This window comes from Hyla sarda, chromosome 1, assembly GCF_029499605.1.
Source record: "Hyla sarda isolate aHylSar1 chromosome 1, aHylSar1.hap1, whole genome shotgun sequence".
Classification (NCBI taxonomy): domain Eukaryota; kingdom Metazoa; phylum Chordata; class Amphibia; order Anura; family Hylidae; genus Hyla; species Hyla sarda.
In genome coordinates this window covers 417978754-418085174 of record NC_079189.1, presented here as the reverse complement: position 1 = coordinate 418085174, position 106421 = coordinate 417978754, and the positions used below count along the sequence as shown (strand labels likewise).

The 106421-nt window shown below is 44.3% G+C and overlaps 1 protein-coding gene across 4 annotated transcripts; it reads right to left on the bottom strand.

The window, feature by feature from the left end:
- Positions 1–397: 397 nt before the first annotated feature.
- On the bottom strand, positions 398–77378 carry ANKRD13A (ankyrin repeat domain 13A). 4 transcript variants are annotated; one of them, XM_056528915.1, is made up of 16 exons: positions 77245–77378; positions 76602–76840; positions 63602–63734; positions 62039–62163; positions 61399–61444; positions 44453–44596; positions 43605–43794; positions 41281–41347; positions 41086–41167; positions 33106–33167; positions 32495–32625; positions 32132–32289; positions 15815–15925; positions 15552–15712; positions 2200–2267; positions 398–1282 (listed from the first exon to the last, which is right to left on the bottom strand). In XM_056528915.1, exons 2-16 carry the CDS (start codon positions 76695–76697, stop codon positions 1087–1089), a joined length of 1770 nt encoding a protein of 589 aa, XP_056384890.1. In that variant the 5' UTR covers positions 76698–76840; positions 77245–77378; the 3' UTR covers positions 398–1086. The 4 variants fall into 4 exon arrangements, with proteins under 4 accessions (XP_056384890.1, XP_056384908.1, XP_056384898.1 ...); XM_056528933.1 differs by lacking the exon at positions 77245–77378 and adding an exon at positions 77220–77241; XM_056528923.1 differs by lacking the exon at positions 77245–77378 and adding an exon at positions 76976–77114.
- Between the last annotated feature and the right edge of the window lie 29043 nt (positions 77379–106421).

Sequence of the window (106421 nt, the reverse complement as noted above, 5' to 3'; positions counted from 1 at the left end):
GTACTACCTGGAAAGCTTCATATTTTTCTAGAATCAAAAAATAGAACGAATTGGGGACACAAGTTCAAAATGTCAAAAGTTGTGATGAAAATATCTTCTCTGTAGCACCACAAGAGTCAACAGGGAAAGGCAACTGTAGTCGTCCAAATGATCTATTAGCTAGTGAGGCCCTTTCAGAACAGTAATGGCAAACCTGGAAGTATACAGGCTGCTTAAACTTTTAAAATCTGTGATCTCTAATTAGTTTGGTACAAAATTAAATACCAAATTCTTCAATGCAACCTTTGTAATAGTGGAACAAAACTATTTCCAGATAAACTCACAAAATTAGTTTTTGTTCTCAGTTAAAGGGGTATTCCGGGATCTAAGCTTTTATCCCCTATCCAGAGGGGGGGGGGGGGGGGGGGGGGGTGGAGTTCAGTGACGTTACATCATGTCTCCAGTCTCGGGAACCCGGAAGTTTCTGAAACTGGAGACGCAGCCCTGCATACAATGTGGGTGCTGCAGGGAGATCGTGGGGATAGATAGGGGATAAAAGCTTAGATCCCGGAATACCCCTTTAATGAACTAAAGATGTGGCAGCTACTGTGCCAACTTCTGGTACAACCTAGTTTAACAAAATGACCCACCAGGTATCCAGTATTTACATACCAGTGACATACCACATAGGTGACTACACTGCTCTGCATTCACTTCAGCTAAATTTGTATTTATAAATTTAAAAAGGACACTTCTGCTGTTCTGCTTCCTGAATAGGAAAATCTTGTAAAACTATTTATCCCATTTACATCCTGAATTTTAGATCTATCGATGAGCAAATTGTAGATTATTACAAACTACCTTTTAGACTACTGGAAATCTAAAGGAAGGAGGCAGAGTCCCTGGTTTGCAAGTCTTTAAAGCAACAGAAAAAAAAAACCATTAATAGTATCAAAAATGTACAGTTCTTTGGTAGATACAGAGTCTGTGGAGTGACCTTATGCCCTCACTCATGGCATCTTCACTGCTGGCATTAGAAAAGTGAAGGCTAGACCCGTATCAGAAAAGGTTCTCAAGCCAGTGTGATCTTTTTGTAATTTACACAGTTTATTTCTCTGTAAGAGAGAGCCGTAGAATTTCTGCCAGCTCAGCTTCTTCTTGGAGACGAATTTTTTCCTGTTCTTCTTGTTCCTTGGCAGAAAGTTCCATAGCAAATTGTAAGTCCGTGTCAAAGCTCTGGGAATGGCTGGCTAGACTGGAGTGTGCACTTTGAGAGTTGGCAAGAAGGCTTTCCTGCAGAGCCCTAGTGGATAAGGATGAAAAACATTTGTATATTTTATTATATTATTAATTTGTCACTTAAAAACATTTGCACACCTGTACAGAGCAGTTTTGAATGCAATTGAACCAGCAATATAAGTAAATATGTATATTGTACACTTCGACTTTCAGCTTTCTAGGATGCCCTATATGTGCAGCCACTAGGGGTCTCACTTTCTGTAATCTGACTGCCCAGCCTCTAGTTGTCTAGTCAGATCCAACCTCACAACAGGGAAAAAAAACTAAATAGCTTTGACTGACAAGTTTGTGGTCGGGGGTTACCTCGTTGCTCTGTTCATTGGTGCCTCACTGAACACTACTAGCTAGCTTTCAGCAGTGGAAGCTGAACCATGTGAGAGGGAGCCAGGAGCCGGACATCTGCAGCATTTATAAAAGGAGGACAGTGATTTCCAGACACACTGATCACGAATAAAAGGTACTACATCAATTCATTTGTTTATATGCACACATATATGTTTCTCTGGGAGCACAAAATGAACAGATTTTCTTTTTTGTGGACACGGCATGCTCTATTGCAGGTTACATGACAAGGGAGAGGAAGCTGGGTAGAGATGGAACAAGTTACTCATGCTCCTAAAGTAACACACACAGCCACCAGCAAAACTGCAGGAACAGTAAGCTCCCCTAAAGAGAAGAAAGTAAGGTATTTTACATATAAAATTTCCATTTTAATGTGCATTTCTGTTTTAGGGCTAATTACGACACCAACTTGAGCATTTTTAGAGATTTTACAACTTACGACAGTAAAGCCTCCAGCCCATCTCATCGGTTGTAAACATAAAGGGGTCGCCAGGGCCAGACCCTTAACCTATTAGGAACTTATAATGTATCCAGTAGATGTACAATAAATGCCTTGTAGTTGCATGTTCATTAATTTACCTTTCATACTGAGTGTCAAACACCTGGTTTGAAGAAATACTTCCATTTGAATGGCTTTGTGGCATTTGCTATAAAAACAAATACAGAATATGACAATTAATATTGCTTTGTACAGGAATAGTTTTAAGGAAAAAAACATTGTTGACAAGTAAAAGCATTTGTTTATCAGAGTGCATAGAGGACCAGAGCTGGGCTATCAACAGAAAGAATCTATGTTGTGCAGCACATAACAGAATTTGTTAGCATATTACCTACCTAATGTATGCTTTCATTACTTACCTCTTACGCTACTAGCAAAACTCACAGGCTACAAATACGTTCTATACAAATTGTGCTCATTTTAGGTTAGACAACCCCCTTCTGTACAAGGATCTCAGGGGAGGATACTTGTTGCCTGAAAAAGCCTTTTCCATACCAACCTATCTCGCTCTTGAACTCAGACATTAAGTGGTGGGCCAAATTACTGGCTTCCCAAATGAAGTCCATCATACCCCATCTGGATGCCCCGAGCACGTGGGCTTTGTGCAAGCTAGGGAAGGAAAACAACACCTCACAACTAATTTCCCTCATCCACCATGCACATACCTCTCATACAGACTTGATCTTGTTAGGTACAGATGCTGAAAAAGTATAGAGTTTCATGGTCCTTCATGAACACCACCTTGGATAAATTTAATTTCCCAACATCGTTTACAACCGCCACCTGCTCCCTATACTCTGAATCTTCTCCCCAGCTCCGGCACGTTAACTCCGCACTTTAATATTACAAATTGGACATGACAAGGTTTCCCCCTGTCCCCTACTCTCTTTATCCTGACAATAGAAACTTTAATCCAGAAAATTAGACAAACTGCAGAAATCCAGGGCATCCAGGTGGGCGACTACTCATATAAAATGGCAGCCTTCGTGGATGATTTATTGCTGCTTATCTCCAGCCCTCCCCAAAGTGTTAGCTATTTTCCACACATACGGTACAATCTCCAACTTCAAAATAAACTTTGAGAAGTAAGTAATCCTAAATGTGAGACACTACAAGAGACAGCCACACCTCGCCTCAACACACTGTCTCCCTTCACCTGGCCTACAAAACATTAAATACTTAGGCAATAATTTGACCAAATCCCCTTCGTCCCTCTACACAGATCATTACCTCCCTCTCTTACATAAAACAAGCAGACTTTAAGCTACATATGGTTAGGCAGGAAGAACTACATAAAAACTTACATTCTATAAAAGGTCAAAAATGAAAGTGTGGGCCCTTTAAAAAATGATAAGGAAGAAATTATAGACGGGGATCAGGAAAAAGCAAATATACTAAACAGATTGTTTTCCACTGTATTCACCAAGGAAAATGAAATGCCAGGTGAAATACAGCGAGATAAGGTAAATTCCCCAGTACAGGTCACCTGTCTAACCCTGGAAGAAGTACAGTGCCGCTTACAAAAAATCTAAATAGACAAATCGCCAGGTCCAGATGGCATTCACCCCAGAGTTCTAAAGGAATTAAGTAATGTAATAGACAGACCCCTATTTTTAATATTCAGGGACTCTATAGTAACAGGGACTGTTCCCCAGTACTAGCACATGGCAAATGTGGTGCCAATATTTAAAAGGGGAATTACAGACCTGTTAGTTTAACCTCCGTTGTATGTAAATAGTTTGAGGGTTTTCTAAGAGATGCTATTTTGGAGTATATTGATAAAAATAAATGTATGAATCCATATCAGCATGGCTTTATGATGGATCGGTCCTGTCAAATTAACCTGATCAGCTCTTATGAGGAGGTGAGCTCCAGACTGGACCAAGGGAAATCGCTGGATGTCGTATATCTGGATTTTTCCAAAGCATTTGATACGGTGCCACATAAAAGATTGGTGCATAAAATGAGAATGCTCGGGCTGGGGGAGAATGTGTGCATGTGGGTAAGTAACTGGCTCAGTGATTGGAAACAGAGGGTGGTTATTAATGGTACTTATTCTGATTGGGTGACTGTTACTAGTGGGGTACCACAGGGGTCATTCTTGGGTCCTGTTCTATTTAATATACAGGGTGGGCCATTTATATGGATACACCTTAATAAAATGGGAATGGTTGGTGATATTAACTTCCTGTTTGTGGCACATTAGTATATGTGAGGGGGGGAACTTTTCAAGATGAGTGGTGACCGTGGCGGCCATTTTGAAGTCGGCCATTTTGAATCCAAATTTTGTTTTTCCAATAGTAAGAGGGTCATGTGACACATCAAACTTACTGGGAATTTCACAAGAAAAACTAGGATGTGCTTGGTTTTAACATAACTTTATTCTTTCATGAGTTATTTACAAGTTTCTGACCACTTATAAAATGTGTTTAATGTGCTGCCCATTGTGTTGGATTGTCAATGCAACCCTCTTCTCCCACTCTTCACACACTGATAGCAACACCGCAGGAAAAATGCTAGCACAGGCTTCCAGTATCCGAAGTTTCCGGTGCTGCACATCTCGTATCTTCACAACATAGACAATTGCATTCAGATGACCCCAAAGATAAAAGTCGAAGGGGGTCAGATCGGGAGACCTTGGGGGCCATTCAACTGGCCCACGACGACCAATCCACTTTCCAGGAAACTGTTCATCTAGGAATGCTCGGACCTGACACCCATAATGTGGTGGTGCACCATCTTGCTGGAAAAACTCAGGGAACGTGCCAGCTTCAGTGCATAAAGAGGGAAACACATCATCATGTAGAAATTTCGCATATCCAGTGGCCTTGAGGTTTCTATTGATGAAGAATGGCCCCACTATCTTTGTATCCCATATACCACACCATACCATCAATTTTTGTGTTCCAACAGTCTTGGAGGGATCTATCCAATGTGGGTTAGTGTCAGACCAATAGCGGTGGTTTTGTTTGTTAACTTCACCATTCACATAAAAGTTTGCCTCATCACTGAACAAAATCTTCTGCGTAAACTGAGGGTCCTGTTCCAATTTTTTGTTTTGCTCATTCTGCAGCACCTGAAACTACGGATACTGGAAGCCTGTGCTAGCATTTCTTCTGCAGTGTTGCTATCAGTGTGTGAAGAGTGGGAGAAGAGGGTTGCATTGACAATCCAACACAATGGGCAGCACATTGAACACATTTTATAAGTGGTCAGAAACTTGTAAATAACTCATGAAAGAATAAAGTTACGTTAAAACCAAGCACATCATTGTTTTTCTTGTGAAATTCCCAATAAGTTTGATGTGTCACATGACCCTCTTCCTATTGAAAAAACAAAAGTTGGATTCAAAATGGCCGACTTCAAAATGGCCGCCATGGTCACCACCCATCTTGAAAAGTTTCCCCCCCTCACATATACTAATGTGTCACAGACAGGAAAATAATATCACGAACCATTCCCGTTTTATTAAGGTGTATCCATATAAATGGCCCACCCTGTATTTACTAATGACCTTGTAGAGGGGTTGAATAGTAAAGTAGCAATCTTTGCAGATGATACCAAAAGCGGTAAACACTATAGAGGACAGTGCCCTGTTACAAATGGATCTGGATAGGTTGGAGGTTTGGGCTGGGAAGTGGCAAATGAGGTTCAACACTGATAAATGTAAGGTAATGCACATGGGGAAGAAAAATCCGGGATGGGGTTATATATTAAATGGGAGAACACTTGGGACGACTGACGTGGAAAAGGACTTAGGGGTCTTCATTAATCGTAAACTTAGCTGTAGTGACCAGTGTCTGGCAGCTGCAAATAAAGGCAAATAAAATCATGGGGTGCATTAATAGGGGCATAGATGCCCACGACAAGGAAATCATTCTACCAATGTACAAATCACTAGTCAGACCACACATAGAATACCGTGTACAGTACTGGGCACCAGTGTACAAGAAAGATATCGTGGAGCTGGAGAGGGTTCAAAGGCGGACAACCAGAGTAATACAGGGAATGGGAGGACTACAGTACCCAGAAAGATTATCAGAAATTGGGTTATTTAGTTTAGAAAAAAGAAGGCTTAGGGGAGACCTAATAATTATGTATAAATATATCAGGGGGCAGTGCAGAGATCTCTCCCATGATCTATTTATACCCAGGTCTGTATCTATAACAAGGGGGCATCCTCTACGTCTAGAGGAAAGAAGGTTTCTACACCAACACAGATGGGGGTTCTTTACTGTAAGAGCAGTGAGACTGTGGAATTCTCTCACGGAGGAGGTAGTCATGGTGAACTCTGTAAAAGAGTTCAAAAGGGGTCTGGATACATTTTTGGAGAGTAATAACATCGCTGGTTATGTATACTAGATATTTAGGGACAGCATGTTGATCCAGGGATTTATACTGACTGCCATATTTGGAGTTGGGAAGGAATTGTTACCTCTAGTATGAGTTTTTTTTTTTGCCTTCCCCTGGATCAACTCAGTAGGGACTCATTAGGGATATAGGTTGAACTAGATGGACTCTGGTCTTTTTTTCAACCTTATGAACTATGTTACCTCAGGCACTTTATGTCCTACAAACCATACCAATTGCAGTTCCTTCCTCCTTTTTTACATCCCTCCGTAGAGAATTTGACCGCTTTCTATGGGCGGGTAGGAGACCCAGACTACCCCATAGGTTGCAAATACTGATGCCCTCTAAGGTAGGAATGGGACTCCCTGATCTTTATACATACTACCAAGCGGCTATCTATCTTTCTACATGGCTTCACTTGACTCGTTCTCATCTAAGCTCCTGTTTGCAGAAGTGAAGAGATCTTTACTAAACAGTAATGCCTATGAGGCTCTCTGTTCCTCTTTGACACATGGTACACTCGTGAATACTCTGTACCCTCTTACTATAGGGACAATCCCAAAAAAAAATAATTAACCTGAACTCCCTAGGTGGTCATCACCAACTCTCGCCAAATGCGCCCCTAGAAGACCTCTCCCTGTATTTTGTCCTGGAGAAGCATTTCTCAGACATTTGGAAACAGTTTCGAGGCTTTAAAGTAAGAGATGTCTACATGGAGAAGACTGGCGACCCTCAGAAACTGCTTCCAACATCTTCTAGGCACACTCTGCATTTCTTACCTCAAATACATCTGAGACAAGTAGTCAGGAAATTTAAGTCTCTCACCTTCTCTCCCCTCCTCTTTCTTGGCTCAATAAGTATTACATGCTCCCTAAACTTCCCTATGGTATAATATCGCCTTTGCATGATGAACTCCTCGCTATTCTTTCACCTCAGACACCCAGTTATTTACTTGCATGGAGCTCTGAATTGGGCACCTCTTTCTCTAAAGAAGAGGTCAAACAAATAGTAGTCCGTTCACATGGCTTCTCCAGATGTGTTTGGATTCAAGAAAATTCCTTCAAGCTTCTAACCAGGTGGTACCGTACACCCAAATGGTTATTTCGCCTCAACTTAATAAAGCAATAATCTCTGAAGTGCTGGGTACGAAACGCACTCTAGCAGTGCAGAGCAGGGGCACCCTTCTGGGAGATCTTTGGGTCCAACAGGGGATATATTTCTTAGCACTGGACATTTTCATTAAACTTAAGTGAATGTGTGGCTTAGAATTTTTTTTGTACTGATTAGAGCCAGATAAGGAAACATGTTCTGCTTTTTTAATCTGTTTCTATTTTCTATACATCCATTTCATTTTTGGTACATTATTATGTTGTCATCCTGCCAAAGTGGTTTTTAACTGATTTAAGAGATATGCTTTATGGCCACTCCCTTGGACATAGACACACAGACCCTTTTCTTTGTATAGGGCAAATTTGTAAGCATGTTCTGTGGAGAGGTCATTCTACAGTGGAAAGGGAGAGTAAGCTCCTGTCATTTCTATCTACTGGTGTCACCTTTCCCTGTAATGCTGCAGAAATCTCTTTCCACCAGTCTACTCTTTATTATCACATACAGAACAGGATTCAGGATTATATTAACCCCTTAAGGACCAGGCCATTTTACACCTTAAGGACCAGAGCGTTTTTTGCAATTCTGACCACTGTCATTTTAAACATTAATAACTCTGGAATGCTTTTAGTTATCATTCTGATTCCGAGATTGTTTTTTCGTGACATATTCTACTTTAACTTAGTGGTAAAATTTTATGGTAACTTGCATCATTTCTTGGTGAAAAATCCCAAAATTTGATGAAAAAAATGAAAATTTTGCATTTTTCTAACTTTGAAGCTCTCTGCTTGTAAGGAAAATGGATATTCAAAATAAAACATTTTTGGGTTCACATATACAATATGTCTACTTTATGTTTGCATCATAAAATTTATGAGTTTTTACTTTTGGAAGACACCAGAGGGCTTCAAAGTTCAGCAGCAATTTGGAAATTTTTCACAAAATTTTCAAACTCGCTATTTTTCATGGACCAGTTCAGGTTTGAAGTGGATTTGAAGGGTCTTCATATTAGAAATACCCCATAAATGACCCCATTATAAAAACTACACCCACAAAGTATTCAAAATGACATTCAATAAGTGTATTAACCCTTTAGGTGTTTCACAGGAATAGCAGAAAAGTGAAGGAGAAAATTCACAATCTTCATTTTTTACACTCGCATGTTCTTGTAGACCCAATTTTTGAATTTTTGCAAGGGGTAAAAAGCAGAAAATGTTTACTTGTATTTGAAACCCAATTTCTCTCGAGTAAGCACATACCTCATATGTCTATGTAAAGTGTTCGGCGGGCGCAGTAGAGGGCTCAGAAGGGAAGGAGCGTCAAATGGTTTTTGGGGGGCATGTCACTTTTAGGAAGCCCCTATGGTGCCAAGACAGCAAAAAAAAAAAAAAACACATGGCATACCATTTTGGAAACTAGACCCCTCAGGGAACGTAACAAGGGGTAAAGTGAACCTTAATACCCCACAGGTGATTCACGACTTTTGCATATGTAAAAAAATAAAATAAAAAATAAAAATGTTTTACCTAAAATGCTTGGTTTCCCAAAAATGTAACATTTTTAAAAAGGATAATAGCAGAAAATACCCCCCAAAATTTGAAGCCCAATTTCTCCCGATTCAGAAAACACCCCATATGGGGGTGAAAAGTGCTCTGCTGGCGCACTACAGGTCTCAGAAGAGAAGGAGTCACATTTGGCTTTTTGAAAGCAAATTTTGCTCTGGGGGCATGCCGCATTTAGGAAGCCCCTATGGTGCCAGAACCGCGAAAAAAAACCACATGGCATACCATTTTAGAAACCAGACCCCTCGGGGAACGTAAAAAGGGGTAAAGTGAACCTTAATACCCTACAGGTGTTTCACGACTTTTGCATATGTTAAAAAAAATATTTTTTTTTACCTAAAATGCTTGGTTTCCCAAAATTTTACATTTTTAAAAAGGGTAATAGCAGAAAATACCCCCCAAAATTTGAAGCTCAATTTCTCCCGATTCAGAAAACACCCCATATGGGGGTGAGAAGTGCTCTGCTGGCGCACTACAGGTCTCAGAAGAGGAGGAGTCACATTTGGCTTTTTGAAAGCAAATTTTGCTCTGGGGGCATGCCGCATTTAGGAAGCCCCTATGGTGCCAGGACAGCAAAAAAAAAAAAAAACACATGGCATACCATTTTGGAAACTAGACCCCTCGGGGAACGTAACAAGGGGTAATGTGAACCTTAATACCCCACAGGTGATTCACAACTTTTGCATATGTAAAAAAAAAAAAAAAATTTTTACCTAAAATGTTGGTTTCCCAAAAATTTTAGATTTTTAAAAAGGGTAAAAGCAGAAAATACCCCCCATAATTTGTAACACAATTTCTCCCGAGTACGGCGATACCCCATATGTAACCCTAAACTGTTGCCTTGAAATACGACAGGGCTCCAAAGTGAGAGCGCCATGCGCATTTGAGGCCTGAATTAGGGACTTGCATAGGGGTGGACATAGGGGTATTCTACGCCAGTGATTCCCAAATAGGGTGCCTCCAGCTGTTGTAAAAGTCCCAGCATGCCTGGACAGTCAGTGGCTGTCTGGTAATACTGGGAGTAGTTGTTTTGCAACAGCTGGAGGCTCCGTTTTGGAAACAGTGGCGTACCAGACGTTTTTCATTTTTATTGGGGAGGGGAGGGGGGCTGTGTAGGGGTATGTGTATATGTAGTGTTTTTTTACTTTTTATTTTATTTTGTGTTAGTGTAGTGTAGTATTTTTAGGGTACAGTCGCACGGGCGGGGGTTCACAGTAGTTTCTCGCTGGCAGTTTGAGCAGCGGCAGAAAATTTGCCTCAGCTCAAACTTGCAGCCGGATACTTACTGTAATCCTCCGCCCATGTGAGTGTACCCTGTACGTTCACATTGGGGGGGGGGGACATCCAGCTGTTGCAAAACTACAACTCCCAGCATGTAGGGTCTATAAGTGCATGCTGGGAGTTGTAGTTTTGCAACAGCTGGAGGCTCCGTTTTGGAAACGGTGGCGTACCAGACGTTTTTCATTTTTATTGTAGGGGTATGTGTATATGTAGTGTTTTTTTACTTTTTATTTTATTGTGTGTTAGTTTAGTGTTTTTAGGGTACAGTCACATGGGCGGGGGGTTCACAGTAGTTTCTCGCTGGCAGCTTGAGCTGCAGCAGAAAATTTGCTGCAGCTCAAACTAGCAGCCGGATACTTACTGTAATCCTCCGCCCATGTGAGTGTACCCTGTACATTCACATTGGGGGGGGGGGGGGGGGGGGGGGGGGAGAACATCCAGCTGTTGCAAAACTACAACTCCCAGCATGTACGGTCTATCAGTGCATGCTGGGAGTTGTAGTTTTGCAACAGCTGGAGACACTCAGGTTGTGAAACACCAAGTTTGGCAACAAACTCAGTGTTTTGCAACCAGTGTGCCTTCGGCTGTTGCAAAAGCTACAACCCCCAGCATGTACGGACAGCGGAAGGGCATGCTGGGTGTTGTAGTTATGCAACAGCGGGAGGCATACTACTTTGGCTGGGGATGCTGGGGATTGTAGTTATGCAACAGCTGGAGACACACTGGTTTGCTACTTAACTCAGTGTGCCTTCAGCTGTTGCAAAACTACAACTCTCAGCAGTCACCGACAGCCAACGGGCATGCTGGGAGTTGTAGTTATGCAACCAGCAGATGCACCACTACAACTCCCAGCATGCACTTAAGCTGTTTGTGCAAGCTGGGAGTTGTAGTTACAACAACAGCTGAAGGTACACTTTTCCATAGAAAGAATGTGCCTCCAGCTGTTGCAAAACCATAAGTCCCAGCATGCCCATAAGTGCATGCTGGGAGTTGTGGTGGTCTGCCTCCTCCTGTTGCATAACTACAGCTCCCAGCATGCCCTTTTTGCATGCTGGGAGCTGTTGCTAAGCAACAGCAGGAGGCTGTCACTCACCTCCTGCTGCTGCTGATCGCCGCACAGGTCAGTCCCGCCGCCGCCTCCGTCGTCGCTCCTGGGGCCCCGATCCCAACATTAACGCCGGGGATCGGGGTCCCCAGCACCAGGGGTGCACGTCCCGCACCCGCTCACGTCCTCCGGAAGAGGGGCGGAGCGGGTGCGGGAGTGACACCCGCAGCAGGCGCCCTGATTGGTCGGCCGGTAATCCGGCCGACGAATCAGGGCGATCGTGAGGTGGCACCAGTGCCACCTCACCCCTGCAGGCTCTGGCTGTTCGGGGCCGTCTCTGACGGCCCCGATCAGCCAGTAATTCCGGGTCACCGGGTCACTGGAGACCCGATTGACCTGGAATCGCCGCAGATCGCTGGACTGAATTGTCCAGCGATCTGCGGCCATCGCCGACATGGGGGGACATAATGACCCCCCTGGGCGATATGCCGCGATGCCTGCTGAACGATTTCAGCAGGCATCAGGCACCGGCTCCCCTCCGGCTAGTGGCGGGGGGCCGGGAAAGGACAGGACGTACTCCTACGTCCTCGGTCCTTAAGGACTCGGAAATGGGGGCGTAGGAGTACGTCCATTGTCCTTAAGGGGTTAAGGACTCAGGGTTTTTAAATTTTTGCACTTTCGTTTTTTCCTCCTTACCTGTAAAAAAATCATAATTATTTCAATTTTGCACCTAAAAATCCATATGATAGCTTATTTTTTGCACCACCAATTCTACTTTGTAATGACATCAGTCATTTTACCCAGAAATCTATGGCGAAATGGAAAAAAAAATCACTGTGCGACAAAATTGAAGAAAAAATGTCATTTTGTAAATTTTGGGGGCTTCCATTTCTACGCAGTACATTTTTCAGTATAAATTACACCTTCTCTTTATTCTGTAGGTCCATACGATAAAAATTATACCCTACTTATATAGGTTTGATTTTGTCGTACATCTGGAAAAAATCATAGCTACATGCACGAAAATGTATACGTTTAAAATACCGTATATACTCGAGTATAAGCTGACCCGAATATAAGCAGAGGCCCCTAATTTCACCCCTAAAATCCAGGAAAAGCTATTGACTCGACTATAAGCCTAGGGTGGGAAATATATCATCCCCCCCTGTCATCATCCAGACCCCCGTCATTAACACCCTCATCATCATCACCGCCTGTCATCACCCCCTCCTTCATCATTACCCTGTCATCATCCCCCCTTCATCATTACCCTGTCATCATCATCCCACCCCCCCTTCATCATCACCGCCTGTCATCATTACCCTGTCATCATCCCACACCACCCCCTTCATCATCACCGCTTGTCAATGTCTGATTTAACAGTGGTCATCAACCTGCGGACCGCCAGATGTTCCAAAACTACAACTCCCAGCATGCCCGGACAGCGGCTGTCAGGGCATGCTGGGAGTTGTAGTTTTGAAACATCTGGAGGTCCGCAGGTTGAAGACCACTGCCTGGGCCTTAGTCATCATCCAGATCCCCTGCCCCCTTTAGTTTTGTACTCACCTCCGCTCGGCAGGATGTTAGGGTGAGCTGGTCCAGGCCATCTGTGCTGCAGGGACCGTCCGGTGGGGAGGGATAGTCGTTCCGGGCTGTCCATCTTCACCGGGGGGGGGGGGGGGGGGGGGGCCTCTTCTCCGCCCCGGAATAATGATGTTGCCTTGATGACGACGCACAGGGATGTTCATGAGCAAAGTCCCTGTGCGTCGTCGTCAAGGCAACGTCATTATTCCGGGGCCGGGCCTGAAGCGCGGAGAAGAGGCCCCCCTGGTGAAGATGGACAGCCCGGAACGACTATCCCTCCCCACCGGATGGTCCCTGCAGCACAGATGGCCCGGACCAGCTCACCCTAACGTCCCGCCGAGCGGAGGTGAGTACAAAACTAAAGGGGGGGTGGGGGGGGTCTGGATGATGACGAAGGCCCGGGCAGTGGTCTTCAACCCGCGGACCTCCAGATGTTTCAAAACTACAACTCCCAGCATGCCCGGACAGCCGATGGCTTGCTGGGAGTTGTAGTTTTGAAACATCTGGAGGTCCACAGGTTGAAGACCACTGAGGGCGGAGAGTTCACTCGAGTATAAGCCGAGGGGGGTGTTTTCAGCACGAAAAATCATGCTGAAAAACTCGGCTTATACTCGAGTATATACGGTAGTCATCTTCTGACCCCTATAACTTTTCATTTTCTGAGTACAGGTGGTATGAGGGCTCATTTTCTGCACTGTGATCTGAACTTTTCAGCGGTACCATTTTTGTATTGATCGGACTTTTTGATGGCTTTTTATAAATTTTTTCATGATATAAAAAGTGACCAAAAAGACACTATTTTGGACTTTGGAATTTTTTTGTGCACACGCCATTGACCGTGCGGTTTAATTAATGATATATTTTTATAATTCGGACATTTCCACACGCGGCGATACCACATATGTTTATTTTTATTTACACTGGTTTTTTTTTCAAATGGGAAAAGGGGGGGTGATTCAAACTTTTATTAGGGAAGGGGAACTTTTTTTGTTCACTTTTTTTTGAAGTGTTATAGCTCCCATAGGGGGCTATAACACTGTACACAATGATCTTTTACATCGATATTTGTTATCTCATAGGATAACATTGATTGATGATTCTGCCGCTTGACTGCTAATGCCTGGATCTCAGGCACTAAGCAGTCATTCGTCAATCAGCGATGCAGGAGGCAGGTGATGACCCTCCTTGTGTCTGCCAGCTATTCGGGACGCCACGATTTCCTGAACAGCCCACTGAGCTAACCGGCAGTACTTTACTTTCACTTTAGACGCAATCAACTTTGAACGCCGCGTCTAAAGGGTTAATAGCGCGTGGCACCGCAATCAGTGCCGCACGCTATTAGCCAAAAGGTCCCAGCCGTTGTTGGAGGCCAGGCGCAACCCGTTATTATGCGGGGCCACTCTGTGGTCCCGCGTTATAGAACAGGAGCGGACTCAGGGCATACAGGTACACCTTGCGTCCTTAAGGGGTTAAAATATATATAGTAAAATGGAAAATTAACAAAAAACTTGATTTAAACAATAGGTAATTTTCTGATGACACATTGCATTTAAATGTACCTTGGAATCACTTTACTGAAGATCAATCAGCTGTGAACTTGTACATGAAACTCTTCTCACTGCATGCACAAGCAGAGACGTATTCCATGTACAGGTAACAGAAAGGCTAATGGCAACCACTGTTTTTTGGACTTGAACTTACAGCAGTAGTGAAGGTGCTGCTTGTATAAAACCCACAAAAATCTCCTGTACAATAGGTACTTGGTACATTGGTTACTTTAAGAATTAAATCGTTCCTAATAAAATATCACCAAGGGGAGAGTAATTATTTGCAGAAAATGTCAGCTCTGACTAATAGATGGATGTGGTGGGGGTCCAGAGTGGAGAAACCCCCTTTAATATTTCTACAGGCTCTAACTATTGGAGTGACCTGAAAAACCTTGTTAAGGTGAACTCATTTAAAGAGGTACTCTGGAGGAATTTGTAAATTACGTCTATATAAAAATACTAATCCTTTCAGTACTTATCAGCTACTGTACACTCCAGAGGAAGATTTGTAGCTTTTTCCAGTCTGACCACAGTGCTTTCTGCTGACACCTGTTGGTCAGGAACTGTCCAGAGCATGAGGACATGCACATAGCAAACATTTCCTGCTCCAGAGGTGTCAGCAGAGAGCACTGTGGCAGGCAAAGAACTACACAACTTTTTGTAGTATACAGCAGCCGAAAAGTACCGGAAGGCTTAAGATTTTTAAATAGAATTTACAAATCTTCATACCTTTCTGGCACCAGGTAATTTCCTCCAGAGTACCCCTTTAAGTTCTCTTGCATAAAGCACCTAAAAGTAAGGGCATTCCATATGAAGCAATCTAGATACACCTAGAAGTATTGAAAAGTGAAATGATATATTGATTTAGTGTTACTGAAGATGATCAATCCACTTTTACTATTGTATTGTCAATTACTTTTCACCAGATTTCCATTGGGTGTAAATGTAAAGCTAACCTGATTCCCACTGATCTCTAGAAGACTCTGCTGAATTGCAAACTGCATGATTTCATCATCTTCATCACGAATATGTAGACTCCTTCCATTTTCCTGAATATGGTAGGATGGTGGAATCTCAAAGACTGACTGATCTACTTCAAATTTTGGAACAGCAGTGGCTGAAAAAAAACAGAAGGGATGGAGAAATTCTTTTAAGTATGACCAAAATATGAGAAAGAAATTTAATTTTAAACAGAAGACTGTCCACTATGAGGTTTCACCTTCATCTGGTGTTCCACTTGGAGTGGTTGGAGAATTTTCCTCTGCTGTGGAGCAAGTGTTCACATTTCCAAATGTAATTCTTGCATTCAACACATGAAATAAGGGTATTTCTGTGAAAAGAAACAAGGTCTTAAACTTATACATAAGATACATCATAGAACATTGCTTTACAGGCCAACCATACGTAATATGTGTACCAGGTATTAATGAAATATCCCCAGCCACACGGAAGTTATGTGGGAACATACATTTCCCATTGACTTGCATGAGACTTTAAACAAAAACCCTGACCCTCACAAATGGGGGTAGTTAAGGGTTAAATTAACTATCCTATATTTTAAGTGGACATATAAGTAACATGTGACCAAGTATTATCGAAATATCTCCAGCCTTTTGGAAGTTATGCAGTAACATATTTCCCATAGACTTGTATGGGACTTTAAACAAAAACCGCAACCCTGGCAAATGGGGGTGAGTAAGGGTTAAATCACCTATCCTATGTTTGTTGTTGACATATAAGTAACATGTGTGCCAAGTTTCATATTAATATCTTCAGCCGTTTGGACGTGATGCTGGAACATACACACACACACACAATGGCCTCATTTACTATTGCAAACCCAACATGTTTTGTCGGGTTGTGCGGCAGATTGAAAAAAAAATACTAACTCTCCATTTTGCTAAGAAAAGGAGGCGTGGTCTCCGAAAAGAAAAGGGGCGTGTTCCCGGCATTTTCACAAAAACCCAACATATTTACTAAGGTTTCCACATAAAATGTGGTGGATTCGAGCTGAGGAAAACCCTACAGATCATAGCATGTGTAAAAAAACAAAAAAGCTAAGTGTAGGGAAAGTGGAAAATGTAGGGAAACCTTAGTAAATACCATGGAAAATAAATTGTAGGGAATTAAAACCCACAAAGAAACCTACACAACACTCTTAGTAAATGAAGGCCATTGAGAGAGATATATATCTCTATCTATCTATCTATATATCTCTCTCTCATATATATATATATATATATATATATATATATATATATATATATATATATATATATCTATATCTATATATCTCTATATATATCTATATATATCTATATATATCTATATATATCTATATATCTATCTCTCTCTCTATATCTATATATATATACACCGTATTTATCGGCGTATAACACGCACTTTTTAGGCTAAAATTTTTAGCCTAAAGTCTATGTGCGTGTTATACGCCGATACCGCCCCAGGAAAGGCAGGGGGAGAGAGGCAGTCGCTGCCCGCTTCTCTCCCCCTGCCTTCCCTGGGGTCTAGAGCCCTGCTGCCGGCCCTTCTCACCCCCTGGCTAGCGGCGCCGCTGCCCGTTCTGTCCCCCTGACTATCGGTACCGGCGCCGCTGCCCCGTTGCCTCCCCCCATCCCCGGTGGCATAATTACCTGGGTCGGGTCCGCGCTGCTGTAGGCCTCCGGCGTGCGTCCCCTTCGTCGTTGCTATGCGCTGCACGGCGCGACGCATGACGTCAGTGTGCCGAGCCGTGAATAGCAACGACGCAGGGGACGCACGCCGGAGGCCTAGAGCAGCGCGGACCTGACCCAGGTAATTATGCCACCAGGGATGGGGGGAGGCAACGGGGCAGCGGCGCCGGCAATGGGTGCCGCTGCCCCTTCTCTCCCCCTGGCTGTCGGTGCCGCTTCTCTCCCCCTGGCTATCGGCGCCGGTACCGATAGTCAGGGGGAGAGAACGGGCAGCGGCGCCGATAGCCAGGGGGAGAGAAGGGCCGGCAGCAGGGCTCTAGACCCCAGGAAAGGCAGGGGGAGAGAAGCGGGCAGCGATGGCCTCTCTCCCCCTGCCTTTCCTGGGGATGTATCGGGGTATACACGCGCACACACGCACCCTCATTTTACCATGGATATTTGGGTAAAAAACTTTTTTTACCCAAATATCCTTGGTAAAATGAGGGTGCGTGTTATAGGCCGGTGCGTGGTATACCCCGATAAATACGGTATATAAATAAAAGCCACAAGGCCACTGGTGCTTTGTTTTAAGCACCAATATTTTATACATATTCTACATTTCAAATTAAATAAATCAATATATTTATTCACTTACACCCAGACCCACTATTTATCTCTTTTCATATATCCTCAAAGACCTTAAAGGGGTACTCCGGTGAAAACCTTTTTTCTTTTAAATCAACTGGTGGCCGAAAGTTAAACATATTTTTAAATTACTTCTATTAAAAAATCTTAATCCTTCCTGTACTTATTAGCTGCTGAATACTACAGAGGAAATTCTTTTCTTTTTGGAATGCTCTCTGATGACATCACGAGCACTGTTCTCTCTGCTGACGTTATAATAATAATAATGCTTTATTTATTGTTGTCCTTAGTGGGATTTGAACCCAAGTCCCCAGCACTGCAAGGCAGCAGTGCTAACCACTGAGCCACCATGCTGACCTTAGCATACATCTAAGATGTCATCAGTGTTCCAAAAAGAAAGGAATTTCCTCTGTAACATTCAGCAGCTAATAAGTACTGGAAGGATTAAGATTTTTTGATAGAAGTAATTTACAAATATGTTTAACTTTCTGCCACCAGTTGATTTAAAAGAAAAAAGTTTTTCACCGGAGTACCCCTTTAAGTATCAGTAAAACAGATTTATGCTATTTTTATTTTTTTATGCCATATTAAGGTCTCTCCAGAGATATTCCATTGAGTTCAACACAATTCCCGTGCTGGCCCACACAATAATGTTTGTCCCAAAGCCACTCCTGTGTTGTTTTGACTGTGCTTAGGGTCACTGTCTTGTTGATTGGTGAAACTCCAGCCCAGTCAGTCCAGAGCTCAGGATCAGGTTTTCTTTAAAGGGGTACTTCGGTGAAAAACTTTTTTTAATTTATTTATTTATTTTTTAAATCAACTGGTGCCAGAAAGTTAAACAGATTTGTGAATTACTTCTATTAAAAAAATCTTAATCCTTCCTGTACTTATTAGCTCCTGAATACTACAGCGGAAATTCTTTTCTTTTTGAAACACAGAACTGTCTGCTGACATAACGAGCACAGTGCTCTCTGCTGACATCTCTGTCCATTTTATGAACTGTCCAGAACAGCATATGTTTGCTATGGGGATTTCCTTTTACCCTGGACCGTTCCTAAAAATGGACAGAGATGTCAGCAGAGAGCACTGTGCTCGTGATTCAGCAGACAGCTCTGTGTTTCAAACGGAAAAGAATTTCCACTGTAGTATTCAGCAGCTAATAAGTACAGGAAGGATTAAGATTTTTTAATAGAAGTAATTTACAAATATGTTTAACTTTCTGGCACCAGTTGATTTAAAAAAAAAAAAAAAAAAAAAAAAAAGTTTTTCACCGGAGTACCCCTTTAAGAATATCTCTATACTTTGCTCTATTTAGCTTTTCCTTAACAATAACCAGTCTCTGTGTCCCAGCCACTAAAAAAAAAAAAAAAAAAAACACACAGCACTGTAGGGTTATTTTTTTTTTTTGGGCAGGTGATTAGCTGTGTCTAATTTCCTAGAGACAGGTTGCTTGGAAATCAGGCCATAAACTTCAATCTTGCTTTCATCAGACCAGAGAATCTTTGTTTCTCAGTTTGAGAGTTTTTTTTTCTTTGCAAACTCCAGACAGGCTGTTATGCATCTTTTACTGGGGAGAGGCATATTTCTGGCAACTCTGCCATAATGCCCAGATTGGCAGAATGCTGCAGTGATGGTTAAAGGGGTATTCCGGGCACAAAAAATCTTATCCCCTATCGAAAGGATAGGGGATAATATGTATGATCGTGGGGGGCCTGCAACTGGGACCCCCTGCGATCTCCCTGCAGCAGCCCGAATTCTATGCGTAGCTGCGTCTGAAGTTTCGAAATCACGCCACGCCCCCTCCATTCATGTCTATGGGAGAGGGCATTACGGCCGTTACGCCCCCATCTCGGAAGCCCGAAACTTCAGACGCAGTTACGCATTGAATGCAGGCTGCTGCAGGGAGATTGGGGGTCCCAGCGATCAGACATCTTATCCCCTATCCTTTCGATAGAGGATAAGATGTTTTTGCCCGAAATACCCCTTTAATCATCTGTATGTGCTTCTCCCATCTGCACACAGGTTTTTGGAGCTGAGCCAGAGTGACTATTGGTTCTTGGTCATCTCTATTACTAAGGTCTCCACAGATTACTTTGGTGGGGCGGCCAGCTCTAGGAAGAGTTCTAGTTGTTCCAATCTTCTTCCATTTAGGAATTCAAAAGGCCACAGTGCTCTTTGGGCTTTTAGTGCAGCAGAAATGTTTTGGTAACGTTACCCAGATCTGTGGCTCCTCACAACCCCGTCTCTGAAAAAAAGTGTCTGCCTACTTATACCCATGCAAAATTTTAGATTTTCCTTCCTAATAAAATTTGCCAACATTTCTAAAAAGGAGATTTCTTTTGTACTCCCCATAAAATCTCTCTTTCTTGTAGCCTTCATTGGGGGACACAAAGACCATGGGTACATGCTCTTGCCACTAAGAGGCGCTGAAACTAGGAAAAAAAAGTCGGCTCCTCCCTGGCAGGATACACCCACCCACTGGAAGTGAGGTAATCAGTTTTGTCACAAAGCAGTAGGAGAAGCCAACCAAGAGACAAGTCCGATGGACCCTAGAAAGGAATCACGGAGAAACACCCAAGAACCGGCAACCAAGGCCTGGAACTGTGTGTCCAGCAGGTCCCACTGTCCATGGACATGTACTAGGATACCAAGGAAGGGACCCTCCTTAGAAGAGACTCTAGACCAACAGGCCACAGAGAGAGACAAGAAGGGGCGATGCAGAGATTCAATGGGCCGAACCAACCTGGAAGGAAGTAGGAAACCAACTCCAAGAAGCACAGAACCAGACAGAGGGAGAGCCCGGCTGGGAACAAAAAGGTAAAGGGAATGACAAGAGAACCCCATACAGAGGACCAACCAAAACCAGGAGAACCTGACAAGAAAACACCAGGGAGAGCCGGAGGCGAGTCAGTCAAGATGAAGACCAGAAACTTCTGGAAAAGAGAGACGGGAACCGTCTCCAGAGAGGCATGGTGCAGAAGATCCGAACCAAAAAGCTGTAGGCGCCAAAAAACACTGTCCCAGGGGAAAATCGTGAGCACCCAGGGAGAAGAGTGGACTCGGAGAGGAATCCACACAGGCTACACAGCGGGAAGAACCACAGCAGGAATTTGGAAATTGTATCGCCCGACGCCCGGGACATGCAGTTCCGGGTGCTGGGCAGGTGAATTCTTCAGGCATTTAGCCCTGCTTCAGGCAAGCATGGCTAGATACCTGAGTAATTCACATAAAACTGGGCCCGTCACTAAACTCCTATAGACTGCAGCATTATGCTGCAGCCTATAGCGAGCCGGCGTAGGCGCGTGCGATAACGTCCCTCATCGCGTGCACCTCCGTAGGACCGATGATGCGGTCCAGCAACATAAACAACCGTGGAGCCCCTGAGCCTACTGGAGCGCACATGGGACGGAGGACAGGTAATAGCAGGGGATCAGAGGGGGAGGGGGGTTTGGTGAGTGAGTAAATTATGTGGCTCAAGAGGGGAGGGGAGGGGGGGGTGCTGTAATATAATGGTACAGGGGGTCCTTGGATCCCCTGCTATATAAATGGCACAGGGGGAGGGGGGGGGGGGGTGGAATATAATGGCAAAAGGGAAAGAAGGGGGAGGGGGCTGAAATATAATGGCACAGGGGGGAGGGGGCTTAAATATAATGGCACAGGGGGAGGGTGCTGAAATATAATGGCACAGGGGGAGAGGAGGGAATATAATGGCACAGGGAGCATCAGAGATGGGAGGAATATAATGGCACAGGGGCATTCAGAGGGGGGAATATAATGGCATAGGGGAATGATATGGCACAGGAGAGGATTAAGTGGGGAAACATGTGGCACAAGAAAGTGATAAAGGCAGGGGGGATGAACTGGCACAAGATGGTGGAAGAAGCCACATTTCTAATGCTGTTACTGGTACTACGTTGTGCATTGTCGATGTGCACGTGCCCTGGACCGCAATCATCACAAAGGCCCGAAGGACCAGGAGGACCGACCTAGAAAATAAAGGTACACCACAGCAGTCTAGGAGAGAGCCCAAAACAAAGGATTAATTGGTCTTGGATCCAGCGGTCGGAGCAAACCAGAGCACTCCCAGCAACGTCTTGTCAGGAAGGGAAAGGAGAGAAAAGCAAAAGGGAACCCAGCTGGGACTCCCAGGTTCCCTGGGCACAAGAAGGTTACTCCAAAAGATCAGAGTGGCAGTGTAGCGCCACCGACACAAATGGAAGGATGAGCACACCCTTCCCAGATATTGCACCAAGGAAGGAAGAGAGCAATGGCAGACTGGCTGTCGCAGAGCTATACACAACTGCATAAACCCCTCCTACAGAGGAAAATGCCCTAGCTGCATGAGCAGCAGTAGACAACCAGAAACAGGAGGGGAGCCACGCTGCAATAGTGAGCAGAAATCACACAAGCAGAGCTGGCAAAAAGCACTTCCGATCGCTCCCAGCAAAAAAAAAAACAAAGACCAAGCAAGGTACCCCACCATGTAGGGGGAAGTGCGAGATGGCTCCATCTTGGCAGAAGAAAGTGCTCAGTGAAATAGTCCCCCTAGTGGTGGGGAAAAACAAGGGGAGATGGAGACGAAACTCAGACACTGGCCGTGCCAAGCTTCCTGATCCCAGTACCCCCTGTAGAAGGGAATTTCCCAAGAGCGCCATGTTCTGTAGGAGCAAGGACATGCCACCCTACAGTAACAGATCAAAGCACTGGGTGGACGTAGCCCCCCAGGGACCCTGTGAAAACACATAGAGGCACGGAGAAGCCATGTTGTGTCCCCAGAGGGATTTGAATCCTGGACACTGGAGCTAGGAGATACAAAGACGTAACTATGAATGCAAGTAAGAAGCACACGTAGCAACCTACAGCGTTTGGAAGAAAAGCCCCATTGGGGTGAAACCTTGGCCTCTGCGGAAAAAAAGGGGGCAGATGGTGCGGCCACAGAGCAATCCTGGCCGATGAATAACGCAACAGAGCAGGCATATGAGCCACCCCGTACAGGAACCCAGGAAGATACCTGGAGGCATGGGGGGGTCTGCAGAATAGGATGTCGCCCCAGCAGGCCCCATGCCCGGACAGAGGTGCTTAACCGCCGCAGACCTGTGGAAACAATTACACAGTACACCCCACCGAAAAGGAGGGGAGGAAGGCTCTACATGAGAAGGGTGTCCAGAGTATATGTAGGGACACACACATGGGTACCTCATGATCGTTTCGGGGTACCAAGACTGCCACCACCTGCAGGTAACGCCCACACCCAATCTCTTAATGGCACTTCACACCAGAACTGCAGTTGCAGACTAAAGAGATGAAGGACGAATGAGGTGCAGGAAATATGCAGACAGTCTGACTTACCGGTAGAAAGGTCCAATGAATCCACAGAGCCACTTCTTTTGAAGTTCATACTGAAGTTGAGTCACTGGACGTCTGCCGCTGGAGTGGAAGGAATGGGGAAGGTGACCTGGTGGATGAAAAAACCATGCAGACAGTCTGGCTAATGGGCATAGGGGCCGTGGACACACCGGCCCGGTCCTCGGAACCACACACTGAAAGTGGTTTACCAGCCCTTATCCGTGATAGCAGCAGGCATGTGGAGAAGGACCTGGGAAAGTAGGGAACCCTGCGAACCACTACATGGTGCATTGTGAAAGGGCCATGGAGCAACATGGGGTCCCTCGCTCAGAACTACACCTCAGCAGTGGGATACCCGAACTTCCGCCAAGGTGTGGGAAGTGTATGGTAGGTGACCCGACGTAGTAGAAAACCACACAGACCACCGCTTGGTTGACTGGTATAGGATTCCTGAACGCACAGAGTCACTTCTGCGAACTATTCTGCTGAAAGTGTGGTACTGGAGTGCGGCCGATCTGATGGGCAACCCCCAAGCAGAAGAAAGTCTGACTGACTGACGTCAGTCCTGTGTACCTGCAGGAGACCCTCTTCCAGATTTCTCCCACCAGTAGTGAGGTACCCAAAATCCTGCGCCGAGCACGGGGAGCAGAGCTACCTGCTGCCATTATGGGTCCCACCGGCCAGCAAGCGCCAGAGGAGATCTGACCAGCTGAGGTAAAGAAAATTAGCGGCCACAGAAAGTACACGGAGCCACTCCAAAAGCCGGCGGCTGCCCTGAGACAGTCCACTTGCGGGCGGGTGGAGGGGATGATATACTCACCCACGGTCTTCATATACTCACCAAGATGGCTTCAACCAGCTTATGGCAACGCTGCATCATACCAGGCAAAGATAGTGGGGCGAGCAGGGGCAAGAGGGGGACCTGGACCCAGGTACCACCTCCAGGCGCTGGCGAGAAGGGGTTAACAGTACATACTCTATGCCTGTGCCATGCTCCTGAACCCCCACCTGAAAGAGAGATTAAGAAAAAGTACAAGTCTGGAGAGCATCAGCCCTGTGTCTTGCCTCCTACTCACACTAGCTAAAACGGATTACCTCACTTCCAGTGGGCGGGTATATCCTGCCAGGGAGGAGCTGAGTGTCAGCACCTCCTAGTGGCAAGAGCATATGCCCATGGTCTCTGTGTCCCCCAATGAAGAGTGACCGAGAAATTCTATTTTCACATTCTCATTATGGAGCATCGAGTGCAGAATGAGGCGGACAATTAAACAAAATATAAAAAAAACTTGTGTTTTAAAGTTTTCTGAATGCACTGTATGTGCATGAAATATATATATGCATTGGTCAGCAAAAAAAAAATCTAAATAAACAAGCTGTTTATTTAGATTTACTAGAAATAGCTAAACTATTTCCTTGAAATAACTGTTTCCATGAGACTTTGAAAAAGGAAACAAACCCCCTCGGTTTATTTTGTGTGTCCACTGGAGATCAAAATTAGAGAACACATAATTTCCTAAATGTCAAGGTCATAGTGTAGTCCTATGTGAATATATCCTAACATGAGTAAAATAGCAGTATTTTAAGCTTATTTCATAAAATTGTATTTATTCTAAAGCACAGAATAAAAATGTAAATGAGATATTTCTAAAAGAACACTGATCAAAATTAGAGAACACTTTCAGATACCTGCACGTTATTGGTGTTAATCTAGCAACTGGTGCTAATTTCCTTAATGATCTGACAAACCCTATTTAACTGGCAGCCTAACTTTCCAGTTTTCACTGACTTTGCAAAAATGGTGTGCCGTTCCAAAGTGACTGAAACCCTCCAACAGCAGTTTGTCCAGATGAAGGCCAAAGGGGTGACCCTATAAGCCATAGCAAGAGAAGTTGGTCATTCCAAATCTGTGATTTCTAGAATATTGCATCTTAACAACATCACAAACTCATTCAAGTCCCCCCAAGAAGGCTGGTTGCCCTCGAAAGACAAATGCAAGAGAGGACAGGATAATGCAAAGAATCTCCATGGAGGATAGTTTCAACACTGCCCCTGGAATTGCTCGCCAGTTCAGCACTGAACAGGGTAAGGACCTGTCTCGTCCAACAGTGTCTCGATGTTTAAGAGCATTTGGACTGAAAGCCCACTCTGCAGTGACCAAACCTCTCATTAGCAGAAAGATTTAAAAGGCTAGACTCACCTTTGCTGAGGAGCATGTTATGTGGACAGAGAAGTGGTCCAGAGTTAATTTTAGTGATGAAAGCAAGTTTAATTTATTTGGGTCTGATGGAAAACATGTTCGTCAACAAACTGGGGAAAGACTGAACCCAAAGTGTGTAAAGAAGTCAGTGAAAGGTGGAGGAGGAAGTGTCATGGTTTGGGGAATGTTTTCTGCAGCAGGAGTTCAGGAGTTGGACCTCTCATACAGCTACATGGCAGAGTGAATGCAAGTCTGTATCAGAACCTTCTTAAACCACACATGGTTCCTTCCTTGCGTTCATCACTCAGCCAGCAATCTTCATGCAGGACAATGCCCCCTGTCACACAGCAAGACGGGTAAAGCAGTTCCTTGAAACTGAAAACATTGAAACAATGAAATGGCCAGCCCAGAGTCCTGATCTAAATCCAATAGAAAACCTCTGGAAAATCCATGGTGACAAAGTTATGGCCAAGAAACCCACAACAGTCACAGAACTGTGGAAGAGAATGGAAGAGAAGTGGACCAAAATCACACCAGAGTAGTGTGAGAGACTAGTGATGTTCTGTGGCCGCAGATGTACTGAAGACATTCAAAGCAAAGGCCTGTACACTTCCTACTGATTGGTGACTGTTGTAACCTTCCGAAAATTTTGTTAGAATCTTTCTCTGTGTTACAGTCATTGCTGTTCTCCAATTATGATCATCACATTTTTTGAAAATCAAAGTGTTGATATACTTTGGTTATTTTGTAAAACACTGTTCTAATGGCATAGTGTACCCCTTACAAAAAAATCCTTCAAATGATGATCAATGTAGATTGCATTATTTCTGAAAAAATTAAGTGTTCATAAATTGTTCTTTAATTTTGATCTCTAGTGTATTTTACCCTGAAATAAGAAATAAAAATGGATTTATCATCTTCTTCATTCCATTAAGTGCTGGATGTCCCTTCCCCCCCACTTGGATTTCTATCTGGTAAAGTATTTCTGATCCTAAAGGTCCAAGGGGTTTGAGTGCTAGGCTCGGGGGAAAGAAGTGCAGAAAAGAACCTTTGTATGGGCGCTGTTCCTAGTTCCAGAAGATTCAAGCCAAGTCGGAAGCTGAAAGATGGTTAAAGTGCTGAATAGCACTATGTTTATTAATAAAATAATAAAACAAATGACTTGTTTCGGAGGTAGTCCTCCTTCCTCAGATTGGCATACAAGACATGTTACAAATAGCTCTTTAGATACACATAAAATGGGCGCCAAGATAACATGGGCAGAGTTACAAACAGATCCCCTTCTCAATATTCATTACTTTAGTCAAACAATAAAAATACACTGAACAGCAATAAGTGTAAAAAAAAAAAAAAAAAGCAATATAATATTATTAAGAGAGCGTACTGTTTTTTTATTTTTTACACTTACTGCTATTCAATGTATTCTTTATTGTCTGATCCTCGCTGGAGGCTTGTAACGTCACTGCCATGTCCTTAGTGATGTCAAGTGATGCCCCCTCAATACAAGTCTAAACTTGCATTGAGAGGGAGGACGTGATGTCACGAGGGAATGTGGCCATGACGTCACGAGCCTCCGATGCCGCATTGCTAGTATCCGCGAGCAAAGTTCACTCCTTGCACCGGATGACTGGAGTGCCACAGCAGAGATCACAGGGGGTCCCAGCGGCGGGACCCTCGCGATCAGACATCTTATCCCCTAAATAGGGGATAAGATGTCTAGGGGAGGAGTACCCCTTTAATGATCAAGCCCCATTTTTTTAATCTGACATGTGTCTCTTTCAATGGTAATAACTTTGGAATGGTTTTACTGACCAAGCGATTCAGAGATAGTTTTTTAGCAAAATATTGTACTTTATATAAGTGGTAAATTTTGCCAGATATATTCAGTGGTTTTTGTGAAAAACTCCCAAATTTTGTTAAACAAATGGAAAAATGAACAGTTTTCCTGATCAGATTTTTTCATCTTATTCGAGAAATAGTCATGTCACATAAATTATTTATTAATTAATATCTACAATATGTATAGGTTATGTTGGCATCATCTGCTAAACATGCATTTTTTTTTTTTTTACAGGACATTATGGAGGTTCCTAAGTTTAGCAGCAATTTTTTCACGATGTGACCTCTTCCATAGCCATGACAATGGAGGTCAATGTATGCCCCCGGTTGCCATGGCTACCATAAGTCGTGCAATAGCTTTGTGGGGCACCATTGAGCAGAGGGACAGCCATCTCTCTGTCACCCAGATCGATGCTGCTGTAACACTGATCGCAGAATCTATAGGGTTAACTGTCAAGATCAGAGCGATCCTGGCAGCTGTGGTTGGTTCCTCTGATGGTCTATCCAATTGGTCTATTTATTTATTTATTTATTTTTTACTACTTGGAATATAGTTTCGAAACATAAAATGACTTTATTCCATGGTAATTATATAACACTGCTATAAAAATAGACTTTTTATTTGTGTTTATCATCTACCATTGACTGGAGAAGGTTTAACCCCTTTTTTTTGGCTTGTATTTTTTTTTTCTCCTCACATTCTAAGACCCAAAACTTTTTTATTTTTCCACTGACAAAGTTGTAAAAGGGCTTCTTTTTTGTGGGATAATTATTTTTATCATATAACAATGTTTTATGGATTGACTTAAAACGTAACTTTTAATAGTTATGCAGCTAAGACACATATAATAAGTGCAAAGATACTGGTGATTGGCCAGGGATACCGATACTGATCCCAATGCCAAAAGACGCAGGTTATACACACAGTTAAGAAATATATTAAACGGTCTAGCTAGGTCTAGGCTGTCATAGCATAGATCATTACGGCATAAAATGTACTATGCCCTACCCAACGCGTTTTGGTCAGCTAAAGGTGACCTCATCAGGGGCTATATACAGTTCTGTGCATTGGCACAAGCATCCGCCTAATTTCACATATAAGTATTATGAAAAAAAGCAAATCAAGATATGAGATCGCAGATACAGTTGCGGTCTCATAGACAGTAATACAACTCAGTTGGAGTCTTACAGAAACAGTGTTCAGAGGTACGTCCGGTGGTTTATGTCCGGCGTCCTGATTGTATCTCCACGTGCGTGCCCGCAAAGACGGGGAGCCATGCAGTACTTGCGCTGGCAGCCGCAAGTACTGCACGGCTCCCCGCCATTGCGGGCGCGCACATGGAGATACAGTCAGGACGCCGGACATGAACCACCGGACGTATCTCTGAACACTGTTTCTATAAGACTCCAACTGAGTTGTATTACTGTCTATGAGGTCCCCCTTAGCTGACCGAAACACTTTGAGCAGGGCATAGTACATTTTACACCGTAACGATCTATGCTATGATAGCTAAAGAGTGAGTGGGGTCATTGTTTGGCGTATTCTAGACCGTTTAATATATTTCTTAACTGTGTGTATAACCTGCTTCTTTTGGCATTGGGATCAGTATCAGTATCCCTGGCCAATCACCAGTATCTTTGCACTTATTATATGCGTCTTGGCTGCTTAACTATTAAAAGTTAAGTTTTAAGTCACTCCCCCTTTACCTACAATATTAATATAATTGGGAGTTTTGCATATTTGTGTTGGTATACACTGACAACCTCTACTAGTCACTTTATCAATGTTTTATGGAGCCAGAAAAAAAAAATTACACCGTATTTATTGAGCTATACCATGCACCCTCATTTTTCCAAGGAAATTTGGGTAAAAAAGTTTTTTTACCCAAATAACCTTGTTAAAATGAGGGTGCGTGTAAGTGTGTATATACCCCATTAAACTCTGGCCCCACAAAAGCCGCTTTAAATCATGTAATTGCAGTGGCTTCTGCGGGGCCTGAGTCCTGCCGCCACCCGATTCCCCAGCTTTCATATTTACCTGTCCTGGGGCACTCTCCTGCAGTGAACTGCACTGTTGCTGTGGAATGACGAGTAATGTTGCATTGAGGACATCACCTCGTCAGCACACAGCCACAGCCGGAGCCTGCAGGGGCGCGCACCAGGACAGGTAAATATGAAAGCCATGTACGGGGAGGGAATCGGGCGGCGGCAGCGGGACTCTGGCCGCACAGAAGCCACTGCAGCTACATGATTTAACTGTCCACTTTAAATCATTGAACCGCAGTGGCTTTTGTGGGGCCAGAAAGAGTTTATTGGCTAATAACACTCTGACATGCTACTTGTATAGTATGGGTACATTTCCAATGATACCAAACTTGGTTAATTTGTTTTTTATGGTAAAAAAATTAAAACAAAACTTGAAGAAAAAAAAATAAAAGGTTGTTTAATGCCATGTTCTGACCCCTATAACTTTTTTTTATTTTTCCACCTATGGAGCTGTATAAGGGTTTATTTTTTGTGCCATGAGCTGTAGTATTAAAACAGTGCCACTTTTGCGTTCATGTGACCTCTTGATCACTTTTTATTATGTTTTTTTACTGGGATGTGATGGGACCAAAAATCACCAAATTTGGCATTTGGAATTATTTATTTGTGTTCACGCCATTCACCTTGCAAGATCAGGAATGCAATAATTGAATGGATTGGATAATTACACACACAGCGATACCAGATATGTTTATTGTTCTTTTCTTACAGTGTTTTATGTAAAAAAAAAAAAAATAGGAAGGAGGGGGGGGGGGGGGGGGGGGGGGAATTATATTTGTATTAGAGTATTAGAATTGAATATATTTTTAAAAACATTTTTGAACTTTCTTTTTACATATTTTTTAGTCCCCCTAGTCTATTATAAGCCATTAGTAGATGGCTTACATAGATAAATGTAATGCTGTTGCATTGCACTGATCAATGTTCTCGGCACTCCATTGCTAAGGGCTGTCTACGGCAACTTTAAATGGGCACTGTAAGTAAAACTAATGTTTTCTATTGCACTCCTCCTTATGGTACCGTATATACTCGAGTATAAGCCGACCCGAGTATAAGTCGAGGCCCCTAATTTCAACCCAAAATCCCAGGAAAAGTTATTGACTCGAGTATAAGGCTAGGGTGGGAAATACATCATCCCCCCCTGTCATCATCCAGACCCCCGTCATTAACATCCTCATCATCATCACCCTGTCATCATCCAGACCCTCATCATCATCACCTGTCATCATCCCCTTGTCATCATCCCACACACCCCCTTCATCATCCCCTTGTCATCATCCCCACCCCCTTCATCATCCCCTTGTCATCATCCCCACCCCCCTTCATCATCCCCTTGTCATCATCCCACACCCCCCCTTCATCATCCCTTTGTCATCATCCCCACCCCCCTTCATCATCCCCTTATCCCACACCCCCCTTCATCATCCCCTTGTCATCATCCCCACCCCCCTTCATCATCCCCACCCCCCTTCATCATCCCCTTGTCATCATCCCACACCTCCCCTTCATCATCCTCTTGTCATCATCCGCCCTCAGTGGTCTTCAACCATCGGCTGTCCGGGCTTGCTGGGAGTTGTAGTTTTGAAACCTCTGGAGGTCCGCAGGTTGAAGACCACTGCGGGTGGGGAGTTCACTCGAGTATAAGCCGAGGGGGGTGTTTTCAGCACGAAAAATCGTGCTGAAAAACTCGGCTTATACTCGAGTATATACGGTAAGTAAAAAAAATCTCTCAAATGTACTTTGTTGAAAAAAAATAAAATAATAATACGTTTTCTAGGTTTTGAGTTTTAAAAAAACTGCCACTAGGTGTCTCCCTACTTGTCCATAGCATATTTCCCCCTATCTCTTGCACAGAATTTGGACTCCTGCTGGCCTGGCAGAAGTCCAAAATCAGTAAATGCAATCTGCAGTGCTGAGGGGTTTAAACAGTCTTAGCCAATCATAGCTCATCTCACATTGAATTGCTCTGGGCTGTGTTGTAGCAGAGTGAGGGAGGAAGTTCTCCCCTGTATGGCTTCAGATGAGGTCACACCTGCTGGGGAACGCCCCTTCCCAGTCTGTGAATCTGACTGAGACTGAGCAGAAAATACAGAGCAATATCAAGAAAACTAAAAAATTAATAAAAATAAAGGCAGGGGGTGGTTTATCATTATGGGGGCAGTGAACTGGGAGGATTATAAAATTTAACAAGATCACAAAAGGCACTCTAAGCAATTGCCAATCCAGTAGGCGTTGGGAAGGACGGTCCCCGTTCTTCCACAGCAATCCATCAGCAGCATGCGTTTACATTGCGATGTTGCTGATAGGCCCTCTAGACCCCAGGGATGATCGGCATTTGATTTTTAAATGCACTGATAGCTATTGATCACAGCATTTAATCATTTAAATGACGAACAACAGAGCCTGCTCCGATGTCTGTCTTAAGCAGCAGTTGTCAGCAGCGGATAGCAGCTGGCATCTTCTGGTTATGACGCGGGCCCGCAACATATTCCCCTCATCTGACCCATGACGTACCAGTACCGGTTGGGAAGGGGTTAAGGACCTGGACAGCACACTGTAAATTTACAGTGAGCAATCTTTTAACATTTATTAATAGTGGCATCAGTAGCATCTTATAACAGTGATCGAACTAAACTCTGAGCTGAGAGAAGTGGAGTGTACTGTATGTGTCTTAACCCTTCTATTTTCATTTACTAACAAACCACCGAGCTTAAAAAATAGTTGAGGGATTGTAGCAAAGTATATTGACTTAAAATGACTTTACCAACATTGCATATATTATATAAAGTTGTACCTATTTTCACTGGAAAGCCAGGGGGGAATTGAAGTGTTATGAAGTCTCGGAGATGAGCAAAATGTGAACTTGTCCTGGCCATTAGGTCTATGATGGGAGTAACTTGCTCTACTAGTGAAAGAGGAAAATCTTCGCACATCCACAGTGTGCCTTTAAATCTGTTAATAAATCACACATTTTCTACTGAATATAGTAATAAATCAGATTTAAAAGTGCACACACACACAAATATTAGCAAGAAGGTATGTTCCAGACAACATCATGAATAAACTAAGATGAAATTCTTGGTTAACAAAATTAGGATTAATACTTTATACAACATCAAAGATGGGAGAATGCAGATGTTTATTCACATCTACTCACTTCTGGGTTCTTATAGTCAGTTCCTTAGGCCTTCCAATGTCCCGGTTTTTAAGATCAAAATCAGGGTTAAAATATTCCTCTGGAGTGATAGCAGTTGGATTGTTGGCTGTTGCAAACTCTGTAGTAAGATCCTGGGGGGGGGGAAAAAAAACCACCAATAAATGTAAAAACTAAAAATTGTAACTGGCCAAACAAATAAGAGCTTAATGAAAGGGGAATTCCCATCTCAACATTAAATGCATCTCTCTAATGCTAATGGTTTCTGTATGAGAGCCCGACTGTATTCATACCTGCCTTTAATTTTTTCTCTCCCTTTGCGGGTGGGGTGAGCATTCTAGAGCTGTGCGTGGTTTCTAGAGGTAGGACCCATATTTATCAGAAATGTATGGCATGTGCATGCCCATAGCCCTTTTTTGTTTTTGACAAACTTCCACAGACTGAGATAGGCAACTGAAGCTTTCAGCATAACCAAAAACATTAAAAAGACCGAAGAAAGAAATGAAAATTATGGAAAATGTCAAAGTCTAACAGATCATACCAACGTTTATCAATATGCTGGAAATAAGTCTTCATTAACAATATAATGTACAAAAGGACCCTGCACTACTCACCCCTTGTGCTCCAAACTGGTGTTCTACAGTTCCCAATAAGGACTCCAGGAAATTCCTGTCAGCTAAGAGATCATGCAGAAAAAGAAAATATATACATAGAGAAAAATGTATTATTTGCTCCCTTAAAAACACATTATAGAATCATAAGCAGTTTTTTGCTGTTTAACACTGTGCGCCTTTGGGACAAAACTTTATTTTAATGGCTCATGCTAATATTCTTTTCCTTTCCCCAGTGATTTACACCATAGCCCAAGATCAGCTGTGGAAAATAAGTGTAAACCCACCAGAAGTTTGTCAATGCATGAAAAGGAGATTTCCTTTAGGGCATGTTCACATGAGTAAAGAAAGCGTCTGGATACAGAGTCTTGAAGCTGTCATTGACTTTAATGGGAGCTTTAGAGCTGAACCGCACGGAAAAGAAGGTCACTTATTTTCAACACATTTCCCTCACTACCATTAAAGTCAATAAGAGCAGGGCTTCCTAGAGTCATCCCAATTAGATGTCGGAATCGGAGAATTGTGTGTCCACGTGAATGTATCCTTACAGTTATTATAGAGGTAGAAACTACAAGTCCAATACCTTAAGTTCAAAAGGAGACAAAGGCAAACTGACAGCAGCATCTCCCACCCCTAACCTGCTGGCACTTGCTAAATGTGGGTGAGGCTGATCACAAGGGTTTTTTTTCTCGGTTTTTCTGTATGTCGCAATGATACACATGTTGCTAAAAATAGAAATATGTTGGTGGTGTGGTTTAATTAGAAGCACAACACCTGGAGAACTGGGAGGACTCAGTCTTCTGTCTAGGCGCTCTCCTGGCCATGCACTGTCCTGCAGCCGAGTCCGCTGACAGCAACTCCTATTCTGACAAGAACCCCTGCTCTTTCATATGGGCGCATCGGACCTTTCCCTCCTGGTGCACACCACTGTCTCACAGAGAATTCACACAAGACTGATAGCTCCACAGTTGGTGTTCTGTGCCTCCATCACAGTCCCCCCAGCCCTTCATCTGCTCCTGCACAGTTCCCTGCTTCTGCCTCTGTGTGCAAGGGCTGTTACATTTTGGAGGGGTCTATTGCTGTGACTTGTCCCTGGCACTATGTGGACCCCTAGTACAGGCTGGCCTCCCTTCCCTACTAATGGCCTGTCTGCGCACTGTGGAGCCATACTATCTTCCTGATGTAGTCAGTTATTCTGTCCAGAGTCATACACCATCTCTCTCCTGTAGCAAAAGTGTTATACTTTAGGTGCTGCTTTCCTACCTTTTTATCTTCTACAAGGGACTGCTCCCCACACTGCTGGTCACAGTTTCATTCTGACCGTGGCTTTAGTATCCACTCCAAGCACACATTCAGACCTGCTGACCAGACGTGGCAGAAAGTCTTCCTTCTCTAAATGCCATCTTGTATACCTTGCCATCTTTAGGCATCTCACTGGACAGGTGTGATGTGACATATCTGTCAAGCCTCGGTCCCATGCAATGTATCCACGTGCACTATTCCCTTTCTTACAGATGGCATGAAACAAGGCAAGGAGTCTAAAAGGTGCATTGTCTCCACTGCCTGATCCACTGATTATTTGATTTCCCCACTGGACAGACCTCTTCTCCCTTGCAACCTATGGAAACCTCACAGTTCACTGAACACACTGCTTCTCCTGATGTGCACTGTACATTCAGCCAAGAAATTCCTGCTATCAGCTCTGGGTTCGACATTCACATGTGCCCCCTAAAGACCTGCCATGTAGGTAAACAGTCAACATTCTCCAGGAACCAAGAGAGACAGCAATAGCCATGCCTGCTTGCTCAGATTTGGACTAAAGATTGCTCCAACTGGAGAAGCAATGCAAAATCAAAGCCTTTCAAGAAATCACTCAATCAGTCCATGCTTTGTCAGAACAAGTGGGCAATCCAGAACAGAGTCATAAGGATTTTGCATCAGAACTTTTCAGTTTGTCGGATTACCTGGACCATCAAGAAGTCTATTTAAAGGAGCCATCACCCCCTAGAGGATGTTGAAAAGGAGGGAATTCCCAAAAGGTGACGACATTGCAGTGTCGAGGAACCTAGGTTGGCATGGGATAACTAGCCCTCTCCCCCCGGAGGTGGGCCATTGAGTAGCGCCGCAAGCCTCTGGATTGGAGCTTTGAAGGAAGACCATATAAATGGAAGTAGTGTCTTCCTAGTTTTCCCATTGTTGGTTTCATGCTTTAGTCCTTTATTCTCCAGTCTTACCACCTTGTCCACCCAGTAAGAAGATTCCCGACCATCTAAAAAGGGCCTTTAAGGGGTACTCCACCCACATCTTGAGAAGTCTGATCGCAGGGGGTCCACCTACTGGGACCCCCCCAATTAATGTTTATAGGAGGGGGCATGACGGCTGTGGTTGCTCATAATTCGGCATGGAGCAGAAATAAGTTTGCTCCGTGCAGTGGATTACTAGGGTGACATATCTTAGGTCCCAGCGGCCAGACCCCCCGCGATCAAACATCTTATCCCCTATCATCTGAATAGGAGATAAGATGTTTAGGGGTGAAGTACCCCTTTAAGGCTTGCCAATTTTCTTTGAATTCTCTGGTACAAAGCAGGGCGGTGATTATCTGCCTATTCATCTCACTATACCCCCCTATTGCAGATCAGCCCATCACTGGCCAACGCAGGACATCACTGAGGACTGTGATTAGTTAAGAGCAGTGTTACGTGTCCGACACCAAAAGCAGGAAGAGGACTGAGGCCGAAACAGCGATATCAGCAGCACCAGGAGAGCAGTGGCATGCAACTTAATGTTTATTCTTTTTAATCTGGCAGTCTGGGGATGGGGAAGAAAAATAAATAAAAAAAAAAAAAAAAAATCACAAGAGTTCACCTTTAATGACTGAAATAACTAAATATTTTTTCCTCTTATATTGTCACATCAGATAGTAACCCTCTTATGGTTTAGAAATCACATAATTGTTACATTAGGATTTTCCTCATTAATTAACTATATCTGAGTTAACTTTAACACCTTAAGGACGAAGGGCGCACCGGTATGCCCTTGGTCTTTGGTGCTTAAGGACAGAGGGTGTACCTGTACGCCCTGGTCCTGTTACTGGGGTTTGAAGCATGCTCACGAGCTGATCACGCTTCATACCAGGTGGGTCCCGGTTGCTATCAGAAGCCAGGACCCATGGTTAATGCCGGGCATTGTTGATCGGCCCGATTCCAGACATATATAAAAATAATCATATGTGGTACCGCCACGTGTGTAAAATGTCTAAACTATAAAAATATAAGGTTAGTTAAACCGCACAGTCGATGGGGTACACATAAAAAAAATACTTAAGTCCAAAATTGCAAAGTTTTGGTCAATTCATAAAAATTTTTATAAAAAAAAGTGATCATCAAAATAAAAATGGTACAGATAAAAACTATAGATCACGGCAAAAAAAAGAGCCCTCATATAGCCCTGTATGCAGAAAAATAAAAAATGTATAGGGGTCAGAAGAGGACAATTTTAAACATACTAATTTTGGTAAATGTAGTTATAATTTTTTTAAAGTAGTAAAATAAAATAAAACCTACATAAATTGGGTATCCTTGTAACTATATGGACCTACAGAATAAAGATAGGGTGTCATTTTTAGGGATCGACCGATATCGGTTTTTTAGGGCCGATACCGATAATCGGTGCAGGTTAGGGCCGATAGCCGATAACTTATACCGATATTCCGGTATAAGTTATCGGCTATTTAACCCCCTGCGACACCGCTGCAGATCATTGATTTAAAGCGGGCGCTTTAAATCAATGATCTGCAGTGGCTTTTGCGGGGCCATAGACCGCCGCCGCCACCACCCGCTTCTCTCCCCTACCTGCCAGGGTGCTCCGGGCCATCCAGCCATCGTTCATGTAGTGTCTGGGGGCGTTCCGGGTGGAGGGCGGTCCGGTCCGGGCTGTCCTTCTTCTCCGGCGGTCAGCTTCTCCACTCCGGGCAGGCTCCGACCTAGTACGCTGCATAGACGTCGCTGCGCAGTGACGCCCGTGCGCAGCGACGCACCTGACGTCACGGCGTCTATGCAGCGTACTAGGCCGGAGCCTGCCCGGAGTGGAGAAGAAGACCGTGGGAGAAGAAGGACAGCCAGGACCGGATCACCCTCCACCCGGAACGCCCCCGGACACTACATGAAGGAAGGATGGCCTGGACCACCCCCATTACGGGTAAGTTTAATTTTTTTATTGACTCGGAGGGTGGGGGAGGGGCCCGACCGGTATAGCGGTATGGGAAAAAATTCATACCGGTATACCGCCTAGCATCACGGTGGGGGGTGCGGTGCGGCGGGTCGAGGGGGTGGCAGTCACGGTGCGGTGGGGGCGGTGCGGGGCATTATCGGCAAGATAATTGCCGATACCGATAATGCCCAAAATCGTGATTATCGGCCGATAATATCGGCCATACCGATAATCGGTCGATCCCTAGTCATTTTCACCGAAAAATGCACTGTGTAGAAACAGAAGACCCCAAAAATTACAAAATGGTGTTTTGTTTATTTAACCTCACAAATTGTAATGATTTTTAGAAGGGGAGGAGGAAAACAACGAAAGTGCAAAAACGAAAATTGGCCTGGTCCTTAAAAGGACATCTGTACTGCATGAATTTTACATATTCCTGTGCCAGGGCTGCAAAAATAAACAAATTAAACTTTAACTCACCTTCCTACATTCCCCCGTTGCTCCGGTATCGGCCTCACAGTCCTCCGCTGCGATCTTCTTGCTGCTTCCTGGGGATGGGAATGTCACAGAGCCTTCAGCATATCACCGGCCGCAGCGATGTCCCGCCTTTGCCGGTGATAGGCTGAGCGCACTGTCATGTAAGGAGCCAGCTAGAGCTCCTTACATGACAGTGCGCTCAGCCTATCACCGGCCGAGGCTGCGCTATCATCGCTGCGACTGTCATACGCTGACGGCTCTGATGTTCCCGTCCCCAGGAAGCAGCAAGAGGATCGCAGCGGAGGACCGTGAGGCCGCTACCGGAGCAACGGGGGAACGTAGGAAGGTGAGTTAAAGTTTTTTTTTTACTTTAAGGCCAACATGAGCTTAGTCCTTAAGTACTTAAAGGGGAACTCCGGTGGGAAAAAAAAAAATTTCAAATCAACTGGCTCCAGAAAATTAAACAGATTTGTAAATTACTTCTATTTAAAAATATCAACCCTTCCAGTACTTATCAGCTGCCTAAACTACAGATATACTACAGAGAAATTTGAGAATTTTTTTCCAGTCTGACAACAGTGCTCTCTGCTGCCACCTCTGTCCGTGTCTGGAACTCCAGAGCTGGAGAGGTATTCAATGGGGATTTGCTTCTAATCTTGACAGTGCCTGACACGGACAGAGGTGTCAGCAGAGAGCACTGTTGTCAGGCTGGAAAAAACTTCACAAATGTCTCTGTATTATACAGCAGCTGATAAGTACTGGAAGGCTTCAGATTTTTTAATAGAAGTAATTTACAAATCTGTTTAACTTTCTGGCACCAGTTGATTTGAAAACATTTGTTTTCCACTTGTTTCCACCGGAGTTCCCTTTTAAGCGGTTAAGTTAACTCAAAAAAGGGCCAATGAGACAGCCTCCCTATTGTGTGAAACCTACCCTCCAAAATGTGTCAACAAAACTACAAAACTAGCTTAGACCTTCAGACTGGCATTGAGTTGCAAGCTCTCAGGGACCTTCTGCAATCCTTCACTTACTTAAAGGGTTACTCCGGTGGAAAACTTTTTTTTTTTTTTTTTTTTTTATGAAAGTTAAAAGAGATTTGTAAATTACTTCTATTTAAAAATCTTAATCCTTCCAGTACTTATCAGCTGCTGTATACAATAGAGAAAGTTATTTTCTTTTTAAATTTCTTTTCAGTCTGACCACAATGCTCTCTGCTGACATCTCTTTCCATTTTAGGAACTGTCCATTGTCCAGTTTCCGACACAGAGGTGTCAGCAGAGAGCACTGTGGTCAGACAGAAAAGAAATTCAAAAAGAAAAGAAAATAACTTTCTCTGTAGTATACAGCAGCTGATAAGTACTGGAGAGAATAAGATTTTTAAATAGAAGTAATTTACAAATCTGTTTACCTTTCTGGTACCAGTTGATTTAAAAAAAATTGTTTTCCACCGGAGTGCCCCTTTAAGATGTACAACATATAAAAAGTTTTTGTATCTGACAGTGCCTATTTAAGTCTGAGGCTGTGCTTTTCAAATGACATCATGGGGAGAAAAAAACAAAACGTGGGTTTTCATGGAACAGGTATTCTCACATTCGGCTTTCTGATAGTTACCCTGGTTGGGTGTCCAGACCCTACTAAAGGCTTGCCTTCCACCAACAATTGGAGCCACTCTAAAGTAGTAGATGCGACTTTCCCTAGGACTGTCTCCTTGTTATTTTGGCAGTTCTGTTAATTTGGCTGGATTTTCTGTTTGTATTACTTCTGAAAAATTCAATAAAAAACCATTTCAACCTAGGACTGTCTCCTTCTGCCCTGTACCGGATCATAGCGAATTCATCCTTTCAATACAGGCTGTGGGGGAAGAGCGTTTTGTTGTTGTTGGTTGGTTGGTTGTCTATGCAACATCTTACAGAAGTCACAGAACCCTCTTTTCTTACATCCGAGCAGGTGCAGCAGGATTTTCCTAACCTCTATTCCTGCTCCTAATGGTTATACTTGGTCAAAGACCACCTTTGAATGGGTCTGCAATTCGTTGGTCCCTTTCGTCACGCAATAATCTTCATTCATAGTTTATTGAATTCCTTCTCTTCAGGCCAGAATTCCCCCTTTTACTTAGCTGAATAGGAGAGAGATCATCGGATGACCTTCACAGGTGAGCAGAGACGGGATATTTACACTAACTTATTAGGTGTCAATTTAGATTCAGATGGTGGACTTTAAAAGGGGTATTCCACCCACAGACATCTTCACCGTCACGCCACCTCCCACAGACATGAATGGAGAGGGCGTGGCGTGATATCATGAGGGGGCATGGCGTCAAGCCTCTAGTCCCGGAAACTCAGAAGTTTCTGAAACTAGAGCAGCAGCCCGGCACAGAATGCCGGGTGCTGCACAGAGATTGCGGGGGTCCCAGCGGAAGGCTCCCTGCCATCAGACATCTTATTCCCTATCCTTTGGATAGGAGATAAGATGTCTATGGGCAGAGTACGTCTTTAGCCCCTTGTGCTGTGACTGGTACAATATTCCATGTGTCAGGGATGCCATATTTTAGCAGATTTCAGGACTAAAGCAGGGTGCCTATCCCTTGATCACAAGCCTTGTTCCTGTTGCATCTATGTGAGATTCTCTTGTTATCTTACAAGTTGTCAGTGTAAGATAACACTGTGGAAACAGACCTCTCCTCCATTGCTATCCATGTTTTACAAAATCCAGGAGATCATGAGGACTGAAAACCTGACAGTCTTTATTGAAAGCTTATGAGAAATTTCTCAAATCTTGGCATTACTGGTCTGAACCAACCAGGTGAGTGTACCAGTGCACCAAGGGGCTAGGCAACACCCATAGTGCCCCAAAGAGACATTTTAAGAGACTTAAGTGTGGGTTGGTGATGCTGTCAGTTGCCCTTTAAGTCAAGATTTACCAAGTACAAGTACATTGGTAAACTCTGAACTAATTAAAACCAAATCTAAATATAAAAGTGCACCATAACAAAAGAGCTATAAAAAATAGCTAGAAAAGTCCCAAGTTGGCTAAACCAACTGTCCTAAATCATTGATATAATATTGGTGAGGGTTTAACTCTCAGAAACCTAGACAATTTGCCTACTATAGAGACCAGAGAACTATGTCACCATATCAGCAGAATTGAAGTAGATGCATTTACATTATATGCAGCCATTTAATTATTATTACTGTATAGAGAAATACATGATATAATATGGCATTATTTTAGTGGTGCAGTATAGCTTTACAGTAAACAAAACAAAGGAATAAAATACAAGAAAATAGATCGCGCTACCTTTATACCGAGACTTTTCTTCCTCTGTTAAATGTTCCGTCCGTGTTTTTGTAACAACATTTACATTATTTGCTGAGTAAACCTTATAATAAAAAATAAAAAAAATCATAATTTCCACACAAAAACTAAGGAAATGAATGTGACTATAACTATACAATTGTTTATGGATGCCACACAAACACACACAGGAATTACCTTTGCTTCATAGCCATTAACAGATTCTTCTTTGTCTGTCCTCCAACCCCAGAATCCAGACTTCGTTCTAAAGAGATAGAATTAGCCAATGGTGAGAATAAATATTTATTTAGCCAAATACATATCTAGGAACACACATCTTGTAGTAGATAGATTAATAGATTAAAACTGCATAAACACATACTTGTTTGCACCATAAGGTAACTGTATGGCATGGTTTAAAACAGCCTTTGCATGAGTTACAGTTACCCAATAAGCACTTGGGAGCCCACACTCAGTGTTCATGCTTTTCACTATACAATTTTAACCCCTTAAGGACCCATTTGGGCCTTAAGGACTCAGGCAATTTTATTTTTACGTTTTAGTTTTTTCCTCCTCGCCTTCAAAAAAATGATACCTCTTTTATATTTTCATCCACAGACTAGTATGAGGGCTTGTTTTTTGCGCAACCAGTTGTCCGTTGTCATGCCACTCACTCACTTTAACATAAAATGTATGGCGTGACCAAAAAAATACTATGTGTGGGGAAATTAAAAAGAAAAAATTGCAATTTTGCAAATTTTGGAAGGTTTCGTTTTCACGCCGTACAATTTACGGTAAAATTAGCATGTGTACTTTATTCTTTGGGTCAATATGATTAAAAGGATACCCATGATAACATACTTTTCTATTACTGTTGCACTTTAAAAAAGGAGTACGTTTAAAATCCCCCTATTTTGAAGACCTATAACTTTTTCATTTTTCCGTATAAGCGGCGGCATGAGGACTCATTTTTTGCGCCGTGATCTGCACTTTTTATTGATACCATATTTGCTTATATAAAACTTAATACATTTTTTATAAATTTTTTGGGAATAAAATATTATAAAAAAGAAGCAAATTTTTGCTTTTTTTGCATTCACGCCGGTCACCATACGGTATCATTAACATAATATTTTAATAGTTCGGATATTTACGCACGTGGCGATACCAAATTATATATATATATATATATATATATATATATATATATATATATATATACAGTGGTCCCTCAACATACGATGGTAATTCGTTCCAAACGACCCATCGTTTGTCGAATCCATCGTATGTTGAGGGATCCGTGCAATGTAAAGTATAGGAAGCTGTACTCACCTGTCCCCGCCGCTCCGCACCAGGTCCTCACCGCTCCCGCTGCTGTTCCAGGGACTCCCGATGCTGTCCCGCTGCTCCGGTGTCTTCTTCGCGATCCTCCGGTGTCTTGCGCATCTTCTGCAGGGTCCGGGCCTCGCTTTCAGGTGACGTTATTACGCTGTTGCGCCGGCGCGGCGTGCGTAGTGACGTAATAACGACGCCGGAAAGCAAGGCCCGGACCCTGGAGAAGATGCGCAAGACACCGGAGGATCGCGAAGTGGACCCGGAGCAGCGGGAATAGGTAAGTGAACCTGCCAGGGATGCTTAAACTGCTATCCGACAGCAGCATAACCATTTGGCGCTGTCGGATAGCAGTTAATGCGATGGCCCTGACATATAAAAGCATCGTATGTCGATGCTGACATCGACATGCGATGGCCTCTGAGAGGCCATCGTATGTCGATTTTATCATATGTCGGGGCCATCGTAGGTCGGGGGGTTACTGTGTGTGTATATTATATATATATATATATATATATATATATATATATATATATATATATAAAAATTATTTTTTGACACTTTTTGGGGGTGAAATAGGGAAAATGGGACAATTTACGTTTTTATTGGGGAAGGGGGTTTTTCAAATTTTTTTACTTTTATTTATTTTTTTATTTTTAAACTTTACTCATTCGATTGCTAATACTGTTCAGTGCTATGCACAGGACATAGCACTGATCGGTAATATTGGTCATCTTCTGCTCTGATCTGCTCGATCGCAGACCAGAGCAGAAGACCCGTGGAAGGCAGCAGAGGCAGGTGAGGGGACCTCCGTCTGCCGTTCTGGATGATCGGATCACCGTGGCAGCGCTGCGGGCGATCGGATCATCCATTTTAGTGTCCGCAATGCTGCAGATGCAGTGATCTGTATTGATCACGGCATCTGAGGGGTTAATGGCAGACATCCGCGCGATCGCGGATGTCCGCCATTACCGGCTGGTCCCTGGCTGTTATCAGCAGCCGGGACCTGCCGCGCATGACCCGAGCATCGCTCCGATGCTCGTGGTTATGTATAGGACGTAAATGTACATCCTGGTGCGTTAAGTACCACCTCACCAGGATGTACATTTACGTCCTGCATCGTTAAGGGGTTAAAATCCCATCACTACTGGTATAAGTATAAATCTGCATATTGTTGTACACTGGATTACCTTTCAAAGGCAATTGAACTTGTATCCAAAGAGGTGTTAATAACAGGGGAGGTGAGTCTCTTGCTAACTTCCCGCTCTGCTGGCTGCATGGAATCCAGAGTAATGCCCTCTATTTCTTGTGAGATATCAAAGCGCTCCTTTGTGACAGTCCTGTCATCATGGTTGATCTCCATCAGCTCTGCCCAGTTATCTGTGGACATTGCAAGTCTGTTTGTTTCTTCAAAGCATTAACTGGGAAATTAGATTTAAAAATCTCTCAACATGAACAAAAGCCTTATCCTTATTTAGCGCTTTATGTAAAAGGTTTATTTTATAGAAAGAACTTAATCATTTGTCCAAGCATACAAAATAAAATTACTATAAACAGTTATAATAAACTGTTTATTCACCTAAAGTTGAATAAACTACATAATGTACTATAAATGTCTCCATACACTGACACACTAGGGTAGGACTGCTGCTCTATTCAGTACACACAATATGGCAACAGTACCCACGCATCCATGTCTCATTCCTTCAACTTTGGAATTGGTCATCATTAAAAAGGACACTGCTACATCCATCACCAGGACCCTAAGATGGTCTATTCAGTCAGGAGTTATAAAATGTTATTAATGGCAGCCATGTCAGGTGTCACCTAACTTCTCAAGTATCAGAGGGGAAAAAACAAACAAACAAACACAAAGGAACTACCAAATATTATAAATATTTATTTATAAATATTTTTCATATAAAAAGGTCAACACAAAAACATATTGCAAGTACCATGATTGGTCGGTATATTGTCCTTTAACTATAAATTATACCTGTAAAGAAACCAAAAATGTCAATAATATGTCAGATCTCACCTTCCTCTTTAAATATAAAGCTATGTTTTCCTCGGATCCAACTCATGTTTTCAAAACCTAACAGGGTAGCATCAACACGGAGCTTGGCACCACTTTTCCAAATCCGGCAAATGTCACTGGGGCACACCCTGGACAACAATGGAACTACAAGAGAATGGAAAGAAGATGTCTACATTTTAACTTTGAATGTTTTAGTCCCCAAACATTAAAACACAGAAACTGGGAAAAAGCCCAAAAAAGAAAAATGTTGCTTTTTGTTACAGAATTTTTTTTATGTCTCAAGTAAATATTGTTGGCATCAGTGCTGCACCACTGTTTCTCTATCCTACAGTAGTGCACTACGGTTAATGCAATTGTTAACCCTTCTCTAGAAGCTAGAGCTTTGTTCGGTTTTCCTCCCGAAGTCTGAAAAAAAAAAAAAAATAGTTCTACTCACGTCCCACGAGTTCCATTTATGGAAAATCAGATAAACTAATGTACCATAAGCATAGGGTATTTGATTCACATCCACAAATACAAAAAGCCCCAAAGACTCCACAAAGAAAAAATTTGCCACCCCACCCTAACTTTTATTGTTGTCTTTTAACCCCTTAAGAACTACGTTTTATTTTTTATTTTTTTTATTTTCCTCCTCACCTTCTAAAAATCATAACGCTTTCAGTTTTCCACCTACAGACCTATATGACTGCTTGTTTTTTGCGTCACCGATTTTATATTTCATAACAACATCAATCATTTCACCACAAAATCTACAGCGAAACAAAAAAAAAAAAAAAGTATTTGTGGGAAATAATTGAAAAAAAATTATGCAATTTTCAAATTTTTGTCCGCTTCCGTTTCTATGCAGTGCATTTATGAGTAAAAATTACACCTTATCTTTATTCTGTAGGTCCATATGGTTACAAGGATACCTAATTTATATAGGTTTTATTTTATTTTACTACTTTAAAAAAATTATAACTACATGCACCAAAATTAGTATGCTTAAAAATTTCCTCTTCTGACCCCTATAACTTTTTTTTTTATCGTTACCATTTTAGTTTTGATGAGACTTTTTGATCACTTTTTATACATTTTTTTAGGGTATACAAAGTGACCAAAAATATGCAACTTTGCACTTTGGTATTTTTTTACCTAACGCCATTGACCATGCGCTTTAATTAACATTATATTTTTATAGCTCGGACATTTACGCATGCAGCAATACCACATATATTTATGCTTATTTTTGTAAATATATATAATTTTTTTAATTTTTATGGGAAAAGGGAGGTTTGTTTTTTTAAGTCCCCATAGGGGACGATTACATGCAGTCCTTGGATTGGATGGTATAGCATTAATCAGTGTTATCAGTGCTACATTCCTCCAGCCTGCCACGGCTGGCTGGAGCAGCAGATCCCCGAGGAGGCAGGTAAGGGTCCTATCGCCGTCCTCTCAGCTGATCGGGACACCACGGTTTTACTGCGGTGGTCCCGATCAGCACTGCAGAGACTGTTTTACTTTCATTTTAGATGCCGCGATCAACTTTGATTGCAGTGTCTAATGGGTTAATGCCTGGCATCACCGTGATCGGTGATGTCCGGTGTTAGACACAGGATGACCCTGCTGTGATGCGGGTCAGCTCCTGAGCCCGCATTATAGAAGGGGAGCGGGTGCAGGGCATACAGGTACGCCATGCATCCTTAACCCCTTAAAGACCCAGGACGTACTAGAACGTCCTGGCACCCTGGGCTTTAAGGACCCAGGACGTACTAGTACGTCCTGGTGTTTCTCCGGTCTCTGCCGCGCCCCGGGCAGAGATCGGAAGCGGATGCCTGCTGAAATGCTTCAGCAGGCATCCAGGGCAAACGCCGAGGGGGGCCATGTAGGCCCCCCATGTCGGCGATCGCCGCAAATCGCAAGGGAAATCGCCCTTGCGATCTGCGGCGATAACGGGCTGATCGGGTCTCTGGGACCCGACCGCCCGGTAATTTCGCATGATCCTGGCTGTCACAGACAGCCAGGACCATGCTGAAGACTAGGAGCAAGGTGGCAAGCCTGCCACCTCCTCCGATCCCCTGCGATCCGTTGGTTAGTTAACCGACCAATCGCAGGGGAGGGGCGGTTACTTCCTCCCGTCCTGCCCAGCCCCTTGAAGTCCGGAGAGGACGGGAGGAAGACCGGAGGATGCGGCGGGGGACGGGGGAGTGCTGGGGTCCGGCCCCGGTACTTACCTCGTCCCTGAAGACCCGGATCCCGGCGAGGAAGATGGCGGCGGCGGCGACAGGTGAGTATATCTTCACGTAAAGCGACATGCCGTAAAGCGACATGCATTGCTGTAATGGGACCCTGTAAACTACAACTCCCAGCATGCCCAGACAGCCCTTGGCGTCTGGGCATGCTGGGAGGTGCAGTTTTGCAACATCTGGAGGTCCACAGTTTGGAGACCACTGTGCCCTTCCAGATGTTGCAAAACTACACATCCTCAGCATGCCCTTACTGTCCAGGCATGCTGGGAGTTGTAGTTCTGTAACATCTGGCCCTTCAGATGTTGCAGAACTACAACTCCCAGCATGCCTGGACAGTTTTGGCATACTGGGGGTTGTAGTTTTGCAACATCTGGAGGGCTGCTGCTTGGACACCACTACACAGTGGTCCCCAAACTGTTCTCCTTCAGCTGTTACGTAACCACTACTCCCAATATGCCCTTCGGCTGCCTGGGCATGCTGGGAGTTGTGGTTTTGCAACAACTGGAGACACACTGGTTGGGAAACACTGTGTTTCCTAACTCAGTGTTTCCCAACCCGTGTGCCTCCAGCTGTTGCAAAACTATAACTGCCAGCATGCACTGATAGACTGTGCATGCTGGGAGTTGTAGTTTTGCACCAGCTAGAGGTCCCCCCCTTGTTAATGTACAGGGTACATTCACATGGGCAGGGGGCTTACAGTGAGTATCGGGCTGCAAGTTTGCGATGCAGCAAATTTTGCGCGGCAGCTCAAACTCGCAGCGGGAAACTCGCTGTAATCCCCCGCCCATGTGACTGTACCCTAAAAACACTACACTACACTAACACAAAATAAAATAAAAAGTAAAAAACACTACATATACACATACCCCTACACAGCCCCCCGCCCCTCCCCAATAAAAATGAAAAACGTCTGGTACGCCACTGTTTCCAAAATGGAGCCTCCAGCTGTTGCAAAACAACAACTCCCAGTATTGCCGGACAGCCGTTGACTGTCCAAGCATGCTGGGAGTTTTGCAACAGCTGGAGGCACCCTGTTTGGGAATCGCTGGCGTAGAATATCCCTATGTCCACCCCTATGCAAATCCCTAATTCAGTCCTCAAATGCGCATGGCGCTCTCACTTCGGAGCCCTGTCGTATTTCAAGGCAACAGTTTAGGGCCACATATGGGGTATCGCCGTACTCGGGAGTAATTGCCAAACAAATTTTGGGGGGCTTTTTCTCCTTTCACCCCTTATGAAAAGGGGAAGTTGGGGTCTACACCAGCATGTTGGTGTAAAAAAAAAAAATGTTTACACTAACATGCTGGTGTTGCCCTATACTTTTCATTTTGACAAGAGGTAAAAGGGAAAAAAGTCCCCCAAAATTTGTAATGCAATTTCTCCCGAGTACGGAGATACCCCATATGTGGGCGCAAAGTGCTCTGGGGGCGCACAACAAGGCCCAGAAGGGAGAGTGCACCATGTACATTTGAGGTGATTTGCACAGGGGTGGCTAATTGTTACAGCGGTTTTGACAAACGCAAAAAAAAAAACACATGTGACCCCATTTCGGAAACTACACCCCTCACGGAATGTAATGAGGGGTGCAGTGAGAATTTACCCCCCACTGGTGTTTGACAGATCTTTGGAACAATGGGCTGTGCAAATAAAAAATTTGTACAGCCCACTGTTCCAAAGATCTGACAGACACCAGTGGGGGGTAAATGCTCGCTGTACCCCTTGTTACGTTCCTCAAGGGGTCTAGTTTCCAAAATGGTATGCCATGTGGAGGTTATTTTGCTGTCCTGGCACCATAGGGGCTTCCTAAATGCGACATGCCCCCCGAGCAAAATTTGCTCTCAAAAAGCCAAATATGACTCCTTCTCTTCTGAGCATTGTAGTTCGCCCGTAGTGCACTTCAGGTCAACTTATGGGGTACCTCCATACTCAGAAGAGATGGGGTTACAAATTTTTGGGGGTATTTTCTGCTATTAACCCTTGCAAAAATGTGAAATTTGGGGGGAAACATTTTAGTGACATTTTTTTTTTTTTTTTTTACATATGCAAAAGTCGTGAAACACCTGTGGGGTATTAAGGCTCACTTAATTCCTTGTTACGTACCTCAAGGGGTCTAGTTTCCAAAATGGTATGGCAAGTGGTTTTTTTTAGCTGTTCTGGCACCATAGGGGCTTCCTAAATGCAACATGCCCCCCAAAAACCATTTCAGAAAAACGTACTCTCCAAAATCCCCTTGTCGCTCCTTCGCTTCTGAGCCCTCTACTGCGCCCGCCGAACACTTTACATAGACATATGAGGTATGTGCTTACTCGGGAGAAATTGGGCTACAAACACAAGTAAAAAATTTCTCCTTTTACCCCTTGCAAACATTCAACAATTGGGTCTACAAGAACATGCGAGTGTAAAAAATGTTGATTTTGAATTTTCTCCTTCACTTTGCTGCTATTCCTGTGAAACACCTAAAGGGTTAACACACTGCTCTGACTGAGTCTAGCTGAAGCTGGGTCTGTATTCTAAAGTGTGGTATTATTAAGTGTTACATTTGAGAAGTTTTATAAGCAGAAGTTCATGTGCTAAGTATACTGTGGATCATTGTTTTCCAAACAGGGTGTCTCCAGCGGTTGCATAGCCCTTGCATTTTTTTTTTTTTTTTTTTTTCCTCCTGTCTGTAGCACACCTGGGGGAGGGGTTAATTGATTAACTGCTCTCAGGTGTATAAAACTAACTGGGAAACTCTGTGAGCCCTGCTCTGACTGAGTCTAGCTGAAGCTGGGTCTGTATTCTAAAGTGTGGTATTATTAAGTGTTACATTTGAGAAGTTTTATAAGCAGAAGTTCATGTGCTAAGTATACTGTGGATCATTGTTTTCCAAACAGGGTGTCTCCAGCGGTTGCATAGCCCTTGCATTTTTTTTTTTTTTTTTTTTTTCCCTCCTGTCTGTAGCACACCTGGGGGAGGGGTTAATTGATTAACTGCTCTCAGGTGTATAAAACTAACTGGGAAACTCTGTGAGCCCTGCTCTGACTGAGTCTAGCTGAAGCTGGGTCTGTATTCTAAAGTGTGGTATTATTAAGTGTTACATTTGAGAAGTTTTATAAGCAGAAGTTCATGTGCTAAGTATACTGTGGATCATTGTTTTCCAAACAGGGTGTCTCCAGCGGTTGCATAGCCCTTGCATTTTTTTTTATTTTTTTTTCCCTCCTGTCTGTAGCACACCTGGGGGAGGGGTTAATTGATTAACTGCTCTCAGGTGTATAAAACTAACTGGGAAACTCTGTGAGCCCTGCTCTGACTGAGTCTAGCTGAAGCTGGGTCTGTATTCTAAAGTGTGGTATTATTAAGTGTTACATTTGAGAAGTTTTATAAGCAGAAGTTCATGTGCTAAGTATACTGTGGATCATTGTTTTCCAAACAGGGTGTCTCCAGCGGTTGCATAGCCCTTGCATTTTTTTTTTTTTTTTTTTTTCCTCCTGTCTGTAGCACACCTGGGGGAGGGGTTAATTGATTAACTGCTCTCAGGTGTATAAAACTAACTGGGAAACTCTGTGAGCCCTGCTCTGACTGAGTCTAGCTGAAGCTGGGTCTGTATTCTAAAGTGTGGTATTATTAAGTGTTACATTTGAGAAGTTTTATAAGCAGAAGTTCATGTGCTAAGTATACTGTGGATCATTGTTTTCCAAACAGGGTGTCTCCAGCGGTTGCATAGCCCTTGCATTTTTTTTTTTTATTTTTTTTTCCCTCCTGTCTGTAGCACACCTGGGGGAGGGGTTAATTGATTAACTGCTCTCAGGTGTATAAAACTAACTGGGAAACTCTGTGAGCCCTGCTCTGACTGAGTCTAGCTGAAGCTGGGTCTGTATTCTAAAGTGTGGTATTATTAAGTGTTACATTTGAGAAGTTTTATAAGCAGAAGTTCATGTGCTAAGTATACTGTGGATCATTGTTTTCCAAACAGGGTGTCTCCAGCGGTTGCATAGCCCTTGCATTTTTTTTTATTTTTTTTTCCCTCCTGTCTGTAGCACACCTGGGGGAGGGGTTAATTGATTAACTGCTCTCAGGTGTATAAAACTAACTGGGAAACTCTGTGAGCCCTGCTCTGACTGAGTCTAGCTGAAGCTGGGTCTGTATTCTAAAGTGTGGTATTATTAAGTGTTACATTTGAGAAGTTTTATAAGCAGAAGTTCATGTGCTAAGTATACTGTGGATCATTGTTTTCCAAACAGGGTGTCTCCAGCGGTTGCATAGCCCTTGCATTTTTTTTTTTTTTTTTTTTTTTCCCTCCTGTCTGTAGCACACCTGGGGGAGGGGTTAATTGATTAACTGCTCTCAGGTGTATAAAACTAACTGGGAAACTCTGTGAGCCCTGCTCTGACTGAGTCTAGCTGAAGCTGGGTCTGTATTCTAAAGTGTGGTATTATTAAGTGTTACATTTGAGAAGTTTTATAAGCAGAAGTTTAGAAAGCAGGAGTTGTAAGCAGGACCCACTGTAACTGTAAGTATTACACTCCCTTGATAAAAGTAGTTTTTCTTAATAGTTAATAACAGCTGTTTGTCACCAAGGATATGGACAGCAGGATTGGAGGTTTTCTTCAGTGCACATTGTGCCACATGTATACATCTCTGGAGCAGCAGCTTCAGGGTGCATACCGCTGTGACAAATGTGAGCATGTTGCCCACCTGGAAGCTCGTATTAGAGATCTAGAGGAGCAAAATGCAACATTGAGGGCGATTGACAATCTTACAGAGCAAGCAGTTAGTGGGGCAGAAATGGAGGTTGGAGAAACTAGCCAGGAGGCCCAAGTAGGGAGCTGGGTTAATGTAGTTAGAGGGACTGGAAAGGGGGCAAGGAAAAGGAAGGTCACTTCTGCTTCTGATCTCCCAAGTAAAATTGCCAAGTTGGGCGATGATGCGAGGGCCTCAGTATCAGAGATGGCAACCCTAGTGGATACTGGTCTCCCTAACAGCCGGGGGAACAGCTCAACTAGTAGTGTGGGGGATGGTAACGCAGGTAGGCCAAGACAGTTAGTTGTGGTAGGGGACTCTATAATCAGGAAGACGGATAGAATAATTTGTCGCCAAGACCACCTCAACCGAATGGTTTGCTGTCTCCCTGGTGCCAGGGTTCGGCATGTGGTGGAAAGGGTGGACAAATTACTAGGGGGGGCTGGGGATGACCCAGCTGTCGTGGTCCATGTGGGAACCAACGACAGAATACATGGTAGGTGGAGGTCCTTGAAGAATAATTACAAGGAACTAGGTGCCAAGCTGAAGGGAAGGACCTCTAAGGTTGTGTTCTCTGGAATACTTCCTGTGCCATGCGCATCGCAGGAAAGACAGCGGGAGCTTAGGGAGTTAAATGCATGGCTTAAGTCGTGGTGTGAGGGGGAAGGGTTTGGGTTTTTAGAGCACTGGGCTGACTTTTCATTGGGGTACAAACTCTATTCTACGGATAATTTGCACCTGAATGGAAGGGGGTCTGCTGTGCTGGGGGAGAGAATCCTGGAAGGGGTGGCTGAGTATTTAAACTAGGTGAGTGGGGGGAGGATAATAAAGCAAAGAAAGCAGACAGTGGGATGGATAGGTTAGAGAGGGGTCAGGACATAATGGCGGGTGGAGAGGAGTCCTGTGGGGGGAGGTTAAGAACAGTGGATAAGGAGATTCATGCGTTACAAACCAGCTGTAAAAATAAATGTAGCCCGAAAAATTGTAATCCCAATAATTCAAAAAATTCCATTAGCCCCAATAACTCAATAACTACAATAAGCCCCATTAACTCAAAAAATACCATTAGCCCCAATAACTTAAATAACAACGTTAGACGCAATAACGTAAAAAATCCCATTAGCCCCAATAACTTAAATAATAACGTTAGACCCAATAACTCAAAAAATCCCATTAGCCCCAATAACTTAAATAGTACAATTAGCCCTTATAACTCAAAAAATGACATTAACCCCAATAACTCTGAAAATCCCATTAGTGAGACTATATGTGTAAAACTTAATGGAAATGTAAAGTGTATGTTCACAAATGCCAGAAGCCTAGCAAATAAAATGGGGGAGCTTGAGGCCTTGATACTGGAGGAACATATTGATATAGTTGGGGTCACTGAGACATGGCTGGACTCCTCGCATGACTGGGCTGTCAATCTGCAGGGGTTTACATTGTTTCGCAAGGATAGAATGAACAGAAAAGGTGGTGGAGTCTGTCTGTATGTAAGAAGTGGTATGAAAGTCAGTGTGAACGATGCCATAGTGTGTGATGATTCTGAGGAGGTGGAATCACTGTGGGTAGAATTACAAAAGGAGGGAAATACTGAAAAAATAATATTTGGTGTAATTTACAGACCCCCTAATATCACTGAAGAGATAGAAGGTCGGCTGTATAAACAAATAGAGAGGGCCGCCCGGGCAGGTACAGGGGTAATAATGGGAGATTTTAACTATCCAGATATAGATTGGGGCCGGGGGTTGGCTAAAACTACAAAGGGGAGAAAATTCCTAAATTTATTGCAGGATAATTTTATGGGCCAGTTTGTGGAGGACCCAACAAGAAGTGATGCCTTGTTGGATCTGATCATTTCCAACAACGCAGAGCTGGTTGGTAATGTAACTGTGCGGGAAAACCTTGGGAATAGCGACCACAATATAGTTACTTTTGACTTAAAATGTAGAAAACAAAGACAGACGGGGAAAGCAAAAACATATAACTTTAAAAAGGCAAATTTCCCTGGGCTGAGGGCTGCACTACAGGACATAGACTGGGGGGAGGTGTTGTCAAATACTGATACAGAAGGTAAATGGGACATCTTTAAATCAACTCTAAATAACTATACAGCTAAATATATACCAAAGGGGAACAAATATAAACGATTAAAACTAAATCCTACATGGCTGACAAATGAGGTTAAAAGAGCAATAAACAACAAAAAAATAGCCTTCAAAAAATACAAATCTGATGGGTCAGCTATAACATTTAAACAGTACAAGGAGCTTAATAAAATCTGTAAAAATGTAATAAAAACAGCAAAAATTCAAAATGAGAGACAGGTGGCCGAAGAAAGCAAAACTAATCCTAAATATTTTTTTAGATATATAAATACAAAAAAACCAAGGACAGAGCATGTAGGACCCCTTAATAATGATAATGGGGAGGTTGTCACGGGCGATCAAGAGAAGGCGGAGCTACTGAATGGGTTCTTTAGTTCTGTATATACTATGGAAGAAGGAGCTGACATTGGTCATGTCAGTGCTGGTAACACATCATATAATGTATTGAACTGGCTTAATGTAGAGATGGTACAAGGTAAGTTAAGTAAAGTAAATGTAAGCAAATCTCCAGGACCGGATGGACTACACCCAAGAGTTCTTAGAGAGGTAAGTTCAGTAATATCTGTACCCTTGTTCATGATATTTAGAGATTCTCTGGTGTCTGGTATTGTGCCAAGGGACTGGCGCAAGGCTAATGTGGTACCAATCTTCAAGAAGGGCTCTAGGTCTTCGCCAGGCAATTATAGACCGGTAAGTCTAACGTGCATTGTGGGTAAATTGTTTGAAGGACTTATAAGGGATTACATACAGGAATACATAGGGGATAATAGTATTATAAGTGATAGCCAGCATGGGTTTACTAAGGATAGAAGTTGTCAAACCAATCTAATTTGCTTTTATGAAGAGGTGAGTAGAAGCCTTGACAGAGGAATGGCTGTGGATATAGTGTTTCTGGATTTTGCCAAAGCATTTGATACTGTCCCTCACAGACATCTGACAGGTAAGTTAAGGTCCTTGGGCTTGGAAACTTTAGTTTGTAACTGGATTGAACACTGGCTCATAAATCGTACCCAGAGAGTGGTGGTAAATGATTCGTACTCTGATTGGTCCCCGGTTATTAGTGGTGTACCCCAAGGTTCAGTACTGGGCCCGCTGCTGTTTAATTTATTTATCAATGATATAGAGGATGGTATTAACAGCTCTGTTTCTATCTTTGCAGATGACACCAAGCTTTGTAGCACAGTACAGTCTATAGAGGATGTGCATAAGTTACAAGATGACTTGGATAGACTAAGTGTCTGGGCATCCACTTGGCAAATGAGGTTCAATGTGGATAAATGTAAAGTTATGCATCTGGGTACTAATAACCTGCATGCGTCGTATGTCTTAGGGGGGATTAAACTGGCAGAGTCACTGGTAGAGAAGGATCTGGGTGTACTTGTAGATCACAGACTACAAAATAGCATGCAATGTCAGGCTGCTGCTTCCAAAGCCGGCAGGATATTGTCATGTATAAAAAGAGGCATGGACTCGAGGGGCAGGGACATAATACTCCCCCTTTATAAAGCATTGGTACGGCCTCACCTGGAATATGCTGTTCAGTTTTGGTCGCCTGTTCATAAAAGGGACACTGCGGAGTTGGAAAGGGTGCAGAGACGCGCGACTAAACTAATATGGGGCATGGAACATCTTAGCTATGAGGAGCGATTAAAGGAGTTACAATTGTTTAGTCTTGAGAAGAGACGTTTAAGGGGGGATATGATAAACGTATATAAGTATATAAATGGCCCATACAAAAAATATGGAGAAAAACTGTTCCAGGTTAAACCCCCCCAAAGGACGAGGGGGCACTCCCTCCGTCTGAAGAAAAGGTTTAGTCTAAAGGGGCGGCACGCCTTCTTTACCGTGAGGACTGTGAATTTATGGAACGGTCTACCTCAGGAACTGGTCACAGCAGGAACAATTAACAGCTTTAAAGCAGGGTTAGATACATTCCTGGAACAAAACAACATTAATGCTTATGCAGAATTATAAAACTACATCCCTTTCCCTTATCCCCTTACATCCTTCCCTTCAATCCCCTGGTTGGACTTGATGGACGTATGTCTTTTTTCAACCATACTAACTATGTAACTATGTAACTATGTAACTTACTGAATGTCATTTTGTATACTTTGGGGGGTGCAGTTTTTATAATGGGGTCATTTGTGGGGTATTTCTAATATGAAGACCCTTCAAATCCACTTCAAACCTGAACTGGTCCCTGAAAAAAAGTGAGTTTGAAAATTTTGTGAAAAATTGGAAAATTGCTGCTGAACTTTGAAGCCCTCTGGTGTCTTCCAAAAGAAAAAACACGTCAATTTTATGATTCAAACATAAAGTAGACATATTGTATATGTGAATAAAATAAAATTAATATTTGGAATATCCATTTTCCTTACAAGCAGAAAGCTTCAAAGTTAGAAAAATGCAAAATTTTCAAATTTTTCATCAAATTTTGGGATTTTTCACCAAGAAAGGATGCAAGTTACCACAAACTTTTACCACTATGTTAAAGTAGTATATGTCACGAAAAAACAATCTCGGAATCAGAATGATAACTAAAAGCATCCCAGAGTTATTAATGTTTAAAGTGACAGTGGTCAGATGTTCAAAAAATGGCCGGGTCCTAAGGTGTAAAATGGCTGGGTCCTTAAGGGGTTAAAGGGGTATTCCAGGAAAAAAAAATGATATCAACTGGCTCTAGAAAGTTAAACAGATTTGTAAATTACTTCTATTAAAAATGTTAATCCTTCTAGTAGTTATCAGCTGCTGAAGTTGAGTTTTTCTTTTATGTCTGATCACAATGCTCTCTGCTGACACCTCTGCTTGTCTCAGGAATGGTCCAGAGTAGGAGCAAATCCCCATAGCAAACCTCTAATGCTTTGGACAGTTCCTGACACAGGCAGAAGTGTCAGCAGAGAGCACTGTTAGACAGAAAAAAACAACTCAACTTCAGCAGCTGATAACTACTGGAAGGATTAATATTTTTTAATAGAAGTAATTTACAAATCAGGACATGGTTATGAAAGAGTTAATTGAGCTTAAGTGTACCGAGACAGGACGTAGAATTGACAACTTAACAAAATCCGAAAGAGTGGCTCTCAAAGAGTTGAAGGAAAATAAAAATTGGATTATTTGATCGGCGGACAAGGGGGGGGGGGGGCTGTCATTTGTATGGATACAGATCTTTATTGTATGCTCAATAAAATCATTTTAAATGATCAAATTACATATACTCTCATTGCATACAATCCTACAACCCTTTTTTCTATCAAATTAGAATCAATATTACGGGATGGCTTATCCTTATGGGTTCTTTCACAAAAAAAATTTGATTACATGCAGGTTACTAACCCTACTACACCTATCTTTCATTCATTACCTAAAATTCATAAGGACCGATTCCCACCTCCTATGCGACCCATAGTGGTGGGAATCGGTTCCCTTATTGAACCCCTATGTGAATGGGTCGATTCCCTTCTTCAACCCCTAGTTTCCACCTGTCCTAGCCATATAAAAGATTTTCAACATTTGTTGTCGATAATGGACAAAATTAAATACATACATACATCTTATTCATGGCTTACCATGGACATCGAATCTCTTTATTCTTCTCTGCCACATTCACTCTCTCTTCGCGCTGTCTCGGACATTATACACAATTTTTCTGTGATGACTTGTGCCAGTTTATTCTAGATGCATTATCGTATATTTTGACTCACAATTTTTTCAGTTTTCAGGATCAATTTTATGACAGGTGCCTCAATGGGGGCTAAATCTTCCCTGTCAGTGGCTACATTTTTGTCCACTGGTGGGAAATGCAATACCGTATATACTCGAGTATAGGCCGAGTTTTTCAGCACGATTTTTCGTGCTGAAAACACCCCCCTCGGCTTATACTCGAGTGAACTCCCCCACCCGCAGTGGTCTTCAACCTGCGGACCTCCAGAGGTTTCAAAACTACAACTCCCAGCAAGCCCGGGCAGCCATCGGCTGTCCGGGCTTGCTGGGAGTTGTAGTTTTGAAACCTCCGGAGGTCCGCAGGTTGAAGACCACTGCGGCCTTCAACATCATCCAGCCCCCTCTCACCCCCTTTAGTTCTGAGTACTCACCTCCGCTCGGCGCTGGTCCGGTCCTGCAGGGCTGTCCGGTAAGGAGGTGGTCCGGTGAGGAGGTGGTCCGGGCTGCTATCTTCACCGGGGAGGCCTCTTCTAAGCGCTTCGGGCCCGGCCTCAGAATAGTCACGTTGCCTTGACAACGACGCAGATACGTCGCTGTCAAGGCAACGGCTCTATTCCGGGCCGGAAGCGCGGAGAAGAGGCGCCCCCGGTGAAGATAGCAGCCCGGACCACCTCCTCACCGGACCACCTCCTTACCGGACAGTCCTGCAGGACCGGACCAGCGCCGAGCGGAGGTGAGTACTCAGAACTAAAGGGGGTGAGAGGGGGCTGGATGATGTTGAAGGCCGCAGTGGTCTTCAACCTGCGGACCTCCGGAGGTTTCAAAACTACAACTCCCAGCAAGCCCGGACAGCCGATGGCTGCCCGGGCTTGCTGGGAGTTGTAGTTTTGAAACCTCTGGAGGTCCGCATGTTGAAGGCCGCAGTGGTCTTCAACCTGCGGACCTCCGGAGGTTTCAAAACTACAACTCCCAGCAAGCCCGGACAGCCGATGGCTGCCCGGGCTTGCTGGGAGTTGTAGTTTTGAAACCTCTGGAGGTCCGCAGGTTGAAGGCCGCAGTGGTCTTCAACCTGCGGACCTCCGGAGGTTTCAAAACTACAACTCCCAGCAAGCCCGGACAGCCGATGGCTGCCCGGGCTTGCTGGGAGTTGTAGTTTTGAAACCTCTGGAGGTCCGCAGGTTGAAGACCACTGAGGGCGAATGATGAGAAGAGGATGATGAAGGGGGGGGGGGGTGTGGGGATGATGAAGGGGGGGGGTGTGGGATGATTACAAGGGGATGATGAAGGGGGGATGTGTGGGATGATAAGGGGATGTGTGGGATGATGACAAGGGGATGATGAAGGGGGGATGTGTGGGATGATGACAAGGGGATGATGAAGGGGGGATGTGTGGGATGATAAGGGGATGTGTGGGATGATGACAAGGGGATGATGAAGGGGGGATGTGTGGGATAAGGGGATGTGTGGGATGATGACAAGGGGATGATGAAGGGGGGATGTGTGGGATGATAAGGGGATGTGTGGGATGATGACAAGGGGATGATGAAGGGGGGATGTGTGGGATGACGACAAGGGGATGATGAGGATGTTAATGACGGGTCTGGATGATGACAGGGGGGGATGAGGTATTTCCCACCCTAGGCTTATACTCGAGTCAATAACTTTTCCTGGGATTTTGGGTTGAAATTAGGGGTCTCGGCTTATACTCGGGTCGGCTTATACTCGAGTATATACGGTATATATTTTGTGACAATAACCCGTTTTCCTTCCATATCGTTTGGTATGGGAGATATGTGGATGATGTCATCATAATTTGGTAGTCCTCTGAACATCATGCATCCTTGTTTGTTGATTACGTTAATAGCAATCCTCATAATTTATTCTTTACATTTACCTGGCACAAGTCGTCCACTCCTTTTCTTGATATTTTACTTGAAACAAAGCAGGAACGTGTTCACACTTCTACATATAGAAAGTCCACGGCAGGCAACACCATCCTGCGGGCGGAGTCATGTCACCCCAAACACACAGTACTTGCTGTCCCTGTAGGTGAACTAACTCGTGCCCGCAGGAATTGTTCCACGGAGGAAGCTTTTCAAATTGAGTCGAAAAATATTTTTCATCGCTTACGACACAGGGGTTATCAACCCTGGTGTCTGAATAGAGCTAAATGCAAGGTTCAATCAAAAACTAGGAGATAATCTTCTCATTCCTAAATCCAAATTTGCAATTTCTAACTCCTTATCCAAACCTACATTTGTAACAACTTATAGCCTTGAATTTAATAACATTAAACACATTATTAATACATTTCTACCAATTTTATGCCAAGATACAATTTTGAATAAATATTTGCAGAATGGTATAAATTTTTCCAGTAGACGGGCTCCAAATTTAGGTAATCTTCTATCTCCCAGTGCCTTACCCCCCTCCACTCTCTGCCAGTTCTTGCCCTTCATGGCTTAAATTAGAAGGATTTTTCAAATGCCGTTTGTCCAGGTGCGTTGTGTGTGAACGGCAGTTAAGACCTCTATAATACAGGTTCCAGATTCGATACCTGTTCCTATCAAATGTTTTATTAATTGTGAGTCCACTTATGTAGTGTATAAAATAGATTGCAATAGCTGCCATGTTTCATATATAGGCAGCACTAAAAGATCTTTAAAAAAACGAATTCAAGAACATCTAAGGGGCATTAACGGCATTTCTAACACTAACGCATCGAATGTATCTAAACATTTTAAAAATGTTCATGGTGGCAAGGTCTCCGATTTCTCATTTTCAAGCATTGAAGTTGTGTGCTTACCAGATGGGGGAGGTGATCGTTTAAAATTGTTACATAACAGAGAAATATTTTGGATTTATTCCTTACGTACCTTTCAACCGCATGGTCTGAATTTAAAGTCAGACGTTATTCTGCATTATTGATACTCTCTGCAACTCTAAATTAAATAAAAATGTCTCTTTTTTTTTGATGGGCATGTTAAACATAGTTGTTATGGTTGCAATTTTTGCATCTAGTTTCCTATATATACGGGCAAGAAAGAAAATATTTTATTTTTGTATTGTAACTAGATATTGTATTATGCTGTATTTGTCTGTATCCCTGATGTCCAGCTGAAGGGTATCTGCAATTTTTGGAATTTATGGGGTTAACCCCAAGTTAGTGGTTTTCACTCACCTGTTCCATTTGCATGGCGAGATATATTCTCCTCCCTTCGGCTTCCCACCATGCATCTGATGAAAGGTCACATGACCTGAAACGCGTCATGCCTGGAGCTTATTCCAAGGATTTTACCTACATGTCTTATTGAAGTCTCTCCATGTCTACGATTTTAACGTGATGAAAATAAAGGTGAAGTTTCTTATCCGCTGGCATCTACCTGCTTTCTTCTTCTAATTTACAAATCTGTTTAACTTTCTGGAGCCAGTTTATATTAAAAAAAACTTTTTCCTGGAATACCCATTTAAGGAGTTAATGTCTTCTGTGAAGTCTATTATGTTGGTTAGCGCTATACTGACAGTTTAAGTCATGCCTGCAGACAAATAGGTGATAGAATGGCCGATTGCAGTTATCAAAACACTTTTTTCCATAGAAGCCAATGTGCCATAGCATGCACACCCCTCCCTGCCATAGGATGCACGCCCCTCCCTGCCCTGCATAATTTATATACGGGGCTGTGTTCTAAAGCTCAATGATAAATTTATATGCAGTAAGCTCCCCCACAGTGGTGATGGGAGGCAGCAGAAATCGCTCATGTAATTTTATGACTATGTGAAGAGACGGAGGCAACTGAAAAATTGTGCCAGAACAAGAGCTAAAAACCTTAAAAAAAAATCCATTACAAAATAAAATCAGGAATTCATTTTGCACATAACAGTAAACGTAAAGCATAACTCCAATGGCAGCACTATGAATAATAACAAATCTTTCGAAATCTTCATTGTAAATTTAGTGTCCAAATACCTCAATGAGGGACTTTTGTCACCGCCACCACTTTCTGCAGCTTGTAGCTGCTAAATTCGTTTCCAACGTAATGCAATTCCATGGCACTGTGCTGCATAGCAGTCATTTGTCATATGACTATTGCAGTTAAACTTTGTACACTTTATATTAGGTACCCAATGACAGTAAGGGCAGGGAAGCATATACATTACTGAAAATATATTTAAAAAAAAAAAAAAAAACTAGAGATTTCAGCTAAAAAAACAAACGTTATAGGCTTACCCCAGCTTGTGAATTCCCACTTCATTTCCACATAAAAATCAGAAGCCTGATGAAAAGAAAAAAATACATCATGTTACCAGGACTAAATCTATAGGGTCTTCAATCTGTGGAATTAACAAAGAATATGCTTGTTCACTGTGGCAAAACCTGGATCTTGTAGATGATGAGGGACAGAAACACATGTACATAACTTATTATACATTGAACACAAAAACTGAGGACCTTTTAAAATTCTTACAAACACTTGGCCTATTTGGCTGTGATAGTGCAGTTAGGAGGAGGTTTCAGTACATTTCTGGGAGAATCCCTTTTTGGTATGTGAAATGGATTATAGGGGTTTTCCAACAAACCTTTTATAGCAATTTGCATACAATTTCAACAGGAATCATTTACCTACTGCAAATGTGTGTGGCTGCACTAGCAAAGTGGAGGGTGGAGTGCGGAACACAACTTTTAGGGTATATTTACATATGGGAAGGGTGTGATGCAAAGAACTGTACTATGGCATAAGTGCATGTAAAATCTGAAGAAAAAATAATGCACAGCATTATAGTGATGTGTAAGGCCAAGCTCAAAAGTAGCCAGCTGCAGTTTGGATTTGGTCCTACAGTGTGTGGTTGCAAGAAGAATATAAGGTCACCTCCAATGTTTTGTTAAGGAGTTCAGGTACTCCTCCAAGGGCTGTGGATGCCTTGTGAAATTCTCGATACTGCAAAACCAACTGCACCATCTCTGGATCTCCTGTGCTGACTGCTTCATGCAAAACTGGAAGACATAATGATCTGTAAATATAGTATACATTTACAAACATAAAACAATTGGTGACATTTAATAAGGTTAGTGAACAATATTTATTTCACAAGCAGGTGTGCCTTACAGAGTAGTTCACTGTGAGAATTAGTTTGTGCCATTTAAAAAGGTACATATTGCCACATCTGACCTCAAATTTCCTTTTATTAGAGCATCTTAGAAAAGCCCTAAAAAATTAATAAAAAACTGTCCAGTGATGGAAGCCTTTTACATTCATAATCCCTAAAGGATTATTTCAGCCATAATAATTGAGAGCTTTACATCCCGAATATAAGGGTAGAATAATCTGCCATGGCAGGAATACTGCTTTGGGGCTCGTTGACACAGACAGGGCCGCAGCGTATTTTACTGTGAATCTGCCGACGATGGACCCTACAGTGTGTCTCCATATGTGCCTGCTCAGAAAGGCAATCCGCTGTTATGAGCAGATACACAGTGATGTGCGAGTTGCCGCGCGCATGCGCGGAGTACTCGCACAATTTGCGGCCGCTCCCCCTGCTCCCTGGGCTAGGCCGAGAGCAGTCGCGAACTGTGCGAGCATACTTGAAATGCGCGCAGCGACTCGCACATCTAGAGGCACACTGTAGGGTCCATCTTCAGCGGATCTCCAGCGTAAAATACACTGCAGATCCGTCCGTGTGAACGAGCGCTTAGGGTCTATTCACACGAACAGTATCATGCGCATCAAACATAATGCTGTGTTTAGTCACTAAGGGTATGTTCACATGTACGTATTTTCTGCTGCAAATATGCTTCTGCAGATTTTGCTGCCCATTAAAGTCAATGGGCAGCAAAATATGCAGCAGCAAATCAGAAGCATATCTGCAGCAAAAGCAAAAATATGCACGTGTGAATGCTTACATAATCTGCAGTGTAAAATCCTGTGCATCAAATGTGCGCAGGATACTGTACGTGTGAATACACCCTAAGATTTGAAGCTGTGTTCAGTAATTTTACATAAAAATCTGCAGCATAAAATCATGCACATATTTGATACTGTACATATGAATACACCCTTAAAAAGTGTCAGAAACAGGCAGTTTCTACAGACTTATAATGGAATGAAATGTCAAAAGCTTTTTTGAATGATAGAGAAAAAAGTAAAGGGGCCAGTGTGTTTGTTGAATGAGTTAGTGCTTGGCTCATCTATTCAGTCAAGCAAATATCCAACCCAAGTTTAGGAAAGGATGGAATGACAATTGCCCTATAATAATTAGATTATTTAAATGAATTATAGGGAAAAAAAGCAAGCTTTTGTAGAGGGTCGTACAGTAACATATTTTAATATACCATGTCTATTGGATGAAAAGGGTGCCAAACGCTACAGAGCAAGATATGCCCTTTTCAGCTCAGATTATTAGAAGGAATAGAAAACGTATAAATTAGGTTTTACCAGTCCAGCCATCCTTGTTTTCTTTTGTAACGTCTGCCTTATGCCTGAGAAGCACCCTAGCAGACTCAAGATGTCCTAAGGAAACAGCAAGGTGCAATGGTGTCCTGCCCCGCGGATCCAGTTCTTCAATATCCTATTGTGAGATAAGCGAAACAGCAATGAAAATTTTGCATTCATTATTCGTATGCAGATTTCCATCATGTGACTAAATCATGTGAACAATAAATTAAAGGAAAATGATTAAATCTGTCATTGAGCCTAGAAGAGGGGGACACATCTATTTCTACCACTCTGTGTACCATTTGGCTTTTAATAGACACTGTTATTTAAATTAGTTTTTGCTATTGCACTCCTTATGGAAAATAAAAAATCTTTCTAATGTACTTTGTTTTGCGTTTAAAAAAGCTGCCACTAGGTGTCTCCCTACTTGTCCAGAGCACATTTCCCCCTATCTTTTGCACAGACTTTAGACTCCTGCTGGCCTGGTAGAAGTCCAAAAGCAGATTATCCAATCAGAGCTCATCTCACACACTGAACTGCTCTTGGCTGTGTGCAGCAGAGTGAGGGAGGAAGTTCTCCCCTGTATGGCTTCAGATGATGTCACAGCCTGCTGGGGAACACCCTTGAATCTGACTGAGATTGAGCAGAAAATAAAGAGCAATATCAAGGTAGAAAACTAATAAATAATAAAAAAAATAAAGGCAGGGGGTGGTTTATCATGATGGGGGCAGTGAACTGGGAGGATTATAAAATGTAACAAGATCGTGACAGGTACTCTTTAAGCTAATTGATATCACTTCTATTGAGTTTAGTGCAATGCTTCACTGAATGCAATGGAACTGTTCCTAATACAGAAATCTGAAAGCCAAAGGTTTATTGACCTCTGCAGAAGATTGGAACCCTCTAAACATCAATTGAGGTAGTGGCTCTTAAGTATACATCAGAACACAGTTAAAACCAGAGACACACTTTATAACAATAAGGAGCTCCCTTAGTTGGCCTGACTGACCATATAAATATTTCATGTCTAGTTCTATTGGTTAATCCACTGAACGACATTGTGCCATTTAAGAAAACCGCTGCCTATTGAACCTTTCTTTTCTGGCTGTTATACATAATGGCTTGGTGTCAGAGTAGCCACCAATATAAGTAAGCATGCCTAGTAAATTGTGTTCATTAAAAAGAATACATATTCCAAAACTCCAAAGAATCTCAAATAATATCCTTTACTGTGGTAGGTTAGCAACAGGTTATAGTAATGACGTAAGGAATTTTAGAATACAGAAAGTACCATTTTTTACAAACTTTATGGGTACCCTATATTTAGACTGGTCAAGAAGTTTTCAGAGATTCACTGGAACCATGGAATACGCCATTTATCTATTGCACTTTAGGTTTGTGTCAAATTTAGCATAACTTTGCTTTGTTTATTTTTGTTTCATTTGGTAAATATTTGGATACAAGCCAGAGCTGCAACAAAATCCAGCACCATACACACAATGAATGATTAATTTGGCTAATCTGGTGCAATTAAATGGCTGTTAATAGAGGATAAAATATAATCAGGAATATTACTACAATATTAAACATAAGAAGATTAGAGAGGAAAAACCCTTGCCAATACAGTCAGTCATTCTGATTATACAGCACAACTGCAAGATGAAACCCCCAGTCAGGATTCTTCCAATGCAGCAGTGGAAGCTTAGTACCGTGTGCTTATCACTAACCAATATGGACACTAATAAAGTATTAAACAGGCGACTTATGTATTTTAAAATATCTCAAATTATATGGATTAGTAAATTTAATATTTATTTGCATATAGACAAATTTTTGTGAGACCAGGGATTGCTATATTTCCCTTAGGTACCTGGGGATACCAGGTTTCAAAAAACGCATTTCCTATCCAGGGAAAGCTGGTGAGATATAGCTAATCCAGAAAATACTTAAAGGGGTAGTCCAGTGGTGAAAAACGTATCTCCTATCCTAAGGATAGGAGATAAGTTTGAGATGGCGGGGGGTCCGACCGCTGGGGCCCCCTGCGATCTCTCTGTATGGGGCCCCGGCTCTCGGCCCAGATAGCGGGTGTCGACCCCCGCACGAAGCGGCGGCCGACACGCCCCCTCAATACATCTCAATGGCAGAGCCGGAGATTGCCGAAGGCAGCGCTTCGGCTCTGCCATAGAGTTGTATTGAGGGGGCGTGTCGGCCGCCGCCTCGTGCGGAGGTCGACACGCCCCCTTCACGCGGGCTGTCGGGGCTCCGTACAGGAGATCGCAGGGGGCCCCAGCTGTCGGACCCCCTGCGATCTGCAACTTATCCCCTATCTTTAGGATAGGGGATAAGTTGCTCACCACCGAGTCCCCACTGGACTACTCCTTTAAAATCCCTGGTAAGATTTAGCTTGCTAGGGACTTTGGCAAGTCCTGTCATGGGGCCTGAATAATTATAGGACGAAAGTAAGGTTGGTAGTGGGGCCTATCATTTCCTTCCTGGGCAACTCTAGGTTTCCAGACTAGCCAGATCAGCACAGGTGCTGAAGACAGCTCCTCAGTGGGCTTTAAAACTAGGTAAGGGTCAGTCTACAAAGTAAGCTGTGAGAAACTTCTAATGAAAGTGAGCCCTTGGCGTATAGTCTTAAAAGGGGATATTACCTTGTGCAAGTAAGGGTACATCACCACATTTTGTGCAGCTGAAGAATTGCTGCTGCAGTTTTCAGTCAGGATCGAAAGCCTAATACAGTTGAAAAATGTACCAACAAGTAACTAGCTGACTCTATTTGTCTCATTGGGTTGAATAGGAAAAGGCATGGATCCAGAACCACACCAGGCGGTTTTGAAATTCTCCTGCTGGATATGGCTGTCCAAAATGTGACGTGCATGCACCCTGAGGCTAAGTTTCCACTTGGTTTTTTTCTGGCAGTTTTTGGAAAACTGCCACTACAGTTTCTGAGCCAAAGCCAGAAGTGTATTCAAAAGGAATAGGACATATAAAGGAAGCACTTATACTTCTCCTCCCTTATGGATCCACTTCTGACTTTGGCTCAAAAGCTGCAGTGGCAGTTTTCCAAAAAACTGCCAGAAAACAAGTGGAAACTTACACATTTTTTGGTGACTGTTTTGTTGAGTGGTTGGTAGTAAGCCACCTGGAAAGTTAAGATTTTGTGTAGTTAGCATTGGACAAAGAATTATTTTGGGGTTTATGCTTGAGTGTTAAGGCTGTATTTGTTTTGTTACTGAAAAACAAAAACATGAGAAGCTCCGTTAAAATGTTACTTTCATGTCCCTGTCTCTGACTACTGTTTTGCTTCTATTTGTCTGGTTCTACAAAGCTAATCTCCCACGGTTTCCATGTGCGCTAACAATAGTCATTTTTGACCTGAACACAAATACATTATGTGGTCCAGCCCTAGATGAAAGTCTGGTACAAGTTATTGAACAAATAGGATCTACTACATCATATTAATCTCCAAGATTGACGAAAGATATAAACACATCATGCAAAATAGTTTTTATAAATATGGCAATTATATACTAACTGTATATACCCAAAATGATGCCCCCCATACATACATGATTTAAAAAAAAAAAAAAAAACTATATGTACTAAATCCTAATGACAAATAATAATTCTCTTATTACTGGAAAAAAAATCATTGATAGGTTGGTTGGGATATAAGTAGACACAGTCCTACTTAAGCTATTTTGTGGGTCATATTTTAGTTCTATAATCACAAGGAATTAGGGTGGAAAATAAGTTTGGTGTGGGTCCTGCATCACCACTGATCATCCAATTTGGAACACTGATCAGTGAGAGATGCAGCCTTTTCATAGTTTCCCACACACAATACTGTACATTTGGTAGCAGCTGTGTCTTGTAATGCTGGTTATTCCATTCATTTTAATTGGGTAGACTGCAAAACCAAGTATAGCTGCTACCAAGTGGTGTCTGGTGAGTGACGAGAAGGGCGCCGCACTCGGATTAACACCATGGCCCCTTCAAAGGACGTCCACCACTCGCCCCCCACAAATCCAATATTGCTTGCCTATCCTATATTAAACATAAATGTTACCTATTCCATGAAGTATGGTGGTAGATATAGCAGGTATTAGGTTTAAGAACTAAACTGAAAAGCTTATCACCTTATTAAAAGTCTTGTCCACTTTGGACCATTATTTTTTGTTATCCTTTGTTAACCCCTTTTTTTATTAATTAAAAACTTTAGTGCCCATTCTTTGTGAGCTTTTAAAGGGACATTCTACAGGGAGGGAGATGCTAAGCATAAGCTATTGTAAATAGTGTCTTATCCAACTACTGGAGTCATCTATTACTGAGGATAAGAAGGAAACTGTTGGAAAATGACCTGTCCAAGACAGTACAGAACAGAAAGTTTCATCTTAAGAAGGAACCTGATCACAGTATGCAACGCTACTCAAACTCCCAATGATCAGATGTAATCTGAGGAGGAAACTGGAAGAAAAAAAAAATGTAAAAGTGTTCAATTTGGTAGCACCACTACACTGTAGATTTAGAGAAATCGTGTGACTTTATTGATCTATGTTTGCATTCAGGGTATAGGGAGAGAGCTATTACTAAGGGTAAGCAGACTGCCCCTATGACACAAAGCCCTTCTACAACTACAGGGCGCCCATCAGTGTTTCATGCGCCATGTGGTTCCATGTGGTTCAAGCAGCATGAACCTGAAAGATCCCCTTAAAAAAGGTTGTTTGAGCAAAAGCATTAATGAAATATTTCTAGGATATACCTGCAAAGCCCAAACTGAGGAGATTAATCTACTGTTGGAAGCACATGTCACCGTCTCCCCCCCAACCCCAGACTAAAAGGCAAATTTAGCAATACGACAATTCATGGATTAACTATAGCAGCTAAACTAGTGGTTATGCAAGGGCAAAAACAAATCTTGGTTGTTCAACTACAAAAGTTAAGTGATAAAAAAAATACTAATAATAGAAATCTGGTGAAAAGAACACATAAGAACGTGGGCACCAGAGCTAATTGTTTAGCCACCATGGCTCCACGGATTAGTCTAGAGATATCACATGCTAGAGGCTTTACATACAAACATTTCACATCTGAAGCAGTAGCTGAAGATATCTACTAGTTCTCAGACTGCATTGCTGTGTAGTCTATAGCTGCTACAATAAAACAGAACTATGTCTATGGAAAATAAAGACTTTATATTTGAGTTTAAATGCAAAAAAATGTTGCAGCACAAAAGGACAAAAATAAGCTTAAAAAAGAAAAAAAAAGTGGATTGCATTGATATTTCTGTAAAAACAAAATCGACAGTAACATAGTGACATAGTTCATGAGGTTGAAAAAATACCAGAGTCCATCAAGTTCAACCTATAACCCTAATAAGTCCCTATTGAGTTGATCCAGAGGAAGGCAAAAAACCCTCATACTAGAGGTAAAAATTCTTTCCCGACTCCAAATATGGCATCAGAATAGATCCCTGGATCAACCTTCCTTTCCTATAAATCTAATATACATAACCAGCAATGTTATTACTCTCCAAAAATGCATCCAGACCCCTTTTAAATTCTTTTACAGAGTTCACCATGACCACCTCCTCTGGCAGAGAGTTCCACTTTTTCTAAACAAAATAACCCTAATACTGATAATCTTTCTGGGTACTGTAGTCCTCCCATTCCCTGTATTACTCTGGTTGTCCGTCTTTGAACCCACTCCATCTCCACAATATCTTTCTTGTACACTGGTGCCCAGTACTGTACACAGTATTCTATGTGTGGTCTGACTAGTGATTTGTACAGCGGTAGAATTATTTCCTTGTCGTGGACATCTATGCCCCTATTGATGCACCCCATCATTTTATTAGCCTTGGTAGCAGCTGACAGACACTGGTCACTACAGCTAAATTTACTGTTAACTAAATCTCCCAAGTCCTTTTCCATGTCAGTCGTCCCAAATGTTCTCCCATTTAATCCCAGCCCAGATTTTTCTTCCCCATGTGCAGTGAAGCGTGAAAGTAAGTTTCAACACCATGGATAGCGCTTAATTGTATCTCGTGCCAGTCCAAAGGTTCTGACAATTACATTTATATATCAGGTACATTCTGACAAATCACCTAGCATAGGGGCAATACACACCAGTCATGTAGTCTCAGACCCCATCTGTAATGTGAACGCTCATTTATTTTCACAAACACCAAGCTGGTTGATGGAGTCTCCCCTCCCCCATAAATTTCCCGGCATGGTATTTGAACAAACATTGTTTATACACACCATATCATTTATAAATGGATCGTGGGAGGATAAAGCTTTTGCCTTGATCTGTTTCCACTGTAAGGCCTGTACACAGTACAGTATTGTAATGCAGATTCTGCATAGCAAATCCACAGTAATAAACAATACATGTGCATAATGGTTTAAACCTCCACAAAGCAAACAATTAGTGCAAACACAATATTTAAAAACACATTTCACAACAGATATGCAGCAAATGTACTGCAAACAATCACAACTGGAAACTGAGAATCCCCATAGAGGTCAGAGAGATCTGACCTGGTGTTGCCATCAATAAGGCTAATTCACACTGCAAATTCACACTGTTCTTCAAAGTAGCCACCTTTTGCTTTGATTACTGCTTTGCAGACTCTTGGCATTCTCTTGATGAGCTTCAAGAGGTAGTCACCTGAAATGGTTTTCACTTCACAGGTGTGCTGGTGTGGAGGAGGAGGTGTGATGGTGTGGGGGTGCTTTGCTGGTGACACTGTTGGGGATTTATTCATTATTGAAGGCATACTGAACCAGCATGTCTACCACAGCATCTTGCAGCGGAATGCTATTCCATCCGGTTTGCGTTTAGTTGGACCATCATATATTTTTCACCAGGACAATGACCCCAAACACACCTCCAGGCTGTGTAAGGGCTATTTGACCAAGAAGGAGAGTGATGGGGTGCTGTGCCAGATGACCTGGCCTCCACAGTCACCGGACCTGAACCCAACCGAGATGGTTTGGGGTGAGTTGGACCGCAGAGTGAAGGCAAAAAGGGCCAACAAGTGCTAAGCATCTCTGGGAACTCCTTCAAGACTGTTGGAAGACCATTTCAGGTGACTACCTCTTGAAGCTCATCAAGAGAATGCCAAGAGTGTGTAAAGCAGTAATCAAAGCAAAAGGGGGCTAGAACCTAGAATATGACATATTTTCAGTTATGTATATAATTCCACATGTGTTAATTCATAGTTTTGATGCCTTCAGTGTGAATCTACAATTTTCATAGTCATGAAAATAAAGAAAACTCTGAATGAGAAGGTGTTTCCAAGCTTTTAGTCTGTACTGTATATCTATCTATGAAAAATGCTACTAAGTCACCCCCATCATGCATAAGGTCCATTGTTAAAAAGGGTACACTGCAGTAGGTTTGTTTTTTTACGGTTTCGTGATCTACAGTACAATGCAGAAGTCTGCACTTTTCCGTCCAGTAAACCCTGACATATTTCACTCAAATGGGGGACAAATTGACAATCTTTTGGTCTTTATTGGGAAATAAGGGAAAAGTTACCATATACTTTTGCAGCTCACCTGGCACATACAAAGGTTAGACAAAATTAGATCACTCCTTTGTAAAGTGCAAACCTAATGGTTATCAACAATTCTGGTGCCCCTATACTTGCATTCAAATCTCCAGTTATTTTAGGGTCCAAAGTTTGGGGGGAGGGGAGTGAAGGTTGGCAACAAATTAAGACAACACTTTGATTTTCGACCACAGCTACTTCTGTTAACAGATGTTATGCTTGCCTTTGCATACTGAAATGTTACCAAGGAAACAGTAGACCCATCCTTCAGGTCACAGACGACCATGACATGCACGTACCAGCAATCATTCTCCTTTGTAACTGTCAGGCCTGACATTTATATGTCCCTAAAAGAAATAACATTTCAGAACACCACAAGTGTGCCTGACAAAAAAGAGGGGTGTTATCAGTGACAGCAGGCGTTCAACTTGACTATGTAAAAATAGGAGCGTTCTGGTTACCTTGTCCACCTCCTTTATGACAAACATGCACTGCAAATGTAATGGCCTTATTGTGGTAGACCACAAAGGGATGTGGGTGGTATAGATATGAACCTACCCTAATAGCGTTTACGTTGGGTCCATTTTCTCAATATACATGTGTATGTGAGGGATTCAAACCTGGTCTGTTACACTTGTAACTCTCAGGGAAGGATCCTTTTGGGTAACGGTCCAAACATAGTTACTATGAGGGGCATTTACTAAGGGGTTTAGTCATTTTTTTCTGACTATTTTTGGCGCAAAATTGTCGCAATTGCGCCTACCCTATTTTTTGTGCGACTTTCTCTAGCAAGAGCTAGAAAGTCTAATTTTTTTTCCCTGCTTAATTTACGCAAGTTTTCAGTTTTTACTTGCAGTGGTCAGGAATTTATTAATTGAGACAGTCGCACTTGCGCAATAAACTGTCGCAACGGCCGTAAAAAATGACTAAATTTACTCCAGCTCCAACATGGAGCAGGAAAAGCTACTGCCGCCCGGGCTCCGACATACTTTCTCCCCGCTACCCTCACTGCGCTACTGGGACACTTCAGTGATTTACATCCCCCCCTCTCACCTGCCAGCGCCACACAACTTCCATCTGTCTGCTGTTGCAAGACAACAAGTCCCAGCATGCCCTTACAGTGAGGACATGCTGGGAGTTGTAGTCTTGTAGCAGCGGGAGCTGAGCGGCGCGGGCGGGAGACCAGGGGGGGGGGGGGTAGCGGGGAGGCCGTATGAGGAGCACGGGCGGGAGACAAGGGGGGGGGGGGGTAGTGGGGAGGCCGTATAAGGAGCCCGGGCGGCTGCACTGTAATCTCAGCACGGGCTCCTGCCCTGAGAGCCAAAGGCTTTGGCTGTCAGGGCATGCTGGGACTTGTAGTTTTGCAACATCTGGAGGCACCCTGGTTGGGAAACACTGGCCTAAAACAGTGTTTCCCAACCAGGGTGCCTCCAGATGTTGCAAGACTACAACTCCCAGCATGCCTAGACAGCCTTTGGCTGTCCAGGCATGCTGGGAGTTGTAGTTTTGCAACATCTGGAGGAACCCTGGTTGGGAACCACTGGCCTAAAACAGTAACCAGGGTGCCTCCAGATGTTGCAAAACTACAAGTCCCAGGTTGGGAAACACTGTGCCAGGCCCCCGCCCCACCTTACTGTAAGGGCATGCTGGGAGTTGTAGTCCTGCAGCTGGGGGCAGGGGACAAGCTTGTCACTTGCCCACACATCTCCTGCACCACACAACTACAACTCCCAGCATGTCCTTACTGTAAGGGCATGCTGGCAGTTGTAGTCGTGCGGGGCGGGAGATGTGTGAGCAGGTGATAATAAATGTACTAACCTATTTTTTTTTTTTTTCCCTTCTCATTTCAGATCCGTGTATCCTGTGGACTCCTTCGGATTCGGTGGACTACTTCGATGACCAGCGTTTTCATTGGTTGATTTTAATAAAATGGTTAACGAGGGCTTGTGGGGGAGTGTTTTTTGTAATAACATTTTTTTTTAAACCTGTTGTGTTTTTTCCTTACTTTACTAGACAGGCTTAGTAGTGGAAGCTGTCTTATAGACGGAGTCCATTACTAACCTGGGCTTAGCGTTAGCCACAAAAACAGCTAGCGCTAACCCCCTATTATTACCCCGGTACCCAACGCCACAGGGGTGCCAGGAAGAGCCGGTACTAACAGGCCTGGAGCGTCAAAAATGGCGCTCCTGGGCCTAGGCGGTAACAGGCTGGCGTTATTTAGGCTGGGGAGGGCCAGCAACAATGGTCCTCGCCCACCCTGGTAACGTCAGGCTGTTACTGTTTGGTTGGTATTTGGCTGAGAATGAAAATAGGGGGGACCCTATGCGTTTTTTTTTTTTTTAAATAATTAAATATATTAAAAAAAACGCATAGGGTCCCCCTATTTTTATTCTCAGCCAAATACCAACCAAACAGTAACAGCCTGACGTTACCAGGGTGGGCGAGGACCATTGTTACTGGCCCTCCCCAACCTAAATAACGCCAGCCTGTTACCGCTTAGGCCCAGGAGCGCCATTTTTGACGCTTCGGGCCTGTTGGTACCGGCTCTTCCCGGCAGCCCTGTGGTGTTGGGTACCGGGGTAATAATTGGGGGTTAGCGCTAGCTGTTTTTGTGGCTAACGCTAAGCCCGGCTTAGTAATGGACTCCGTCTATAAGACAGCTTCCACTACTAAGCCTGTCTAGTAAAGTAAAATTTAAAAAAACACAACAGGTTTAAAAAAAATTTTATTACAAAAAAACACTCCCCCACAAGCCCTCGTTAACCATTTTATTAACATCAAGCAAAGAAAAACGCTGGTCGTCGAAGTAGTCCACCGAATCTGAAGGAGTCCACAGGATACACAGATCTATAGAAGAAGTAACCAAAAAAAAAAAAAAGTGTAAGTACATTTAGGGAGAAAAAAACTGTGTTAAAAAAAATGTAACACACACACAAACACACTAAACGCCATTTACCACTTCTGAGCCATGACTACAATTTACAGTGATCCCTCAACTTACAATGGCCTCAACATACAATAGTTTCAACATAAAATGGTCTTTTCTGGACCATCGTAAGTTGAAACCAGACTCAACATACAATGTACAGAGAGTCCAGATCTGTGAAACGTGTCAATGGCTGGAAGAACCAACCAATCAAAATGGGCATTCACTGGTAAAACCCCTGTATTACTGAAGTGTATGCACTGACTGGTGTCTGGTATTACATGTTCTGTACACTTTACCTGTATCAGGGTTAGCTGCTCTTTTGGACACCAGGTGAGGGCGACTCCATTACTTCTTTTGGACATTGCCTGTACTGTACAGGACCCCTGAAGACGCTCCTGTCCTCTACATAGACCAGTGTTTCCCAAGGAGGGTGGCCCAAACTTTTGCAAAACTACAACTCCCAGCCTGCCCGGACAGCCTTTGGCTGTCCAGGCATGCTGGGAGTTATAGTTTTGCAACAGCTGGAGGCTCCCTGCTTGGGAAACACTGACATAGACAGTGATTTACAGCTCCCAGCAGATCTTTATTACTTTTATATGTAAGGATTTGCTTTATCTATATTAGTTATCTACTTATTTTTGTCACTTTTTCCTATTTTGGATGACATTTTGGTGCCTTTAGAACCAATTACCAGGTTTCCATAGAGTTATGGTCTCAACATACAATGATTCAACTTACAATGGTTGTCCTGGAACCAATTAAAGGAAATCTGTCATCAGAATCACCCGCACTAAACCTGTTACACAGGCTTGTAGTGCGGGTGATCCTGATTAAAACGCTTCTTACCTGGTTAAAAATGGTTGAGCGCTTCTTAAGATATCTATATTTATAGTTTTCTGTTATTCCCTGGCTTGGGACTCAGTGGGAGGTGTTATCATCTGGGACTCTGCCACACGTCATTCTAGCTGGGCGGAGCTGCCGCCTGGCTCATGAATATTCATGAACTTATCCTCATAGTCTAACTCCTTTTGCTAGGTCTGGTGGGGAGGGCCGCGAGGATAAGTTCATGAATATTCATGAGCCGGGCGGCAGCTCCGCCCAGTTAGAGTGACGTGTGGCAGAGTCCGAGATGATAACACCTCCCACTGAGCCCCAAGCCAGGGAATAACAGAAAACCAAAAATATAGATATCTTAAGAAGCGCTCAACCATTTTTAACCAGGTAAGGAGCGTTTTAATCAGGATCACCCGCACTACAAGGCTGTGTAACATGTTTAGTGCGGGTGATTCTGATGACAGATTTCCTTTAATATTGTAACTTGAGGGACCACTGTAGTTATTGAATTATTTAGATGTGGTGAAAAAGCTAAAAAAAAAAAACTCAAAAACAAAAGATCCAGAAGGAAACCAGCAGCCAAACCTATTCAGACAGCAGGAAAAAGGAACAGACTATTTTTTCTACTACATGAAGTAAATTTCCCACTTTTGCCTATGTGTGCCAAATGTATTAACGCTGTGCAACAATTTAGTAAATTTGTCGCACATAGTCAAAAATGAAGTAGAAAAAAACAGGGTAAAAACCAGACAACATAGTAAAAGATTAGGAAATGCCCCTCTATAAGATTACATTTGGTCTATTGTCCTACCAAAATGCGCTATGGTATATGTTGGTAAATTCATTTTTTTTTCTTTTTTAAACAGGATGTTGTTGAATACTGGTAACATGTGCAAAAAACGTGTTGTGACTGGCCCCTTATCATACTTTAGATCCAGTGCGTCATGGTATACCTTGGCAAGCATTTTTAAAGCTGCATTCACATGACAATTTGTGTATCCCATTCTATTGTTGAAATAAATAAAATCTGAGGTATCAAAAAAAAAAAAAAAAAAAATCATATCTTTCCAGCGAATAGAAAAAAAAAAGTTTTGTTTTCTCGATCTTTCTGGACCATTGTAAAGCTACTGCGCATGTTAAAATAAATTGTGTACGACTATGATTGTGTATGATGATTGAATACAATCTACGTAGACGGTAATGTAAAAAAAAATTTGATTCAATTTAAATCCAATTTTGATTTATTTCGTTCACTTGCCAAAAAACAAAAATTAACACAAAATCAGGGGCAAACGGGCCAAGACTGTGCACGTGTTGGATAGGATTTGACAATAGAAGTACAAAAATCATGTGAATTTGGCCTTACAGGTTGCTGACATATGCCGGCGTCAAGGAGGTCTTCGCTATACTGAGTGTTAAAAATGTATTTATTTATTTAAGGAAACATCAGCTTAAATGAGGCAATAAGCGTTTCCAAGTGGATTAAATGCAATACATATTGTTGTCAGTCATATCAAAGAGTGAATAGAAATCCCTTGAAGTGGGGGATGGGCACAACATAGAAAAACATGTCTATACTCACCCATAGCTGCATACATACATGACCTATCAGGAGAACAATAGGCACACAACATGACAGCTCTGCTACATACAGGACACTGACAGGATGCACTTACCCTCCCTTCCAGCTCCCTCTCCAGGGCACGGAAGTCATTATTCCAGACGTGTATGTGGAGGGGATAGGCGGCTGGTGGCTCCTCTCCGGTACTCATCCTATAGGGGAGGCTGGGCTCTGGGGCCTGACTCGGTATGTCCCCCCACGGATAACACTCCGGGTCGGGACGCCCAGGGAACACCGGACTCTCCAATACAACTTTTCAGAAGAAGGAAGTGCCGGGAGGCTCACAAGTGACAGCTGCAGGGGGGACATAAAAACAGGGGCATAACTGTGGAGGCAGAGAGGCGGCGCAGGCGCACAGAGCGAGGATAGCGGGATACTGAGGAGCTGACACATCCAGGGCGCCCCACCCCACCCTCGCTCGTCCTCTACCTCAGCCGGCACACTGGCGCAGCAGCTGGCAGTCCCCGCTGGGAGGTGCTGCAGATGGTGCGGTCCATGGGATGGACGAGGCCATTGTCACAGTGCGGGGAAGGAGCTGCCCCCTTCCCGTGCATACTACTAAGGCCCTGTGTGCGCGCGGTGCCACTTCGAGCTGTCAGGCTACTTCCTATGAGCTGTGCCTAGTAATGCGGCGGCCCGAGTATTACTAAGCAGCGCTAGTGACCGTACTCACGGCTGAACCGTCACCCGTCTATTACCTGGACAGCTCGGTACAGCGAAGACCAATGCGGAAGTTGGAGCAACCTTTTGCGTTCCAAACGGTTGCGTTTCACGTCTCTCTGTCCCCGCACTGCCGTACGTGCCTCCGCTGTTTATGGGCGGGGCTATACTGTGAGATACTGCGGTTCTTACGTCGAGCTTCCTTTTGCTGTGCAGTAGTCACATTACGCCTACGCCTCATTCCGCTATGGTTGTGTATAGTAACTGGTGGTAGGAGATGCCCGCAATGATCCTTATCTATAGAGTTCAATGGGGGAAAGGACTATACTGATGGTGCTTGTAGTACCTGCCCATAGAACCAGCATTTTAGGCTCCAGGATATGGGGGTACCCATAGGGAATGCAGTCATAACACTGCAGGGTAGTGTTCCCCTATTAGTGTGTGTCTAACTGTTACAAAACTACAACTCCCAGCATGCACAGACAGAGAAGATAGAGCACAATGCAATGTATTCAAGTTGTTGACTTTAAATTGGCACTGCCAGATTCAATAACCTTTAGATGTTGTACATCTTGGCACAACATTAACCTTTCTAATATACTTCACAAGAAAATGTGATTTCCTTTTTATAGAAATCATGACTTTGTCCAAAATCATGACTTTGGTGCAAAAAATAAGGCATCATGTGTTTTTTTAGGTGCAAAATTGAAAGGGTTATGATTTTTAAAAGGTAAGGAAGAAAAAACGAAAGTGCAAAAACAGAAAAATGCTTGGTCCTTAAGGAGTTAAAGAAAAATAAGCAAGTCCTTACATAAATGTAAGAAAGATCTGCTGGAAGCTGTAATCACGGTCTATGTAGGGGACAGGAGCTTCTTCAGGGTCCTGTACAGGACACACAGTGTCCTAAAAAAAAAAAAGTAAAATGGAGCCACCCCCACCTATCCCTGGCACAGGTAAAGTGTAGTACAGAACATGTAGTACTTTAGTGGGCGCTACCAGACAGCCAGTTAGTGCATGCACTTTAGGAATACAGGGGCTTACCAGTGAAATGCCCATTGGTAGGTTCTTCCAGCCATTGACACGTTTTGCAGATCTGGACTGTCTGTAACATTGTATGTTGAGTCTGGTTTCAAGTTACAATGGTCCAGAAAAGACCAAGCAGAGGACCGGAGAAGACAGGGGAGGATCGGAGAAGACAGGGGAGGGGAGTGGCCCCTCAACATACGATGGTAATTCGTTCCAAACGAGCCATCATTTGTCGAATCCATCGTATGTTGAGGGATTCGTGCAATGTAAAGTATAGGAAGCTGTACTCGCCTGTCCCCGCCGCTCGAGATGGTGTCCCCGGGCCTCCGCTGGGCTCTCCTGGTCTTCTCCGGTCCTCCCCTGTCTTCTCCGGTCCTCTGCTTTCTTCCGCAAGGCCTTACTGGGCCTGCATAACGACATCATTACGCCGCTGCGTACGCCATTCCCATTGGATGACTGGACAGCGTGCGCAGCAGCGTATTGACGTCATCGGAAAGGGCCGAGAAGACACCGGAAGACCAGCGCTGGACCCGGAGGACACCCCGGAGCATCGTGGAGGGGTAAGTAATACTTACCGCACCACATGGTGAACATTAAGCTGCTATCCGGCAGCAGCTTAAGCATTTGGCGCTGCCGGATAGCACTTAATGCGATGGCCCCGACATAAAAAAGCATTGTATGTCGATGCTGACATCGACATGCGATGGCCTCCGAGAGGCCATCGTATGTCGATTTCATCATACGTCGGGGCCATCGTAGGTCGGGGGTCACTGTATTTTGAAAATATTGTATACTAAGGCCATTGTAAGTTGAGGGATCACTGTATATTCGAAAACTAGATCTACAACATAAAAGTATTTGTACTTAACAATGCCCATTTAATGTACAATTGGTACAGTTCTTAACCCCTTAACGACAATGGATGTCATGGTGACGTGGTACTTAGCGCACCATGACGTACATTTACGCGCCACCGTGATCGCGGAGCGGTGCTCGCGTCATGCCCGGCAGGTCCCAGCTGCTATCAGCAGCCAGGGACCCGCCGGTAATGGCGGACATCCGCGATCGTGCGGATGTCCGCCATTAACCCCTCAGATGACGTGATCAAACAGATCACGGCATCTGCAGCAGTGCAATTCTTTTAATGGATGATCGGATCGCCCGCAGCGCTGCCGCGGCGATCCGATCATCCAGCATAGCAGCCGGAGGTCCCCTCACCTGGCTCCGGCTGTCTCCCGGGGTCTTCTGCTCTGGTCTGCGATCGAGCAGATCACCGATAATGCTCTATGCCAGTGGTTCTTAACCTTGTTGGAGGTACTGAACCCCACCAGTTTCATATGCGCATTCACCGAACTGCTTCTTAATTGGAAAAATAAAATAGGATTTTTTCAAATTCAAAACATAGGAGGTATATAATTAAGTATATATTTATACATAGGTGCTCAAAATGAACAAAACCATTAAGAACAAAGAACAAAACCATGAAAACATGATTTTCACACAAAAACAAACATAATGAATATTTACTGCAAATCAGGATGACTTCTGCTGTTGTCTTTCAGAGACCAGTTCAGAAATGCGCGGCTTTACCTTGGCAAGTGCCACTCTCATGTCATTTTCGCAACAATGGCAGTGTTCCCCCACATTAGGTAGGCAGTGTTCCCCCACATTAGGCAGGCAGTGTTCCCCCACACATTAGGCAGGCAGTGTTCCCCCCAACTTAAGCCGGACAGTGTTCCCCCCAGATTAGGCAAACAGAGTTCCCCCCCCCCCATTAGGCAGACAGAGTTCCCCCCCCCCATTAGGCAGACAGAGTTCCCCCCCCCCCATTAGGCAGACAGAGTTCCCCCCCCCCATTAGGCAGACAGAGTTCCCCCCCCCATTAGGCAGACAGAGTTCCCCCCCCCCCATTAGGCAGACAGAGTTCCCCCCACATTAGGCAGACAGAGTTCCCCCCACATTAGGCAGACAGAGTTCCCCCCACATTAGGCAGACAGAGTTCCCCCCACATTAGGCAGACAGAGTTCCCCCCACATTAGGCAGACAGAGTTCCCCCCACATTAGGCAGACAGAGTTCCCCCCACATTAGGCAGACAGAGTTCCCCCCACATTAGGCAGACAGAGTTCCCCCCACATTAGGCAGACAGAGTTCCCCCCACATTAGGCAGACAGAGTTCCCCCCACATTAGGCAGACAGAGTTCCCCCCACATTAGGCAGACAGAGTTCCCCCCACATTAGGCAGACAGAGTTCCCCCCACATTAGGCAGACAGAGTTCCCCCCACATTAGGCAGACAGAGTTCCCCCCACATTAGGCAGACAGAGTTCCCCCCACATTAGGCAGACAAGAGTTCCCCCCCCCCATTAGGCAGACAGAGTTCCCCCCCCCCCCCATTAGGCAGACAGTTCCCCCCCCCCCCCATTAGGCAGACAGAGTTCCCCCCCCCGTTAGGCAGACAGAGTTCCCCCCCCCCGTTAGGCAGACAGAGTTCCCCCCACGTTAGGCAGGCAGAGTTCCCCCCACGTTAGGCAGGCAGAGTTCCCCCCACGTTAGGCAGGCAGAGTTCCCCCCACGTTAGGCAGGCAGAGTTCCCCCCACGTTAGGCAGGCAGAGTTCCCCCCACGTTAGGCAGGCAGAGTTCCCCCCACGTTAGGCAGACAGAGTTCCCCCCACGTTAGGCAGGCAGAGTTCCCCCCACGTTAGGCAGGCAGAGTTCCCCCCACGTTAGGCAGGCAGAGTTCCCCCCACGTTAGGCAGGCAGAGTTCCCCCCACGTTAGGCAGGCAGAGTTCCCCCCACGTTAGGCAGACAGAGTTCCCCCCACGTTAGGCAGGCAGAGTTTCCCCCACGTTAGGCAGACAGAGTTCCCCCACATTAGGCAGGCAGTGTTCCCCCACATTAGGCAGGCAGTGTTCCCCCACATTAGGCAGGCAGTGTTCCCCCACATTATGTAGGCCAGTGGTCTTCAACCTGCGGACCTCCAGATGTTGCAAAACTACAACTCCCAGCATGCCCAGACAGCCAACGGCTGTCCGGACATGCTGGGAGTTGTAGTTTTGCAACATCTGGAGGTCCACAGGTTGAAGACCACTGATGTAGGCATTAGGCAGACAGAGTTCCCCCCACATTAGGTAGACAGAGTTCCCCCGATGCTAGGCAGACAGAGTTCCCCCCACGCTAGGCAGACAGAGTTCCCCCCACGCTAGGCAGACAGAGTTCCCCCCACGCTAGGCAGACAGAGTTCCCCCCACGCTAGGCAGGCAGAGTTCCCCCCACGCTAGGCAGGCAGAGTTCCCCCCACGCTAGGCAGGCAGAGTTCCCCCCACGCTAGGCAGGCAGAGTTCCCCCCACGCTAGGCAGGCAGAGTTCCCCCCACGCTAGGCAGGCAGAGTTCCCCCCATGCTAGGCAGGCAGAGTTCCCCCCACGCTAGGCAGAGTTCCCCCCACGCTAGGCAGGCAGAGTTCCCCCCACGCTAGGCAGGCAGAGTTCCCCCCACGCTAGGCAGGCAGAGTTCCCCCCACGCTAGGCAGGCAGAGTTCCCCCCACGCTAGGCAGGCAGAGTTCCCCCCACGCTAGGCAGGCAGAGTTCCCCCCACGCTAGGCAGGCAGAGTTCCCCCCACGCTAGGCAGGCAGAGTTCCCCCCACGCTAGGCAGGCAGAGTTCCCCCCACGCTAGGCAGGCAGAGTTCCCCCCACGCTAGGCAGGCAGAGTTCCCCCCACGCTAGGCAGGCAGAGTTCCCCCCACGCTAGGCAGGCAGAGTTCCCCCCACGCTAGGCAGGCAGAGTTCCCCCCACGCTAGGCAGGCAGAGTTCCCCCCACGCTAGGCAGGCAGAGTTCCCCCCACGCTAGGCAGGCAGAGTTCCCCCCACGCTAGGCAGGCAGAGTTCCCCCCACGCTAGGCAGGCAGAGTTCCCCCCACGCTAGGCAGGCAGAGTTCCCCCCACGCTAGGCAGGCAGAGTTCCCCCCACGCTAGGCAGGCAGAGTTCCCCCCACGCTAGGCAGGCAGAGTTCCCCCCACGCTAGGCAGGCAGAGTTCCCCCCACGCTAGGCAGGCAGAGTTCCCCCCACGCTAGGCAAGCAGAGTTCCCCCCACGTTAGGCAGACAGAGTTCCCCCACATTAGGCAGACAGAGTTCCTCACATTAGGCAGGCAGTGTTCCCCCACATTAGGCAGGCAGTGTTCCCCCACATTAGGCAGACAGAGTTCCCCCACATTAGGCAGACAGAGTTCCCCCACATTATGTAGGCCAGTGGTCTTCAACCTGTGGACCTCCAGATGTTGCAAAACTACAACTCCCAGCATGCCCAGACAGCCGTTGGCTGTCTGGGCATGCTAGGAGTTGTAGTTTTGCAACATCTGGAGGTCCACAGGTTGAAGACCACTGATGTAGGCATTGTTCCCCCACAGACATACAGCCTCCAGCCATATACATTGTATGGCTGGAGACTGTATGCCGTGCCGGTGTACTGGCCACTTCAGTGCTCCGACCACCGCTCCGGCTATAGCAGTAGGTCTCGGGACCAGTATTCGGAGCACCGAAGATGACGGGCCGCTGGTCACTGGCCAGCGCGCGTCTTCCTCCTCTATCCTCCGGTCCTCAGCGCCTTCGTTTCCATGGGCGCATGCATGGGACGTCAGTGACGTCCCGGCGTGCGCTATGTCCCGGCGGCCCTGCGTTTTGAAACTTAACGCGGGGCCGCAGAGAGTTAATAGTGATGGGGGGGAATTGCCCCCTCGCTACAGGATGGGCAAACACCGGCTCTGCTCGGGGCCCTGAGCAATTGCTTGGTTTGCCTGTCCTGTTGCGACCTCCCCCGCCGAACCCCTGGGACTGACTCACCGAACCCAGGTTAAGAACCACTGCTCTATACATAGCACTGAACAGTATTAGCAATCAAATGATTGCTATAGATAGTCCCCTATGGGGACATAAAAAGTGTAAAAATAAAATAAAAAATGTAAAATAAAAAAGTAAAAAAATTTGAAAAATCTCCTCCCCCAATAAAAAAGTAAAACGTATGTTTTTCCCATTTTACCCCCCAAAAAGCGTAAAAAAAATAATTAATACACATATTTGGTATTGCCACGTGCGTAAAAATCTGAACTATTAAAATATATTGTTAATTATCCTGTACGGTGAACGGCGTAAACGTAAAAAAAAAAATTGCTGCTTTTTTGTCACATTTTATTAAAAAAAAAATAAATAAAAAGTAAAACCTAAGCAAAAGTGGTACTGATAAATCAGATCATGGTGCAAAAAATTAGCCCTCATACCGCCCCATATACGGAAAAATGAGAAAGTTATAGGTGGTCAAAATAGGGCAATTTCAAACATACTAATTTTGTTTAAATGGTTTGAGATTTTTTTTAAGCGGCACAATTATAGAAAAGCATATAATCATGTGTATAATTTTAAAAAGAAAGTTGCAACAGCACTCTAGGTCAAAAATGGAGGCTCTTAGCGCACTTTTTGATCAAAATGTGTCCCCCATCCATCACGCGGAGGTGAACTCATATCGGATGGGACCCTAAAATGATAACTCACCTCTGCTGTGCATATAGCCTCTGACTGTGTGACATGTTGAATCAGCCATTGACTAAACCACCTCCAGTCTGAGAGGGGTGGGGTGCACGGCTAAAGAGGGTGACACACCCCCCAACTTACAAAGTAAAAACAAAAGGAAAAATAGCCAGCACAACAACCTAATACATGCTGTGGCAAATACAAAATGTACAAAAAAGAAAGTTGCAACAGCACTCTAGGTCAAAAAATGGAGGCTCATAGCCCACTTTTTGATCAAAATGTGTCCCCCTCTATCATTTTAATCGTATTGACCCACAGAATAAAGAAAACATGTCATTTTTACCGGAAAGTGTACAGCGTGAAAACAAAACCTTCCAAAATTTGCTAAATTGCGCTTTTCTTTTCAATTTTCCCACATAAATAATATTTGTTTGGTTGTGCCGTAATGTAATTACAAAGTACAATTGGCGACGCAAAAAACAAGCCCTCATATGGGTCTGTGGATGGAAATATAAGAGAGTTATGATTTTTAGAAGGCGAGGAGGAAAAAACGAAAATGCAAAAATAAAATTGGTCTGGTCCTTAAGGGGTTAAATGGGCTGTGTTAGAGCTGGGCGGTATTACCAAATATGTGTATCATGGTATTTTTGTAACTTATGGCGGTTCTACGGTATATAACGGTATTTCTTTCACCCCCCCCCCCCCAAATCATGTTACCCGCCAGCGCTGTTCTGCTCCCCCCCCCAACAAATCATGTTTCCTGCCAGCGCTGTTCTGCTCCCCCCCACCAAATCATGTTACCCGCCAGCGCTGTTCTGCTCCCCCCCCCAATTAATGATCAGCCCAGCTGGGTACTACTCCCATATGTCAGCCGCAAGCACTGCCCTCCTCCTCTTTGTTGCAGCCCACCGGCGATGGAACTCTATACTGTATGCCAGTGGTCTCCAACCTGCGGACCTCCAGGTGTTGCAAAACTAAAGAAAATAAACTTTAACTTACCTACTTCGGCCTCACGCTGGGGACAGGAACGTCGGATAGCGGTCATCCTATCACCGGCCTGCCCCGGCCAGTGATAGGCTGAGCCCACTGTCATGTAAGAAGCCGGCTAGAGCTCCTTACATGACAGTGGGCTCAGCCTGTCACTGGCCGGGTCGGGACATCGCTTCGGCCGGTGATAGACTGACTGCTGTCCGACGTTCCCGTCCCCAACGTAAGGCCGACGTAGGTAAGTTAAAGTTTATTTTCTTTATCTTATGCAGCCCGGGCATAGGGATACAGCGTACAGCAGTGGTCTCCAACCTGCGGACCTCCAGCTGTTGCAAAACTACATCTCCCAGCATGCTGGGAGTTGTAGTTTTGCAACATCTGGAGGTCCGCAGGTTGGAGACCACTGGCGTACAGTATAGAGTTCCTTCGCCGGCGGCCCTCAACAAAGAGGAGGAGGGCAGTGCTTGGTGGTGACCTATTTGAGTAGTACCCCACTGGGCTGATCATTAATTGGGGGGGAGCAGAACAGTGCTGGCGGGTAACATGATTTGGGGGGGGGGAGCAGAACAGTGCTCGCGGGTCACATGATTTGGTGGGGGGGGTAGCAGAACAGCGCTGGCGGGTCACATATGATTAGTTCCCCGATGTGGGGACAGAGCTGCGCTGGGCTGATAATTCATTCCCAAGGGGGAGGGGCCCAACCGGTATTACGGTATGGGAAAAATTCATATCGTGCAGCCCAAAAATTTCGGTATTCGGTATGAACCGATATACCGCCCAGCCCTAGGCTGTGTCATTCAAACTAATTTTTGCTATTGCACTCCTTATGGTAAATAAAAAATAGTTCTAATGTACTTAGTTTAAAAAAAAAATTCGATGTTTTATTTGTGTTTAAAAAAAGCTGCTGCTACGTGTCTCCCTACTTGTCCAGAGCACATTTCCCCTTATCTCTTGCACAGACTTAAAACTCCTGCTGGCCTGCCAGAAGACCAAAATCAGGAAATGCAGTCTGGAGTGCTGAGGGTGTGTGTGCAGCCTTAGCCAATCATAGCTCATCTCACACACTGAACTGCTCTGGGCTGTGTGCAGCAGAATGAGGGAGGAAGTTCTCACCTGTATGGCTTCAGATGATGCCACACCTGCTAGGGAACACACCTTCCTAGTCTGTGAATCTGACAGCAGACAGCAGAAAATACAGAGCAATATCAAGGTAGAAAACTAGCAAATAATAAAAATAAAGGCAGGATGTGGTTTATTATGATGGGGGCAGTGAACTGGAGGATTATAAAATGTAACAAGATCATGAAAGGTAATTTAAAAACTTTTTTTTTTTTTTAAATCAACTGGTACCAGAAAGTTAAACAGATTTGTGAATTACTTCTATTTAAAAATCTTAATCCTTCCAGTACTTATCAGCTGCTGTATGCTCTAGAAGAAGTTATTTTCTTTTTGAATTTCCTTTCTGTCTGACCACAATGCTCTCTGCTGACACCTCTGTCCATGCCAGGAACTGTCCAGAGCATAAGAGATTTGCTATGGGGATTTGCTCATACTCTGGACAGGTCCTAAAATGGACAGAGATGTCAGCAGAGAGCACTGTGGTCAGACAGAAAGGAAATTCAAAAAGAAAAGAACTTCCTGTGGAGCATACAGCAACTTATAAGAACTAGAAGGATTACGATTTTTAAATAGAATTAATTTACAAATCAATATATAAGGGTCCCATTCACCTCTAGACTAATACCAGAAAAACTGATACATGACGGTAATAAAATAACATTAGAACTGTGCTTCAGATTTATGATGAAAATAAATAGTTTTTATTCATAGATATCAATATAAAATACCGCTAATATAATATCTTGATCATGACAATCATAGAAAAATATAAGCAATCACTCCTTACACAGGGCCCTTGTGTGGAGAGAAAAAATTGCAATAATAAAATATATATGGTTTTAAAAAAATATGTAAAATATTGTGATACCGCAGAAAAAGTCTTAGATCCAGTGATCCAGCATAAAGGTGATGCAGTTAGGCAAGTTAAGTATGTATCCAAGTCCGCTTTTATATAAATTTGTGCAGCATATATTTACCGGCTTATGGCAATAGGCGTGCGGAGCTTTGGAGCTGTGGTTCCTGGTCTTCCTATAGAGGCTGATATGCGCTGGCGTGCGCACCGGCGGCTGGTCCGCTAGCCGCAGACCTAGCAATGCTGCCGGACACGGAGGTAGATGATCAAACTCCGGTGGTGAAAACAGACCTCGTGGAGGAATTCTCGGCGTGTGATGTCAGCTCTGCAGTGCTGGATGTCAGCCCGGTGAATGCTGTTAGTGAGCGCGATGGTAACCAAATGCTGGCAGCTGGATTAGTAAGAGCAGTGGTAACTCAACATGAGCGGCTGGATGAATAGCAGAAATCCTTTGTTAGACTGTGGTAACAGGATAATAGCAGTGATGTTGCGGTAAAAAACAACTAGACGCGTTTCAGGGTACTGAAAGAAGACTGACCCTGAAACGTCAGAGCTGCATAGCTGACATCACACGCCGAGAATTCCTCCACGAGGTCTGTTTTCACCACCGGAGTTTGATCATCTACCTCCGTGTCCGGCGGCATTGCTAGGTCTGCGGCTAGCGGACCAGCCGCCGGTGCGCATGCCAGCGCATATCAGCCTCTATAGGAAGACCAGGAACCACAGCTCCAAAGCTCGGCACGTCTATTGCCATAAGCCGGTAAATATATGCTGCACAAATTTATATAAAAGCGGACTTGGATACATACTTAACTTGCCTAACTGCATCACCTTTATACTGGATCTAAGACTTTTTCTGCGGTATCACAATATTTTACATATTTTTTTAAAACCATATATATTTTATTATTGCAATTTTTTCTCTCCACACAAGGGCCCTGTGTAAGGAGTGATTGCTTATATTTTTCTATGATTGTCATGATCAATATATTATATTAGCGGTATTTTATATTGATATTTATGAATAAAAACAATTTATTTTCATCATAAATCTGAAGCACAGTTCTAATCTTATTTTTTTACCGTTTTTTTACCGTTTATGTATCAGTTTTTCTGGTATTAGTCTAGAGGTGAATGGGAACCTTATATATTTATTTTATTTAATCACATTTATGGACATTTATCAACGGGTTTAGTCAGGTTTTCTTTACTATAATTGTCGCAATTGCGACTACGCGATTTTTCGTGCAACATTTTGACTGGAAAGCGAGAAAAGTAAGTTTTCCAAAAATTAACTACGTAGTAATAATTTTAAAATGGACCACGGGTAGTCAGGTATTTATTAACTGAGACAGTCGCAACTGCGCAAAAAAAAGTCACAACAGGGTTAAAAATTTACTAAATTTACTCCAGCTCAAACATGGAGCAGAAAAAGCTACTACCAAAGTAAAAAAGGAAAAATTGCTTACTTGAAAGAAAATTATCAACAGGCTGAATCCAGTTGATAAATAAGTCACACATAAGCAAAAAAAAAGTAAGGAAAAAATTACTAAAAAACGAATACATAAGCAAACATTGATAAATGTCCCTCATTGTACTTTGCGGTGTAAGTATTATCCATTCATACCTCGACTAATTTTTTGTGAGCTGCACTTCCATTTATATTTTTCTATTAATTTACAAATCTGTTTAAAATTTCTGGCATCAGTTGATAAAAAAAAATGTTTTCCAGCGGAGTATCCCTTTAGGAACCAAGCCCATTTTGACCTTAAAGGGGTACTTCACTGGAAAACATTATTATTATTATTTTTAACTCAACTGTTGCCAGAAAGTTAAACAGATTTGTAAATTAGTTCTAGTAAAAAATCAGCTGCTGTATACTACAGAGGAAGTTTTTTTTGCAGGAGCAAGTTCCCATAGAAAACCTATCCTGCTCTGGACAATTCCTAAAATGGACAGTGGTGTCAGCAGAGAGCACTGTGGTCAGGCAGAAAGGAAATTAAAAAAGAAAAGAACTTCCTGTGGATCATAACAGCAGCTGATAATTACTGAAAGGATTAAGATTTTTTAATAGAAGTAACTTACAAATCTGTTTAACTTTCTGGCACCAGTTGATTTAAAAAATAATTTATTCCAGTGGAGTACTCCTTTAACCTCTTAAGGACCCAGGACGTACGGGGACGTCCCCGCACCCTGGGCTTTAAGGACCCAGGAAGTCCCCGTACGTCCTGGCGTTTTCCGGTCTCTTTCGGAACCAGATGCCTGCTGAAATGCTTCAGCAGGCATCCAGGGCAAACGCCGAGGGGGGCCATGTAGGCCCCCCATGTCGGCGATCGCCGCAAATCGCAAGGGAAATCGCCCTTGCGATCTGCGGCGATACCGGTCTGATTGGGTCCCAGACCGCCCGGTAATTTCGCATGCCAGGACCATGCTGGAGTATAGGAGCGGGGTGGCAAGCCGGCCACCTCCTCCTATTCCCTGCGATCCGTCGGTTAGTTTACATACCAATCGCAGGGGGGGGGGGGGGCGGTTACTTCCTCCCGTCCTGCCCGGCCCCTTGAAGTCTGGAGAGGACGGGAGGAAGACCGGTGGACGCGGCGGGGGACGGGGGAGTGCTGGGGCCCGGCCCCGGTACTTACCTCGTCCCTGAAGACCCGGATCCAGACGATGAAGACGGCGGCGGCGGCGACGACAGGTGAGTAGATCTTCAGCCGCGGTCGGACCCTTTACAGCAATGCACGTCGCCGTAAAGCGACATGCATTGCTGTATTGGGACCCTGTATACTACAACTCCCAGCATGCCCAGACAGCCCTTGGCGTCTGGGTATGCTGGGAGTTGCAGTTTTGCAACTTCTGGATGTCCACAGTTTTTGGACCACTGTGCCCTTCCAGATGTTGCAAAACTACACATCCTGAGCGTGCCCTTACTGTCCAGGCATGCTGGGAGTTGTAGTTCTGTAACATCTGGCCCTTCAGATGTTGCAGAACTACAACTCCCAGCATACCTAGACAGTTTTAGCATACTGGGAGTTGTAGTTTTGCAACATCTGGAAGGGCACAGATTGGGAACCACTGTATTAAAGGTCTGCAAACTGTAGTCCTCCAGATGTTGCAAAACTACAACTCCAAGCATGCTGGGAGTTGTAGTTCGGCAACATCTGGCTCTAAAGATGTTGCCGAACTACTACTCCCAGCATGCCTGAGAATGTTTGGGAGTTGTGGTTTTGCAACAGCTGGAGGCACACTGGTTGGGAAACATTGTTTCCTAACTCAGTGTTTTCCAACCCGTGTGCCTCCAGCTGTTGCAAAACTATAACTACCAGCATGCACTGAGACTGTGCATGCTGGGAGTTGTAGTTTTGCAACAGCTGGAGGTCCATTCACATGGGCAGGGGGCTTACAGTGAGTATCGGGCTGCAAGTTTGCAATGCAGCAAATTTTGCGCGGCAGCTCAAACTCGCAGCGGGAAACTCGCTGTAATCCCCCGCCCGTGTGACTGTACCCTAAAAACACTACACTACACTAACACAAAATAAAATAAAAAGCAAAAAAACTCTACATATACACATATCCCTACACAGCCCCCCCCTCCCCTCCCCAATAAAAATGAAAAACGTCTGCTACGCCACTGTTTCCAAAATGGAGCCTCCAGCTGTTGCAAAACAACAACTCCCAGTATTGCCGGACAGCCGTTGACTGTCCAAGCATGCTGGGAGTTTTGCAACTGCTGGAGGCACCCTGTTTGGGAATCACTGGCGTAGAATACCCCTATGTCCACCGCTATGCAAATCCCTAATGTAGTCCTCAAATGCGCATGGCGCTCTCAATTCGGAGCCCTGTCGTATTTCAAGGCAACAGTATAGGGTCACATATAGGGTATCGCCGTACTCGGGAGAAATTGCCTAACAAATTTTGGGGGGCTTTTTCTCCTTTCACCCCTTATGAAAAGGTGAAGTTGGGGTCTACACCAGCATGTTAGTGTAAAAAAATTAACTTTTTACACTAACATGCTGGTGTTGCCCTATACTTTTCATTTTGACAAGAGGTAAAGGGGAAAAAAGCCCCCCAAAATTTGTAACGCAATTTCTCCCGGGTAAGGAGATACCCCATATGTGGGCGCAAAGTGCTCTGGGGGCACACAACAAGGCCCAGAAGGGAGAGTGCGCCATGTACATTTGAGGTGATTTGCACAGGGGTGGCTGATTGTTACAGCGGTATTGACAAACGCAAAAAAAACAAAACCCCACATGTGACCCCATTTCGGAAACTACACCCCTCACGGAATGTAATGAGGGATGAAGTGAGAATTTACACCCCACAGGTGTCTGACAGATCTTTGGAACAGTGGGCTGTGCAAATTAAAAAATGTGTACAGCCCACTGTTCCAAACATATGACAGACACCAGAGGGGGATAAATGCTCACTTTACGCCTTGTTACATTCCTCAAGAGGTCTAGTTTCCAAAATGGTATGCCATGTGGGGGTTATTTTGCTGTTCTGGCACCATATGGGCTTCCTAAATGCGACATGCCCCCCGAGCAAAATTTGCTCTCAAAAAGCCAAATATGACTCCTTCTCTTCTGAGCATTGTAGTTCGCCCGTAGTGCACTTCAGGTCAACTTATGGGGTGCCTCCATACTCAGAAGAGATGTGGTTACAAATTTTGGGGGGTATTTTCTGCTATTAACCCTTGCAAAAATGTGAAAATTGGGGGAGAAACACACCTTTTAGTGATTTTTTTTTTTTTACGGATGCAAAAGTCATGAAACCCCTGTGGGGTATTAAGGCTCACTTTATTTCTTGTTACGTTCTACAAGGGGTCCAGTTTCCAAGATGGTATGCCATGTTTTTTTTTTTTGCTGTCCTGGCACCATAGGGGCTTCCTAAATGCGACATGCCCCCGAGCAAAATTTGGTCTCAAAAAGCCAAATATGACTCCTTCTCTTCTGAGCATTGTAGTTCACCCATAGTATACCTCAGGTCAACTTATGGGGTACCTTCATACTCAGAAGAGATGGAGTTACAATGTTTGGGGGGTATTTTCTGCTATTAACCCTTGCAAAAATGGGAAATTTGGGGGGAAACACACATTTTAGTGAAATTTTGTTTTTATTTTTTTACATATGCAAAAGTCGTGAAACCCCTGTGGGGTATTAATGCTCACTTTATTCCTTGTTACGTACCTCAAGGGGTCTAGTTTCCAAAATGGTATGCCATGTGGGGGATTTTTGCTGTTCTGGCACCATAGGGGCTTCCTAAATGCAACATGCCCCCCAAAAACCATTTAAAAAAAACGTACTCTCCAAAATCCCCTTGTCGCTCCTTCGCTTCTGAGCCCTCTACTGCGCCCGCCGAACACTTTACATAGACATATGAGGTATGTGCTTACTCGAGAGAAATTGGACTACAAATTGAAGTATACATTTTCTCCTTTTACCCCTTGTAAAAATTCAAAAATTGGGTCTACAAGAACATGCGAGTGTAAAAAATGGAGATTGTGAATTTTCTCCTTCACTTTGCTGTTATTCCTGTGAAACACCTAAAGGGTTAAAACGCTGACTGAATGTCATTTTGAATACTTTGGGGGGTGCAGTTTTTATAATGGGGTCATTTGTGGGGTATTTCTAATATGAAGACCCTTCAAATCCACTTCAAACCTGAACTGGTCCCTGAAAAATTGTGAGTTTGGAAATTTTGTGAAAAATTGGATAATTGCTGCTGAACTTTAAAGCCCTCTGGTGTCTTCCAAAAGTAAAAACATGTCAACTTTATGATGCAAACATAAAGTAGACATATTGTATATGTGAATAAAAATTATTTGGAATATCCATTTTCCTTACAAGCAGAGAGCTTGTGCAAAATTTTCAAATCTTTCATCAAATTTTGTGATTTTTCACCAAGAAAGGATGCAAGTTACCACAAAATTTTACCACTATGTTAAAGTAGAATATGTCATGAAAAAACAATCTCGGAATCAGAATAATAACTAAAAGCATTCCAGAGTTATTAATGTTTAAAGTGACAGTGGTCAGATGTGCAAAAAATGGCCGGGTCCTAAGGTGTAAAATGGCTGGGTCCTTAAGGGGTTAAGGACTGGAGCATTTTTTTGGAAATCTGACCTCTGTCACTTTATGCATTAATAACTCTGGGATGCTTTGACTTATGAATTTGATTCTGAGAGTTTTTTTGTGACAAATTCTACTTTAAGATAGTGGTAAATTTCCATAGATACTTTGCATCATTTCTTGGTTAAAAATTGACATGTTGACATGTTTTAACTTTTTGAAGACATTAGATGGCTTCATAGTATAACAGCAATTTTTCACGAAAATTTGAAAATCTGAATTTTTCAGGGACCAGTTCAGTTTTGAAGTGAATTTGAAGGTCTTTATGTTAGAAATCCCCCATAATAAACCCCTTTATGAAGACTGCACCCCTCAAAGTATTCAAAATGACATTCAGAAAGTGTGTCAACTCTTTAGGTGTTTCAGAGGAATAGCAGCAAAGTGGAGAAGAGAATTCAAAATCTAAATTTTTTACACTAACATGTTATTGTTGCTCCATTTTTTCATTTTTACAAGGGGTAATATGAGAAAATGCCCCCTAAAATTTGTAACCCAATTTATCTCAAGTAAGGAGATACAGTGGGGAGAAAAAGTATTTAGTCAGCCACCAATTGAGCAAAGGTTTTCACACACTGTTGCTGGTATTTTGGCCCATTCCTCCATGCAGATCTCCTCTAGAGCAGTGATTTTTGGGGCTGTTACTGGGCAACACAGACTTTCAACTACCTCCAAAGGTTTTCTATGGAGTTGAGATCTGGAGACTGGCTAGGCCACTCCAGGACCTTGAAAAGCTTCTTACGAAGCCACTCCTTCATTGCCCGGGCAGTGTGTTTGGGATCATGGTCATGCTGAAAGTCCCAACCACATTTCATCCTTAATGCCCTTGCTGATGGAAGGTTTTCTCTCAAAATCTCACGATACATGGCCCTATTCATTCTTTCCTTTACACTGATCAGTCGGTATAGTCCCTGAGAAGAAAAGTAGCCCCAAAGCATGTTGTTTCCATCCCCATGCTTCACAGTAGGTATGGTGTTTTTTGGATGCAACAATTCTTTCTCCTCCAAACACGACGAGTTGAGTTTTTACCAAAAATATTTTGGTTTCATCTGACCATATAACATTCTCCCAGTCCTCTTCTGGATCATTCAAATGCTCTCTAGCAAACTTCAGACGTGCCTGGACATGCACTGGCTTAACCCCTTAAGGATGCAAGGCGTATGAGTATTCCCCGAGTCCTTAAGGACTGAGGGCGTACCTGTACACCCTGATTCCGATAACAAAGTTTGAATCGTTGTCACGAGCTGAGAATGAGTGAAACCCCGTGGATCCTGGTTGCTACGGGCAGCCAGGACCCACGGATAATGCCGGGCACCGCCGATGGGGCCGATGCCCAGCATTAACCCTTTAGACGCTCCGATCAAAGTTGATTGTGGTGTCTTAACTGAAAGTAAAACTATCCCGGCAGCTCAGTGGAGCTGATCGGGACTATCGCGACAGAATCGCGATATCACGATCAGCTTACTGGGCGATGGGAGGGTCCTCCCCTGCCTCCTCGTCATCCGATCGGTGATCTATTGCCCCATGCCGGCTAGAGCAGCAGAGTGCCGATAACACTGATCAATGCTATGCTATTGCATGGCATTGAACAGTGTATGTAATCAAAAGATTGCAGGGGCTAAAAAAAAGTTAAAAGTGGTAAATAAAAGAATAAATGTGAATAAGCCCCCCCCTAAAAAATAAAAATTTTGTCAACCCCCCCCCCCCCTTTTCCTAGTTTTTTAAATAAAATAATGTAATAAAAAAAATGTGGTGCCAACACATGCGTAAATGTCCGAACTATTAAAATATAAGGTTAGCTAAACCGCACGGTCGATGGTGTACACGTAAAAAAAGTACCAAAGTCCAAAATTGTGAATTTTTGGTCACTTCATATACCATAAAAATATGAATAAAAAGCAATCAAAAAGTCCCATCAAAACAAAAATGGTGCCGATAAAAACTACAGGCCGAGGCGCAAAAAATAAACGCTCATAAAGCCCCATATGCAGAAAAATTAAAAAAGTTATAGGGGTCAGAAGATGACAATTTTAAACATACTAATTTTGGTGCATGTAGATTTTATTTTTTCGAAGAAGTAAAATAAATAAAACCTACATTAATTAATTGGGTATCACTGTAACCGTATGGACTTATAGAATAAAGATACTGGCCCTCATTTACTAAGAGTAGAGTGTTTATTGTGGAGTGTTTTCTATATCACTCCATTTTTTTCCAGGCTTATTTACTAATCTGTCGCACATGTTGGTTATTTTTCTGTCGCACGGATTTTTTGTGTCGCACTAGTCAATTGTGTTGCACAAACTCCAAACACGTAAAACAAACTTTTTTTGGACCTTAAAGACCATTTATAAATAAAAATGTATTTGTGTGAGTCAAAAGGTTTTGGACTAGTTTGTTTATAAACAGTTTCATTAATTAAAATTATTCAGGTGTTATAATGTAAAAAAATTAATAAATAATAAATTATCACCCAAACATTAAATACTTTATTCATAAAAGTGTTTAACTGTACAAAATGTTTTCCGGTTATAAACCAAGTTAGGCTGGGTTCACACTACGTTTTCTCCCATACGGGAGCGCATACGGCAGGGGGGAGCTAAAACCTCGCGCTCCCGTATGCCTTCGTATGCGCTCCCCTATGTCATTCATTTCAATGAGCCGGCCGGAGTGAAACGTTCGGTCCGGTCGGCTCATTTTTGCGCCGTATGCGCTTTTACGACCGGACCTCAAACCGTGGTTGACCACAGTTTTAGGTCCGGTTGTAAAAGCGCATACGGCGCAAAAATGAGCCGAAGTTTCACTCCGGCCGGCTCATTGAAATGAATGACATACGGGAGCGCATACGAAGGCATACGGGAGTGAGAGGTTTTAGCTCCCCCCTGCCGTATGCGCTCCCGTATGGGAGAAAACGTAGTGTGAACCCAGCCTTACTTTCACACAAAACACAATGGTAAACAGTCCCTTGTTAGAAATCACTCCATTTTTGGAATTTCACTCGGCCTCTTGGCTGTCAGTTATTGTGTGAGGCAAACTCACACTTTTTCTCGATTATTTTAGTTTTTTTGCTGGTAAAACATCCATTTTGGCATAAAACACGCCCATTTCAGAGTGAAAAAAAAAACACTCCGAATGTTTTCTCAAACGTCGGTTGTGGGACAAAAATGTGGTCGCAAAATTAGGCGCACAGATGTTGCGACCAAAATTTTGGTGCAATAACCGAGAAAAAGAGTCGGTTAGACTTTAGTAAATGAGGGCCGATGTGTCATTTTTACCGAAAAGTGCACTGCGTAGAAACGGAAGCCCTAAAAAGTTGCAAAATGGTGTTTTTTTTTTCATTTCACGCCACAAATAATTTTTTATGTTTCACTGCAGATTGTTATAAAATAAGTAATGTCAGTACACAGTACAATTGGTGACGCAAAAAACAAGCCCTTATATGGGTCTGTGTCACGATGCCGGCTGGCAGGTAGTGGACCCTCTGTGCCAGAGAGGGATTGGCGTGGACCGTGCTAGTGGACCGGTTCTAAGCCACTACTGGTTTTCACCAGAGCCCGCCGCAAAGCGGGATGGTCTTGCTGCGGCGGTAGTGACCAGGTCGTATCCACTAGCAACGGCTCACCTCTCTGGCTGCTGAAGATAGGCGCGGTACAAGGGAGTAGGCAGAAGCAAGGTCGGACGTAGCAGAAGGTCGGGGCAGGCAGCAAGGATCGTAGTCAGGGGCAACGGCAGAAGGTCTGGAAACACAGGCAAGGAACACACAAGGAACGCTTTCACTGGCACTAAGGCAACAAGATCCGGCAAGGGAGTGCAAGGGAAGTGAGGTAATATAGGGAAGTGCACAGGTGAAAACCCTAATTGGAACCACTGCGCCAATCAGCGGCGCAGTGGCCCTTTAAATCGCAGAGACCCGGCGCGCGCGCGCCCTAGGGAGCGGGGCCGCGCGCGCCGGGACAGAACAGACGGGGAGCGAGTCAGGTAGGGGAGCCGGGGTGCGCATCGCGAGCGGGCGCTACCCGCATCGCGAATCGCATCCCGGCTGGCAGCAGGATCGCAGCGCCCCGGGTCAGAGGACGTGACCGGAGCGCTGCAGCGGAGGGAGTGAAGCGAGCGCTCCGGGGAGGAGCGGGGACCCGGAGCGCTCGGCGTAACAGTACCCCCCCCCTTGGGTCTCCCCCTCTTCTTGGAGCCTGAGAACCTGAGGAGCAGACTTTTGTCAAGGATGTTGTCCTCAGGTTCCCAGGATCTCTCTTCAGGACCACAACCCTCCCAGTCTACTAAAAAAAAATTTTTCCCTCTGACCTTTTTGGCAGCCAAAATTTCCTTGACCGAGAAGACGTCCGAGGAGCCGGAAACAGGAGTGGGAGGAACAGATTTGGGAGAAAAACGGTTGAGGATGAGTGGTTTGAGAAGAGAGACGTGAAAGGCATTAGGGATACGAAGAGAAGGAGGAAGAAGAAGTTTATAAGAGACAGGATTAATTTGACACAAAATTTTGAAAGGACCAAGATAGCGTGGTCCCAACTTGTAGCTAGGGACACGGAAGCGGACATATTTAGCGGAGAGCCATACCTTGTCTCCAGGGGAAAAAACGGGGGGAGCTCTTCTTTTCTTATCCGCGAACCTCTTCATGCGTGAAGAAGCCTGTAAGAGAGAATTTTGGGTCTCTCTCCATATAATGGAAAGGTCACGAGAAATTTCATCCACAGCGGGCAGACCAGAGGGCAAGGGGGTAGGGAGGGGGGGAAGAGGGTGACGGCCGTACACCACGAAAAATGGGGATTTGGAGGAAGATTCAGAGACCCTGAAGTTATACGAAAATTCGGCCCATGGAAGGAGATCTGCCCAGTCATCCTGGCGGGAGGAAACAAAATGTCGCAAATAATCACCCAGGATCTGGTTAATTCTTTCTACTTGTCCATTGGACTGGGGATGATATGCAGAGGAAAAATTTAATTTAATCTTGAGTTGTTTACAGAGAGCCCTCCAGAATTTAGACACGAATTGGACCCCTCTATCCGAGACAATCTGCGTAGGCAACCCGTGAAGACGAAAAATGTGTACAAAAAATTGTTTAGCCAACTGAGGCGCAGAAGGAAGACCAGGAAGAGGGATGAAATGTGCCATTTTGGAGAATCGATCAACGACCACCCAAATAACGGTGTTGCCACGGGAAGGGGGTAAATCAGTAATAAAATCCATACCAATCAGAGACCAAGGCTGTTCGGGGACAGGCAGAGGATGAAGAAAACCAGCGGGCTTCTGGCGAGGAGTCTTATCCCGGGCACAGATAGTGCAGGCTCGCACAAAGTCCCCAACATCCGTCTCCAGAGTCGGCCACCAATAGAAGCGGGAGATGAGTTGCACAGATTTCTTGATGCCCGCATGACCTGCGAGATGGGAGGAGTGACCCCATTTGAGGATTCCGAGGCGTTGGCGTGGAGAAACAAAGGTCTTTCCTGGAGGAGTCTGCCTGATGGAGGCAGGAGAAGTGGAGATCAGGCAGTCAGGTGGAATGATGTGTTGCGGAGGGAGATCAACTTCTGAGGCATCCGAGGAACGAGAGAGAGCATCGGCCCTAATGTTCTTATCGGCAGGACGAAAGTGAATCTCAAAATTAAATCGGGCAAAGAACAGAGACCACCGGGCCTGGCGAGGATTCAGCCGTTGGGCCGACTGGAGGTAGGAGAGGTTCTTGTGGTCGGTGTAGATAATAACAGGAAATCTTGATCCCTCCAGCAGATGCCTCCATTCCTCAAGTGCTAATTTAATGGCTAGAAGCTCTCGATCCCCGATGGAGTAGTTCCTCTCCGCTGGAGAGAAGGTCCTAGAGAAAAAACCACAAGTGACAGCATGCCCGGAAGGATTTTTTTGTAGAAGAACAGCTCCAGCTCCTACTGAGGAGGCATCAACCTCCAATAGGAAGGGTTTGGAAGGGTCAGGTCTGGAGAGCACGGGAGCCGAAGAAAAGGCAGACTTGAGTCGTTTAAAGGAGTCTTCTGCTTGAGGAGGCCAGGACTTGGGATCAGCATTTTTCTTGGTTAAAGCCACGATAGGAGCCACAATGGTAGAAAAATGTGGAATAAATTGCCTGTAATAATTGGCGAACCCCAAAAAGCGTTGGATAGCACGGAGTCCGGAGGGGCGTGGCCAATTTAAGACGGCAGAGAGTTTGTCTGGATCCATCTGTAGTCCCTGGCCAGAGACCAAATATCCTAGAAAAGGAAGAGATTGGCATTCAAACAGACATTTCTCAATTTTGGCATAGAGTTGGTTGTCACGAAGTCTCTGAAGAACCATACGGACATGCTGGCGGTGTTCTTCTAGATTGGCAGAAAAAATTAGGATATCGTCCAGATATACCACAACACAGGAGTATAACAGATCACGAAAAATTTCATTGACAAAGTCTTGGAAGACGGCAGGGGCATTGCACAGTCCAAAGGGCATGACCAGATACTCAAAGTGTCCATCTCTGGTGTTAAATGCCGTTTTCCACTCGTCCCCCTCTCTGATGCGGATGAGGTTATAGGCGCCTCTTAAGTCCAATTTAGTGAAGATGTGGGCACCTTGGAGGCGATCAAAGAGTTCAGAGATGAGGGGTAAGGGGTAGCGGTTCTTAACCGTGATTTTATTAAGACCGCGGTAGTCAATGCAAGGACGTAGGGAGCCATCTTTTTTGGACACAAAGAAAAATCCGGCTCCGGCAGGAGAGGAGGATTTACGGATAAAGCCCTTTTTTAGATTCTCCTGGACGTATTCGGACATGGCAAGAGTCTCTGGGGCAGAGAGAGGATAAATTCTGCCCCGGGGTGGAGTAGTACCCGGGAGGAGGTCGATAGGGCAATCATAAGGCCTGTGAGGAGGTAGAGTCTCAGCTTGTTTTTTGCAGAAAACATCCGCGAAGTCCATATAGGCCTTAGGGAGACCGGTTACTGGAGGAACCACAGAGTTACGGCAAGGGTTACTGGGAACCGGTTTTAGACAGTTCTTGGAACAAGAGGACCCCCAACTCTTGATCTCCCCAGTGGACCAATCCAGGGTTGGGGAATGAAGTTGAAGCCAGGGAAGTCCAAGGAGAATCTCCGAGGTGCAATTGGGGAGGACCAAAAGTTCAATCCTCTCATGATGAGATCCGATGCTCATAAGAAGGGGCTCCGTGCGGAAACGTATGGTACAGTCCAATCTTTCATTATTTACACAATTGATGTAGAGGGGTCTGGCGAGACTGGTCACTGGGATGTTGAACCTGTTGACGAGAGAGGCCAAAATAAAATTTCCTGCAGATCCAGAGTCCAAGAAGGCCACTGTAGAGAAGGAGAAGGCAGAGGCAGACATCCGCACAGGCACAGTAAGACGTGGAGAAGCAGAGTAGACATCAAGGACTGTCTCACCTTTGTGCGGAGTCAGCGTACGTCTTTCCAGGCGGGGAGGACGGATAGGACAATCCCTCAGGAAGTGTTCGGTACTAGCACAGTACAGGCAGAGGTTCTCCATACGGCGTCGTGTCCTCTCTTGAGGTGTCAGGCGAGACCGGTCGACCTGCATAGCCTCCACGGCGGGAGGCACAGGAACAGATTGCAGGGGACCAGAGGAGAAAGGAGCCGAGGAGACGAAACGCCTCGTGCGAACAGAGTCCATATCTAGGCGGAGTTCCTGACGCCTTTCAGAAAAACGCATGTCAATGCGAGTGGCTAGGTGAATAAGTTCATGTAGATTAGCAGGAATTTCTCGTGCGGCCAGAACATCTTTAATGTTGCTGGATAGGCCTTTTTAGAAGGTCGCGCAGAGGGCCTCATTATTCCAGGACAATTCTGAAGCAAGTGTACGGAATTGTACGGCATACTCGCCAACGGAAGAATTACCCTGGACCAGGTTCAACAGGGCAGTCTCAGCAGAAGAGGCTCGGGCAGGTTCCTCAAAGACACTTCGGATTTCCGAGAAGAAGGAGTGTACAGAGGCAGTGACGGGGTCATTGCGGTCCCAGAGCGGTGTGGCCCATGACAGGGCTTTTCCGGACAGAAGACTGACTACGAAAGCCACCTTAGACCTTTCAGTGGGAAACAGGTCCGACATCATCTCCAGATGCAGGGAACATTGGGAAAGAAAGCCACGGCAAAACTTAGAGTCCCCATCAAATTTATCCGGCAAGGATAAGCGTATCCCAGGAGCGGCCACTCGCTGCGGAGGAGGTGCAGGAGCTGGCGGAGGAGATGACTGCTGAAGCTGTGGTAGCAACTGTTGTAGCATAACGGTCAGTTGAGACAGCTGTTGGCCTTGTTGCGCTATCTGTTGTGACTGCTGGGCGACCACCGTGGTGAGGTCAGCGACAACTGGCAGAGGAACTTCAGCGGGATCCATGGCCGGATCTACTGTCACGATGCCGGCTGGCAGGTAGTGGACCCTCTGTGCCAGAGAGGGATTGGCGTGGACCGTGCTAGTGGACCGGTTCTAAGCCACTACTGGTTTTCACCAGAGCCCGCCGCAAAGCGGGATGGTCTTGCTGCGGCGGTAGTGACCAGGTCGTATCCACTAGCAACGGCTCACCTCTCTGGCTGCTGAAGATAGGCGCGGTACAAGGGAGTAGGCAGAAGCAAGGTCGGACGTAGCAGAAGGTCGGGGCAGGCAGCAAGGATCGTAGTCAGGGGCAACGGCAGAAGGTCTGGAAACACAGGCAAGGAACACACAAGGAACGCTTTCACTGGCACTAAGGCAACAAGATCCGGCAAGGGAGTGCAAGGGAAGTGAGGTAATATAGGGAAGTGCACAGGTGAAAACCCTAATTGGAACCACTGCGCCAATCAGCGGCGCAGTGGCCCTTTAAATCGCAGAGACCCGGCGCGCGCGCGCCCTAGGGAGCGGGGCCGCGCGCGCCGGGACAGAACAGACGGGGAGCGAGTCAGGTAGGGGAGCCGGGGTGCGCATCGCGAGCGGGCGCTACCCGCATCGCGAATCGCATCCCGGCTGGCAGCAGGATCGCAGCGCCCCGGGTCAGAGGACGTGACCGGAGCGCTGCAGCGGAGGGAGTGAAGCGAGCGCTCCGGGGAGGAGCGGGGACCCGGAGCGCTCGGCGTAACAGTCTGTAGGTGCAAAATTGAACGTGTTATGATTTTTAGAAGATGAGTAAAAAACGAAAATGCATAAACGAAGATTGTTTTGAGACTTTAAAGGAAAACTGTCAGCTTGCTCCCCCCGCACTAACCAGTGGTACTGGCTGGTAGTCCGGGGGACGCTGATCAGTTTGATGCATACCATGCCCAGATCCACCTTGCCATTATCTTCTTTCTTCTTGATATGAAAATTAGCTGCTAACTGGCATGGGCGGGGTTACTGCCTTCATCTGGCACTGTGACGTAACTGCTGCCCAGCCCATCATTATCTCCCTCTCCTCCCCGCGGATTTCAGGACTCCACTGCGCATGTGCTGGCTGAGTCCAAAATAGTGTATTTTTGGTCCTATCAATTTTAAGTCCTATCAATGCAAAAATTGTACCGCTAAAAACTTCAGATCACGGCACAAAAAATAAGCCCTCATACCGCCCCATACATGGAAAAATAAAAAAGTTCAAGGGGTCAGAAGATGACAATTTTAAACGTATAAATTTTCCTGCACGTAGTTATGATTTTTTCCAGAAGTATGACAAAATCAAACCTATATAAGTAGGGTATCATTTTAATCTTATGGACCTACAGAATAAAGAGAAGGTGTCATTTTTACTGAAAAATGTACTGCGTAGAAACGGAAGCCCCCAAAAGTTACAAAATGGTGGGTTTTTTTTTCAATTTTGTCTCACAATGATTTTTTTTTTCCATTTTGCCGTTTTCCCATTTGGGAATTGTCATTAAAAAGTAGAATTGGTGGCGCAAAAAATAAGCCATCATTTGGATTTTTAGGTGCAAAATTGAAAGTTAAGGTAAGGAGGAAAAAACAAAGGGGTTAAAGTGGGACATGAAAATTAAAGATTAGATTTTTTTCACTTAAATGCTGGTGTCACCCTAAATTTTTCATTTTCACAAGGGGTTATAGAAGAAAAAGCCTCCCAAAATCTGCAACACCATTTCTTTTGAGTATGGAAATACCCCAAATGTGGATGTAAAGTGCTCTGCAGGCGCACTACAGGGCTCAGAAGAGAAGGAGCGCCAAGAGAATTTGGTTGGAATGGAAGCCAGGGGCCATGTGCATTTACAAAGCCCCATGGTGCCAGAACAGTGGAAACCCCCCACATGTGACACCATTTCAGAACCTACGCCCCTCACAGAATGTAATAAGGGGTGCAGTGAGCATTTACACCCCACTGGCATTTGACAGATCTTTGGAACAGTGGGCTGTGCAAAGGAAAAATTTTACTTTTCATTTTCATGGACCATTGTTCAAAAAATCTGTCAGACACCTGTGAGGTGTAAATGCTCACTGTACCCCTTATTACATTACGTGAGGGGTATAGCTTCCGAAATATGGTCACTTGTGGGATGGGGGTTCACTGTTCTTGCACCATGGGGGCTTTGTAAATGAACATGGCCTTTAATTCCAGCCCAATTCTCTCTCCAAAAACCAAATTTTGCTTCTTCTCTTCTGAGCATTGTAGTGCACATGCAGAGCATTTTACATCCACATATGGGGTATTTTGTTACGCAGAAAAATGGTGTTACAAATTTGGGAAAATGAAAAATTTGGGGTAACACTAGCATTTTAGTGAAAAAAAAATCTAATTTTTTATTTTCACGTCCAACTTTAACATAAATTTGTTAACCACCTGTGGGATATTAAGGCTACTGCACCCCTTATTAAATTCCTTGAGGGTTTTATTTTCCAAAATGGGGTCACATGTGGGTGTGTTTTTATTTTGCGTTCATGTCAGAACCGCTGTAATATCAGCCACCCCTGTGCAAATCATCAATTTAGGCCTCAAATTTACATGGTGCGCTCTCACTCCTGAGCCCTGTTGTGCTCCCACAGAGCACTTTACGTCCACATATGGGGTATTTCCGTACTCGGGAGAAATTGAGTTACAATTTTTGGGGGTCTTTTTCTCCTTTTACCTCTTGTGAAAATGAAAAGTATGGGGCAACACCAGCATGTTTGTGTAAAAAATGTACACTAACATGTCGCCCCCAACTTTTCCTTTTCATAAGGGGTAAAAGTAGAAAAAGCCCCCACAACTGTGTAACCCAATTTCTCCTGAGTACGGAAATACCCCATATGTGGCATTAAACAGTTGCCTTGAAATACGACAGGGCTCCAGAGTGAGAGAGCGCAATGCGCCTTTGAGGCCTAAATTAGGGATTTGCATAGGGGCGGATCTGGATGCAAGTTTTAACCATCAATGGAGAATTGGATCTTTGTTCTTTGCTTAGTGATTGGAACCACAGCATTTCTGGCTCATCCTGGCGCCTAGAGCAGTAATCAACAGGTGGTGAGCTGACTTTCATTATTTTATTTTCTGCTGCGTATACTACACTATAGGGGACAAATAACAAGAAACCATAAACTTTTACACATGCTTTTAAACTGTTCCACCAGGAATACAGGCCTTACCATATGGCAGGCAGATATTCAAGATGCGACTGTCACGATGCCGGCTGGCAGGTAGTGGATCCTCTGTGCCAGAGAGGGATTGGCGTGGACCGTGCTAGTGGATCGGTTCTAAGTCACTACTGGTTTTCACCAGAGCCCGCCGCAAAGCGGGATGGTCTTGCTGCGGCGGTAGTGACCAGGTCGTATCCACTAGCAACGGCTCAACCTCTCTGACTGCTGAAGATAGGCGCGGTACAAGGGAGTAGACAGAAGCAAGGTCGGACGTAGCAGAAGGTCGGGGCAGGCAGCAAGGATCGTAGTCGGGGGCAACGGCAGGAGGTCTGGAACACGGGCTAGGAACACACAAGGAAACGCTTTCACTGGCACAATGGCAACAAGATCCGGCGAGGGAGTGAAGGGGAAGTGAGGTATAAATAGGGAGTGCACAGGTGAACACACTAATTGGAACCACTGCGCCAATCAGCGGCGCAGTGGCCCTTTAAATCGCAGAGACCCGGCGCGCGCGCGCCCTAGGGAGCGGGGCCGCGCGCGCCGGGACAGGACAGACGGAGAGCGAGTCAGGTACGGGAGCCGGGATGCGCATCGCTAGCGGGCGCTACCCGCATCGCGAATCGCATCCCGGCTGGAGACGGTATCGCAGCGCACCGGGTCAGTGGAGCTGCCCGGAGCGCTGCGGTAGCGAGAGAGAAGCGAGCGCTCCGGGGAGGAGCGGGGACCCGGAGCGCTCGGCGTAACAGCGACACCTAACACTATTATGAATACACTTAGCCATACAAATGCCTGCAATGAACATGCAGGATGTGTTTTTACCTGCTTCAGTTTCAAATGTGATACCCCAAAAGGGAATTTATATCACTGCCTTTGGTCATGTTGTTACACTCTGTGCTCCGGCCGCAAGCTCTGGCCATGAGAGCAGTGTCCCTGTGTCCCCGTCTGCCGGCGGGGCTGGTATTCGCATCGCAGGACATGCCCGCATGCGAATCCCAGCCCGTCACTCACCACGCTCCACTGCCGCCTCCTCCTCCTCTGTGTCTCAGCTCCGGCGCGCACATCTCCTAGGTCGCGCGCGCGCCAGAGCTCTGAAATTTAAAAGGCCAGTGCGCCCATAATTAGTTGTTGCACCTGACACTACATTATAAAGTCCCTGCACCACCCACACTTCCCTGCCGGATCTTCAGTGCCCCTAGCCTGAGATTAAGAGTTCCATATTGCCTGTTTGCCTTACACGTGTATCCAGACCTTCCTGCTACGTTATTTGACTTTGCACCCTTGCCGCCTGCCTTGACCTTCTGCTACGTTTGACTACGCTACTGCCTTATCCTTCAGTACCTCGCCTTCCCCAGCTACCTGTGTGGTCGAGCCGTGTCGGGGGTAGCGACCTGGGTGTCGCCTGCTGCAGCAAGCGCATCCTGCCTTGCGGCGGGCTCTGGTGAAGACCAGCAGCACTGTAGACTCCGCTCCCCGATATGGTCCGAGTCATCAGCCACACAGGTTAGAGGACCCACATCCAGCTTCGTAACATATGTCCAGTAACTAAAGTGTTTTGAAAAAAGGTAATTTCTTATTTCACAACACATGCAGCCGAATTCTCACTTTTAGACCCCAAATGAGCAGTTTTTAGATATTGAGACCAAAACACATAAAACTGTTTTCCATGGTGCAGAAAACTATTACATAACACAGTAACAATGGCTGTGAAAGCAATTCTCCAACAAACTCCCCACCATTTATTGGATAAGTTATGCTATATTTTGAGGGTATGTTTAAACATACTGTATATGCTGTGGATTTCATTAGGTAGATTTTATTCATGCATAAAATAAGCAGCATAAATCCGCAGCATATAGAGTATGTGTGAAAATACCTTAAAAATGTATTTGGCCTATCTACAGAAAGAAAAACATGTACTACTGTATATATATCTTTTTTTTTTTTTTGGGGGGGGGGATGTTTTATTTAGTTGCTGACTCCAAATGGTCCCAGGGACACATGTTATAGAGCTCTTTTCTGGTAAAGATGTTGGTGGACAGATTTCTGGCTAGGAGG

Coding starts and splice junctions, on each gene's coding strand:
- ANKRD13A (XM_056528909.1), bottom strand. CDS start 71,499: ATGTCAGGCCTGACAGTTACAAAGGAGAATGATTGCTGGTACGTGCAT. Junction 33,168..41,085: donor AGAAAAGTCTCGGTATAAAG/GTAGCGCGATCT, acceptor ATGATCTCTTAG/CTGACAGGAATTTCCTGGAG. Junction 15,713..15,814: donor AAGTGGAACACCAGATGAAG/GTGAAACCTCAT, acceptor GTTTTTTTTCAG/CCACTGCTGTTCCAAAATTT.